Genomic DNA, 144,179 nt, shown 5'->3' on the forward strand with positions numbered 1-144,179 from the left:
TTTCTACTCATCAGATCTTGTAAACTATCCATTCAACATTTACTAATTTTACATTGGACAGGATGTGTTGATGTGAATTTCGCTAGTGATAGGCCCACAGAGAAAATAATGTAATCTTATTTATCTATTAAATGCTATCTGGATGTTTAAAAATAGCTCTAATTCTTCATTGTTTTTGGTATTTTCTGGAAATTATTTCCTTATTACCCGAGTATTAATGACACAAAGTTATTGGAAATGTGCACTTGTAACGGTCGTGAATGGGCCGGCGAAAGGATGACTCGAAAAACAGAGTTTTTGCTTCTTTATTTTGTGTCCTGTAGGAGACAACAGTTATTTAATCTCCCCACATTTCTTTTCTGCACCTCTGCTTCCCCAGCAATGCAGTTATCATTCTGGGGGACAGACGGGAGAGACTACGGAAGCGCAGGAGGTATAAAAGTAACAAAGCGCGTACAAGGCAAGCTTCACAATAAAAAGAAAATAAGAAAAACGTTTCGATAAAATTCACAAAATCTATCACATAGTCATCACTTAATGAAAATCAAAACGCTCAAAAATAAACAACATTTTAAGTCTGTTACACCCACCCCCACTGAATTTTAGCGAAATAAAGCATGGGCAGCACAGTCACCAGAAAAAGGGCGCCGTTGGACGCAGCATCGAGAAAACAAACATCAAATGTATCCCATAAGGATGTAGTGGTATGAGAGCAGTGTTAACCCTCAATCCAACAACTTGTAATAGGGTGCCATCTACACCCCATCAGAACCCAGATGCTGCAAAATAAACTCACAGTACCAAGTCTAAGAAAACAAAACAAAAACAACAACAACAAAGAAGAACCATCAGGTAACATAACTACACCACGATGGCCATCAGGACATACTCGAGGCCCGGAAAACAAAATACAGGTCTCAAAAACAAAAGCAGATTGTCAAAAACCACTAACATTGAACTCATCCTAAACGACAGCTTGTGCGGACATGGTCTGAATGAGCCTATTAACAGGCCTGACTACACGACCAAACCGCGTTCTGACCTGCGTTTGCGTAGGAGAGTGAGTACAACACGTGGGAGAACCCAGAGCTACAGTGTGCAAGGTGTCGGTAACATCAGTCTGCGTTGAGACGTCGAAAGCAGTGTCAGACCGCCCTACATGTGTTGTATCATCCCTTTAATCCCTTAATTCACCATCCCTAAAAATGACCTAACCCGTTTCTGGGAAGGAGTCACACCATCAGATTCCATGAGATAAGCGCTTGTCATGTTCGTTATGCACTCAACCTTGCCAGGGTCTGTCGAAACACCACTTTCAGTCACAATGTGGCCAAGAAACCTAACAGACCGACGGAGGAAAAAGCACTTCTTTGGGGCCAGTTTCAGGTTATGAGCACGCAATCTGCCAAATACGAACTCCAACCGCTGCAAGGCAGTCTCCTCATCGGGTGCAAACACCAACAAATCATCCAAATAGCATAACAAACTCATATAGTTCTGGTCCCCAAAAATGCTGGTCATCATACGCATGAAACTCCCAGGACTGTTGCAGAGGCCCTGCGGCAAACGATTGTTCTCAAACAGGCCCATGGGAGTGGTGAAGGCTGAGTACTTCTTATCATCTTCGTGAAAAGGCATGTTATAGAACCCCGAAGTCAAGTCCATCGTACTGAAAAGGCAGCTGCCGCCCAACGCTGCCAAGCAATCAGCTTGGTGAGGGAGAGGGTGAGCGTCCTTCAGGGTTCTCTTGTTCAACCATCTAAAGTCAGTACAGATCCGAAGATCTCCATTTTTCTTCCACACCAGCACTAATGGCGACGCATATTCACTCGTCGATTTCCGTATGATTTGTTTTTCCTCCATCTCACTCAACACCTGGCGCAACTTTTGATGTTGCCCAGCAGATACTCTCCTGTATGGCAGCTTGAAAGGCCTATTGTCTGACAGGTGGATACGATGGACAAAACCTCTCGCCTCCCCACAATCAAGATGGTGGCGTGAAAAAATATCCTCATACTGAACAATCAAGTCAGCCATCTCCTCCCTGTAGTTCTCTGACACTTCACATGACTCAATATCAACAGGGCCGAGCCCAACCGACTCCAACTTGGCTTTGGTAGAATGTACATCAACAGGCAATGGTATGGCTGACTGAGTGCAGCTAACAAGGGGGACCTCAGTTGAATGAGCCTCCTCCATGTCCTCAAGAGCCACACAAGAGTAGACATCGGCTATCTTAGCATTGCGACGCAACAGTACCGGCCTGTCAGTGGTATTGATAAGCTTCAGGGGGACCCACCTGTCACCCCACAAAGGAGTCACGATCCTAGAGACCAAAACACCCCTAGGTGCAGAGTGTGATGATGTGGGCTCAGTCAAAACAGTACTGCCCGGAGAAACAACCGTGTTCTTGGGTAGTCGACCCAAAATAAGATATTCACGGCCAGGCTCCAGACAGGATGCTGAGTTGCATCGAACTGTACCAACCTTATCAGGGACATCTGCCCCTTTCCAGGGGTGCAGACCAGAGAGCATGCACAGGAAGCGCTCAACCTCAGGATCCCCAGGTGGACAAGGGCCAGACACAGTCTTCCAATAGGACTCACTTGACTTAGACTGGTGTAGGATATGTTTTATGACATTGGTCCCCAGGATCAATTTGTCATGCTGCCCAGGGACAACGAGTACAGGAACCAATATTTTGCAGCCATACACTTCCATCTCCACATCAAAAGAACATTTGGGCCGAACACGTAGCCCACCACATCCAACAAGAACCACATTGACAACATTCTGATTTTGGTAAGGTACTACACCATCCCCTCTCAGTTTCATCTCCGCTGATTCACTGATGCTGCAGGCCATCGAGCCACTGTCCAACATTCCACCCATCATCAGTTTACCACCCATCACAACAGGAGTGTAGAAAAGACTTTCACTGTTGCCAACTCTCTGAACATTCTGATAAACAACAACAGCTTCAGAGTCAGCACATGACATCTTGACAAATGAGTAAATTGTTTCAGCATCAACTACGCCATCAGTTTGGGAGTTTGTGGTGTGACCCGTAAGGCCTCCCTCTGCATACAGGTCAGTTAGTTTCCCCCTGACTGGGGCTGGGAGGAGTCATTACCAGGGCACCCGACTCCTGTGTGGCCAGGGGCAAGGCAGGAAAAACAAAGTCTCTCAGACATGCAGTGTGGTTCTGGTCATTACAAACCCTACAAACTGTCTCCCTGGGGCGCCTGTCACGAAGAACCCACTGGAACCTACCACCCCGAACTGAATTCGAAGTATTGCGTCTCTGCACTTTCTCCATCATCCCCTGAAAAATGTCGACTATACGAGAGAGAAGCTTCTCCTCAGACTGTTGGAGATTCTGTGCTACAACCGGCACGGAGTGTGCATGATGTGAATCACCTTGAACTGGCACTTTCACCGGAAGTGTACAATCTGGTTGGCAAACTCTGCACTGGCCATCGAGAGAGGACGGTGTAGGGCTTGGAGCATGGCACTGCGGAGATGCTACTGAACCTAATGTCAAACGACTGGACTGGTCAGGACTGATGGCAGTGATGTGACTTCTCAGTTGCGTAGCCACAGAACCCCTGTTGTGAGCCCTAAACTCTCTCTGGTACTCATCAATCCTCAGCTGCACATCACGAGAGTTCCACTCATGCATCGGCCTACATTTTAGGGTGCAGGATAGTTCTGGGTCAGGGCAGTGTTTGACGAACATAAGGGCCACCTCATCACCCATACTGTCTGTCTGCCTCCCCTTTTTCCGCAGACCCTCAACAGCTAAGTCTGCCGCCTTATTCAGCCGTATCCAGTAATCAACTGGGTTTTCATTGCGCACGGGCAGTGTGGCATAAAAGTCAGCGAGAGGAAGACAAGACGGGGTATTGCTGAAATAGTGGAGGAGAATATCATATATTAAACCAGGTTTCTGCCTAACATCCAGCGTATCATCACTACGCAAAGCAACCTTTACAACATCTTTAGCCTTTCCCATCAAGTGGCTCATAATCTCCTCTGCATGGTCATACACAGGGACCTCTTGTTTCCTGAGATGAGTCTTAACCATGTCTATCCAGTCCCGGACTGAGTATTTATCCGTACTGTCACCCCTGAATGTCTGTAGACCTTTATCCGATTTAACACGGACTGTCACATGAGGCATATCATGCTTTTCCGAGATATTGTGCACATGTTGGTTGGTAGAAGCAGTCTGGGGGTCACTATACTGTTAACAACACCAGCTGACATCAGCTTTTCAACAATGGACTCACCAATCTGGGCACCTAGCTGACCCACCATGTCTGTGAGTTGGTGAATTGCTTCTAAATCATTCCCAGGTGTGGATGTACAAGGATCTACCCTCACAAACCCACTAGCAGGAGTACAACCTGGGCTCTGGCCTAACCCTGAGTCGACAAGACCGCCAGCAGATAAAGCCTTAGAGTAACCTACAGCACCACTATTGGCCAAACTGTTTAGCCAAGCACCCCTACCTTTTGGCAACTCAGGGCGAGCAAAGCTGTCCATAATTATCGTAGTTGGTAGCCCTCAAAAGTATCTGCATTGTGTACTTGTAAACAGAAATAAAAAAATAAAAACAAACACAGAATGGTAGTGTTAGAGAAAAAAAAAAAATTTAACAGAAATCACCAAGTTCACTGAGGACAATACTCCCAAGCCCTCACGCCCATTCACAAACTTTTTTCAAAAGTAACTACACAGCAAACTTGAACTGTGGACCAGGGCAACAGCACAGCATCCATGGCGATGAGCATCAAGCTGATCTGATGATCCAGAAGGTCACGGCACCAGTGTAACGGTCGTGAATGGGCCGGCGAAAGGATGACTCGAATAACGGAGTTTTTGCTTCTTTATTTTGTGTCCTGTAGGAGACAACAGTTATTTAATCTCCCCACGTTTCTTTTCTGCACCTCTGCTTCCCCAGCAATGCAGTTATCATTCTGGGGGACAGACGGGAGGGACTACGGAAGCACAGGAGGTACAAAAGTAATGAAGCGCGTACAAGGCAAACTTCGCAATAAAAAGAAAATAAGAAAAACGTTTCGATAAAATTCACAAAATCTATCACATAGTCATCACTTAATGAAAATCAAAACGCTCAAAAATAAACAACATTTTAACTCTGTTACACACTGCTCGGTGTCCTCTGCTTGTCCATGTTTTCCTGATGATTTGTGGATGTAGTTTTCTCTGACCTGCCTTTTTCCCGAGGAAGTAATTAGCCACAACAGGACACAAGCCAGTGTCTTATTGTGCCGGTCCCAAGCCCGGATAAATACAGAGGGTTGCGTCAGGAAGGGCATCCGGCGTAAAACTTTTGCCAAATCAAAGATGCGAATCAAACCTATGATTTCCATACCGATCAGTCGAGGCCTGGGTTAAAAACGACCGCCATTGGCGCTGTTGACCTACAGGGCGCCGGTGGAAAATGGACTACTGTTGGTCGAAGAAACAGAGGAGGAAAGTGTGTTCGGAGGAAGAGAGAGAGGAGGACCTCCAAGAGTATAGGACTGAGAGTAGGGACGTTGAATGTTGGAACTATGACAGGAAAAGGTAGAGTTGGCTGACATGATGCAGAGGAGGAAGGTACTGTGTGTAACAATCACACCAAATATACTACCTCAAAAATAATAAAGAAACAATATACAAGGACAAATAAATCAATCAACGGGTGTGTAATGAAACGACTCCTTTGTATCAGTCATTCTAAAGTGGCCATCTAGTTCGAATTTTCGAGGCACTTTTTTTTAAGCCGCTGCCTTGTTTGGATTCTCCCTCATGTCGGAACCATAAGACGACAGGAACCAGTTTCTACCCGGACATGCGTCTCATGTGCGCGTCCCGCGCTTAGTTGTTGTATTTCCGGGGAGATATTCTGAATGTTGTTGTTTTTTTGTTTTTTTAAATTAGCGGTGGATGAACATATCAGTCTCTGGATTCATCCCAACCTGCTCCTGAACGGTTTTCATTTAACTGACTCGGTAAAACAAAGATCACCCTGGTGTGATCGATTATTCTGAAATCATATGAGTTCATCTTTTCTGTTTCTAAGTTGCAGAAGTGGCACGATCTGTTTTCTTGTGTAACTTTGGATGTTTATGTCACGTTTATAATACGTATATATTTAAAGTGTGAACAGTATTTTAAATGATCTTTTTCATTATTAGAAATTGCAATTTACATTACATGTGCGTATACTTTTGTACATTACGTCAACAGATGTGTACAGGATTATTTTATTGTATTGCTACGCAATAGGCTTGAGGCAATGAAAGAATAACTCGATTCTAGTTTATGCATCCAAGTGTGTGTGTCTGTGTGTGTGTCGCAATGAACTCTTGATTTCTAGTACTGTATATTCAAATTTAAACTTAATTATTTAATGTTCTCAGATGTATGTACATAAATTTGCTTGGGATTCTTTTTATCACTTTTTAAAAAATTATTTTTATTTAATCAGTAATAAATACAATTAGAAATAAAACTACATCAGCACCGTAGATTTCTTAGGTGACACAACTGTCGTTCATAACATTTAACACAATCAAGGTTCTATGTTTTCCCTTCAGAATTGATTATAGCAGAAATCCTCATGGACTGATGGAACTTCCACATGCCATCCTGTGATTTCAATCAAACCCGATTAAGCCTTAAGAATGATAATCAATTATGTATATTGATGTCAGTTTTAAAAGTGAGAAAATGTTTTGTCAGTTAAAGATAACAATAAATTATGTGTTTTTAAATGTGTTTTTCATCATTTTACAATGAGTCGGTTCCTGTGTCAAATAATAAAAACTGTAAATCACGTCTGAATTAGTAGAACTGGTTTGTTTCAATCCAGTTTTCATAGTTATTAGTTGATGTTGGGATAAGATGGTGGGTTGTTAACACAGGTAAAATTTGGATAAATTGTTAGCTATATAATTTATGCTTGTCCATTTCTGTACTGCAGCGCTCTTTCTTTCTTTCAGGTCAGAGTGGTAATGACTGACCAGTAGCTTTATCCCAAATGATATTAAACCTTTCTGTCTGTTCAGGTATGTCTCAGGACAGTCAACACGGCAAGTGGACCGTCTCCAGCAGTGATGATGAAGATGAGGCTCTTCCCTCTTCTGGGACTACAACCATCAAACCTGTTTCCAATCTGAGCTCCTCCCAGTCTTCTCTAAATGCCCAACTGGAAGCCATCATGGAAGTGAAACCAGAACCAGCTACAATTCCTGCATCCTCACTTCTTATTGGTTCTGAGGCCAGACAGTCAGCAGCAATGAACCAGTTAAATCCAGTGAAGTTTGAAACTAATCCATCATTGGCGGGAAAGCGTAACAAAGAGGTGTCAGATGGCTCAGGCTGGGCTCTCTCAGATAGTGATGATGATGATGGGGGAGCAAATGGAAAGAGTCTTAGTAACTTACCAAAGAGAGCACCTCCAAGCCCCAAAGCAAAGAAAATGAAGGTTGAGAAAGATCGACCTCCAAGTCCTCATGGCAGGGTCTATTACATCGACGAGCCAGAGGACTTCTTTGAAACCAGTATTCCTTGTCTAAATGATACCTACAGATTTTATCTCAACAAGGTCACTGGACTGGACAGAAACAACAACAGTGGGGCCCTACACATCAGAGGTGAGACAAGTTTAGTCTGATCACTCACATTTGTCACAAAGGCAATATAATAAGCAGGAAATCAAGAACACAGCTTTTGAAGCTTTCACAACCATTTAAACTAATTGATGGTTTTATCAGGTGCAATATTTCCCCAGTGGTCAGCAATAAATGGTTGTTTATTCAGTACTGGGAAGCTTTTGGTATAGGTTTTTTTAACATGTCATATTGTAGAACTAAGTTGATGTGTCTCTAAATCAAGTCTGAATATCTTTTGTTATTGTAGAAGTTCAGCGTAGTTGTTTAAAGCCAGTAACTTAAAACTATGGTCATTTTCTGTTACTTTAAACATGAAATGAAGGTCTTAGTCCCCACAAGCAGTGTGTGTTTCTTTCCTCTTACAATGAATCATTTTGCTTTAGATGTCTACTGTTTGAACAGGTGGACCGCAGCAGCCACAGCTTGCCATCACTCTATTAGTTTATCTAATAACTCTTTCCTTCCATCTAGATATTCTCTCTCCCTTGTTTGGGACCCTGAAAGAATCTGTTCAGGTGAGTACAGAAATAAATAAATGAACTGTTTTCTATTTCTTAATTCATTGTTTTTCTCATTTAGCTAATGTCACAATGATGTTGAATGTTTAGTCAACTATGGTATTTTATGTACATAGATACCATTATGAATATGCATGTGTTAACAGTAGCGGTGGTGGTATGATGTTGTTTTCAGTGATACTCTCTTTATCCATAGTTTAACTACTGCTTTGATATTGCCTGGATGGTAAAGCAATACCCATCAGAGTTCAGGTATGTGCTTCTTTTTTGCTAGCATCATGTCATTATGATCACTTCATTTTACTTATTAGTGGCAATCTGCTCATTTCTGCCCTGTATAGTTGGCAGCACCCTTAAGTGTGTTATGGCTTGTGCAATTTTATTGATGTATCTGAGGTCTTTTCTTGTGCTGTATACATAAACTGCATACATTCACAATTCAATTTTGTTTATTCTTTTGTATGTGAAAGCCTATTGTGCATGTATTCAGCCATAAAAGAACACGTATGAAATATTTCAATGAATCACTGTAATTTAGCCGCAAGAGGGCACAAGCCAGTGTCTTATTATGCCGGTCCCAAGCCCGGATAAATACAGAGGGTTGTGTCAGGAAGGGCATCTGATGTGCTTCAGACTCATCACTCTATCTGACACTTTATTTACCTCCAGGACATTCCTAACAAACTCCTCCTTCAAGATAACTCCTACTCCATTTATCTTCTACACCATGACAGAACAACTTGAACCCTGCTCCTAAACTTCTACCCTTGCTACCTTTCCACCTGGTCTCCTGGTCACACAATATGTCTACCTTCTTCCTCTGCATCATATCAACCAACTCTCTACCTTTTCCTGTAATAGTTCCAACATTCAACATCCCTACTCTCAGTCCTGTACTCTTGGCGTTCCTTTTCGCTCTCTTTCTACAAACACACTTTCCTCCTCTTTCGACCAAAAGTAGTCTAGTTTCCACCGGCGCCCTGTAGGGGAACAGCACCAATGGCGGTCGTTGTTAACCAGGGCCTCGACCGATCTGGTATGGAAGTCATAGGTTTGATTTGCATGTTTGATTTGGCAAAAGTTTTATGTCGGAGGCCCTTCCTGACACAAACCTCTGTATTTATCCGGGCTTGGGACCGGCACAATAAGACACTGGCTTGTGTCCTCTTGCGGCAACATAAAGAAGACTCTAATACTGTAATGCTAAATAATACATTGGAATGGAGGAAAGCAATGTTTCTCTAGTCAGACATTTGTTTTGGGTGGTGTTTACAGGGATCGTCCAGTCCTGATTGTTCATGGTGATAAGCGGGAGGCCAAGGCCCGACTGGTGCAGCAGGCACAGCCTTTTCCACACGTTCGATTCTGCCAGGTACAAACTCACCACCACTGTCCCACTGAAGAACAATTTGACTGGCATTATGTACACCCTGATCTATAGAATTAAATCATGCAGAGACATTTGTTAGTTAAATATTCTTCTTTAAGGACTCTGGCTTCCCCTTTGGTTAAACTAATGGTTTCAATTTCCCTGATAGGCCAAGCTTGATATTGCTTTTGGAACTCACCACACGTAAGCATTTCCTCCTTTGTCAGAGATTTTTATTTTCCTGATAGCTGAAACATACAAGTGGAGGTTAATGGGGGCTGTTCGTCTAGTCTAGAATTTCACAAGTGTTGGATGGATGAAATTTTTTTGTGCCTTGATGCAGGAAGATGATGTTGCTATGGTATGAGGAAGGCTTCAGAGTCATCATTCTTACCTCCAACCTCATCAGAGCTGACTGGTACCAGAAAACACAAGGGTCAGTCTGTGTTGCACTGTAGAAAGGTTGTTTATGGAAAATCCCCTAAATTTATTATTTCTGAACCAGGATGTGGATGAGTCCTTTGTTTCCACGGTTACCAGAGGGCAGCAGTGCAACTGCAGGTGAGTCCCCAACATTCTTTAAGAGGGACCTACTGAAGTACCTGGTATCATACCGCGCACCAGAGCTGGAGGAGTGGATCCAGAGAATCAAAGAACATGACCTGTCTGAGACGAGGTACATGGTTGCACACATGCATAGACGTTATAAACACTTAACTTGACGTTTTCTTTTTTAATTGGAATAGCCATATTAGAAAATAAAAAGAAAGATGTGGTTTTCATGTTCTAATCTTATTTTGCCAGGGTTTATTTGGTTGGCTCAACCCCTGGAAGATATATGGGTTCAGACATGGAGCACTGGGGCCATCTAAGGCTGAGAAAGGTATACATTTCCATTTTTCTTCTCTGTCAAATTCTTGTAGGTTTTCTGTTGAATTTATTCCTTGCACAATTAACTGGTTTTCATATAAAATCCCTATGTGTACTTTAATACGATAAATTTTGTGCTGAGGAAAATGTGAATGGTTTGTTTACTTTCACTTGTAAAAATGTCATTGTACTCTCTAACTCCTTTATTCTCTCATTAGCTGTTGTATGATCACACAGATCCTGTTCCCAATGAGGAGAGGTGGCCTGTGATTGGTCAGTTCTCCAGCATCGGCTCGATGGGACTGGATAAGACCAAATGGTTGGCAGGGGAATTTCAGCGTACGATGACCACACTGGGGAAATCCTCTCTTCGCTCAGACCCCCCTTTACACTTGGTATGCTCCTCCAACACATTCAGACTGTGATTTCTTGCTTGAGTGATCCAGTATTAAAATGCTGACAGAAAGACAATTTTTAATAATGAGTACATTATATTTCTATGACTGCTGCTGCTAATGGTATTATTTTCTGATATAGGATCTCATTTTCCGCAGGTTTCAAGTAGTCAATAAGTCATTTTGACATGCAATTTTTACAATACCTTTGGCTCCCTCCACATTTAACTCACTGTAAAGGGTATCACACAATAACTCTTGACAGAAAATTTAACCCCTTACTTGCACTCAGTGATCTCCTAAGTGTCTGGTCAAATACAGAAAAGTGCTCTATGTTACAGACAATAAACCGGTTTCACAAAGTAAATAATATTCTAGAAGAAAGTACAATTAAAATACTGTATAATTCAGCTGATACATTAGAACTGAAAGTCATCCTCACTGAGTTCAGTCCTCTTTCTGGTATAACCAGTTCATAAATTGTTTATTCTAGGAGTTAATTGTAGCTCTATGAGACATGACCTACCTGAGAACTCTTCTCTGGATGTGTGGTTTTCATTTAAATTTATCCTGTCATTGGTCACATTTACAGTATAGCTGCTGAGATGCTTCTCAAAGTTGTAAAACTGAAATTCTAAAACAAATTTCCATTGCATTCTTTTGCAGGTCTATCCATCAGTTGAAGACGTGAGGACAAGTTTAGAAGGCTATCCTGGTGAGTAATGTTTTTTTTCCTTTCGTTTAGCAGTGAATTTATATGTGCTGTATTTATGCAATTAAAAACAAGCCCACAGGTAGATGTTTGTCACAGCCTGATTTAACAACATAATCTTGTTTTTGCTGCCATATTAATGATTAGATTATCCGCTCCAAGTATCAGTTTTGCCTGACAGATATAGCATGTGTCCCTGGGGTCTATTTGTATTTGGTTGTGACCTATATGTCTTTTGTTTTCCAGCAGGAGGATCTCTCCCCTATAGCATCCAGACAGCCCAGAAACAACTATGGCTCCACTCTTACTTCCAGTACCTTAACATCGACTAACCAGAATTCTCATATATTTTACAATTTAATTATACTGATAAATAAAATATTCTTGTTTGCACGTGTCTGCATGTAGCCGTTGGAAGGCAAATTCAACAGGAAGGAGTCAGGCCATGCCTCACATCAAGACATACATGAGGGCATCACCGGATTTCACCCAACTTGCCTGGTTCCTCGTCACAAGGTGCGTGTGTGTTTGTGTGTGTGTGTGTATGTGTGTGTGTGAGAGAGAGAGAGAGAGAGAGAGAGAGAGAGAGGGAGCTATCCATATTGTTTATTTTAACCATATGATAAGTGATTATGTGACAAAAAAATGATTCCTTTGAATTTATACCCATGACCCGCAATGGGGATAAGTAGCTCCCTTTTACCTCATTTCTTATTAAGCTCCACTAAACTGACCCTCATAGATGAAAATCACATAAATGTTTCGTTCTTTACTCGTTTGTAATTTTTTCCCCCTAATCACCAGTAAAATGTGTATCTGTACTTGGTGCTTTGTGGTTGTGTGTATTTCCTCATGTTTATCACCAAATGTTAGAGATTATGTTGATCAACACTGATCAAATACTAATGTGAATTTAATTGAAATAATGTAATTGTATGCTAAGATGTTACTGTTTTGAAGCATTAAAACTTTTGTGCATCTCAGTGCCAATCTGTCCAAAGCAGCGTGGGGAGCGCTGGAGAAGAACAACACCCAGGTGATGGTCCGGTCGTACGAGCTGGGAGTTCTCTTCATTCCCTCTGCCTTTGTAAGAACAACACACAGGGATAATGCACAGAATACATCCTAGTACACACTTGTAAAACTTTTCATCCTGCAAGCAGTAAAACATATACTGAATAATGGTACACTATTACTATGTAATGGAGATCATTGTTGTAATATTATATATTATTCTAGTAATGTTTGGCGTGATATTTGTTTCTTTCCAGAACATGAAGACTTTCCCTGTTCACAAAAATCCATTTCCTGTCTCCTCTTCCTCCTCTGGTTTCCTTGTGCCCTTTGACCTCCCTCCCACATCCTATTCTCCAAAAGGTACCCAAATATTTTACTATTAAATCTATTATATGATTGATTATCAAATATTCTCTTAATCTAATTTAACATTTGACACTATCAGAACAATTAGTTTTAGAATAATGTGTGTAAGTGGTTGAAAATACTAATTTCTTAACACAGTAGGTCAGTCTGTCTTCCTATTATCTTCTTTTGGACAGGCTATGAGCACAAACTTCACATTTTATCAAATGACAGATGTTCCTTTTGATGTTTTGACTTTATGCCACTTTTATTATGTTTTGGAACCGTATACCCTTTCTTTGTTTGTGTTTATTGGTAAATGGCCCTGTGAATGGATTTAAAATAGTGGCAAGGTCATTCTGACAGGATCAGATGATATCAGATACTCTTTTTGCTTGATTTACAAATGAAAAATGTGTTTGCAGTGGCACACATCCTCAAAATCGACCCCCTAAACTCCCATCATCAATCAATGTTTTAAAATTGACATACCCGCTTCAGCCAGCTGGGCCTTTTTCAGTATGAATCACTGCAAAGATTAAATAATTCCAACAAGGAAGTTAAATTGTTTAGTAATTGTCCTGCAGTAATTCACTATAGATTGGAATTACACATATTTAAATCACTCAGATTGAATTGAATAGAAATAGTCCTGTGGTAATTCAATATTGATTTCCAGGATTTAGTCACGAGAGAAGCTGAAGTGCAGCAGATGCAGACTGTAAATCTTTTGATCACCTGACATCTGCTTATTTGTAAAATGCATTAAATATTATATGAATATTATATTTAATATTAATATTAATGCAGTTGTCAGTTAGATAAATTCCAAGAATTTCTTATCATACAGACAATTTCTCAATTCTTTGAATTCTGAATTCTTCAGCAGTTCAGTTCATTTTTAATGGTTATTATTTAGAATTAATGGGTCTATGACATACCAGTTAAACCTTGAGTAAAGAATGTAATATCACAAAAGAGTAAATAAAGAAAATGTACTGATCTGTCCCTTTGTTGTCAGATCAGCCTTGGATCTGGAACATCCCATACAACCAGGCTCCCGACAGACATGGCAACATCTGGGTTCCCTCATGAATACACACACACACACACACACACACACACACACACACACACACACACACACACACACACAAACACGCACACGCACGCACACACACACGCACACACACGCACAAACACACATATACCTCACTATTAATAAACACTATTAATAATTTGTAACTCTTAGTGCTATGTTTAGATGTTAATTGTCATGAACATTTCTTTATGTTTTATATTGTACTGTAGACTGACTTCTTTTCTACCAATAAATTCAATAACGATCATGATCAAGTATTGATGTCATCCTGTTTTCTTACATTTTATAATGGTATTTGAAAGACATACAGTACCTCATTAGCTTGTTTTATTTTGATGTTTAATCTTATTCAGTATTCCATGTAAGTCTCAAACTTGTGTACCGTAAATTGGCCAGCTAATTAATGCTCGGTTGTTCTAGCGCAACATCTTTCCTGACCTGTCTTCAGTAGCAGTCATGGGGATCTTTTTGAGATCCCCATGACTGCTACTGAAGATGTTGAGAGGAAATCCTTGAAGCACCTGATGAGATGGTTGGGAATTCCCCCAACCCTCTCTGTAGTGGACCTCTACACCTGTACATAAGATCAGGGCAACAAGAAAGAAAGAAATGCACTTTATTGATCCTGTAGGAAATTATTTTTTCACTCATGGTGTTATTTTTGTGTTAGTACAGTACACACACACACACGCACGCACGCACACACACACACACACACACACAAGGGGCCTACGGTAGAATTAGCGTGACATACAAGGTCCTATTAAGTCTGAGAGGCTCCAATGACAACCTGCTTATGGTAACATAAGCAGGCATCTAAACTGAAGTAAATTAGGGTGCAAATTTGCAATCAAGATACTGTACTCAGAAATTGGACATTGATGTCCCTGAAACTGCTGAGGCTTTCTCTTTAAATCAACATAGACCTTGACCTAAATTTAAAAATGAGGGAAGAGGCAGAATGAAGTACAATCCTTTTAATGGAAAAAGAGAGAAGACAAAAACTTTAACAGATTGGCAGTGACTTGGCCACCATCGGATTAATAAAGTATCTGTCTGTCTGTCTGTCTGTCTGTCTGTCTGTCTGTCTGTCTGTCTGTCTGTCTGTCTGTCTGTCTGTCTGTCTGTCTGTCTGTCTGTCTGTCTGTCTGTCTGTCTGTCTGTCTGTCTGTCTGTCTGTCTGTCTGTCTGTCTGTCTGTCTATCGCCATCACAACTGCAGTTGTGTGTTGTGTTTATGCTGAAAAGCAGCGACACTGGAGTGACAATGACATTCCCATTGGATAACTGTTTATCACTTGGTGTGTAGGCAGCTAACAGGCAAACCAACTGGATTTAGTCATAGCAATAAATGCTACTAATCTAATGAAAGGAAACAGTCCCTTCTGGTCTTGAAACATCTCTAGCAGTTTAATTAAAGATGGTTCAGGACTGTTGGTTCAGAACTTGTTGCATGGAATTTACATGTTGTCACTGAGTTTCTTTTGGGTTCCCCCAAAAGCACTCGTAAATTTACAACTCTAAATGTCCAAAAGTGTGACTGTGAACATTAATGACTGTGTCTCAGTGTGTCGGCCCTTTGATGAACTGGTGTCCTGTGAGGGTTTGCTCTCTCTTTGCCAGTGTCTGCTTGGATACCCCTGTGCCTTCCACATTCCTGTGAAGGATTAGGGATAAAATACAATCTGCCAACGGAGAACTAAGAAAAGTAAATTCAATATTATAATTTATAACTTATATTTGGTTCTAAATATCTGGAGAAATGAGTGAAATAAGTAACAAATGCTGGGAGGACAAATCCGCGCTGTTTCATCACCGAAAGTCAAATTAAGATTGTCCTGGTACTGTGAACACGAGTTGAACCGTTCACTAACAGCAGGGATTATTTGAAGGTGTACTTTATTAAATTTCACATGATGTTAGGTGTATATAGCTAATAACTCACAGATCATATTTCCACCAACGTCCCTTTTCAGAATGTGAGAAATGTGCTATTACAATCTGTTGCAAATTTCCAAATTACATAAAAACAAAGTCTAGTTGGAATCATTCCAATGATATTTTCATAGTATGTGCCTCCTGCTAGATCAAGTAATTCCATTAATCTAACATGTGCTGTCCCTCAATGTCCTCATTCCTGATCCTATCCTTCCTGGTCACTCCCAGAGAGAACCTCAGCATCTTCATCTCTGCTACCTCCAGCTCTGCCTCCTGTCTATTCCTCAGTGACACTGTCTCTAGACCAAACAACACCGCTGGTCTCACCACAGTTTTGTACACCTTTCCTTTCATTTTAGCTGAAACTCTTCTATCACACATCACACCTGACACTTTTCTCCACCCTTTCCATCCTGCCTGTACATGCTTCTTCACCTCTTTTCCACACTCTCCATTGTTCTGGACTGTTGGCCCTAACTACTTAAAATCCTCCACCTTCTGATCTCCGTTGCTCTGGACTGTTGGCCCTAACTACTTAAAATCCTCCACCTTCTTGATCTCTTCTCCCTGTAACCTCACTCTTCCACTTGGGTCCCCCTCATTCACACACATGTACTCTGTCTTACTGTGGATAACCTTCATTCCTCTCCTTTCCAGGACAAACCTCCACCTCTCTAGCTTCTCCTCCACCTGTTCCCTGCTCTCACTGCTGATCACAATGTCATCTGCAAACATCGTACTCCATGGATCATAATCTCAATGTCATACAGTGTCATACAATGTCATATAGATACAGTAGCATATGGTTGTGAAATATTATGAGTTGTCTGAAATGGGGTGTGTGTTTTTTATTGGTATATCATTACTTTAATTAAACTGACAAACTGTTGAAGCAAAAGTCATTTCACAATGTTGAAGAAAATGAAAAGGTGGTTCACGATCTGCATTTTGTTTTAAATCCAATTAATTCATGGTGTAACATCTATCTCCACACTGAATTTACTTTACTTTATCCTCCTCTTTGGTGGACAGGATATAAAGCTATACAGAGCTCTCAGCAGTTATGCTCAGCCGTCTGATTCATAGTTGTATTATAAGGTCTTCATAGCCCATGCCTTATTGAGTGCATTCTTAAAACTGCTTATCGTGAATGCACACACTGCGTCTTCTGTAGTTTGTTCCACGGGTTAATCACTCTCTGTGAGAAGATCTGCCCTAGTGGCTTACTCTCAAATCTTGGCTTGAAGATCTTCGTACTGTGACCTCTTGTGCACTCAGAATTTTCTCTTGTGAACATGCTTCCCACTTCAACCTTGTATCCTCAGACAAGTACTTCCAGGTGTTCATCATGTCTCCTCTTGCTTTTCTGTAAGTTAGCCTTGGGAACTTCAACTTTAGCAGTTTTTCCTCGTATGTTACATCCTTTAGATGTGGCAGCAGTTTGGCTACGCTCCTTTGGATTCTTTCTATAGAATATTTTTTTCTTATTTGAGGGTGTCATAACGCAGCTTCACAGGGCCAGATTGAGTCTTATACAGTATTCAAATGTGCTCATCATCCTCACAGTTTTATTTTCTTTACCTACACAGTGCTGCCTGCGTGGCGGGAAGTTCAGCTTATCATCAACATATACTCCTTGGTCTTTCTCACAGTTGCTGACCACCAGTTCAATTTCATTATCCCACTGAATGCTGTCATACATGACATATGTGAATTCCAGGTGATGGCTCCAGATCCTCATTAATTTGCACATAAAGATTAAACCTCATCTGCCACTTAAGAACCCATTGCTCCATAGCTGGTAGGTCCTTCTGTAGGTCGTCATAGTCATCAATGGAGTTGATTACATAATATATTTTGACATCGTCAGCAAATAGCTTTATACCACAAGACATTTTCAGGGAAATCATTAATAATAATGACAAAGAGTAAGGGTTTCAATACACTACTTTGCGGAATCCCACTCAGTACATGTTGATGTTGATCCATTTACGGTGACTCTTTTGTTTTCTGCCAGACGGGACAGTGTTGAATCAATTCAGTTCATTCCCACTGAATCCATAGTTCTGAAGCTCCACTGCAAGTTTCTAGTGACTTAATCACAATTCAACAACAACATTCTGAGATATCTTCCACACAACATTTGCCACCCCACGAAGTAACACATCTGTGACAGCAGTCAGTTTTGTTGAACTTCGTTTCCCATCGTGCCTTGCGTCGTTGTGTCAACATGGCGTCTGTCTACCGGACAAAAGGCGAATCTGTCTGACGGAGGATTGAAACCCAATTACAGGGGAGACATTTTGGGAAAACTGTCAGTGTCTGTGTGTCGGGGTGGCCCAAGGCAATAGATATATGGTTAAAAAAACGTCTGTGGAGGCTCTTCGTCTGGAATATTAAGGTAAGTTCATTCCCGCCGCTCCAACTAGTGCTGTCTTCAGACGGTCCTGCTAGCCCGATGCATTTTCTTGTCTCTGTACGGGGAAGTGAAAACTCCTTCACCAATTCGAGTGTGCTGCGGCGTTTTACTTGGCGGTGAAGATTCACACCAACCTAAACTGATACTAATGTTCTGGTATCGATATCCCACTCAGTCAGCCTCTGAAGCGCCATGAATCTGGATCACCGAGAAACACTTGGTAAAAGACAAGGACAACTTTTCCCGTTGGTCAGTTCCTCTCCAGCGCTGTGCAGCCAGTGTGTGCTCCAGTCCGCGTCAAAGGGCGAGCATGGAGTAAAATGTTCTGTTATGTGGTGGTCATGATTAGTTTGTGAGATGTGTCCCGAACCGGGGGGGTTGTTCATTCGAAAACCCTTTAAAAAAAAGACTTCATCTATCGGGCATGTTGAATTGAACCACAAGCGGAGCAAAATTAAATTCCATTACGTCTTCATGTTGTTACCGACTAAAAACTGCATGTGTTGACATTTGACACCACGACACCGTTGTCTGAGGCATCTCTATGTGTGTGTGTGTGTGTGTGTGTGTGTGTGTGTGTGTGTGTGTGTGTGTGTGTGTGTGTGAGTGTGTGTGTGTGTGTGTGTGTGTGTGTTCCATTTTGTGTTTAAAAGTTGTCCCGTGGGCATGCAATGACTTTTATGTGGTGGGTCACGTCTCAACCAGCCCACACACGTGGTTTCCATGCTGGACACTGGTTTTTCAAGAGGATCGATGCGGGTTATCTTCAACAGGTTGGACAGACATAAATAACACAGCTAAAGTGAACACCTGGTTCGGTGTGTGTTGTTGTTTGACTGAGATGTAACAGGCATCACTTATTTTTTCAATTTTAAAATTTATCTTGTATTTATACACGGTAGGTTTTGTCATGATTCTTGACATTTGGTGACTGATTTGTGTAATACACAGTAATACACATGAAGGCTGGAACCCTGTGATGAACTGTTGACTTGTCCGGAGTGTTCGCAGCTTCTGGTCCAGTGTGGGCCAGGGTCATCTCCAGTAGCAATGGAAAACAGATTGGGGAGATAATGACATTTGGAAGAATGCCACTGCTGGGGCAACATAACGGGTGATGCTTGTTTGGCATGCTGTATAATAACACGAAAAACCAGTGATTAAAAAGTATTTTACTCTTTAATTCAGGCAACAAATAAAATATAAAACAATCAATTAAAGTACAGTAATCTAATTAAAAAATAACACGTAACAATTGGAAAAATAAGTAATTATGAACAGTAACGTAAGAGTAGCAGCTAAAGGAAATCATTATATATTAAAGGCCAAACTGTAAACACAAGATATTAGAGTCAGTTAAATAGCCAGCGATAAAATTTCTCATCAAGAAAGTTGTGGGGGATTTGGGGCCCAAACAGAAAAAGTTGGGTTTCCCTTGGTTCTAGTCAACAATGTGTAATTACCCAGAATCATATTCACTGTCACCCATTCATTATCTCAGATTCTGGTTGGTCACTGCTACAACAGCACCCTCAAATGCCCGTATATGACAAATCAATTGTAAAACATCCAATGCATGATGGACTCCAAACCTGACAACAGTGTGCCGGTGTTCGGCAGTCAGCTCTGTATTAATACACTGTAATACACCGTATTACACTGTAATACACTGTATTACAGTGTGTTAACAGCTGTCCTATGAATGCTAGAAGTTCTGCCAATCAAAGAGGAGCGTTACTGCTCAGCAGATAACAGCAGCTGTTATCAATGCTGATTTTGGACACAAATTACTGTTGGTATTACGAATTCATTTGGTATCGTCTCATTGTTTTTTTATCATCTGTTGATTTAAGATAATCATTGAAAATTAGCAAGGAGCAAATGACACAAACCAACCATACAAATGAGTGTAAATTTGAACCCCTTGTTTATGTATTACATTGTTCTACTCTTTTAGGTCTTCTAGGTCTCTGCTATACAAAAAGGTCAGAGGTCAGGTCAGGATTAGCTACAGAGCTTGCAGCCACACAGTGTCTGTCTGAAGACTGCGTAGTCAGGATTATGTGAGTTTGAAACAGTTACCTCTACAGCCAAAGTTTGTCATGGTTGTGACCTAGTGATTGTACACACATGTGGCCTGCTGCTGTCAACAGTGCCATTTAGTGCTATTTGAATTCCCATCCATCTGCATTTTGTTGCACAAATAGTCCAGCCATTCTACGCACATAATCCCGCACACAATCTTTTTCTTTGCACTGCTGATTTGCTATTAAGCCAACTAAAGCTAAAACATGGCACCCCCCCCCCCCACACACAAGCCTAACGATGGCATCCTGTCAGCCCAAAACCACTGTAAGGCTGTCTGGGATCGAAGTCCGTTGTGCTCCAGATGACGTCCTGTTGTTTTAGAATGTATAGGCCAGTAATGGATGGAATGGTTGCAGCCGATGTGTTGGTCGGTCAGAGCCTGTTTCTGATTAGCAGCAGGTGTACATGTCACTCCAGATTTCACAAATTTCCCCACTGTGGGATAATAAAGGTCTATTATTATTATTATTATTATAGATTCTAGGTGACTACAAATGTTTGACTGGAGGGCCCCCACAGTCTGTTGTCCTTCTTTCTGTGTAATGGTGGTATATATGATGGAATGTGAGATTCACTGCCAATAGCACTGCCCCAGCTTACTCCAGCTGTTGAGTTGCAGATGAAATTTTATTCCAAATCATGCCTTTTCTATAGTGTTGGTTAGTTTAACACAGGAGTAGTCATTTGGAATTTGTTGAATAAAGGCGTGTTGGCTCTGGTTTTGGACCAAAAACTGTTCAGAAAAAGTTAGTCAAATTTCACCAAACCTTTTATGTTGAGAGTGGTTACGAAACCTGCTTTATGTGGACCAAAGTCCAACTTTAAAACAGAGGGCTTCAATTCCAGAAAAAAAAATGTTGTTAGATCCTTTGATTGTAATTTTTTTCTATGAAAATAAAATAAAAACAGATAAAGATTAATAAAGAAATTACTCGAACCGAATCTGTCAGGATAGTTGCAGAAGGATCCATTTTATACATCGAGTTGTACCGCACTGAAATATGTTTCTATAAGTAATTAGTTTCCAAAACGCTATTTCTCATCAGTCATTGTGAAATGAAAACGTATTATTATTATTGATTTACTTTAAAGAGTGTGACTCATGTTTTGCGGCAGTAAGAGAAAGCTTGGAGCTTAGCTGCTCAAAATGTAAATTCTTTTTGGCTGTTTTCCTAAGACACACACACACACACACACATACTGATGAATACACACTCCCCCTCCTCCTCTATAGACGTGTTGACACGTCTGCTGACTCTGATTCTCTACTGTGGCCTGTTTCTCTTCTTGGTGTCAGAAAGAAAAGCATTGAGACAGATAGGTTAGCTAATTTCTCCATTTATCTTCCTCTCTTCTCCTATTTTCATTCCCTGTTTGGTCTATTCGCTGTTATTATGATGTTCTTTTTGGAAATGAAAAAAATATGTGGTTTATCAAAACTCAAATTTAGATGTAAAACAGCTATTTCACCATTTAAGTCACCTGGACTGTATTAATTCTCTGAAAACATGAGATTCGTGACTGTATTCGGTTTACATTATATGTATGTTGGTGCTGTAGATATCCTCTATAATAAAAGCCTTACTCGCTGTGGAGGAATGCACTTCATATCTGGAGAGCAGCTGCTGAGCTCTGATGACTTACTGTGTGTTTGTGTGACTGTGTTTGTGTGACTGTGTGTTTGTGAGTGTGTGTACTGTAAATCTGCAGGAAGCAGAGAGATGTGACAGTTCCTCCATTTTGTTCTGTGATTGTCTCATTTGTGTTTTTCTTTGTGAAGCTCAGTGGGAGAGAACTTGTCTAAAACGAGATGAAATGCGTCTGTAAATCACAAGTAGAAATGTGAATGTACGTTACACCCGACCCCATTTTTGAAACCATTTATGGCTGGTTCTTTTTGCAAAAAACCTATTTAACATATTTGCATTCTTTTATTGCCTTTCTGCGATGTATAGAATAGTTCTCGTTGTTGGAGTTCATCTCTCCTGAGTGACATTTAAATTGTGCGCTCACAAGCAACGGATTTACAGAAACAATGCAGGCATAGTGTGATGTGGCTGATAATCATCTTGAACTGAATAGCGCTTGTATTTGATGTTTCCTGTCAGAATAAGACAGGTGTATCTTGAGGTTTAAGAAACATGTGCACTGCGATGCTGATGGTGGATTTTCACTGTTTTTATTTATGTTTTTTGTCTTCTTGTGATTTGTTACAGTTGTTCTAGCTAGTCTTTTGTAGCTGTTGACCAGTATAATATTGACAATTCTACAGGATGTAAAATTGCCTCCTGGTCAAACGTACTGAATTTTCAGTAGGATCATCATTCCAGTAAAGAATTTTGCATCGCCTGAAATAGCTGGTTTGGGCCCACTTTCTTGAACGTGTTCAAATTTTGACTTTTTTAGGAATGTCACATTTATCACCCAACCATCTGAAGGATTATTTAAATATTTTATTTGAACATTTGATGTTTTTCTATCACTCTTACATGACTTACCTGGTTCCACTTATTCTGCTGTGAATGGGGAATGGATTCAGACTTTAGAAACACTGACCACTAATTTATTATTTGTAAGTTCTATTTTATATACAGGTATACCTCACCCTACACCATTTATTGGTTCCAGGAGACACAACATAAGTAAAAAAACGGCGTATGTTTAATTAACTTAAACCAAAAACCATTACCAGTTCTGTGTTGTAGTTTATTAATACATTTTAATAATACATAGTTAATACAAATTTATTTTAAGCTTATAAACTAATGTTTTATTTTTAATATCCAGTTCTTCTGTGCTCGCCACTGCTGTTCATAACAAAAAAACGGACTGACTTTTTTCATTTTTTTTGTACTGTTTTCACAAATTATCTCTGGCTAAGCCACCATGCTTATGTGAATGACGTGCTGATGTGCTTACTGGTAATCAAAATTCTGACACGCTCTTTTTTATTTCCATTAGGTTCCTCACTTAATGCTTCCAGGCAGAAACCTCACCTGAAAACATTGGTTTCTACATACAACACATTATTTAATACAATACAGGTACAGGTTGTTTCAAGTCCTTCTCAATTATGCTGATTTTAAAAAAAATTAATGTAAAAATAATAAGGTTCACATCAATTCACTTGACTTAAAGTCTGTTCGCCACAAATACTGCACCTTTAAAATCACCACAAAACCATTAAAACCACATAATACCATGTTGCAGTTAATAAGAATAAAAGCACTTAATCATATTTAACGTACATCTAAGGACACTTAGGTCATGTTGGCCAACAGTGACAAGTGCACCCAGTGTGCAGCAGCCTGACCAATTCTCAATCTGACCTCACAATTTTGTTGTATAATTGTATAATGATAATAAAGATGATAAAGACAATAAAGTCATCAAATGACAATAAATACCCATGCCTAACAAACTAGGCCTGTTTGTTTATTTATTATTTATATATTTTTAATTTCTATGCCTACTTATGATTTTCTATTTGTATATTCTTGACGGGTTATTTATTACTCTTTCTATTTGATGTTGGTACTACTTTGTATGTGCTGGTTTTTTCTGTGTTATGTGTAGTCACTGTGCTGCGTGTGACGGAGATGTTAATTTCCCTGACGGACCTCCTTAAGGCATCAATAAAATTATACTCTCTAAAGCTTCTTCTTCTTCGTCTTCAAATGCATATTACAGTAGTTTACAGTAAGATTTTGCTCCTGTGTGAGCAAAATACTATGTTCTTTGTGAAAGTTTGTTGTTACTTGTATTAGTCATGGATCATTTAGTAACCATTGTTGTACCCCGTGTTAATTGTCACAGCTGGTTGATACGATATATGATGCCCTCTAAATTCTCTACTTTCACTTTAGTTAGGCACCTTATTTAGTCAAAAGAAATTTTCCACAACACTCCTTGTAATTTAATACTTGAGGAGAAGAAGACATTTCAAGGAACTCTCAACCAGACGGGCACCGCTGCCACTATTTTTACTTGTCTTTGCTTTATCATCCATGATGAAAGGTACGAAGCTTGATGTCCTGAGATGCTCACACAAACAAGAATAAGATTGGGAGTTGAGTGTTAGAAATGCACATACTGCTTGGTGGGGGTTGGGGCAGAACTTATTGGATTGACCTGTACTTGTGTCAGGTGATCATGTACAGAAGTACCAGATTACCTTGGCACCTTGGAAAATATGAGTTAAATACAACAGTCTGAAATATACCTGTGCAATGAAGAGGAGGTAAATGTGCTGAGTGTCATCTTACCATTTTACTTGTTCATTAATGTTGTGACATTTTCCTCAGGATGTTCCAGCAGTGTGAGGAGCCTCGTTTCACCATCGAGCAGATTGACCTCCTCCAGAGGTTAAGGAAGACTGGGATCTCTCAGGTGGAGGTTGTCCATGCCCTGGACACCCTTGACCATCTTGACCACAAACATGGACAGAAACTGATTCAGAAATCTTCCTACATGCCCCCTTCATCATCCTTGACCTCTTCTAACACCATCGCTGCCTCTTCCTTTATGATTTCTACTGCAACTCAGACAAGTTTCCCTGACACCCAACTCTCATTGTCACCTAACAACAACTTTGACACCACTTCCCCACCCTTACCAATTCCAATAGCCTCTCCTGTAACCATAGCCTCGGTAGCTCAGAATGGTCTCATCGCTGTCACCAATGGGAAACTTTCTCCTCCTCGATTTCCTCTTGGTGTGGTCAGTGGCAGCGTGGTGGCACCAGGTTACGGGTTTGACACAAGTGAAGAAGACATTGATGTTGATGAGAAGGTGGAGGACTTGATGAGGTAAGACCAGATAAGACTTGTATTTACTTGAACTTATACCAAGGAAAATCGGAGCATGTTTATAGGCATGGGTTTTTTTTTGATAGTTGATTGAGACCTTTACAAAACGTTCTACGCAAAAGCGAAGGGATAGTAACTCCACCATGCTAAAGAGAGAGAAATTCTTCTTGCATATGCATAGGCCTGAAATATCTACACAAAGACCATGGACATAAAAATCCGGACATAGTGGAGTGATGGACAGCCACTTGGGATCAGTTGGGAATTGTGTCTTGGTGGGTGTGAACTGGTATCTCTAGCTACCTGTTCACACTCCATGCTTTTGAACATGCTGGATTTGAACCGGCCACCCTCTTTTTCCCACAAGAAGTCCCTACGGACCCAAAGAATGTGATAAAAAAAAATCTGAAACTATCCAATATCTTCATGGGAATGAGGGCAATTTCTATAATTTATTTTCTATTAAAGTATAGTTTTTAAACCTACTAGCAATGTATGCATTTGATTGCTGCACCATAGAGCTGTTGTTCATGCAGGTAGCCTGATCATCAACAAAACCTGCCCTGTAGCAAACACTGCTTCTGAATATAATGCAAGGATTACTGCCTAGACACACTCACACTGTATACAAACATACAACAATGCCACCTTGGTAGTCTGTAATCAGTTGGCAGCAATCAGAGTGGTATTGATTTGAGGGTGTGTGAAAATCAAAGCAGGAAGAGAGCTGTGAATGATGCAGCAGGACCTGGATTGCAGGACATCTTCAGCTTCAACAATACCGCAATCGCTTATGCAAGTGAAAGGCAGCCGCTTCATATGCAGTAGTAGCTACCTTGTGAAGTCAGACTATTTCAGATGTGAACAATATTGTACTGTATGGTTAACAATAGATTCTCTGCTCTACTTGTAGGAGGGAAAGCGCTGTGATCAAAGAGGAGATTAAGTCCTTTCTGGCAAATAGGAGGATCTCCCAGGCTGTGGTTGCTCAGGTAACTGGTGAGTATCATCTCTGTTCTCTGCTTGGTTCAAGTCCAGTGAATCACCACTGGAAAGAGTTGTCATACCAGCGAGCATCCAGTTTACTTATTTCACTCCTTTCCTCCTCTTCCAGGGATCAGCCAGAGTCGGATCTCTCACTGGCTCCTGCAGCAGGGATCAGATCTCAGCGAGCAGAAGAAACGAGCCTTCTTCCGCTGGTATCAGCTGGAGAAAACCAACCCAGGTCACAGTCCTTCACCATCAGAGCCTTTTGTTTTAAAATAGATATTTTTTCAAAAATCAGTACTAATGAGCAATAATACAAGCAGTCATTACATTGAGTATCATCATCATGCTGCATCCCTAATAATAAATTGGTCAAATTTACACGCCGAATGTGCTATTTCAAAGCTCAGTTCACACCAATTAAGATGAGGTAGTTGGCATCCAAATTCTAATCATAAACTAGTTAATTCCTGCCTTTTTTCAGTTTCATTTGACTCGAGGTGTGAGCAGCTATGAAACTTTCTGGGTTGAGATGCCAAGACATTGCATTTTGGACAATATGTGGTTGCTCTCCTTTGCTGCCCTATGTGTTTGTGGAGTGGTCGCTTGCTTATCTCTATACACCTGTTTACAGTGCAATCATAGTATGGCACAGCCTCCTACAACTATATTTGGCCATTTAAAGACAAAAATGCCCAAATATTAATGTTCAGATCAGGATTCCAAGGTATAGCAGAAAACACAGTATCTCTTTATAATCCTTCCAGATTGGGAGCTGTGATTCACCGATTCATTGTGAACCAACTTTCATCTGGACTCTCAGTGAGTCAAAGTACAAAGGCCCTAAATTGGGATGACTCTTACTGTAGAGACCATGACTCTCATTGCATCTACGGTTCTCTTACACCAAATTCATTTTGAAGTTTGTTCAAACACAAAAACTCGCTGCATATTAACAATATGCTGATGTTTGACAAACAGTTCTGAAAGAACATGTATTTTCCTCACAATATGGTTATCAACCATTTTCATATATCCAGGGCAACCTGTTTTTCTGTAACAAGTCCTTGGCTTCAATGCATGACTGGCAGTGTCGTTTTAACTGTTTCTCAACATTGAGCAATATCAGGTTATTCATACCTATGGAAAGAACTACCTATCTGTTGATAAGTAGCTCTTATCTTAGAATTTGCAATACAAAATCAGTATATGAATTGGACATTGTCAGCAGCCCGTCCAGATTGACAGCTCGAATGTATTGGTGCAGAATAATAAGAATTATTTATCTCAGTGTGTGGTTGTGAAATAAGCTGAAAAATAAAACCATAGCATATATTCACTTCTAAGGTAATCTTAAACTGTCATGGCTTAAACTATACGTTCCATTTGGTTCAATCAGGGCTTTGAACCAGGTCATGGAACGAAAACGAAACCGAAAACTTTATATTCTTTAATGTTCCGGAACAGAATCGGAACAGAAAATAATTGTTAACCGGTTAATACTGGGGTTTTTTTCGTTCTTGAAAAAAATATTTGACCTCATGTTTCACTTCCTGTCATTCACTGGACGCGGGATGAGAGCAGAGGGAAGTAGCGGCTATCAGCAGCAGTTAAGAAAAGGGAAGTCTCCCAGTCACCATTTAATCATAACAGGTAAACACTGCAGTATGTCAATCTAAAAATGTATGATTTAGACATTAACTCATTGGCTGCAGTGATTTTCAGAGCAGTGTGTTCCCGCACTGTCAGCGCTTTGTAGCAATATTGAGCTATGGAAGAAGCACAATGAAGATCTGTTGTTCAGCAATAAATGACATGGTGGAAGTTATTCTTGTCTTAATTCATGTAGTGTCTAAGAACGAGGCATAAGCCTTAACTACAGTGAAATAACGTTCATAGAGCATTGGTGTAGTGCTGTGGTACTGTTTAATAGGCTAGGGACATCTATAATTATAGTCTATAGTATATAAACTACTTGCTTTAGTTGTCAATTTAAAAGACCAACAGAACCCTCCAGAGCAAGCATAAGCGACGGTGGCGGGGAAATACTCCCTCATTGAGGAAGAAACTCGAGGCAGGACCCAGGCTCTGGACGGTGGTCATCCGCCTTGACCAGTTGGGTGAAAAATAAATAAGATGGGGGATTATGATGGGCAAGGGACAGAGAGAGAGAGAGAGAGAGGGAGTGTGTGTGTAGCAGATAGGCCAGATTGAAATTCCAGTCCCATGTTGTGCTGTTGTTGCTGAAGTGGGGCCGGGATTTCCAGGTCTTTGGACTTCCTGTTGTCCATGCTTGTTACCCACCTGTCGAGCAGAAGCACAAAGACGGTAGCAGTATCTTGCAAATTGAGTAGAAACTATGTTATTTCAAATTGTAGGTTCTATCGAAGAGGAGTGTTTTTAGTCTACTCTTGACTAAGCTAAGGATGTCAGCCCCCTGGACCGAGGACGGGAGATCCGTCCAGAGTAGAGGAGCCAAATAGCTAAAGCTCCTGCCTCCTGTTCTACTAAAGACCTGCAGGTTATCAGAAATCCTGCATCCTCAGATCGAAAAGCCCTGGGAGGGTGATATACTTCAATGAGATCTTCAATGTAAGAAAGTGCCTTACAGTGAAGAGCTTTATATGTGATCATGAGGATTTTGAATTTTATTCTAAATTTAATCAGGAGCCAATGTCAGGATTCTAGGACAGGAGAGACGTGATCTGTCCTCCCAGTTCCAGTCAGTATTCGAGCAGCTGCATTCTGAGCTAATTGAAGGTAGCTGGTCATGACGTCACACAATGATGTCAATGTTCAATCACAGTAAATAGGTCAGTAGGTCAAAGCTGTAAAATAAATTAAGGTCAGGATGTCGTATGTGAATCTTGACAAAATCCTGCTGATAAACTGTAAACCCATCAAATGCGCATAATGCAGTCCTATGGGGGCACAAGCCAGTGTCAACTTGTAGGCCGGTCCCAAGCCCAGATAAATGCAGATGGTTGTGGCATGAAGGGCATCCAACATAAAACTTTGCCAAAAAATATGAGCGTTCATCTAAAGAATTCTGTACAGATCTGACGTGGCCCGAGTTGACAATGTCCACCACCAGCGTCGACGGATATTCTAATGCAGCAAGGAATGCTCAGATCTCTTCATAGGAGTCACAGAGCTGAGGAAATATGTGAAAAATCACACTAAAATCTCACTCCATTGAGATTCATCTTTCATTCATCCACTGAGCAGATGTGATAAAAGCCGTTTCTTGTTTGGTACCTCAGGCGCTACCCTGGCTATGCGAGCTGCTCCATTGGCTCTAGATGACATGATTGACTGGCAACAACACCCACCTCAATTTGGCTCCTCTACCGCTGGTTTCCGTCTGCGGCGAGGAAGCAGATTCACCTGGAGGAAGGAGTGTTTAGCTGTTATGGAGAGGTGAGGAAAAGAACGAGGAGCTATCAAAAAGATATTGAAAAGGAGGAGGTGTGGAATGGCAGAAAATTTAACTAAAAATGATATTTAGTTGACTTTGTGTGTTTCTGTGCAGCTACTTCAGTGATAACCAGTATCCCGATGAGGCCAAGAGAGAGGAGATCGCTACCGCCTGCAATGCTGTCATTCAGAAACCAGGTAGTTTAAAACATGAATGAATGACTAAGTGAGTTGAGAACGGTTCATTGTCACATAACCGATGTGTGGCCACATTCTTCAAAAGTAACTGGTTCAGTGAAGAGATCATACTGAGAGACTGTTGACGACTAATAATATCGACTTTATATACTGGTTCACCAAGTCCACCTTTTAAGACTCGATTGCCATCCATTGCCTTTTACCTTCTATAGCAGGATGGAGTGAATACATCTTGTTTTATTTTTTCATCCTACCATGAACATGCTGAGGAAGGGAATGTGAGAATTGAGTTCTGATAGCGGCTATCAGCAGCAGTTAAGAAAAGGGAGGTCTCCCAGTCACAATTTAATCATAACAGGTAAACACTGCAGTATGTCAATCTTAAAAATGTATGATTTAGACATTAAGTCATTGGCTGCAGTCATTTTCAGTGCAGTGTGTTCCTGTACTGCCAGCACTTTGTAGCAATGTTGAGCTATGGGAGAAGCACAATGAAGATCTGTTGTTCAGCAATAAATGACATGGTGGAAGTTATTCTTGTCTTATTTCATGTAGTGTCTAAGAAGGAGGCATAAGTCTTAACTACAGTGAAATAACTCATAAAGCAGAGGTGTAGTGCTGTGGTACTGTTTACTGTAGGGTAGGGATATGTCTATAATTATAGTTTATAGTATATAAACTAATTGTTTTGATTGCCAATTTAAAAGTCCTTAAGTAACTGTATTTTGCGCACTATTCGGCTCATTATATAAAGAGGCACAGTCTAAATAACAGAGTTTATTTCTGTACTTCCACAGAACACACGGCGCACTTTATTGTTCGGTGCATACTTGTTAACGGAAGCAAAAAGGTGACTGTGGTTGAACTGTATTGTACTACGTATTTAAAATATAAAAAATACACCGACATTATTTTTAAATGTGTGTTTATTTCTGTATTTTTTGATAAATCTGTGCTAAATCCTTCAAAGTCCTCATCTTCAGTCTGCATTGAATAGCTCGGTATCACTATCGCTGACCGTCTGGTTTCTGGGTGGATCCTAGTAAAGATGCTGGCTTTTGCGAAACATCGGACAAAAGTTGAAGCAGACACGTTAGTCCAGGATCCATAATCCACACACTTATTGTGGAGTAACTCGCTCGCTGCCTCCCAGTCCTCGTAAACGTGTGTTCACTGTCTCTCATCCATCGCTCCCATTATACCGTGTACCGCTAGCTACCGGATGTGTGCCGGACGTAGCCTCGCGGGATGTTCTCTAATTGGTCCATCGCTGCCGGCATACGTAGTGACGTAATACGTCCTATGTCGGCGGACAATGGCCGATTTGGCGAATCGCTGACTAAAATCACAGAAAAACATTTTCACAGATTTTGGAACTCAGTGTACACCTTAGACACTTCATGTTAAAAGGAGCAGCGTTGATTTTTGAGAAGTTTTAAGGCTTTTAAGCGCGTTTTATGGTGCGCAAATTACGGCACCTACATATTTATAATTACATTATATTTATTATATTAACCGGTTCAGGAACTATATCTTTTGTTCTAACCGGTTCAGGAACGTCGGTTCATGGGTGGAACGCAAAACCCGAAACGTTATAATTTCATTTTATCTATTTTTTTATTTTATGTAAAAAAACAACAACAAAAAACACTTGCTGTGATATGAGCTTAAGTGGCACAGCCTAAATCCACTGAGGATTCTGAGAATCATAATTGAAAAAATTATATCAAAGCAGTATTTTAGATTTGAGCTTTGTCATAAACTAAATCATCTTATCATCTAGTCAAAAGAAGAACTTGGGGTGACTTTAAAGATACTTTTCAAACGGTGAAATTAAATAGGTTTGAGTGATGTATTAAAATGATCCCAGAATGAGAAGGTGAAGATGACAGTGAAGATGGTGATGATGCTGAGCATATCTGTGATTTATGTGTTGTAGGAAAGAAGCTGTCTGATCTGGAGCGAGTAACTTCTCTGAAAGTCTACAACTGGTTTGCCAACCGCCGCAAAGACATAAAGAGACGCGCTAACATTGGTAATATCTACCTGTATGTGTTTGTGGTAGTAGGAGTGAATTTTGTTCATGGTACTCATGATATAACTGAGGCTAATGAATCAATGAATTGTGTCATTTATGTCTGTTAAATGAAAATGGTTCATCCAAATATGAAAATTATGTCATTATCTCATTGACCCATGCTGGTGGAAAGTTGAGTGATGATTGGTAGTTCACAAAATATTTCTGGAACCTCACAGGATACTGGTATATAGTATTCTGTAAAACAGCTGACGAAAATGGAGATTAGTCTGAAAATGTGCTGGTGTAGTAGAAGTCTCTAAAAACGCAAAAATCATTTAAGTTAGTATGAGAGACATGGACACTTGTTGACCAGCTGGTTGGTCTTTGCTTTCTGTAAGCCTCATTTTGCAGTTTTATATTTTCAGTAGCGTTCAGCTAGCTTGGTGTCACTGCTTCTGAGTGTGTTGTTGTATGGGTTGGTATGTTATGATGACGTTTGTGTTTTTGAAGAAGCAGCCATCTTGGAGAGCCATGGCATCGAGGTTCAGAGTCCTGGAGGTCAGTCCAACAGCGATGAGATCGATGGCAATGACTTCCCCGACCAGGTAAATCAGTCTTGGAGAGCAGATGACGCCTCAGGGCAGAAGCTTGTTCCAGGCTTATATATGTGACTGCATAAGCTTCAGAGTGCAGCCATGCGAGAAATTGAACTTTTGTTTCTTGGAGTGTGTCACTGGAAAACTGGAACGTAGCCACCCCTCTGTGTTGTTGGCACACATCGTACCACATTATTTGTTTACAGCTTTGGTCCTGGAAATGTGTGTTTAACTCCATATCATCTCTTTTACGGATGATGATGTCTGTCTCCACTGGAGCATAACAGCACACATTGAGTGTTTTCAACTGGGGTGCACTTTTGCTCCAGTTGAGCCACTCGTTTGCGATCTCGTACTTGTGACCATGTTTCTGCTCTGACGTGTCCTCAGAACGCTGAGCTTATCATAAACCTGCACAGCTAAAGGTGGCTGTTTGCCCAGAGTTAGGTTGAATAATCAATATCCAGGGGGACTTGGTGAACGTGACACAACATTCTCTGCTTTGGTTCCTCATCGTACATCTATTGTGTTATTTGATAATAGTCAATGACCTCAGAGTTGAATCGGGTGACAATAAGGTCATTGTTCTTTTTTTTATCTAAGTGCAGCATCTGAAATGATTGACCGTTGACATCTTAATGAAATAATCCAGAAGGGTTGGTCTGTCCAGCTGACATTTTTCAACCAGCACTTTTTTGTTTAGCCATAAATACGTACATTATTGGGCACGAAATGAAACATCCTGAATTAAATCGGAGGTGAAAAGTCTGGATGTAATCTCACATGCAAGTTGAAGATTCAAGTTCCACAGTAACATGTTTGTAAATAAGGTGACAAAAACATGGTTTTCCATAGCTGGTGCTAAACCATTCACAAATCAAGAAGATGCTGAGAAGCTGGCTGACATCTTTATTTCTAGCCTCTTTGATCATTGCAGCGCTGTTTACTGGTCTCTAAAAATAACAGAGATTTTAATTTTAAAACTGCTGCTCAACGATTGACCGGACCTAAGAGGAGAAAACACATTAGTCCGGTTTCAGCTGCCCTGCAGTTGCTTCCTGTAACATTTAGAATTGATTGATCCCCTTTCTTATTATATACACATTTTAAATGAGCTAACACCAAGCTACATTGATACCTCCCTCTATCACCATTTACTTTTAAGAACACTGCGGTCATCTGCTGCTGCTTTATTTGAGGTTCTCAGATGTTTGATTTACGTATTTAATGCATGCTACTTATTATTATTATTATTATTATTATTATTATTATTATTCTCCTAATCCTTGCTTTTGTATATCTTTTTTGCTAATATGATCAAGTTAATTCCATTCATCTTTCACAGGGTTGTGATGTGTCCTTGTTTGACAAAAGGGCCTCAGCCAGACAGTTTGGATTCAGTCGGGCCGACCTGTCCTCTCCAACCCAGGTAGTTACCGCCCATACACACACACACACACACACACACACACACACACACACACACACACACACACACACACACACACACACACACACACACACACACACGGTATCTCTTCACTATTGCATAGCTTCTTCCTCCCATAGAAGACACACATGGAGTTTGTTTTTCTTCATTTCTCCTTTCCTCGCTCAGATTCCCACTCTGCTTCCTAGTTGGTTTTCTGCCTTGGGCAGAGGAGGTGTGTCTGTGCAAAGAGCTGCCTCTCTGATTGGCCGTTCCGTGGTGTCAGGGGTGGGCCCTCAGGCGGATGGTTCCAGGTTGACTGGGGTGTCTTGGTCTCCTCCATCCCCTTCCCTTCAGGATGAACCCACCATGCACAGCACACTGTCTGAGCACCAGGACCCAATCAATCTGGAGAAGGCAGCCGTCAACGACAGCAACCAAGCTCTAGCCAGCCAAGAGGACGGGCCAAGGTGCATCAATGGAGGTGACATCAAGACAGAAACGCTGGAGGACGACTGAAGGAGGCTGTGAAATTATCTCTGTAATGAATGGAACAGGAACAGAGGTGTGTTAATATGCAAGCATATTTTATAGGAATGTTAAGTGAAAAAGATGACCAAATGTCATGTAAACGCTGAGATACCTCCCAACCCTACCTCCAACCACCAACCTAATCTGCTACTCTCTTATGCTCTTAGATATTACTAGTATATTATAATTATTTCAATTGTTTAAGTGCTACTCAGTAGGCTATGGAGCTGCTTAAGTAAAAATAAATCAAAGAAAGTGAAATAGATAACGGATAATGTTATAAAAACAAACATGGTTTATGAAATGAAAAGCATCCAGTAATATTTGTTGTTTTTTACTTTAGTGATTTAGTTTTGTTTAGATATTTTAAAGATTCCGTAACCTGACTGTCTAAAGACATGATTTTTCACAGCAGGACAACACTGTATTTGACACAGGGTTCAAATAATTTCAGGTTCTTGTACTGTGATCACAACACAACTGAACAGCCTCAAAAGATTGATACACAAATTTGGAAGCTAACCTCATTTCAAATAGTTATTTTATGGAGTATGGAGCATGTTTTATTGCAGGTATATATCAAGTTTCGCTGTCAATTCCTTCCCGTGAAAAGAACAGCAGAATAAGCTCAGTTTTGTCAGGCTTGGATTTATTTCTGTGGGCCTAGAACGATTTGAAACTACAAAAGAGAGGAAAACAGAATAATCCACACCTCAGCCTACTGTCCTAAGAAATAAACTAATACAAAAATAAATAAATAACAGTAAATTTGTAAAATTTAAAATGGGATTACTACTGAATTGATAGTATTGAAATGAGTTTTTGACAGCACATTGAATTACTATTATAATTATTATTGGAATCTGATTCTTAAAGCTTTAGGTTTTTGCAGGCTTTTAAACTAATAATTTGACATTCCAATAGATTAAAAAACTTCAATGCTGTAGATTCAGCTGTGTAACGTTTATCAATACAATGACATTCAGAAGAGCACGTCTTCAGCAAAATTCAAAAGCCTGACCCAAAATCAAACATGTAGCCTCACTGTACAGCAACTGGGAAAAGTAACGTGTATTGAAATCCATTGGATCTAAACTTTGATTTGGACACACATATAAAATCACATTCATAGATGTCATTCCCCTAAATATGCCTGATTTTCTAATAAGTGTTAAAAGATTAAAAAAAATGAGTGTTCACTACAGATCACAGATCACAACATGGTGTTCTGTTGTTTATAAAACTAAAATCCATACCGCTTCTCTCTAAAACAACTGAACACAAGTCATTAAAATAAAACTACTTTATACAGGAATAATCGACATAATGCAAAAAACTAGAAACTTAGATGCGGAGGTGATGGAGTTTTATCTGTTTGTGTCCACATACCCAGTGGGTAATCGGGCAGAATGAATCACTGTGACACAAAATCTAATCAATACAAATCATTCAAGTGGGAGATATTTAACCGCGTAACAAACTGTTACCAGATAAAGGTATATAATGAAAATACATACATATATCACAAACACACATATACAGTATATTATATAAATTTGGGTTATATACATACAGTATATTAATGTGTGTGTATCATATCCATTTCTATTTACAGTATGTAGGCATATTAGCTTCAAATGAGAGAAACTATTAGTGAGTCCTTTTCTGTTGGTGAAAGGTATGTGAAGCATTAGCCAAAGTATTAAGTTTAAAGTTGATGTATTTCCTGAGTATATAATGTCACGGTTGGAGCTATGTATTAGAGATATGCTACTCAGACGCATCAAATGTGTCAAATTATTACAAGCAGAATGCATTTGCTTTTTCCTTTTTTTAAGGAGGGGGGGGGTATTTGTGTTTGTGCTTGATATGTCATGTGTTCTAAACACATTCATGTTTAAATTGTCTTTTAATTTTTCATGCTTTTTCTTGGTTGAAAATGGTGCTTAGAGTCCCTGCAGTTCAAAAACTTCTTTAAGTATAAATGGAAGGGACTGAGGTTTTCCTTAAAGCTAATAGTTAAATATTTAGTGAGTTGGAAACAGCCACGGGAGTGTTTCTCGTTGAAAAATAACCGGTCAAATAGAGAAATAATAATCCCTGAACAGCCATTGTAGGAATCTTACCGGTACCTGCATATTCCTTTTTTTTTTTTTTGTAGCCTTCTGGGAGTTTTTTTTATTATAAGCTATGAAATGAGTTATGACAAATGTTATCACTAACATGCAAAGAAGAAGAGGCCCCTGTTTGACGACCTTGCAGAGGTCACTCTCTTTATACAGAGTGAATTTAGCATCATTTGACCTCTACGGCTGGCTTAGATTTGCACAAATGAATGTTGCTCTGTTCCACCTTCGGAAGATTTAAAGCAGCAGGACAGAACAAAGGTGCTGCAGTCCCACCTACAGAAGGCTGTTTGAAAGAGGCAAGAATCACTAAATTCAATTTCAGTGTAGAAAAGTAATTTTGTTCTAATTGGACATGAACCCTGAATATTAAGTGCCTACAGCTAATGTAGTTAATGATGACATACACAGTAGTACTGCATGGTTTACGTTGAAGTGCCTTCTTTTGTGCAGATGAGGGATTTCTGCAATGGCTGTAATAAATCACTATTAAAAAATGATGCAGGACAGCTGACACAGGATCAGTCAACACTGAAGTGGTTTCATTCAAACTGGCTCATCTTTGCTCATCAACAGGTGCTTTACAGGCTAAGCTAATGGTTCAGAGTCAGAAAACTGACACAATTACCTCACTTTACCCCTGCAGCTATAAGCTACACCCACAGACTCCTCCACAGCTGCAATGTGAATCAAAGTTTCACCAGTCGACAGTTACAGCCTCTTACTGTAAAGAGTCTGTAAACATAAGACAACAGAAACGACTCGTCTCTTTAAAGGGGAACTCTTTCTCAAACTTGAGCCAAGTTTGAAAATAAAGGGAGAATTCCACTTCAAAAAAAATGTGTTAATTCATAAATTCATGTCTCTGCCAGAGTCCATAATACTATAATGTAATTTTCCTCATCCTCGTGGACTGCTAATGCAGCTCATCAGTGTTGCTTCCCACTTCGTCTTGAGTTGATTTAGTTGTTTTTTTGTTTGTTTGGTGGAATGTCTCTTCATTGTACGGCAGCAGAGCTGTCTCTTTGCTTTAAGCGTTGGTTAAACTGAGACACTCTTATGTAGTGATTATGAGCTGTTTGAATTATTTACACCAGATAATACTATCCCACTAAGGGTTAGAAAATGTTTTTTATTTCTTTTAAATCTGCAAAGCAGAAGCCTTCACGAAGTCAATCTTTGGATTTATTGAAGATGACGTTCTTTGAGATTATTTCAGGGTATTTGAATCAGTTTCAGTTGCTGCCTTCATGTTCCTCTCATGAAGTTGTTCTTTGAAGGCCTGGAGCAGCAATTCGATGTGAAGTGAAAAAAGTAGTTTATTAGTGTCATTTTAAAACCAAAAAGTCTGAAAAATATAACTAATCAAACTGCAAAAACAAAACTGTACAATAATTATTAGATCTTTTTTCATGCTTTGACATTTTTGTGTGTCACCGTCCATTTCAGATAATTTTGAAAAGACACTTCCTTATCACATAAGTGGATTTTTATCTCAGAAAAGTTTGTAGGCTCATCCTCAAATACTACCACATCAAAATAACCCCAAATTCAGATGCTTAAAAAACAATCTTTCAGATGTACAGATTCCAGTAGTGGTCTTGTTTTTGATCACTTTTATTTTTTTTTTCAGTTAAATTGACAATGTTTACAAAAATTTGGGTGACAAAATGCATGATATTCTAATCAACTTGAAATGAAATGCAACCATAGTGACACCAGCCGCCGCCCCCCCCCCAATCAATGACAAAGCTGCTGAAACATAAGGTCCACTCTGATCCCTGGAATACTCATATAACAGAGTCCAACTATCGTCCCTCTGGTAAAACACCCGACATCTAACATCATAGTGTTCAATAAAACTATTTTGGATTGAGCATGTTGCCAATAGTAACGGTTGATGGTGGTGCTGTGGAGGATCGGATCTGAGGTCTGCTTTGACCTGCCCTCAGTGGATCTGGTGTCACTGTGTTTTCACTCAATTAATGCTCTTCTTCTTCCTGTAGTCGATGACACTATTTGACATGTGGTGGAAATTCTCTGGCATTCAAGATAAAATAGATGTTCCATTACTTTCAGGTTTTGTTTTTTTTTTGTATTATCAGCGAATGACTGTAAATATTCTCAAAAATGAACATCTGGTCAACAGTTGTGTAAAAACATTTTTATCCCCTGAATACCTTTTCATTTTGGCAATAAACATGTCAATATTTCTATTGAATGAAAAAAATCAAACCTCAGCAGGATGTTATCACTTTTGTTACTTTATCGCTGTTATTCTATTTCAAGATTTAGTGCCTTTTTTGGACAGTAGACTGTTCTGTAATTGCTATGTAGAAAGTCTACATATGCCATTGTTACTTTTTCATCTGTTGGATAAACCTTATTTGTTATTTTTACAGTGTTTTTATTGATATTCTATTTACAAGGGAATAAAAACCAATCGGAGACCATTTAGTATGTTTTGTTTTGTCAGTTTTTACAAACCTTGGAATGAGGGAATCCTGCCCCCCCCCCCCATATTGGGACAATATGTGTGACGTCAAATGTTTATGGAAAATACATGAATTTCTCCAATCAGTTTCACTTCTGTTTATCTTTGAACAGAAAAGAATCATAGCCTTATTCTTACAAAAACATGAAACTGAAATTCTGCCATCCACATCATCGTCATAACTAATCAACAATCAAATCATCCAGCCGGTAAACTCGGGGCAGATGGATCCAGTTGTCCCACTGATGACACCCCCCCCATCCATCTGTGGGAGATATGAAGACAAAACTTGGTACTGCTTAATTGTTTAAGTTAAAATGTGTTATACATGCTCATCCAATGGAGACATGTTAGTCATTTCCTGCATGTCCCTCAAAGTGGGTCAACAAATCCTTGTGTAGTTTATTTGCATCTTTGTCACAAAAATACTTTAATTCACCACAAATACATCGTTTTATTTTCTCAGTGCCCACCATTGAATCACTGAGTTCAGGAACAAGAGCAGAGAAAAAATACTTCTCCAGGTTGTCTACAGTCATAAGTTGTATTCAGCAGGAGTTTGTATTAACGAGTTATTTATTATAAAACGGATAATTGCTGATCTGTTTGCATTAGTCTTTTGACAATCCTTAATCAAGGGCTTGGTGGATGGAGTTTAAATGATACCTGGGAGTATGGCTGGGGACTGATCCATGGTAGTTAATTTTTAAGTCAACAGAGCCTGTTTTATTCTGTAAAATATCTCAAACTTTAAATGTATTTTACTCAACTAAATAATACTCAAACACCAGTTACTCTTTAGTAAAGCAAAACTAGTTGACTCTAATCATGACACCCCATGCTGTAACTCAAATATCAGCAAAACGAAACAACTGGTCTGTTAATCTTCCTTTTATTTTTTTCTTATCAGATTACTGTTCAGATGATAAAAAAATGAAAATTATAAATGTATTATAATACATGTTTATTCTTTGGATTGCAGCATAAAATCACATAAAACAATTAAATTAATTAAAAACCCAAACTTGTGCTCAGATTTCTCTTTTTATAAGTCTTAATATGCGCATATATACACAAACATACAGATCAACCACTCTGATGGTGCACTCACACATACAAATCAAGTCAAAAACACTCCATTGAATCAACAGTAGCAACAAAGGATAATAATTAGTAAGGATGATGTAATACTGTCGATAAGACCAAAAGCAAACAAATCGCATTTTGGAGAATTGACATTTTACTTGAGTCAGCGGTGTACAAGATTCCAGGGACTGGATGGGCCGTTTTGCAGGAGTACCAATTGACTCAGCAAGCACCAAGCCCTCTCCTTTATCTCCTATTTACCATCTATTAACACACAGTTCATCTAAATATGACTCCCTGCGACTAATGTGAATTATTCTGGAAAAGCAGTAACAACTATGGGTCATTACCAAAAACCAAAACAAAATGCCATCATTTGACAGCTGATTATTGCTTTTTGGTGTGGTTTATTCTAACATTTGTTAACCAACATAGTGAACGGATACAGGTATATCAGTTGTGAAGGATGTAATCTTGTCAGCGAAAAGGCATCAAGGAAAAAGTTGGCAGAACACTTGAGACAAGCGAGGAAGAGGTACTTAAAAGGCAACCTTCAAAGTTTGAAGAAGCTGTCAGGTGTGGTATGTGGGCCAGGGGTCGGTGGCGAAGTCAAAGGTTTGGACGATTTCCTGGTCGTCTATGAAGTTTCCTGCGTGAACATTGGAGTATTCTCTGACCAGGGTGGTCACTTGATTCCCTCCAGTCAGGCAACACTGCAGGATGTCTTCAACCCAAATCCCTCTTGAAACCTGACAGCATCTACAACCAATCACCTTTTTATAAACAATATTGTTTACAAAAAAATAAGTAACTTGTCTTGTTCAAATAGAGAGCTGAGATTGTTCCAGCTAAAACCCCACTGAAGGCCACACGAAGGCGAGCGTTTACAATGCACTAGACCAGTCATCCCATAATTATAACAGGAAATGCAAGAGGCCAATGCATCAAAGATATGGGACAAAATAAAAGCACTTAAGAAAAGGAAGCTAGAAAAATAAAATCAAAAAACATTTTCAAGGGCTTAGGATTTGGGTATAAAAATATATGCAGTCTGATGATGACTGGGGAAAAAATCAGAGTAAAAAAAAGAGTTGGGTGTGATTCTTGAGGTCCCCCGTCACGTAAACAACACATTGAATGCATTCATCATCATTAATAAAGGATTCTGATCACGCAGACATGTGTGCAAAGGACGGTAGGTTCTGGAACAGAAAGTTGTTTATTTCCACTTCTTTGAGCTGCTGTTGTGTAAAATAATTGCTCCCAATTTTGACAAGGCAGTGAGTGAAGGACTACAGGCGAAGGCTACTCCCCCAAAATCTCAAAGTACTGAATTCCAAGCATATATTTAAAACAATTTTAAGGGCAAAACATTTCATCATAAAACAAAATGAATAATTAGGTTGTGTTCCAGAAAAGCTTCCTTCTGGAAACTGTGCATATGAAGTGAAAACAGAAGATATGAGAACAGTGAGTGGAAGTTATATGGTCACATGACTTCTGAGCCACGACAACATGAAGGGACATCTACAAGGCTGAAATGAACTCAAACCCCATTGGATGTGGCCCGAGCAATGTCCAGGAAGGGAAATAAACCAGCTCACATGTGCCACTTGTTGGTTTTGGCCCAATTTGAGAAAACCTTTTCTATATTTTACAGTTTGTTTATCTCCCTACGGAGCAGCTTTTGTGATAATCCTCAAACATAAATAGTTTGGTTTTCTTTGATGTTCTGAGACACTGGGGATCGTATCTGTTGCTCCCAGCAGCACAAAGTTAGCACGGTGAGTTTCGTTGCAGCTGGTGGTCATTTCCCATCTTGTCGAGAATTCACAGACACAATTTAATAAAAGCCACATTTGCTTATCATTCACACACATATGCACACGCACGTACGAGAAACTTTTCCTTCATTACCACATAACTACTATGAATCACAAAGTTCCGCCCTAGTGTCCAACCTACAAACCCCTTCACCGCCTCACAGCCAGTAATATACCAGACAGCCACCTGTAGGAACTAATCAGAGCATTCTGGGTTTGAAGAGCCGATAATAAATACAATATAATTACTACAATACACTGTCTCCAACGCACAACTCATAATAATATCACTGCTTTAAACTAAATATCAATATGAATCACTGTCTTTTCCTCCCATATCCTTTTCAAGGCCCACATGACAAAGTGCCTCATTTTTAGGAATTGTTCTGCATCATGAAAAATAAACTGGACCCTGAACCGAAGCGCTGACTTCTCCATCTGGGATTAACAAAACAAATTACCAAATTCCAATCTAGTACACAGTAAGATATATATTTTTATATAAATTGATTGATCCATTTAGTTAAATTTACAATGCTAATAGCAGCAATTTACAAGGAATCACTTGTGCAATATTCATTCAAATAAAAAAGGTTTTATCAATTTACATGCGAAAAATGCATGTTTACAAGCATTTAAATAGTTCAGAGTTCACACCTTTCAAATTAGGAAGATGCACGATAAAAAAAAGAATGAAAAACACGTGTTGTTAAGATGATGCACATACTGAGTGTGTTTACATGAATGCAGTACTCCAGGTCGCGTATTCATAAATATCAACCAAGCTCATTAGAAATCTGTAGACACGTCTCAGTACACATGGATAAACTGACCTGTCGTCATAGAAACGGCTGAGGCCGTTAAAACATACCTCAGTCGGCATGGATTCTATGTTAGTTGGCATTTGCAGGTCCATCTTCATCAGGATATGGACCTACCTTAGCCGTTTGAAAGTGAGACATGGTCATTCCGCATCATCCACCGTCAGTGTAGCCTATTAGTCATGACTCAGCATGTGTTTAAAGGGGTGATGTATATTAATAACCAAACTCAGCACGCCCAGTTTATGACACAGGCATTCTGTTCCATGTGTTTCAACCATGATTACATCACAAAGGTGACATCATCAGGATCAATTTCTCAGATTTAAATAGCTCCCTCCAGACCTAAAGACAAATTTACAACCTGATTAAAAAAAATTTTTTTTAAAGCAAAACGAACAAGTTAGGATGCAACGTAAAATGTTAATAGAACATGATTCATGTCAACTGAAAACAGTATAAAGACAGTACATCTGAAATATACCTCATTACTGGTATTGATTGTTGAAAATATGCAGGCTTTTAATTTTTAGCAAGACTTCTCAAAAGAATTGGAACAGCTGCTACAACAGTAACACCTTAGAAGTCACTGTCAGACACACCTGATTGGTCCTGGTGATGGTATCATGGAAGGGTGTCCCCAGCCCAGCACTGCGTTAAAACCAGACAGTTCCATGAATCACGTCACCACATGAGCTTAGAAACAATAAAATGCTTTGCAGGCATCAATTTCAGAGTGAGCTTATATTCATGAATAATGTTTGTTATTCTGAAGATAAACCATCATGTCTTCATATTGCATTCAGTTTGACTTTAACATTTTGGATAATATTCTAATGTTCCTGGGATTGGTGATAAATGTCACCATTTTCACAGGGTTGACAATGGCACGTATAAAATTGTGGAGTGTTCCCTTTGACTTATGGAAAAGTACTGGCAACACATGTGCATCCTGTCTACATTCTTTAGGAACTGATGCTATACACAATCTGTGAACCAGAGCTGTGGTGTACTGCCAATGTTCTCTTGTTAATGCAAATAAAAGAACAAGGACACTGTAAAATGTTCCAATCCTGCTGGAATGTGATATACAGTACACTGATAAAAAGAAAAAACACGCTCGCCACATCATCTTATATTTTCTTGACCAGACATGCCTGAAATTTTCAGTCAGAACTGCTGTTGTGCACCATGTCATTTACAGATAGACTAAAAACAGATTAAAAAAAAAATAGAGAAGCGCACTGGTTCTCTTTTCAGGTGTGAAATACCCAGCAGAACATCACTTTCTTTTCCTGATTACATACACTTTCTTATTTCCCACCAACGCTAAAATTGCCCTGTGTCCAAATGTCACAACCGGCTTTTCTGCTTTAACACCAGACTTCCAGTCGGGCCTCTCAGATGGAGAACATCTACTGTTTTATTGTCATCAATAACGCATTATTACTTAATCTAATGAATCTGCTGCACCTCTTTACTCATGCTCTGTGCACCATGACGACAGACCAGCTCTGTTCAAACACAAATCCAACATCTCCAGTGCAAAATCAACTTGTAAAGCCTCCCAGTACAAACGGCTTCCTCCCATAGTGGCTTTGTCCGACAAGGACTGAACTCTTCCTGCTTCACACAGATAATCTTCAGCATCAACACGACCACAACAGTATCAACTTATTTGTGCATGCATGGCAGCACCATACAACATTTACAAACACACACGGTTCTCCTTGTCCTTTCCCCTCTGCAGTCCCTGAGATCACCTCACACTTAGCTCAAGGCATTCTCTTAAACACAAACACAGCTGTCAGGAATTAAATATACAGAAAAACAAATGCAAACAAAGCCGTGGTGAAGGCACATTCTGGGAGGGGCTATGTTCACAAGAGAAGAAGAGGATTCCAGAGGGAGGAGACGCGTCTCAAACAACAGAAGAGCCAGAAATGTTCATCTGCAGATTGAGTGTGTTAGCTGGAGCAGGGGTTATGGGTCTCAGGACTATCTGGTAGTAATATTATATCCAGGGATGCAAACATCTCAGGCAAGAAACATCTTTTCTGGCTAACAAAGACCGTGTAAAACACTTCAGTTAAAACAAGAAAATCACCTGTGACCCCAGACAAGCTACAGGCATTCTCCACACAGGAAACGGCGCCCCCTACTGTCTACTTGTAGTAGTTGTTAGGCCAAGTTCCTCTGCTTCAGCCGTATGAGGTAGGTACTCAGGAACACAGTCGCTGGCGGCCAGAGGGAATTGACTACAATGAAGGTCATAGGTGTAACCGTGCTTCTGACTGTCAGAGCGTTCAGCCACTTTGAATTTTACAAGCTGTGACAACAGTCTGCAGAGATGACTACCACGGACGTCTACGGAGGGTCACAGGCAACTTCCTTGTGAATATTAAATCTGCATGAGATTGAAGATTCAGTGTTGACCAATGCCTCAGTGGGTCATCCAGAACTCATAGTGTTGTGGGTACATCTGTAACCTCCTTGTCATTCAGACACCAAAACGTTAAAAAAATTAAAATCGGATCCATTTTCTGATTCACTGATAACATGACGCACATGTTTTAGAGAACCTTAATAAGGTAGCAGCATGTCATATAGACCTGTATCTATCAGTAAATATCCATTGTTTGTAGCTGAATACTGACAACACCTAATAATTATGGTGAATGGTAAAGATAACTGAGAACTAAGTGCATCTATCTAAATATAAAAGAGCTTGATTTGCAATGTGTTTTTATAAGGTCTAAAATGATCCCTTAGTGTCAGTACACAAAAAGTTAGTTAACAAGTGAGTTTGCATCCCTGCATATCAGCTCTGAAACCACTCAGATCAATTAAACACTTCAGGAAAGAACCTCTTAGAGCTCCGACACTCCCCATAAGTCCGCAATGACTTCTATTCATTCATCCCATTCATTTAAAATGATCTCCCAACAAAATAAATAGTCCTTCCATGGACTGTCATAAACTCTGTATACTCTTCATCATCTTACAGGTGTTCATTCTGAGCAGTCTCTGTCTTTGTCCTACTTTTTTACTCATCGATGAATGATGAAGTGAATGTCATTTCAAACTGTAGGAGGACTGGCAGTAGATCAGCTTCTGATGTGTCAGCCTGTTGCATAGCTGGGAGGACGAGAGGAGGAGAAAGAAGACAGCTGTGGGGAGTTCACTTCTCCCATCCAACACCTGCTTTCCACCTCTCAACTGCTCCAGGACTTGCGATTCTCCCCCCGACGGGCAACAGAAGCTTCTCCTCTCAGGATGGGGACGTGGGGGGAAGCTGAAAACTCTCCTGTACGCCGACTGTTCCGATCACGAAGGGAGAGCCGGCCTGGGCGAACCAGCACTCCATAACCCGCTTTACAGTTGAAGTAACGATGGCCTCCGACTGAACCGTCATTTTTGCCTGTAGGACAGAATAAAGGAGGGTAGATTCAGCACCACCACTACGGCCAGTTCAACCAATCAAAGGCATCATCTTAACACGGGAGCCAAGTGTGTGTATAACAGGGTAGTGAGGTGATCATTGTAAAGGACCAGTGGTCTTTTACTCTACAAAATACCCAAAGCTTTAGGAAATGGTTTAGTTTGTATTTGTGTCATAACTGAACCTTCATAGTCGTATACCTACCAACAGGGGTGTCCAGCTCCACCCCCACCCACACTCCCTCAGCAAACTGTGTCATTCCGACGTAGCGCACTGTCCCAGCCTTATTGCTGCCGACGGTAACATTTGCCCCCTCAGTCAGCCAATCAGGCAGTACGATGTCATGACTGCGGTCTTCATCATCCACAAAGATCTCCAGCCTCTCAAAGCCTTCACCTCCTCCTCCGTCTCCGGCCGGGTTGACCGTCTTGTGTTCAGAGAAGGAATTTTCCGCTGTCACATTGTTGTGATTGGCTGAGCTATGGGAAGTATGTGGAGTGGCAATGACTGCCGCTTTGGAGCCATACTGAGGAGGAGAGGTCACAACATCGTTCCTGTCAGCGCTTTGCTGTTGAGGATTTGTGATTGATGTAGTCTCAGCAGCCAGAAGTGAGGAAGACGAGGAAGAGGGTTGGAGGACATCAGACAGGGTAACTGTAGAAACACTACTGGAGAAGTAGCCGCTTGATGACTGGCTGAGGGGGCTGAGGGGGGAAGTGTCATGCGGGTCATGCACGGGAAGAGGTTGGACTTCTGGGAACTCTGCTCGTTTGTCTTTGGTTGTGGGCCGTAGAATAGCAGTCTACAGCATCGATTCCACCAGGAACGAAGGGACAGAAGAAAACATGCAGACAAGGCAAACCAAAAATGAAACAATCAGCTATTATGATGAACTACTCTAATATTGCCATAATCATTCTCTGAACCAATCATGTGCTATAAGGCTTAGGGCCTCATATGTGCAGTAAGGACATATAACATCGTCTGCTTGTGACATTTGCAGCCACATTCTAGTCGACTGGACAAATAAAAAAGCCCTTTGGGCTAATTAATACACAGAAACATAAAAAAACAACATTAATATTTATGATACTGCAGTTCCAAAGAGTTTGGATATGGACTCAATCTCACCGGCTCCGCCTTGACTCTGCTGTCGTCTGTTCCTGATGTCACGATGCGAGGACAATGCTGCTGAGTAACAATACGTAAAGTCTAAATAAAGAAACAGTAATTCGCTGCCAGAATTTGAGATGTCAGTCAGGCTTGGAGTAGCACTAGTTGTGCATGTATTATTATTCAGTGAATTCCATCCTGTTTTTTTCAGTCAATTGCATCTTGATTCACAGAGTTAGATAAAGGGCAGAGTATTGTGGGCTGTATCAATCTCTCCTGCACTGACTCTACCTACCTGCTGGCTTTGTGGTGAAGGTCTCAGCTCCTTTTTGTCATCCCGAGCTGGAAACAGAGACTTGAGCAGTTTGGGCATCTGAGGGACCAGCGCCTTAACTGAAAGATAAGAGGCAGCAAGTCCTGAACGACCTGGGGAAGGGGGTGGAGAGGTGAGAGAGGAGGAAGAAGAAGATGAATCGAGGCAGGAAGCAGCAAATGAGCAGGTGTGGGGAAGTAGAGTAGGCACGGAAGATTGAGACAAGAAGTTGAATGAAAGTTCAGCATGTAGCTAAAAATTACAAAACAAGGACAGATGGAGCCAGCAGACAAACAGGTGGTTTGATTAGTTATTATAAATCATTAAAAGCACTTCAATCCATTAATTGTTATTCAGAATATAATCAAAAAATGATTAATTCTGGTAATATCGGCAACAAAATCAATGAAAAGCATATCACAGTAACAAATACTGACATGGCCAAGAAATTACTCCAAAATCAACAAATAATAAAATTGATCAGAACAGCACATGGACACTGAAAAGCAGGTTGCATAAACAAATATAATAGAAATGAATGCTGAAACAGGAAGACAAAATGCACAAATCTTCTGAGCAGGAAGGAACCATAGATCCAGTATTTAATAATGTAAAAAATGACCTGGGACTGTGCAGCAAACTCATATTTTGGCAACATCAAAAAAAAGGAGAAAGAGTGAAGCAAAGCAGAAAAGTGATTATTTTGTTGAAATTGAAAAAGAAGCATACAGGAAGAAGGAGGACAGAGCTGAGAGCATGGATGAGAAACATCACAGAGAAGGGAGGAGAGGAACATGGAGGGATGAAGGAGATTTACCTGGTTCTGGTTCCTGGTTCTGTGGAGACGCGATGCCAAAAGACGCTGGGGATGATGAGGGGGAGGTGGAGTAGGTAGAAGGAGAAGAGGCGGGCCGGGGGAGGGTGCGGGGATGCTGGGAAGGCATGAAGAAGTCCTGCTGACTCTCCCATCGACCCTGAGAAATAGATGATGTACTTTGATTTGAGCATATATAATGCAGATGTAACATGTCATGGTTTTTATAAAAAACATAAATGATAAAACAAAAAAACATATTTGCTACTTAGACAAAATCAGACTAGAAATGAACACTGGATCTACTTACTCTAACATGACATTTGACATTGTGATTACCTTATCATCCAGCAGGCAGGCTGTGGACAGGTCTTGTCTACTTCCAGACAACTAAGGATGGATGAACAGAGGGTTTATCATTATCCTGTACTATATAGTGCGGTGTAACAGTGCTGCATTTATATTTTACCCTGTGAACTGAAGGAGAACTTATGCTCCTTCTGTTATTCTTCCCTCTGCTCATCAGTTGCTCCTTGACTGCCACCTCCTAAAATACACAGGTAACAATTCACCATATTAGAGGAAAAAAAATCAAAAAGCTTGGATAAATATACTATTTTACCAAGCAATGAAACTTCAGAGCAGTTATTTAAGACCGACTTTCCATCTACCCATCCTGTCTGTATCTCTATCCACCTGTCTGAGTCTATCCAAAGTCAGAATGTTTTCCAGGCTCAGGACACTGCGGAGGTATTTCTCTATCGCAGCCTCTTCATCAGCTGATTGGCTATTATGTACATTGGCAGCAAGCCGGGCCAGCATCTCCCTGTCCTCTGAACCAGGGGCATCCTGCTGGTACAAAACATTGCATAAAATGGAAGGTTAGTAACTCTTCCAGCAGAGAAGTTCTTCTACAAATCCTAAATGTAATTCCTTCCTGTAGGCATCACCTCGGGGATGTTGGAGACCACCTCAAAGGTGACCCCAGAACCAGGTATGGTGCTTCGAGTGGACATCCTCCTGAGAAAGTTTTGAGCAAAACCCTGGCGGCCCGGGTTAACGTTGACGCAGATCCGTTTTCTCAAGAAGAGCTGCATGTCGGCAGGGTGGCTGAGCTGAACCACCACCCGAACTGTCAGGTATACCCGCTGCTCCGGTAGCACTCCACCGCGACTGAGCTGAGGACACTCATGGACCGTGGAGTCCCATGATGCTTCCGCCTTCACCTGTGAGGCAGGACAAATATTTAGAAAGTTTAAAAAAATAAAAACTAAACAAATTCAAGAAACCTTGTTCTGTCCATCTTCACCTCTCCATCGTAGTGTTTGACAATCTGTAAGTCAAAGAAATCATCCTCATCTTCTCCAGTGAGGGTGGCATCCCAGCCTCCGGCCTCAGGAACCTCAAACTGGTCTTGCGAGCTGAGGTCATCAGCTGGAAAAACCAATGAAAACATTACCAACTAGCCTGTAAGCAGAACAACATGAGAGGTACCGATTATTCATCAAAGAACATACTTACGTTTGAGGTTCAGGAAGATGACAGGAATATGAGTCTCCATGCCCGGTAAAGGAACCCTGTGAACAAGCAGTAAATGCAGTGATCAATATCGACACTCACCCATGATGATCCTCTGAGGAACCATCGACAACAATCACACATCGTACCATTCTGCGGGTGCGCCAGGTATGCCGCTGCCAGCAGAGGGCACCATAACAGCATTTCGCTCCTCTGTCAGAGTTAGTCTCCACTCCAGAAGCTGGGCCTCCCTCTCCATGTCATCCTCTGTCTTTTCTGTATACAAAATGATGTTTAAAACAATACTAAAACCCTGAGAGTGTTCACATTTTCTTTTTAGCGTGCAAACAATGTGCCTGTAACGTTACCTGCTTTGCTAACCAGGCTCTGCAGGTGCTGGTCGAGGTATTCCTGTCTCTTGGTGAGTGTAGCTAACCACTGTCTCCGTAAACGTTCCAGGTCTCTCTCCTACACGACAAACCCATCCGTTTTCAAATTCAGCTGTAAGTCACTGTAAAATTTCTCAATAATGCAATAGGCTATAATTGTATTAAGCTACTCTACCTGGTAACTATCCATCTCGTCTCCTTCCTGTTCTGCTGTAGTATTTCTGATTTCCACACAACCCACTGACACTGCAAGCAGTACTTCTGCTATCAGAGGCATAGTACCAGAGTCCTGAACTGAGCGCACATCAACCTGGATTCGCCTCGACTGACCCTGTGAGGAGAAAATGTCATGGTACAGTTACAGCTATGAAGTTACAGACAGAACGTACATGTCAAACATGAAGAGCATTCAGATGTTACCTGTCGAAGCTGGAAAATTCCCCCAGTCCGCACATCTCTAGCTGGAACCACTTCCACTGGAACAAAGTCCCCATTCTCATTTATTTCAAGGATTTGGATCCAGAGCTCCAGACGACGTGTTACTTCACTCCACCTTCAAAAAGGAACATTATCAGCACATCCAGACAGCACATGCACTTTGGTTTTATATCTAGCTAGTATTTTAAGCAAGATTGAGAATCAGAGAAGAGTGCTTGTGTGTCTACCTGTCTCGTAGGGTCCGTGTTTTTGCTTGGATAATGCTAAGATCCCACAGAGCAGGGTTCCTGCCTGAATCAGCCTGTCTGTGTCCATACACCTCAATAGCAACTGCCCCTTCAGTCAGATATTCAATGAAATCTTCTGTCACTGACACTGCCAGCTCCTACGTGGCAAAAGAAAGATCAGTCATATACCAACTATTTAGACATGGCAATGCACTCAGCTACACCTGTAAATATTTGCTTTGCAACTGATTATGACTGATTCAACCCCTCTCCCCAGCTTTACCTTGCAGCTATCAAAAACCACCATGCAGTGTGGGTCCTTGGTGCTGGGCGAAGAGGAGGAAGGATCTACTTCTGGAGCCACAATGATAGGCTCAGGCTGGTCCCAGAATGAATACTGGCAGAAGACAAAGTTGGACAGATACTGTGGGAGACCAGTGGCCTGCAGGATCTTAATCTAAAAGACAAACAGGTCAAAAGTTATTTAAAGCCATTCTTCACACCAAAATATGTATATGTGGGATTTTGACAGACTGAACTAACCCTAGGGGTAAAGCTATGCACATGGAATGGTTTTAAATTACTGCATGAACCGCTATGAATGAGATCCTCTCCTCTCCCGTCTCACCATGCAGACCAGTTTGCGATCCTGAAGTTCAGTGTCTTGGTTGTTGTCGCTATCCTCCCCTCCAGCCATGTTGTCCTCCAATGCCCCTCCAACCCTCACCACTTCCACATGAAGACGCCCAGCCACCTGACCACAGTCGAGAGAGGGAAGACAAAACAAATATTATTCCAAACATAGCTTAAAAATGTGTCTGTGAAAGTGAGTCAGTCTAGTCGAATTCTACCCTTCCAACATTTAGGTTCTACTTTGCATTCAGCTGAAGTGTTGTTCTTTTCTTGTATTTTTTAACAAGCTTTAGGATTCTAGCAGTATGATAACCATGTGACCTTTCCCTCTGACATATTTAATCAGGCATGAATTAATCGGTTTTTAATGATCCGATTGAGCCATTTTCAGTTTACTGAGAACAACCTAAATGTTAATGTAAGCAGGAACTCAAATTAAAAATAAAAAAAAACAAACCAAAAAAACCCACAATACATTGATGAAATTCACCTATATCATGTCAATTCCTGAAAAGCGATTAGAGCAACGATTACCCACCTCCCCCTTCTGGTTGATGATGGGAACGGCATACTGCAGCTTCACGTCATAGAAGAGACAGGAAAGGAAGACGTTGGCAACGCCAATAAGACTGTGGTTTTCCTGCTCATCAAAGAACGGGTCTGCTCGACGGAAATATGAGCGCATGACCTGCACAAGCAAAACAGGCAAACATTGAATAAATCTTAAGTTCTTGAAAGAAAAAAGCTTTTGTGGCTTCTTAAACAGTAGTTCTCATCAGTTTATTTTCACTCAATCATTATTCAGCCAATTGAGGTCATGTCCTCATTTCATAAATAATGCAGTACTGTATGTGTTCACTCAATTTTAGTGTCAGTGCTGTCCTCGTGATGTGGCAGGGTTAGACTGCACATAGCAATTTGTCAAGCTAACTCACAGGGTCATCCTGGTGATGGATATTGTAATCCTGCCACTCCTGGTACAGCTCTCTCATGTCAACAAGACGGTTTTCCATCTTCTCCAAACTCCAGATCTGCTTCCCTCGACACCGACGTCGAACCTGAATTGCTGGTTCACTGAGCACTGCATCCCGCTGGAGGCACAAAGATTATTTTAAGATTTGGTTGTGTAAAAAATAGAAGACAGGAAATAAGTGCAGGAGCATCTCCATAAATGAGACCTTGCGGTTTGCATAAAGGTTGTCTGATGGGATCTGAAGAGTGACTCTGTACTCCGTGTGACGCTCTAGCTCATCAGCAATAAAACAGGCTTCTTGCACCAGGAGGTTTGCTCTCACAATCTGCTCCCTCAGCCGCCGTAGACTCCTCACTAGCACCACCTCTCTGACAGAGGACAGGAAGCGACAGAGAAAAAAGGGGCAGACAGAGGTGAGGTAAGGGACAGATATCACAAGGAGGTAAGTAAGAGTGTATTTCCATATCTAGCAGATGTACACACAGACACTCCCACCTGTCCTCAGTCCACTGCTTCAGTCTGCTCTGAGCACTGCTTGAGTGACTCATCCCTCCCACACTGAGTCTCTCTAGACTACGGTAGTGGGACTGCTGACCAGCCATTGATCCTCCAGACAGGCGGTCCGGGTTGAGTTTCTTGCGGAGTTGCTGGAGTTCCTGCTCATACATCTGTCTCTGGCGCTCCAGAGCAGAGCGTTTCTCCTCTTCATGCTGCCTCTCTAGGGACTGAAGGACAGCTTGCATCGGGTCTAAGAGGAATAAAAATAGGGCAGTGTGAGCACAACAAACACTAAACTGTCTCATGCTCTATTGATACAGAATACAGATGCTTTCTTACCATTATTACCCAAGGCTTTCATCATGACCTCTGTCTGGGCAAACTCATAGGAGAAGCTGACTTCACTGGACACTTCACTACCTGTGTCACCATCTGCATCCAGCTGCTCACTGCTGCCACTGTTCTTCATCACGCCACCCTCACCTTCCTCATCCTCAGCTCCGCGAGAGCGGCGCTTAGGCAAGTTGATCCTGCCAGCAACATGTCCAGTTAAATGACCACAAAATTAGTATGGCTTGGCTGAATTGCTCAAATATAATTGAATCCTATCCTTACTAATTCTGGTTAAGATTCTGTTTATCATGCGTGATGAATTGAGGTGATAATAAATTTAAAACAAATATAGAAAAACATGAACGATATAAATAAAGTCTTAGAATGTAAAGTTGATAAATGTCAAGAAATGTAAGAAAAAAGTAAATGAATCACCAAACGACGCAAAAATATTTGCGGTAAATTTACCTAAAGAAATGATTGTTTCCCCACAAGATTCGGTCACCGTGGTGAAGCTGCAGACCACTGGTTACTGGAGACCCATTAACACAATTCCTATACAAATTCAATAAAGACAGAGTGACATTAAAACTGCCGCCTCCACAGGTAAAAACAAACCTTAATCCATCATTCAGCCCATCAGCTGGTGCTTCTTACCGAGCATTGTGGTAAGGGGTGAGAATGACAGCAGAATCTGCGGTAATATCGATGACACAGTGCTCGGCCTGGATACCCATACCACACAGCTGGATATCCTGAGAGTCTGCTGATCCCACCTTTGTGTGATCCTTAGACACACAGATGTCTTTGTTGAGGTTTATTTTGGTAGTTTTGAGAATTTTACAATTTTATAGATGCCATTGATAAAAATTATGAAGTAATATTTGATGTTTTTGCCATTTAAAGTAAAATATAAAATCTTTAAATATAACTACATTCGTAGCTATATTTCATAGCTATTAAAATTTCATTTTAATAGCTTTTCTTTCCAGTTCTACTTTTGTATGAAATCTGAATTGGGATCAGAAAAACAATCAAATCTAGTTGATAAACTCAATTGTGGTGATAATGTTGTTTGGCATTCGAAATTAATAGGTAAAAAACATTCACAAAGATATAGCACAGTATTCAGCGAAGCATTTGAGGAACCTGTGTGTGTGTTCATACCTTCAGGTAGTAAACCAAAAGTTCATTAAGAGCAGGATCAGCATTAAGGTTGACAAGAAAACTCTTGTCGTCTCCAACTTTAATCCCTGATGACTGGAGAGAAATACCCAGACTCTCTAACTGCTTCTGACGCTCCTACGCACACAGAGACAAAGGTACTTAAACCAATATGTTAAACTCCTTTGCAAAAAAAAAAAATCAAGCTAAGATATTTTATGGAGAATAAATCAGTTTGTTCTAATTGTTAAAAACAAAATGAAATAACTTTCAGAACTTTCTTACTTGTGCAATCTCCTCAGTTTTCCGAAGTTTCTCCTCCCAGGTAATGGTCATCTCTTGAATCAACTTTTCCGACTCTTCAAGACGCTCTTTAAGTTCTGGGGCCTTCAAAGACTGGATCAAAAACAGGAGACGAGAGTCGTGGAAAGCAGAAACTGAGAAATGCTGATTTGTAATATTTCAAATATAACTCACCTCTGCTTGAGTCAGCTGCACTCTGAGTTTCTCAACTTCCTCTCTCAGCTCCCTGATGATACGAGCGTTGGGGTCTTCATTCACAACAGCATGGTTCACAATGCTCTTTGCTCGGTCTGCGTAACGCAGCGTCGAAAGTGTCTCTTCATAGTTATCTGCTGCTGGACTCACGGTGGCAACCATTGCTGTGCGGCTGTTGCCACCTAGACAGTCCTGCAGAAATGTGTAAATATGCAAAACATCACAGCAGTAGGACAGAAACAGCTGGAATGATAAATCAGCAGTTCTCTTCTATATAAAGAAAATCTGATGATTATTTGTGTGTGTACCTTTAGTAGCCATGTCAGAACAGAGTCTCTGTAGGGAACAAACTTGTTCTTGTTCTTGGCTGTTCCCTGTTCAGCTAGTGCTGAGATTACCAGGCCAAGAGTAGTCAGAGACCTGACAAATACAAAATTGTAAGGGTCACATACTTTCTATTTCATGCCATGAATTTATTGTATGGGACTACAAATGCAAGCTGAAGATGGTGACTTGGATTTTACTATAAATATAAGTAAATTATTTGTTTGTCTGTTCTTATTGTCTGTTGTAGATTACAGAGATTACTGCAGCAATGTTTTGCTGTGGAGGACCAGGAATGTTCAGTGGACAAACGTCACCTCACTTTCCGTCTGCATGGGAGTGAATTATAATGACAGACTTCTTTATTGTTGGGCAAACTGTTCCTTTAATGGTCAGAACTGCTTTAGCATACTTGTTGATGTTGCTTCCTTCCTTGAGTCGTTCTCCTGCTGCTCCAGTTTTTGCTGCTCGTTCACTTCCTGCCAAGTCGACCAGACTCAGCCGACTCACCTTCTCTCCAGTCGTCTAAAGAGAAAAGGGAGGAAATTTTGTCTATGAATGTTCATTCTTTAGAATAAAATTTTATTTAAAAATTAATGCCTCCCTAGGATGAAAACGATCAATTCTTTTCCAGCACTTTGCACTGCTGAATTTTATGAAAATTTTGTCCAACCTGTAGAGTTTTTTCCAATATTGAACATTATGATATATGTCATACGCATTATAAGGGAAATAATTTATTACTGTCAATGTCTACATCAATCCCTTTTCCTGAGCTGGATGGGCATTTTTCTCTCCACATCATGTGATTTGGTTTCCATTTCTAACTTCCTCAAAATGTAACCAACTTTTTTTTTCACATTACTTACAAATGTCCGAGAGTTGATTTATGAAGATATAAATCTGCCGGCATTCTTGAAAGCAGTCATATATTATCTGGCTGGCTCACCAATTTGAATGCCTCATCAATCACCACGGATGCACAAAATTAAGACAATCCTTGCATTCAGCTTTCCGATGGCCATAGTTGTGATCTAAGAACATAGCCGCAACTGGCGACCCAGAAATAAACAACATGGTGTTTGAATGGATCAGAAACTTTCCTAATGAATTTGTGATCACAATGACAAGCTGTCCTTTGCCCCTGTTCACATTTTTCATGCATTCTTGTGATTCTTTCAAGCACTTGATATTAGAAATCCAGTGTCACACAACGGTTTCTTATATTTCAGTCTATTATCGACAGTTTCCTTCAATTTCCCGCAATGGACTGCTCAGGATCTGGATATCACATCATCATCTGTGCAAGGACAGAACCACTTAAGTCAGAGGCTGACGAGGCTGAATTTAACACCTGAATTTCACCTGACCTGCTGCAGAGCAAAAGCAGAGTATCAGCACCTCAGCATCAGTATAAGCAATCATCTGCATGTGTTTAGAAAAAAAACTCAGTCTCCCATGAAGCAGTTTTTCTTCCTTCTTCTCAATCTCCTCATAGAATTTTTTTACACTTCTTCCACTAAAAATAACTTTCTCAAGCTGTTATAGATCAAACACAGCAGCCCTGAAACAGATCAGTGAGTTTTGCACGCACACACACGCACACGCACACGCACACACACACACACACACACACACTCAGAGCAAATCCTTGTCTAGAGCACAGAACTGAAGACATCTATAGATAGAATAAAAGACTTCAATAGGGCCAAAAATATTTCACACACACTGGAGAGCTGATGATTGGTGCCACCTGCAGAAAAGCTACACCACAGTGTTACTCAATATTTGTAGCCTGCTCCTGTTCCACCTGCTGTAATTAACACTTACAGGAGGACATAGCAGCCACTGTGACATTTTTTGGATACTTGGAGCAGTAGAAAGTTATTAAGTAGAGTCAAAGCTCAAACCGAGTGAAGTCTTTAAATAACGTGACTTGCTTGTTGAGAATCCCAAAATGTTAAATACTGGATCAAATATATCAAAGAAGCAAAAGCTATGTGAGATGTTGGCAACTAATAATCTGGAGTCTTGCTTGATAAAATTTAATCAAAAATTACTTGATTTTTGCTCCATAAATTGCTGCCTGACAATTGATGTTTCTTTGATCAAAACTGGATAACAAAATTTGGAGGAATTCTTTTTTTCATTTAGAGAATAAGAAATTCTGAAAAAAATGAAGATAATTATTATTTTATATCATGCAGACTCACAGCATGTGTTTGGGAAACACTGCTGCTTCCACACTGGTTAGATGATACTTTAGCTACTGTATTTCAAACAGGCCAAATGCTTCTCAATGGCATTAAATAGATTTTTGTGCAATAGTCTTTGTTATTCTAAGTTCCACTCCCCTGCACTTTCAAACATCCCTAATGACTGCCAAGCACCATAAAGCAACAAAAGAGTGGGATACAAGTGCAAGCTCATACTGGATACTAAAAAACTAGTGAAGTAAAATTTTAGCTGCACTAAAACCGGTCCAGAGGGGTTTGTAGTGCTTTATGTTCATTGTGAGAATACAAACAATTAAAAATGAGGAGACAAAAAAGAAACAAAGCGACAGATAAGAAACATCCACATACAGGATGTGCTGGCTTAGTGATTCAGACCATAAATCAGCCGTTTGCTTGATGAGCCTCTGCCTGACTGACAGTGGCCGACATTGGGTGTGCCTTGAAAGCGAGCCGGCCGTATCAGCTGACAAAATCAAACTCATATCTGTGAATTATTAACAAGAATTTGCAGATGGCAGGTCATTCTGGAAATAAGAGTAAGGAGTCACAGAAGATCAGTGGGTCACTGAGGAAGGAGAATTTGTCTTTTATGTCTTTAACTGAGGGTTTTCCCAGACAGCTGAGCTGACATCTTTTGTGGTTCCCTCGTCACACTGTCCCATGACTCAACCCAGAGGCCAACTGACCAAAAAATAGACTGGTGGTCAAACAAGTTCTGTCGCAGAAAAAATATCTGTGCTTTGTATAGATTGTATCATGTGAAAATAATATATAAAACTTGGACAAAGCTAGAATAGAAACATATTGCATCCAATACAAATTGAGCAATCAACCATTAGACAAACTGAGGTAAATGTTTGCAACAAATGTAGCAGATAGTATGACAACATGAGGTGAGACAACAAAAAATGTAAGGAAAAATATTTGTTTGTGCTCCTTTTACCCCAGACTGCAGGTCTTTCAGTGTGTGCGTGAGGATGATGTTGAAGACTGCGTGTGATCGGCTGCTCTCTTCGTTCATATTTGTGGCAGCAACAGTTCGGGACTTATTCCCCTCAGACATCAGAGACTCAATGTCCTGTGAAACAGACAGCAGAGCTCAAATAACAAGGATTAATCAGGAAAATACCGCGCATTACACTGACAGCTTAAACTTGTCAAACTGCAAACCCAGGAACTATAACATGTTACTGGGTTTGCATTTGTAAAAATATATGTATTTTGAATGCCACGACTGTACTATTGTGACTGGTAGGAAGATCAAGCTGATGCAGCACTGCTGCAGTACTCTCAGGTTCAAAGTGAGAGGAAATGTAAGTAAGAGCGTCAGCTCACATATCAGCTGGATGCTGACACACTTCTAAGTAAACCTGACAAAAATGCAAAGTTATCAACAGCAAAAAACCCTTTCTGCTTAAAGGTTGTTACCTTGTAGCTGGCAACAGCTAGTCGAGACAGACCATCCACGTAAGGACCCAAAACTTTATGTTCTCTCACCCTCAGAGTCTGTCTTCCTCTAGATAGAAAGTAAAAGATTGTTGAAAACAAACAAAAAGTATGGTAACTTATAGATTAATATTCATTTGACATATCGACACAAGAGGTAATTCTGGCTAAGTTGGTTCTAGTTACAACTGTCCCATCTTTATAGAGACTCTGACTTCCCCAGGAACTTGATTCAGGCCCTGAGAACTTCATCATTCCTTTAGTCCTGAGGAAAATCCCATATGCCTGTCAGATGGCCCTCTCTTTGGGGTCAAATGGCCCTCTCTTTGAGGTTAAAAGGTCACATAGAGAGTGAAGGTCAAAGGTTGTGCTGTCTGGGGCAGCAAAAACAGGCCTGTGGTCCTGATTTACTGCTGACCAGATGGACATGAACTGGACTCCATCAGTGCCTGCAGCACATTAGAGTAATCATTTTTATCTGCTGTCCATAGCAGCTGGTGGGAACAGCATCCACCAGACCTGATCTCTGTTCTACTTACTAAACAGAGGACAAATTCATGTACTGGTTGTTCACCTAAAAGGCAGTTGATGTTGATGCCCCAGTCCAAATATCAGATGCGACACCTGTAAGAGTGCTGAAGCTTCAACTTGATGCCACAATTCCACCTCTTCAGTTGAAGAATTCACTTTGAGGCACATTCAGTGTTCTAAATAAATATTGTAGCGCTTTGCTTAAGTAGATTACAAAACAAGCAGAACTGAAAAGTGGTTATGGTGACCTAAAGAAGGATAGAAACGCATCCTTCTTTTCGTAAAAGATTGAGAAGGTTAGGCTGAAGTCATACCCTTTTGGATCAAGCAAATCTCGGACCTTCTCATTATAGATCTCCATGTAAGACACCTCGACAGTAAAGCTCTCTTCCTCCCGCTGCTCCTTCTGTGTTCGATCAAACAAAGCACTGCACAGCCGCGGAATAAGACCTGGCTGGTCCACTGAACCCATCATAGTGTACGACTTTCCAGAACCTGGCAACAAATAATTGGAACAGAAAACTTGAAAAGTAAAAAAAGGAGTAAATTTGTGACATATACATACAAACAACATACACATGTAGACGGAAATCGGTTTCACAAGATACAACTATCCAATCTAATACAATTAATTCAAATTGCTCCAGTATCTTTTGTTGTGCTACAAAATGGCAGAATACCAAGTTATTCTTAACAGATCTAAATTAATATTAATCTTTACTACTGGCATGACAATGAACTGATTTTATATATATATATATATATATATATATATATATATATATATATATATATATATATATATATATATATATATATATATATATATATATTCAATACCTTTTGTCCTTCTAATATCCTGCAGTCACTCATCCTCGTAAATATGTCTGACTGACTGAAAAGAAGACAGACATATAGCTAGATAGCTGTGGACAAGGTTCTTACCGGTTTGTCCATAGGCAAAGATACAGGCATTATAGCCCTGGAAGGCATTGCGGAGAAGACTTTCCCCAAGGCACTGGAAGACCACCTCCTGGCCTGGACAGACACACAGACAGACTCTTATTTCTAAAACCCAAAAATTAATCTTTTTAAATTGACCTCTGTACGGCAGATGAAATTCAAAAATATTTCATTAAGGGATAGACAAGTACAGTGATGTGTTGATTTGACAATTTTCAAACTGATTACTTAGACTGAAAAAAATTCAAAATATTGAACCATCTTTTTAATAATTGTAACTCCCAAATGAACTGACCAGCAAAATTCTCCTTATCCGTCTCATCCATGGACCAGAAGCAGTAATCATAGGCAAAGACCTGAGGAGACGAGAACAGTAAAAGCATGAGACAAGAGTGACGTAAAGAAAGACAGAAATAAGATAAGATAAACCTTTAATCGTCCCACAGTGGGGAAATTTGTAATAATGTGTAAAAATACTTGAGCTTAATCAGAAGTGACTTTGTCATCTTCAAAATTCTATTTTTTTAAAGACACGAAATTATATTAATTTGTACAGTAATTCTCAATTTAAAACTTGGTGGGCCTGAAAGACTGTGATGGAAATACAACACAGTATAGACTTTAACTCTGAGGCAGACACAGACAAAGCCTTCAGTCAGTTTGCCTTCCTTTCATAGCTCTGTCTACAGGCAGTGGGTGTTCTCTGTTGATATTGAGTACTGACATTTTCATCTAAAATCAGTCCAGAAATAACTCGGAACGTCCCTCATAAAATATCAATTTAATAAAAAAAAAAGAAAATTTGAGTTGTCTGCCCTCATTTCTCAAACTTGACTAAAGATATCACACGGTAAATTAAACAATTATCAGTTAAATTGGCTTTCAACAGAAAAGCAAATGCCTTTGTTGCCACAATGAGATACAGCCATTAGTTTATAGAGCACTTCTCGGATGTTGAGATATATCCTGTGGGGATATACAGATACAGAGTAGCGAAGGCAACACAGCCAAATATACATTCATATTTCTTTAGAACAACAACTCCTTAAGGGTTTTAACCACGGCTCAGCGATCAGCTCAGTGTTTTAATGTCATTATGCCTTTATATGTGTGCTGTTACCTTGGATTGACTCCTGGTGATGTGGGGAGGGTTCGGGTCCACAGCAGCATGCGGAAAGATGAGAAGATGACATTTAGTGCAAACATTAGAGAAAGCAAGATTTTAAGTAATTCAGATGAGGCTGCAGCGGAGTCTAAGTCTACTAATTATCATGGGTTTCTCCTAAGGGAAGAGAGTCAGACAAATAAATGAAGACATGGTTGAGTGGAAACAGAAATAAAAACAAAAAACAGCATGAACCACCGGCCTCAGTCTTTCATTTTTTCACAAGTTGCTTTAGCACACATCTGATATCCCTTTATACATCCTGTTTGATGCAGGTGAGAACAAATCATCAGGGAATCTGAAAGGAGATGTGTACGTCCATCTCTAAAGGCTTCTTAAACCATACAAAATCTCTGGGGCGGGACTGGGTGGCTGACACTGAACTTGGCAGAGGGTTGAGGCAGTGCACGGTGGAATCAGATGGTGGTCTACAGGGGTTACTGTATCAAGGTCACATTTTGAAAAATCTACACAAAGAACACCTGGAACTTTGGTTTCATGTTTCTGAGGATATTCCAATGATGCTATACACCAGTTGATGTTTACCTGGGGTTCGTTAATGACATTTCTTCTCTACCTGCACTTTTTTAGCTATGAATAGAGTTTAATTTGTCTTATGTGCCACTGATTGTGAAATTCTTGAGGAGTTTAACTATTAATGAGAACACATGGATCATTTATCAAACACCACAGCACTGCTTTGGGCACAATTTGATTACAGCTTAAGTGGGAGAACGAGGGACAGAGAAACAGAGACAGGGGGGGGAGTGAAAGAGAAAGAGATGGCCATAAGGAAGAACACCCATTCAGATTTGCTTTCTCAGGATTCTAGAGACAGTTGTTGCGACGGTATTAACGTAATTTAGCAGGCACTCTAATCAGAATTGTACTAAAATGTGACAGTAGCATTAGGCTGACAATCCCTGCAGGCATTTAATCCTCAACACTGGGAGCGCTCTGATGAATTTCTCTTCTTAATAAATGTCACATACTTCTAAAATAATTTATTGTTTCTACAAAAACACAATCTCCACAATCTAAAAACTTCTCTATTTCTTTCTTCCATTATGTTTTTATTCACTACAGGAGAGGATTTATCTTTCAACTCCATCCGTGTGGCACTAGTGCTGCCCGAAGGGTGAAGCAGCCGTCAGTCACAGAGCTGAGTCTGGTTTGATAATTAGGTCAGCAGCAAGACACCGCTTCTGGGCTACACAACACAAACACACACATGTATACACACTTCTGCTCAAACTCATTAGTGTAACTCATTAATACTGACCATCCATAACCAACACAAGATTAAACCTTAATCCTAAAGCCCATCACAAAAACATTCCATGTCTCAAACCTACTCATGCTACGATAGAACACACACGTACACCTGTTTCCTTTTACCCATGAAAATTCTTCACATACATACATAATTCTTGCACTAACCATTACAGGGTACAATTCCATATACAGTATATAAGAAGGCAGTCACAGGCTGCAACATCCCGCAGTAACCCTGAATTCAAAATTTTACCTTGACCTACTGGCATAGATCAAAGATCAAAGCTAGTGCTCTGACCTACTTTCATTGATTTATGGTCGTACACTGGCCTTCTGCCTCATCTTTCTACAGTATCTTATCCGGTTCCTGAGTGTACAAAAGTTGAAATTTGACCTTTGACCTTTTCTCAAGGTCAAGGTCATCATTTCATTTTCATCCCCTTTGCCGCCCGAGTAATGTGCTTTTAGTTTCATCTTTCTATCTGCAATGATTGCGAAGATATTTGGCGGATATACTAATAGACGGACGAACAAACCCACTGACAATTACAATACATCACCGCTTTGAACCAGGATATAACAATTCATATTTCAATGAAGTTTCCACTGTTGACTTGAGGAATTCAGACTAAAAATATGCAAAAAGAAGAATCCTCTTGGATGAGAGGTGAAACATCTTCAACAAACCTTAAGCAAGTCCGGTTGATTCCTGTTTTTTACTCTTCTTTGTTTACCTACACAGACTTACAAGGAATTCTTTCCTGCATAGCTCAGTAGCTGTTTATATCAGGTTAAAAATTGAGTCTAAATGGCATTAAACTTCATCAAAATCACTCAAAATGTACCAAATGTAATAAAATTGGTTCAATTTTTTAAATTTATGATTTCCCAGTACTTATGGTCTCTGAATCCTCCCCCTAAATCCTCACCTCTCCAGTCATATCTTTTAACACTAGCTGAAATTGACATGGCAGGCTTTGATGTACACAATGCTGACAGTTGCATGGTTGTCTGAAAAGCTCCAGGCAAGCAGGGCTATCCATGTCTTGTGCACAAACATGCATTAACAGAGCATGGGGCCCCCCATGAGTGGGGAGAATGAGACAGACAGAACAAAAGTGAACCCCACTCCTGCAGATGGTTCACCTCTTCTCCCTTCAGCATGCTCCTCCACTGTTTACCATCATTTAAAAAACAACTTAATGCATTGTTGCTCAACCTCCCCACCTTTTTTTTCTTGACTATGCTCGTGTTGTTTTTTTCTCTCTCTGCACTCATGATTGTGAAGAGAGGGACGAGGAATGGAGGATGGGAAGGAGACTGAAGATAGCCACGGGGGTTAGGTACAGTAAGCACAGAGGCTGGGTCTGTGACAGGAGTTGAAGCAGAAATGGTATCAGGGCAACACAGCACGCACTGATGACACAGAACAGCAGGAAATAGCTAATAACTGAGCTCACTTACATAATGACTAACAATTAATAGAACAACAGTTTTCCACATACAGTGAAAATTATAACCTAAGTATCCTCCGACATATACTAATAGCATGTTCTGAAGACATACAGGGGATTATAGCAATCACTGTTCAGCAGCTGTCCGCCTCAAGAAAAAGCTCAATGTCCAGGATTACAGTACTCATAACCAAGAAGGTTACATTATACAGCCTAAGGATGGTTTTATTCACACTTTTAAGGGCTTTTATTGTGGAAAGAGGTTTTTTTTAACTTCCATTTATTCTGTTTATTTAAAAGCTGAGTTTATGAAGCCATTTCAGTGGACAGCAGTAATCCAAGGTTGAGACATCCTTTTTACCGATTAAAGAAAATTCAGTAAACCACTTTTCAATTACACTTATCTATGTCTGCTAGGTTCAAGATGGACAGGCAATTTTTCTTTTTTAATTTTCAAGTTCAAAATAGAGTTAAGGCTGGAAAACTCTGTAGATTTAATATCAGTTAACGCATTTAATGAAATTTGTATTAAATGGAGTTGCAAGGAATTTAATTTAATCTTTAATTAGTCCTTGTAGTTTGGTATTCAGCTTTTGCACTAAATTCTAACTTCATTGTTATTCATGTAGCACATATTAACAGGACCACAAGATTGTTCTGCTGTGTCATATTCATATTCTTCACAGAAATGTAATAAAGTTAAATGAGAAACCATAAATGGCTTGCGAGGTTAATGTTTGCCATTTCTGATGGCGCTGGAAAAAATGAGGAGGCAGTCTTCAACCAGAGGATGGAATGTGAACTCACTTTTCATGCTATTTAAGTGTGGAAATGAGTGTTAAAGTAGTCTACATTGGGCTTTTATTCAGACTTCTGCCAGGCACTGACTCAGTGGTCGATCTTGAACCATAAAACACACCATGATTTCTTGTCCTTTGCCAGATTGGAGCCTGATGCCAGTTACATACACTCACACCATCTCACTAAGCCAGGATACAGTCTCTTGGAAAATCTGCTTATTTGGACACACCACTGCTGACTGACTATCCAGGGTTGGAAATGCACACTATGGACAGGGTAACTCTGGCAGCCTTCTAGCATGTTTGTGAGAAGGACCACTAGCACACTTCTCCCTGGAGATGAAAAATAGTCAGTTAATCTCTCCTTTTCACTGCGTGTCTTATGAGGCTTAAACTCATGCAAATTTTCTTCACATAGACATTGTGTTCGGATCACGGTTGAGTTGAGTAACCCTTCATTACAGTCAGGAGAAACTCTGTTTTGCGTACGGTGATGTAGAAAGCCCAATATGTAATGCGTTGCTGACCAGCAATTACACTGATGCAACAACCTAAAACAATACAGTAAGCAGTAAGTGTCAAAATTCCTCACTATGCTAGATCAAGAGTCTTAAATCAGTAATGTATTAGTAAACTTGGCCTTTACTGTGCTTAGGCGAACTTACTTGCCTCCACATTACTTGAGACAAAAATCAAAGCAGGAAAAATGTGTGGCTTTTATGTTTGTGGGCTGTTAGGAACTCCCGTGATCACATGGTTGAGTCAAATCGTACTTTTCAAGCAACTGACTTTACTCCACTTTACGCCACCTTTCTAAACTGACAAACAATTAGAGAGCACTACAGAATCTATTTTTCCCTTGCACTGTTTGCATATTACCATGGGTTATGTGTCTGATCTTTTGTACCCAAAACACATCTAGACCACCGAAGTTGCTCCATTTTTGAGGGTGAATTCTTCCTTTGAACTTATTTCAGCCATTCTTGCTCTCCACCACCAGTGCTTTTATTTTTAAGTCTTGCTTTATTGTTAGAATCATACGTGGTGCACTGCGTAATTGTACATGAAATGTATGATGTCATTACATCAACAAGTTAGAATACTGCCATATTATATCCTTAGACTTATTATTGTGAACGATACGGCCCAACACTAGTGAGCACAGCAATGTCAAACAGACACACAATAAAAACTGACATGCAAATCTAAAAATAACCACATTATTTGAGGATACAGAGTCCTTTGTGTATTCATTTAAAAGTTGTTTTTGTCTCACTGCCATCTATGACAGCTTCATGTTATGATGCAAGCAGTGATGTCTGGTCACACAGTTACAAGCAGGCTAGCTGTCTGCTTATCGGACATATTAGCAGAGTGTCCTGGCTCTGTAATTCAAATTCAAACTCTGGATGTTAGAAAAGCAGCAGGGCATGAACAAAAGCAGATAAAACGCACAAAATCTATGCACAATTCTGACAACCAGGCAACAAAATGTAAAACATAAACCTAAGTTTTTACAAAATACAAAAAGCCAGTAAATCGTCATATGAGAATTTTCTTGGTGGTCTCTATGAGGAGAAAAAGAAGGTGAGTCACTGAGAGGCAGCATGAGGAGCTCCAGTGTGGCCTCTCCAGTGAGCATCACTGGTGAAAAAACCGAATGGGGCACAGAAGCAGAACACACAACTAAGGGGTGACAAAAAATACGGTAAAGCACAGGATGTAACGTCACGATGATAGTTAAGACCGCTTTGGTTTTTGAAAAACAAATTTTATTAACCTCTACTGATTCATTAGTAACTCTAATGTGGGGTACATAATAGGCACCCTGGAGAGAAACCACTAAAAGTACAGATGCGTTCTGGTGGTCCAGGGGGGTGGAAAACTTAAAGAATGCATTTAAATTCTAGAGTGCCTGGAAAGGTACACACTATCTGTTAAAAAGCCAACAAGACTAAAGAAAACTGACATCACAAAAATGTATTATTTCTTTAATTGATTACATCAGATTATGCTCAGAAATCACTCAAAATTCACAGTTGTCTCAACCAAATCTAGAACAGCTTAGCTCCTGTGACAGACCTGAAGCACTCTAGACACACAAATGTTAAATTGGTTGTAGTGGAACCCATGCTGTCTGCGTAAAATCTCTGATGCCAAAGTAGGCAACACCAAAAGCTTTATCAACTACGATTTTCTTCCCCACTGCAAAGTCCATAAACAATGCATTGTACCAAAAATTGCCTTGCATTTGCTATAAAGTAATGGACTATGGTCATGACAACTTAAAATTAAATACTGATTTAAAAGCTCTATAATTTTTTTACTGTGATCTTTATTCTCTTAGGAAATTACTGTTTTAATGATGTAGTGATTTAAGTTTCACACACATCCCATACAGTCATTATACACGAAATCTGGTTAGTTTGGCTTTTGTAGAGATGCCACATATAAAGACAGTATGAATCTACTGTAGGAAGCTGCTGGTCAATTTTATGTCTTTGGCAGCAGATACATCTTACTAAAATCTTAAACAAAGGACATCCTGGTAAAACAGCTGAAAAAACATCAAGCAACTGCAACATCCTACTTCTACAGCATACTTCCTCTATGCATCCAGGATTATTTCTCTTCTCTATTTAACTAGTAAATCAATATCCTTCACTGTAAACAGTATCTAAAATGAAAATAGCATCTACATGCTTTGAGCAGCAGTCATTCAGCCCATCCTCCTGCCACAGCTTCCTCGCTCCTTTGTCATAGAGAGACAGACAGAAACTACAGCTCTGCTCCTTTGGTGCTCCATAAAAGTCACTGGGGGAACTTTATGGTCGACAGATGCTCAAGAAAATGAGGGTTTTCCCCCTCTTCCAATGTCTACTCACTCAAGGAAAAGACTTGATGGTAACCAAAAGTGACCCAGAGTTACCCCCACCCCCCACCGATGTTGCCACGGAAACGGAAGAGCAGCGAAAAAGGGAGGAAGCCAGGCGGTAGGGAGTTATGACCTGACGAAGTGAGGGACAAGAGGAGTGAAGTCTGCTTTTTTATGTGTGTCTCCGTCTGCCTTGATTGTACTGCTGTCTGTCTTCCAGCCATGTTTTTTTACACACACACACACACACACACACACACACACACACACACACACACACACACACACACACACACACACACACACACACACACACACACACACACACACACACACACACACACACACACACACACACACACACACACACACACACACACACACACTTTCTGTCCATTGCAACTAAATCTAACATCTCTTTCGGTGAGCTTCAGACTGACAGGATGAATAGTGTAAAAGACAAAACAAGTGACCAGTGATACAAGTGATGGTGAACTAGTCTCTAGGAGACCAATCAGTGGGTTTAAAAGTCCAAAAAAAAAATCATGACAAAGAAATGTATTCCAAACAAGATTGGCTGTTAAAAAGCAGTGATCAATGGAAAGACAGGAGTAGATTTCCAGGGCAATAAGTATTACTATTAAAGATACAATAGCTCTGAATATGAGTGAGGGCGAAGGCAATAGACAGAGGCTCACAACATTGAATACATTCAACAAGTTGGTTATTTTAGGGATTAATTGTCAGGTAGATCATGTGACCTGGGTTCTTCTGTTCATTTTTATCCCACTATTATAGTTCAAGTGTAATCACAATGGAGTACTACAAATACACATAATAAAAAAGATTCACTTAAATTTTGACTCATCTGAAAGCTTCAGCAGCAGCTTATGGTTTGATGGATATAGAATAAGCAATTAGCTTTTCCTGTCCACAGTGTACCCAAGGATGTTTCAGCAACCAACACTGGAGTATTTTGACACTGATTTTCAGAGTTGTAAGGTGTGTCTTCATCTTGTGAAAGAAGATTTAAGGCTATTGAAGAGAAATGACCTTTGGAGATGTATGTGAATCAAAGTCATTTTTAGTGGAATGACTGATGCATCTTATCTCAGATCTGAGCAATGCCTCACAGAAGGTGTTATCATTTTCATTACTAATTGCACTCATTAGAAGATAAGGATTATTAGAGGTGAAGGATCATAAAGTACCTGAACTGCTTCCATAACTCACATATGCTAACAAAGAGTCAAAACTACAACATCCAATCTGCATGCATATACAGGTAGTTCTGAACTTATGAACATTTGACTTACAGACATTCGGAGATACGAACAAACACACCCTGTGATAACCAGCTATATAACTACTGTAGTGTCCCTTTCTGCCACACCCACTGCCAAGCAGTCCCGCTTTTGGTTGCGCATCTCCAACACTCGTCTCCCCATCTTGTTCTAATTTGTTGTTGTCTCTGTGAGCATCTCAGTGCTTGGGCTTCAAACTTTGGATGCATTACTGTCTATCATGAATGATAAAGTACTGTAAAGGCTAGTGAAGACAGTGGTGGGGGTGATGATCTCTCTGATGACAACTTTGCCTCTGACAGACAATAATTGCTCTCACTTCTTCCTTCACTCTTAAGGTAAGCTACGTGTTAAATGCTACACTACCGTACAGTGGATTGTCAACATCAATAGCTTACTCTGGCTTTTGTTGATGTTGTTGGATGCGTTTAAAAAATGGTCGAAAATTCATTGAAGTGTTTCCTTCTGCTCCTTAAGGATTGAATTATGAGGAGCAACAATTTACCATAAACTAATCAGCATCCAAAGCAATCGCGTTAATCATGAAATAACACTTAATGGTAGATGTTGGAACTAATGTGCTTACATATGTTTATGCTAATTTATTTTAGATAACACGATATTATATAGTCTTAAAAGTTTTCTAAAATCCAATATTTTTATTGGACAATGAATATAGGGGTAAACGTGTTTTAGTTTGTGGGCATCCACCTGTTGAATTAGAGATGTCTGAAGACAATAAATGATAGTTAATTCGCGAATAAGTAGAGCTACTTGTTAACGTACCTGGAGTCTCCTTTGCCCAGATTACCAGCGGCAGGATGAAGGATTGTCTGGTTCTTCACCATCTCCACAACACATTTTGTGTTCAATTCCTTTTCTGTGGACGAGACAACACATAATGTTAGAGCCAAAAAACTGACACAACACAAACATGCGACAAGAGTCTACCATTTCAACATTGACACAATATCATTGTGAATTTCATGACAAAGTAGGTTTGAAAATGTATTATAATCATCATCAGAGCATATTGTTGTCCAATATGCTGGGATATACTGAAATAAAGCTTCAAATATAAACAAGATGACCTGAAATCTTTGGCCCATTCACCAGCTAACTTGATGTTAGAATACACATGAAATCAATAAAGAAAAATAAATCAAATGTTTTGGTGAACTGTAGAACAGATTAATGTCCAGACGTAGAAACATAAATTTTGGTCTGATGTTCATTTGTTCGGCCATTCTGCAGCGAAAACAGAAAAAGGTTTAAGGGCAGAACCCTTGAAATGTTTGCTGTGGAACATCAAGTTCAAAATATGTGAGCAGGCTGTGAAGCAACTACTATGAAAATGACCTTTTACCTTAAGAGAGTGAGCATTGAGCTAATCAATAAGGCAGGACTATTCAAACACACACATGACTAAGAGCCTCCCATAGTGACCCTGGCCCCTCATGGTCAAACACCAACTGGCCAATCACAAGTCCACATATGGAAAAGTCCTAATGCGGGGATGTGTCTGTCTATAGTCTGCTTAATTCAAAATATTGTATAATATGCTACGGCTACCTGATAAACATTGCCATTTTGCCAATTACTATTAATGTACTAAAAAATAAATTAGAGTACAAAATTAAACTTTTTGAAAGTCTTATTTACATATTATGCGCAGACAGGGTTTATATTCAGATGGCAGTCTGTCAGTATAACCCTCTCATAGAAGTCTTGCTGTGAAAGTCGCCAGTGAAAGCACTGGAAAATAAACCTCAGTGGAAATTCATAGGACTGTTCAGTTTCTACATTTATATATGCTACCATTGAGACCTAGTGATGGTTGTCTACACAAACTAGGTACTATCAGCATGTCCTAGGCGCCCAATTTTGGTAGAACTAACTGCACATTTAAAAAACAAACTTATTTGCAGAGCAAGCTAATTTAACAGTAGCAGGATTCCTCTTTTTCACACGGATTAAAATAACAATCAATCTAATGCAAAATATTGCACTTTAAAAAATAATATCAGGCCAGGAATACAGTTCAAAATAAAATGGTCTGTATGTTGCCTCTTCAATCAGGCACCAAGTCACTTGCAGAAACCATGACTGAAGACAGAGGTAAAGGTATTAACCTAGGTTAACAAAGGTCAATCTTTCTTGTGATGTAACACAGTTGATATGATCAGCAGAAGTGGTTTAACCACCCCCTTCCCTGTGTTGCTCCTGGTTTGGATATCATTTTCTGTTGTTTTGATACTGTTCCATGCTAAGGTCAAAGGTCAGGGCTAGAACAGCAATTCAGAAAATGCAATTCAGATTTTGCTCAAGGACACCAAAGCAGAGTTGACTTGATAATAAATAACACCCTTCCACTGCAATACCTGGCTCAAACCACCCATGTAAACAAGCATCCACTCCTCCACAGACGGATCCAGAGGTTTTCCAAATCAGATTCTTTTTAAAACCATCACTTGGCCCAGTGGTGACATTCATGCCCCACCTATCAGTAATCATATTCTCCATTATACAGAAGTGAGCAAGCAAGAACATGCAATGATTTTGAAATTCAACAAAGACAGGAAACATTCTTGAGTTTCAATTCCTTTACTCTGCAAGCACAAACTCTATATTCCTAATTGAACATGTACCATCCTTCTCTAGATGTAGCCATTGTTTGATAATCTCAACAAGCACCATATTATCCAGAGCTGGTTACAATGCATAGGTAACAATATTGCATCTCCAAATAAACCTTTCTGTGATGTGCTAGAACTTTGGCATGAATAGCTTCATGGTGATCTGAATACTGTGACAAGAAGCTTAGCATTTGTGCAGACAGCACCTGTTATGCATGTGATAGGCATCAGTGCTCATACCAAGATATTAGAATCATCCTTCTGAAAGAAACTTTTGTGTTACTGTATGCAGGGGGCTGATATAACTCCTACTCTTAAAATACAGCAATATTCATATCAAGATAACTCTTTGGTACATAACAAACTAAGACAAACATTCTTGTTGACGCAACTCTTCAGTATTTATAGTAATATTGATTGGCTTCGTTTTCTTTATCAGACTGGCAATTTTTGAACATCTGTTTGACATTGATGGTCCTAATGAAATTTTAAATGGCATTATTACAGTGAAAGTGCTTAGTCCACCATGGGGGAATATAGGGCAATGGATTCCATGAACATTCTCACTGCATGATGTGATTTTGTGTGTTATTAATGCACCTTTTGGAAAATATGTTTCCAACCTCTTTGTCTTCACACCAATTTTTCACCTTAGTAGATGAAAAAGGTAAGGTTCTTTGTGATTACTATATATGATAAATTGTTGAATATACACTTTATTCTTAGGAAAACCGAAAGACATCAAATTTCTAATAATTTCTATATATTTTCATAAACAACTCTTTGTACTAGGAATCTTTATGACTGTGGGTGCATGAGCAAAGGGAAATTTCAGGCAAAATTGTCTGTTTAAACGGCCTCAATCCTGCCACTCCTGTGCTGAACATAGGGGTAGAGCCATGGAAACTTGGTCTAAATGGTTAGAGGACATGAATCACTGTCCAAGCTATCAAAGATGCCACAAAGTGCAAAAAAAAAAAAAAAAGTAGAGTGAGCTAACAGATGCTGAGTGACAAAGGCAAACAACAAAAGCACAAGAAAAATATAAACAAGGGAGAGAAAGAGAGGCTGAATAAGAAATGTTTTTGTTCTGCCCACTCTTCTTCTGCTGTGGCCTACATTACCCATGTGCCCCTTGTGAAGCAGCTGAACTTCCTGATTACCAGAGGGGAAAGTGTGATGTGGTGGGGTTGGGAGAATAAATGTACCCATTGTTATCTGCCTCTCTTTGCTCCATAACCAGCTCCCACTTTCCACTGACTTTCTCTCCGGTCCTTCACTAGGCTAACGGTGCTGAGGTTTGGCACAGCAGGCCTGAAATGAACCAGCAACATGATTGGCTGTGGTAGTGGTGTTGCTACGCCTGGCCTTGCTCTGTTCTTCGAAGGCCAGAGCCATGGGAACATGAAGCATTACGCAATGTTAGCAAATATTCATTCAGACTCCCTTCCTGCCTTTGTCCAGCTCTGCAGCCACACCACCACTTCTCCTTAACCTGGCATACACGGAGACAGTGGCCTCAGGGTTAGGAAAGTATATTTGTTATATCAGTGTCACAGGTGTGAATCACTGCACCAGCTAGAAAGAGGTGGGTGAGGAAAGTGATCGTGTCTCATTTGCGCTTCCATTATTGGTGCTGTGTTGTTCTTAAGCAGTCCTGTAGCGTTTGATTCAGTCTTTGAGGACTACCACAACCTGGGTGAACAACAATCACCAAACATGGTCCACTCCATTACAACAGGGATCAGAAAGGTACAAGCGGAAACATATGACTGAGGGTTCAAAACCCATTTTCACAGCCATTTGTCCATAGGGAAACCACACCACAAGCCCACAGTAATGCCAATGCCTCACTAGATTGATGATGATAAGAAGTCTAATTGGACAACAATGCTTTTAAAGATATGGTAGAAAAAACGCGAGGAAATCTGAATCGAGTCCACATGTCTCCTACTGAACAAGGCAGCAGAGTTCACATAAATTAAACGTAGCAGACATGGGTGAAATAGGAAGTACTGGGACTCAATGCTCACCCATTAAAAATTATCTAAAATGTCATCTGCATGCACTTAATCTTAAAAAACTACAGCACTGACATAATTAAATTGCCAAACATCCCCTATCTCATTTCTGAAAAACACAGGATGGTAGCGTGTTCAAAATAAATGCTTAAACTTGTAGATAAACCTGAACCCTGGCTGCTGAGTTTCTCTTTATTACAGGTCATGCTAAACACCTGCCTCTGGGAACATTGTGACAACCCACTGCCTTGGTCTTGTGACCGATTTTTCCAGCTCAGAGAGGGGGGAGAGCGAGGCATATGATTCACTAGACATGCCGCTCAACCGCTCTTCTCCACATGGGACACAATTCCCAACACCTAAAAACCTAGAAACTGGCAGTTGTCTTTGAGATGTCAATAGTGTCTCCTTGCTTGCTAAACAAAAGTTTAATTGTAAAAACATGCCAATGTGTGTAATACTGTGTCTTTGTCAGGCAAGCTTACTTTTTTTTTTTAATTAAAGGATGTAATGTTATGTGCATGTGTTATAGAGCAGTAAAAACATGAGGACTATGTGGGTTTAATGTTAGCAAGGCCACAATGACAAAAGTACCAGAAACACCCCCTTTTCAGTAAATACTGTACAACTAGTAGTCTGATGGTTCTTAAAATGTTTTAGGACAGTTATCATACCAACCTAAAGGTATGTTGGTACACCAAAACAGTCTACCCAACTCAAGAAGCTTCAGGCTGTCTATCAGTGTATTTCATCCAGCAGCTCCCATTAGTCCTGTTGGATGGGAGGCAGCGTGAGAGAAGCCCTATGGCAGTACTGTAAAACGTGCAATCCAGACCAGCCACATAACATCCATACAACAGCTCATTTCTCTAATGGGTGGTCATATCTCACTGGCAACCCAGTATAATGTGATATTCTCTTTTCCCTCATATTAGCACTGACATTTAAACAATGTGGACAGATGAAATCGTCGTATGACACATTAATTAAGACATCATTAACTATTTAAATACGAGGCTGAAGCATTCTCACCTCTTCTGTTCATGGGCCGTACACGTACAGCCACCTTGACATTGGAGTCGTCCAGGATCGGTTCCCCCATGCTGAATCCTTACCCTAGGTGGGGAGGTAACGCTGATCCAAAATAAATCAGCTAATTCAGCTTAATCAAGCATTCAAGAGGCTGGGAATGTTGCGCTAGCTGGAAATGTTGGCCAGCTAGCTTCGCTCAGCCTTGTTCCATAGACCAGGCATGTCCACGGAAAAAAAAGCAAAACCCTAAACTAAAAACGAGGGCAATATCCAGCAGGAACCCGCCCGCCGCTCCTTATCTTCTTTTTCTGCTCATATTCCAGGCTAATTCAAATCCACAGAGGCGGGGAAGCTGGAAAGGAAAGGAAAAAATGTAAATGAAGTAGGCCCAATACATTACAGCAGCTGGTGGATGTGAGTGAACAAACATATGCTAACTTATCTGCAAGGCAAAAAAAAAAGAAAAAAAAAAAGGGCTAGCCAGCTAATTTGTCAGGCAAAGTAACGGACTGCAGTAGCAGGAAACAAGCATGTTTTGTCCTTGTCCGACCATAACATCCCCAGACACTGCCCAAACTTCGATCTACATACCTCAGTGGACTCATACCAGGGTGACACCCGTTAACCTCTCCGTACAGCCGTGACAGACGTCTCAGGAACCGCCTGGCGACGGTCTTACCAGCAGAACAGTCCACCCTCTGTCGAGCTACAAGCAGCTAGCAACATCCGGTTTCCGCCCAAACGCTTCAATTTCAAAATAAAAGATGTTAATATTCTTATGTCAGGCTATTTGTTTTTGTTTTCTTTGTTTTTTTCATTTTGTTTTGTGTTCGTTTGGTATACATTTGTTTGTCTATCTGTATCTGTCTGTTTGCTAATTTTTCTGTTTGCAAGTTACGTCAAAAAGCTGTTTTTAGGTCACACGGTCTTGCCTGGCCTGCTGTCATTGCTGGGGTATGAGGGTCTTTTTTGCTGTCACATGATGCTCATATCCCCAATATGCATAAATAGATCGAAGGCAGATCATATTCTGATTGATAATATGGGTCTGTCAGAGTAAAATATACATTTGAAGGAGTCATTATGTACTGTACAGAAAGTGCCATCAGTATGTAACTGAGATAGTCAGTCAGAGGAACATTTTGCATTTGTGAAAGGTCATATATTACATTTAGATAAATAGATCAGTATGTCATTATTGATTTTTCAATATTTTATTTATGTGACATAAATGTCTAATGATAGATATGATTTCAACAGCTATGACTCGGATTTCAAGGTCGTGGAATTACAGAGTATAGTGCTTAATTTGATAAGAGAAATTTCCAAATAATATGATGTCACCATGGTAACATCACTATAATTTATGCTGTGCCCTGGGTGCAACGATGCACACAAAGGGCAGGCAGACATTGTGTCACAAACTAACTTTCTTCTTTCAGAGCCATGAATGTGTGCAGAAACTGCCAAAAGGCAATTTTCTAGCATTTCAGGTTTTAGTGACAATGACGTTGATGGAGGAATGCACTCTCTAGTTGTTCACTCTCTTAATGTATTGTGAAATTTTAAAGCAAAACCAGCATTCCACATTGTTTCTGCATTACACCTTTCTATTAATAAAACCATCTAAGGGCCAGGGATGGATGTCAAAAGAAGGTGATATTTAAAAAAAAACAAAAAACACCTCCATTTCTTGATGTACAACACTACTTTCATAGTAAAAAGATCTTTTTCATGTAGGCCACAGATACTAAGATGATGAAAGTGTGTTTTACTTGATAAAATTGCATGGGGCAACCTTTAAGAAATGTTTAGGAATCTTGGTTTTTTGTTTTTTGAAAAAGGTTTTTTTTTAGGAAAGATGTCTTCACAAGTGTCCCATTGACCAGAGGAGTGCAGCTGCAACCACTAGAGGGCACTTGAAGCTCAATATAGATACTGTGGGGGGAAAAAAACCCAGCTAAAATTTTGCCCATTACAACGTATTGTGCCATGCCTCCACACACTGATTTGAGATCACGACTTTACCTCTTCATTTATTGTTTTCAAACCTACCACAACATCTCTTTTGTTTGTAAATCAATTAACTTTTTTGTACAGTGTCTGCAACAGTCACTGTGGGGACAGGCCATTTTTAAGTCTTGTCATCACAGTGTCACAAGCGTAGGCAGGCAGAAGAAAGTTCTAGACAGAGGATGGCCTGTTTAAAGACACACGTACTTGCCTAGCCTGCTGTCATTGCTGACGTATGAGGGCCTAGTGCTGTCATTATTTTTATTGGTGGATCCCGGGAAGTAAAATGTATATTCTTTAATGGCTAGTTAAAGCATTCTTTCAAAGAACAAAGATTTTAAAAAATTTTTTTAAAAACATTTCTGCTTCAAACCTAGAATCGGAGTGACCGATCTAGTACATTCACTACAACATTATGTTGCTCAAATAATACTGTAATTTGCCTTGGGAAGGTCGGAAAGTCAAACCACCATTCATGCACACATTCACATCTCTGGCCAATTTGGAATTGTAGGAAGAAGCTGGAGGTGACCCACATACACATAGAAAGGACATAAAAAACCTGCAGAGTTGTGGATTTGAACACAATGCTTGACCACAGCACCACCGTGCCACCCCATGGTAATTTGGTAAGCACAAATTATTTTTCTTTGTTTCTCTCTTAACCTTTACTTAACCAGGAAGTCCCATTGAGATTACAAATCTGTTTAACAAGAAAGACTTGTTCAAGGAGGCTGCCATACAAGTCAAAAAGTGATACAAACAGGTACAGGTGCAAAAATGAGCCTTAAAACGTTTAGGATAAACTGGAATTACGAGTCCTGCTCTTCATTCCTTATCGTGCGTCCTTTGACCTCTTTGAGAATGAGAAGAAGAATAACATCAAGCTGTAGGTCAGGAAGAGCTGTACTTCTTGATGATAGACAACTGTGAGGAGCTCATCCCAGAGTACCTGAACTTCGTGCGTGGACTCTGAGGTGGACTCTGAAGATCTGTCCCTCAACATCTCCAGAGAGATGCTGTAGCAGAGCAAGATCCTCAAGGTCATCGGCAAGAGCATCATCAAGAAGTGTCTGGAGCTCTTCGCTGAGCTGGTTGATGGTGGACACAACTGAGAGAAGTTTTATGAAGGGTTCTCCTCCTTTTAACTTTTCTCCTTAGAATTAGGCAAGAAAATTATTGTCACTTATGTCCATGTTTTAAATATGGAGCTGGAGAATATCAGCTTAGCTCAGTGTCACACCAGTGTGAAGATAGCTTCCCATGGTCTACCTGAAGGTAACTTAAGCAACCTACCACCACCTTCAAAACTAAGAGTTTGTGCTGTACAAGTAACATAACACAATGGCGCAGTGGCGCCATTGCCTCACAACTAGATGATCCTTGGTTTGTTACCACTGGGGTTTTCCCAGTCTCTGAGTGGGACCTCTCAGAGATCACTGGTTTCCTTCCACCTTCAAAGATGCAACATAGACTTTAGGTAAATTGGTTACTCTAAACTGGCGACTTGTCCAGGGTGTACTCACCTCCCACCTGATGTCAGCTGAGATAAGCTTTGGCATGAACCTGTGAGTGATTTGGAAAAGCGGCTGAAGACGAGACAATTACTGATTGTGCCTTCTTCTGGAAAATGAATAAATGAATGAATGAATGAATGAATGAATGAACGAATGAATGAATGAATGAATGAATGAATGAATGAATGAATGAATGAATGAATGAATGAAGAACTACTGATAGGAGATGCAGATGTCAAAACTTGTTTGAAATGCACCGTTTTTTTATGTATAGGAAAGCAGAATAGCAACATAGCTGGTTTAAACTGGAGTTGTGGGGGCAAGTCATGTCAAGAAGAGGGATGTCACAACTTTCACAATTACATCTTTTAACTGGATAAAAAATTAAGGTATGCACACGTACCTGTTTGCTTTCCTTCCAGCTTGTTAATTCAAAGCAAATGTTTGCATCTCACTAAGGAAGGAAACCTGGAGTGTTAAGAGTGATTATGACTCCCAAGGGGTTTTCCTTTGCAAAGGGCAGGGTCTTTGAAGAATATTAAGAACACTTCTAACTTATTCACTTTCAGTCAACATCTTCCACTCAGGGTAATGAGGTACTTTCATCTTGTTATCTCCTCTACACAGATACATACAGCAAACACATATCAAATGAAAGGTCAGAAGTCATCAAGGTGAAGCACTGTTGAAGGGCATCCAACGGTTAAATTGAAACTTCACCTTCTTCATTCCGAAGAAATTCTGGCACAATTAAAAATGCATCAAAGGAGAGGAAGAACATGATGTATTAATTCTAATTCTACCAGCAGGTTAGTAAGAAAACAAAAAGATGGTCATATTTTTGAAATCACGACTGTGGTGAAATATATCACTGTTAGTGCTATAATAAAACTACAAAAATATCTGTTTTTCAAAACATATAAGAGCGACAACCTATGGCCGTACCTACACTTTTGTTGTGTTGAGCTAAATGACATCAGTATAGCAACATGGCCAAGGTCATTGATAGGAAAAAAATACAATTTCTCAATGAAAAAAAAATGGATCAACAAAAGTTTTCATGTGATCATCAATACCCGGATTAGATTGAATAACAATCCATTCAATAGATCCTGAATCATTTCACTATAAAATATTGTATTGAGAAAAAGTTGGTGAATCAAGTCATCAAGTTGCATTTCGCTTTTCATGGGTGGTCCTGGAATGCATTAACTGCGAGTAACAAAGGATTACTGTAAAGAGGTAGCTCATGTATTTCTCTTGACTTTTGCGTTTTGTTTCATACTTTATAATTCTTTACATAACTTACTGTTTATATGATTAATTATGCAAAGATGAGTTGGAGGCTTTTTTATAAGGTTGGAATGGATTAAAATGATTTTAGTTATTTTAAATGTGAAAAATTTGTTTGACTTACGAGGTCAGACATGGAACAAATAAAACTTGTATCTCAAGGCGCTACAGTGTTTCAGTTCTCACCAAGGCAGTGAACTGATGTACTGACAAACTCACATTTGCATCCCTGCTGCTTAAAATGTTGGATTGTCATTTATGTGTTGTGTAAGTGATGGTATTCTGTCCACTACTGCTTTTGATTGAAAATGATAGGCCCTCTCAGCTAGCCAAATCAGTACTATAGAAAAACAAATAATATGCAAAATATTATCGAAAAGTGATTGTGTTATTTGTTAAGTTTTTCCCAAAGGCAACCGATCCATTAATTGAAATTACATCGTACATGCATTCCAGACATGCAGCCTGGGATTTTTCAGTCTATTGATTTGATTTGATTATCAGTTTGGCAGCAGGCTAATGGAAAAAAAGTAAATCACTGGCTTTATTTTTCACAATACCTGTTGTGACATCAGCCAAGAATTGAATATAATAAAGTTTGGGATGGATCTGAATCTTGGATCAGATACACATATTATTATTGACTTTGCGTGCAAGATTAAGTTATGGGTTTCCTCCTCTTCCTCAGCTAGATAACACAAGGTGAGTGAACAAACAGTAAATATGGAGGAGTACGGGAAAAAATGTAGTTAATCGAAAAGCTAAAAAATAATTTTATGGTTGTTTCAGTGTGGTTACAATCTAAAACACAAATAAGTATGCCCACATCACCACACAATGACACAGAATGATGTAACATTACTGAAAATTGGATGAAAATTGGACAATTCCAGACAAAGTTTATGTGAAACTCAAAGCTGCTGCTCTCTGTACACCAATCAGACAAAGCATCGGAGATATATGGAGACAGTGACATCAACTGGTCAGTATATTTTTATCCTTTACACTACAGGAAGATCTATAAGATACAGTATGAGTGGGATGCTTTGACATACAGTATTTCTAATACCTTTGGAAATATTCAAGTCTAGTGATGCATGGATTTCACTTATATATATCATGCTAAATTGCATTTATTCTGTGAATAAAGAGACATTCTGATGAATGGTTGGTCAAACACTTTGGGACTTCTCGCCATCGAAGTTTAAGTACAAAGCACAGCAGCTTAACATCATTGATTCTTCAAATCAAATTCATTGTAGCAGACATGGTGTAAGTGTGGGACATGTCCTACACACTTCCTGTATCTGTGCCCTGCATGCTTTTGCAACGACAATTATGACTTAACTCCCTTCCCACTGGTTTAGTTGAGCAGCAGGAGACCAAAAACAGACTAGTAAGAAGAAAGGAGAGACGTCAGTTAAGTGAGATAGAAAAACAAGATTCGGAGGATAAAAAAGACTTCACAGGTGAGGAGAGATTATAACTGGTTATGGAACTACCTAAAAGAAAAGTAAATTTGAGATTATTTTACATACTTATTACAGCACCCAGTCCTTAATTTCTAATTTAAATCTCAGATTTCTTTAAATTCTGAAATGGATACACCACATCTACAGGCCTCGAACAGTCCATGTTCATTATGTGATATAGTTTAGAACATAGTGGCCATCTTTCTGAGGAAAATTAATTACTGCAGTGTTGTGGGGTTTTTTGTAACATTGGAGTGACATTACTTGGAACATGGAAACACAAAGATAATTATAGGTGTATCTCATCTTACATCTTTTCAAGTTACGTCATTCTCAATCATTCGTCAGTTTAAAAAAAATACATGGAGAAATGAAAAGCATGTAATTTTAATCCACTTTACTCCTATTCGCCACAAATATTGAAATAATAAAATCACTAGTAACAGTTAAAAACATATAATATCATGTTACCACACAATAAATAAAAATAAACACATTAATTCATTCACTCATTCATTAAATACCTGCTTCATCTGCTGTCGCAGGTCGTGGGGTGCTGGAACCTATCCCAGCTAACAGGGGGCGTAAGGCAGGGTACACTCTGGGTGCGACACCAGTTAACAGACAACCACACACGCACACATTCACACCTAGGGGCAATTTTGACATCATCAATACCTAAGTTGCATTTTTTTTTTTTTGAGGTGGGAGGAAGCCGGAGAGCCCGGGGAGAGTCCACACAGACACCGTGAGGACATGCAAACTCCAAATAAGAACATGTAATATTATATTATTAGCCCATAGCAACCCCCGTTACCCGCCAAGTGGAAGAAACAGCTGAAGGCAAGGTGGCAACGTGTTTTCTGTATTTTGCATTTGTTCTCTACAAATATTGTAATAGTAAAATCACTAGTAAACTGTTAAAAGCACATGACATCATGTTAATGTAGAATAAATATGCTCCACAATGTACTGGCGGCATGTTCGGAGTGTCTCCCCACCTCTTGCCCGTAAGTCCACTGAGATAGCCTCCAGCAACCCCCCCCCCCCATGACCTGCGAGGCAAAAGAAGCAGCTCAGAAAATGAATAAATGAAAGTACAATAAATAAGAATAAAAGCATACAATATTATATTAGTGGCCACATTCAGCTGGGATAGGTAAAGCAGAAAAAGTAGCTGAAGACGAGACATTTTGTTCTGTACTATATTAACAAAAATTATCCAAACTATATCTGCAATTAGTGAAATAATTTCTTTCCTTGCTTGACATAAAAAATTAAGTAGCATTTAATTTTTATGTATATTACATTTTTGGATACATCTGGATATCTGTGGGAGGCTCCTTTCTTTTGCTTTGCTCTCTCTTTCTCTCTCTCTCTCTCTCTCTCTCTCTCTCTCTCTCTCTCCGTGTGTGTGTGTGTGTGTGTGTGTGTGTGGTGATGTGGGAGATAAAGGGTGGAGGGATGAAGGCTGGAGAGGGAGTGCTGATTCTTTATCTGCTCCTTCATTGAGATGACATGATTATCGTAATTGTTCCGGCCAGTAATCATACTAAATAAGGAGATAGTGTCTGAGTATGTTTGTTTATATATATATCTTCTTCGTGTGAGTGCTGATTAACTGAAAGATGGGTATTGGGGATTCTCAATATATTCAGAAAAGGCCTACATAACAGGTAGTTTCATCTGTATAACCTAATTGATCAAGCCTGTAGTTTTTGTGTGTGTTTGTTTGCAACAGAAAACAATAAGTCAACCTTTTTAACAGATACACAGATCTGATCCCCTTTCCTTCATTAAAAGTCCAATTTTACTGCATTATCATTTCAATAAGTTCAGTTTTTGAGTTCAAGTTTATTTCCTCCTTTGATTAAGGCTTGTATGCTTTGCTCAAAGACTTGCTGACAACAAATTCTTTCTCCATGCAGGCAGTTATAATGTAATCTATTAAATATGTCACATACAGTGGACATTGAACAGGCTTTCATGTTTCCTGGTCTGTCTGCAGACAGGTGGACAGCAGGTTACAGGAGCTAGTTGGTGATTGGAAAACTGCTCGATAGAATTCCCAAAAGACTGGTGGAAATTTAAACTGGATAAAGGCAGAATAAACTGATGCTCCTTTCACCAGTGTACTATGCATGTGAACACACACACACACACACACACACACACACACACACACACACACACACACACACACACACACACACACACACGCAAATGAATATTATTCTTACTGTGTTCAACATGATGTAGTTTCACCTGTTTCATCCATATTAGAAAGTAAAAGTATTGAGTGAGGTTTAACATTGAAACATGAGAGTGTTCCACTTAAAGATATGGTCATGACCTGAGTGATGTGATGTCATTCTATCCGTTACAAAAGGCAAAGCAATGCATCAATCCTACCACATATCCCAAACCTGAAGCTCCAGCCAACTAAACCTTAATGGCACCTCAAATGGTTGCTTAATATAATTATCTTTATTGCCTATTGCCTCTGCATAGGGCATGGTGGAGAATGGGTCTGTGCTTTAGTGCTGGGTGCGGGCATGAAGAGAGGGGAGTTGGAGGTATGAGGCTAAAAGCAGAACCATGAAGAGGAGACGTGGAGATTGCTCTTTATAGCCTCAGTGGCAGAGGTCCACGCCAGAACGCAGCCGTCCATTACAGCAGACTCTATAAGGTTAATAACTTTAGCAGTTTTATGGCCATGAGCTCATTACTTAGACAGGCCAATCTAATCAGCATCTGCGCTGGTGACCACTGACAAAACAAGCTGGTTTGTGGGTTAAAAATGCCCCCTTGGGTTTTCCCTGTGCAGCCGTGGGAACACTTGTAAAATAGATATTTAAAAAAAGTACACATTTACTGTACAGTCATATACATTTTCTCCAAACCACATTCTGTTCTTAAAGTGACTTTTAACAACTGGAGGGGTATTCTGACCTGTGACTCACAAATGTTTTGATGAACATGTTCTGACAAAATTATAAAGGTTGATGAAATATCTGGCATAACATCTGAGTGTGTTTGGCCATGTGTACAGTACGCATACACAGTATGGAAGCATGTGTGTGTACATTTTTTTTTTTGTAGACACAGAATCTTTGGGCTCCCACAAGAAGGCAGACAGTGATAGAAAACAGCAGCAATGGCATAATCGATTTTTCCAATATAAATTCATCAGCCTGGCATTTGTTGGGGCTTCCTTGGTCTGCAGTGTTCAGCTGGGAGCTGCAAGTGGTTCATCTCACACATCCCCCACTGACAGAATTATTTTTAAACACATGATTTGATAGCACACAGGGATCTAAAAGCTAACAAGGTGAATTGTGAGGGTAAAATGTAAGTCAGGTTTGTTTATCATGTTTGTTGTTTTTTTTTTAAAGTTCATTCTGTGTATATCTTGACACCTTACATGATTGCTATCATGGTTCTTTCAAAGAATGTGTTTTCCAACATGCACATTGTACCTTTGCTTCGTTGTGTGGCTCAATGGAGTTCATTGAGTTGCCCCTAAGAAAATGTTTCACCTGATAAAATCTAATTCGGCCTCATGCAGAAGTCTCGTCACATTTCAGCTGATCAATGTATTGATTATTGACTGTTCACTGGAGTGAGCAAAAGACTTAAGGATGATTGATTATAGACATCAAAACATTTAAGAGTACGAGAATGAGGAATTCAAAACATTTCAAACAATGTACTGTATAAAGTGTGTGGCAAATGGAAATAAAAACTTTGGTCACTAGTATAACTGCCCTGAACACAATGACAATGAGCTTAAAACCCTCCATGGTGTAACTGTCAAACTCTCATCAAAGCTGGCCAGTTGTACCCCACGATTGGTCAGTTTGTGTTTGGAACACTACCCGATTGGTGCTACCCAGTCCCAATGGTCTGTTTAGCAACGGTGCAGAAGTAGACCTTTATCATCCTCTTTCAAGTTTCTGCAAATTTAAAAAACTTTCATGATTTTGTTATTGTTAAACCTTTTTCTTGTCTTACAACTTCATCTGTAACAGAAATACCAGTCGGTAAGTAGAATTGTCTCACTTGTTACAACTCTGAAATTCAACTCTGTCTTCTGTTTCATACTTCAAGAGGATTTAAATGAAAATTTGAAGTGTTCAGTGCAACTTGCAAGGTCTGACTACTGCTCCGTGTGTGTGTGTGTGTGTGTGTGTGTGTGTGTGTGTGTGTGTGTGTGTGTGTGTGTGTGTGTGTGTGTGTGTGTGTGTGTGTGTGTGACAGAGAGAGAGAGAGAAACATGGCAGTTGAACCAAAGCTCCCTGGGAATACTGGCAGATAACAGAGTGTTTCTGTTCTCTGCTCTGCTGAACACCAATCAAATCCTCTTTCAGCCAGAGCCCACAGGCATGAAGATAGATAGGAAGTGTGTGTGTTTAAAGTGTTCAAGTATGCAGGGGTGTGTGACAATGAACCTTTTACTTTCTTAGAGGACATGTATTAAATATTTCTGCAGTTTTGCTGATCCAACTATTCTTGAGTCTCTCATGTGGATAAAAAAAGCTAAAACCCAAAGCGTCGAGTACCTCTGTATCCCTGATGCTTTGGCCTGCTGTCCCCTTCCACATTTTCAAGCTAAAGGCTTTAACCTCTATTAGTGCCCTTTTTCCATTACTGACTGCCCTCTTCTATCCTCCTCAGTGTATCATGTACTCATCACCTTCTGTTTCCGAAGTGTACTCTTTCCTTTTCATCTTTCCTCACCTAATCCAAATCAGAATTATGATGAAGAATGCCACATTTGGCTCACCAAAGAGGTAGTCTTTTTCCACTCGATTAAGTGCTTTTCCATCTATGTGTGTGAGAGTGATTACTCTTGGTGAAGAGGCAGCACCTTGCATGACAGGTGGACGCACATGTATGGGCGTGTAAGCTTGTGCATTTATAGTTCTTTGGATGGTATGTGCAGATGCAGGATATATATAATTTTATATCATTCGTACCAGTTCAGTAGATTGTAAAAATTTCACAGTTATGTTTTTACAACTTTTCTATTTGATATATTTATCATATAAATATCACATATTAGTGTTTATTAAACATTTAGATTTTTTTTCCTCCCAAGAAGAATGTGCGGCCACCTAACACTTCTCAAACTGACCTTGTGGTTTCTCTCTTCTTCTCTCATTTGCTCGATATGAGAACTGCTGTTGCTGGTCAATCTATACCCAAAACCTTCACCCCACCCTATTAATACAAACCTTGAACTCTATTAATCCGCTGCCAAACACCCAGATAAGGAACTCTGTGGGCTGGGAGAAGGAACACATCAATTCATGTGATGTAGGGTGCCTGGATGTGTCATTGTGGCCCGTTTATCTCGAAAATAAGGTGAGTGTTGAAATCTTTTTTCTTTTTCTCTCTGCTCCTGTAACTCTTTGTAGTCATCTTTCTCCAATGTCATTCTACTGAACATCGGATGGTTAGATTATTGATGCTCTCACCACTGCCCAATTGATGACTCCCTATAATGAATAATGTGAATTGCATTGAATTTTCAGCACTATACCAGACATCATTAAATTTCTTGTATGCAACAGGCCATCACAGGAAAGCAATGGATATATATATATATATATATATATATATATATATATATATATATATATATATATATATATGTATATGTATATGTATATGTATATGTATATGTGTATATATATATATATATATATATATATATATATATATATATATATATATATATATATATATGTATATATATATATATATAAATTGCACAATACACATTGCACAATACAGTGACGTCTGGTCAGGGGAGGCAGGTGAGGCATGAAGTCGGTGCCTCAACAGCCATTATCCTCACGGCACATCATGGGTTCAATTCCTCTTTGTCAAGTCATGTCATGTTACAAGTAGTATTTCCTTATGGTGGAATTCAGCTTGCTTTGCATTGAATTTGAAAAATAATCTGCTCATTGAACAACCCTATGGACTACAGATGCAGATTACTTTGACACAATTATCTGGTGCAATAACAATAATAATAATGGATTGAATTTATATAGCGCTTTTCTTAGCACTCAAAGTCGTTTTTACAGTGGATCCATTATTCATTCACACCTCATTTATACTTGGTGATGGTAAGCTACATTTGTAGTCACAGCTGCCCTGGGGCAGACTGACAGAGGTGTGGCAGCGAATCCACGCCAAAGGCCCCTCCGATCACCACTGGAATAATCACACACATTCACACACCAGCGAGTCCCTCACTTGAGGCAAGCAGGCTAAAGTGTCTTGCCCAAGGACACAATGACAGATGACTAGGGGAATGGGAATTGAACTACCGATCCCACAATCATTGGACGACCTGCTCTATCACTGAGCCACTATTATCTGGTGCAGTGTATCAGATGAGCATATATATGTTTAATCTGTACTTTGTGTCTTTTAAATAAAATAAACTTTAAAGGTTTGGGAGAAAAGGTTAAAAAAAAAATTCCTATAAGGGAAATTAACATCCTGCTTCATTGCTACATGTTTTGTTCATTGACGATGTCTGGATTTAGAGTAAAATGAGATATCTTTGCTCACTACTTGAGAGTGGTGGTATGGTGAGGCTGTCATAGATGTGTGTTGCTGTACTTTCATTTTTCACAATGTGATTTTCTGTTGCGTCTTGATAATTGAAATCACCACATTTAACTGTTTGAGCTTCTACTTATCAATAGTAAATAAATGTTCTTGAGAATTTTTAACTGTCCAGCTGCAGTGAATTGGTCTGTGAAAAAAGATAATGAACAGAGTCATGCTTGACTTAACATGCCACAGGGAATAGACACATTGAAAACAAAACCTGACCACTAACTCTGGCACTAGAACTTTTGATTGGTTTAAAGAAAAAAATTTGAGGGGAAAAAAAAACAAAAAACAAAACAGCTCGAAGACATACACATGTGTAGTCACATATTTGTCCTAAAATATTTAGAAATAAATCATGTGCCTTTACGTTGTGATGAAATTCTGCAGAATATATTTATTTCACTCAATACCACAAAAAATGAATAACTTGATTTGCTTTTGCTGCAAAGCTGTTTGTAATAAACCAAGTACTGCACGCTATTAAGGTTCCAAGAATCTATCGTGTCTCAGCAGCGCACAAACACTTTCAAACCATCACCAGATGTATTAGTGTTAACAGTGAAAGGATGACCATTAACCTTCATAGACAGTGGCTCAATTAGATAGGACAGAGAGGCAGCACTCAATAGCGGAGAGGAAGTGGGCAGTCACAATAACCTTTATGGCACCTTGGTCACTGAGAAACTGACATGGTCTGATACCTTGGAAATAAATCACATCTGTGACATTTGGTCTTCAGAGTTTCTTTCATATGGTCTGGTATGCAGCAACACCAATCCATATTTAACTAAACAACTAATTTAGTTTAGAAGTTAAGTTTAGAAGAAAAAAAGAGATGGCAGTGTTTTCAAAATCCTAAACTTCCAGTTCAGATAAAGTCTTATTGTCTAGATAAATGTTTTTTTTCGAAAGAATAAATCTTTTCATCTGTTAGATGTATGATCTTTAGTCATTGGGGACACCTCTGATAAACAATCGGTGCAGGATTATTTTTTTTAATATATAGCCTGGAAACTGGAGATACTATGTATCAGTGATGGTGTTTGCAGGGGTATATGGTCCAGTTTGGTCTTTGAGGAAACCACACAACACTCACATAATGTACACTTTCTACACTTTCTGCTAATATATTTCCTTTTTAAAACTATCCCACATTTCACTCGCTAAAACATGATTTGAAGTTAAAAAAAAAGAGCAAATCACATCTCCATCAGCACCTTTGTTTTTCTAGTACTTCATTTTGAGGCTTTGGTGTAAAAGTCAATGAATTTCTTTAAAAAGGTCACGATTGGATCTGGTCTCTCAGCATCTGGCTAGAAGAAGATAAGACCTGTTATCTCCTCCAACAAACCTGCAACCTCCCTCTGTCCTCCCCATGACAGAAACGGAGGAAGACAAAAGGAGAATCAAAAAGAAGAAAGACAAAAACTTGAGTGTAGATGTAGTGTAGACTGATAAAAAAATAATTGTGATAATAATGTTTAAAAAAGACAACATAAAATTAAAACGGAAGTCTGGACTTCTGTTTTCCAATTAGAAGATGTTTCACCTCTACAGATATAACTGGTGGGGGGGATGTAATACTTAAACTCACCCGCTAATACAACAACAGGACTGTAGTACAGTAGTACTGTATGAATGAATGAACGAATGAACGAACGAGCGAAAGAATGAAAAAACCAACAAATGAATGAATGAACGCACAAACGAACTAACGAATGAAGGACTTTCAACATTGAAAATAGGCAACATTCATTAGCAAATGCAACGGATCACAGGATGTGGAATAAAGCAATAACATTCTTGGTAACCAGCTGGAATAACATAAGAAAAATCTTTGTTACCTGACAAAAGCAGTATCACTAACACTCTTAATATGTGTATAAAAATGAAAGTTCAACATTGTTCAATGCACATTTGACCACATGTTTGACAACCAAGGCGAACCTTGTGGTGTGTACCAACCCACACAAGAGGGAAATTATACCTCACAAAATTCATTCATTCAAATTTCTTTGTTTAATTACAGTAGTCCCTTGTGCATCCGCGCTTCAAGATGTCTGGCTTCACCTCATCGCAGATTTTTGGTAGGTAGTCACGTGATACCGTACGCGCATTCTATTGGCTGACAGCATCCGGAAGTGCGCTGCGTTCCGTGAGCATCGGAGGCTGTGGGTAAGACCTGGGAAGGCCTCATCAAGCTTGGGAAAATGAGGTTTCTGTGGAGAGGGAAACATGGGCAGCGCTGCTCAGATTGTTGCCTCCGTGACATAACTGTAGATAAGCGGTTGAAGATGGCTCAATGGATGAATGGTATATAATACGGAAAACAAATTTTAATTCACGAATATATTTGAAGATGTTTACCATACATTGCAGATTCTTTGTTTTCGAATGAATGATAATGTAAAATACTTTTTCAAGGTTAAAAAACAAATACAAGAATTATTATTATTCATAAATTGTGTAAAATGGTGCAAAATTGATTTTTATTTTTCTGTGTATTTTTTTTTGGGAGAACCGACAATGGTTTTGAAGTGGGGTAAAATTAGCATTCAATGTGGTTTTATCTAATTTATTGTTTAGCTATCAGTCATTTCCCACAGGAAAAATCTTAATGAGTATTTAATTGAAGACATTGATTCATTTTTTTTGAAGGAAAATATGCTTCATGGATCAGACACTGAGATTAGACGGAGCAATGTCTCTCACTCTTGCTTATTCTGAGTCTCAGGCACACACTGTTTAAAACACACTTCTCTAACTCTAACTTTATTTAATTATACCGCTTTCAGCTTGTCTTGTAGTAGAAGCAAAATGTTTTTCTGTTTTGTTGCTTGGCTCAGTGAACTGCATTTGGCTCCACAATACAAGCTAATTGCTCATTTACCATTTTATATTTCCTTCCAGTTTGCCAAAATACCAGAATGTGTAATCAAGGGTGGACGTGAGTTGCAGCACGCAAAGTAAGTTATCATTGAAAGCCATCATTACGGTGTGGGTGATCATCTGATTCCACAAAGGTTTGTTTCCTCAATTTAATTTAGTCTCTGGTGATGGAGGAGTCTAACTTTGAGCTGAAGCAGATACGCATCCAATGAGTCTGTCTTTGCTCTTATTATTACGCACTATCTGCTGTCTGTTAATTTGATTTGTGTGTGAGCTAATTCCATATTATTTGATCTGAGCTGAGACGAGTCAAATTGTTTAATTACAGTAATTTGGGTAGTGTTACACGGTGTGCCATAATTTGGAAGTTTTTCAATACTTTTATGGGTGATATAAAATTAAGGCACTGTTAATGGTGTATGAAGAAATTCTTCGTTGTCATGAACGTCACTGACAGACACCAGGACCATCTCAGTGAGTGCGATATGTAGCAAAAAATTAGTTTAAGATGATACACTGTGGCATACAGAACTTTTCAGTATCAGAAGACCTGCTCAAGACAATAGTACCTTGAAATATAAACTGCTCGACATGCAAGTTTTTTTCAGATATGAGCCGTTGTTCTGTCTTTATTTTTGTTTGACATACGTCGAAAATCCAAGATACGAGTCATGCTTCCGACACCACAGCTAGTTGGCGGATGGATGCAAAATCAGCTGGGACTGCATCTTGTTCTTTCGCATGTGTTGGGAGATAAATACAACATTAGCTAAGGCTGAATCTTATTCTTGTTTACGGAGTAAAGATTCTTATGACTTTGTACTTTACCATTATTAACATAACATAAATATTAAATTATACATAGGTAAAGTATGCACATCTATATTTGTTGATAAAAAAATAAATTTGAGGATGTAGAAGAATTTTAGTCATTTAAATAGGTAAATTTTGTTTGAGTTATGAGTTAGTTGTTACGAGCTCAGTCACAAAACTAATGAAACTAATATTTCAAGGTACTACCTATATAATTATGTGCAGACAAAACTACAATAAAGGAGTAACTACTAGGTTTAATTTTCAGGATACACACTGTATTATGACAAGAAACCAAAATATACAAATATATTTAGCTGCAATATTTTTATTTATTGACAAGCTCAACTTGATAATTTGAGTGCTGGCAGAAAAATGAAAAGCTTAGTCAAAGCTTAATAACATTAAAGGATTGTGACTAAAATTCAAGTTATATTGATATTTAGATGATTCTGCATAATGCGTAATCAGTACAAAATCTTATACAGTATGTGGACACTGGAGCTGTGGCTTCTTGATTATGGCATAGTGCTTAGGATTACTCGACAAAGTTTTTCGTATGTCTCTTCCCTGATGGGTATCTTCTAATGAACCAATGACCGGAGGACACAAACATAATTATGGTCTATTGAGCTAGACTTAGCAGGACTTAATGGTCCAACAGTCTGTTCAAACAACACTTAATTGACCCGGGGGCCATAAGAAACATTGTTGACCATTAGGCCAAAAATTATTAATTGAAATAGGACTGACAGGAGCTTCGTCTATTTCACAAATACACCCCAATAATTTCCCAGCGTTAGATTTAATGCTCTATCGCAAACACACAGTGTTTTTCATCTTCAAAGTCTTCAAAATCTTCAAAATGTTTTTGTATTTGTATGTATATAACAGTTGTTCTTATGGATCATAGAACACACAAAACGTCCATCTCCTATTAAAACAATTTAGAAATGTTACTCAGCTACCCACATAATCTGACCTCCAGATTCAAAGTCAGTATCAGAAAAAATATAAAGTTTATGCATAACTCGTTGTTTTTGGTTCTTCTTCTTCCTCTTTTTCTAATAATAATAACAACAACAACAACAACAACAACAATATCAACAATAATGATGATGATAATAATGATAATAATAATAGTAATAACCAATATTAATCACGGTTATTATGGTTCTTTAGTTTTCCGGGCCGATTTTTGTCTGTAAGCAAAATGACAGTAATAGAGTCCTGCAACTGTGTGAAGAGAGGTTGGAGGACGTCTGACTGTCACTCCCACAACATGGTGGAAGAATGACAGCCAGATGTCCTCCAACCTCTCCTCAAAAAAAGCTCAGCATGTAAGAATGATATGCTGTCTTAACAGCATAGAAGGATGATTATATAATCATATTGAGTTGTAAGTGAAATGATTCTTATTGGTTTAAAGGAACAGTTTAAAGGAAATTGAAAACTATCTGGAGCAGACCACATATTCAACAGCACTTACTAACATAAGTTGTTGTTTTTTTATTTGATTGTCTTTGTTTTGTCTGTGGTTTCATGTGGTTTTAACTTTTAAGTGAGTGAGCATATCTTCAAAAACACCAATTCTAGCATCTCCAATTTTTACACAGAAACAAAATATGTTAAGAAGTTATGCTGCTTGTTGTTCTACAAATTCAATTTAGAATTTTCCTTGCAAAGCTGATTTTGAGTTGACCCTGAAAGTTGCTTATGTTCTCCTTACCAGACTCATCAAATGTATCACACACACAAACAATTTGCTAGCTTGTTTCGTCTCGTAGAACACATACTGGAACAATCACAAGATAATCTGGATGTCACTTTTAAATCCACATGGAACATGGACTATTTTTTGACCAATAAATTAATTTACAATTTACAACTTGCACCAAACAGTCCCAAAATATATTTTGATTGTTGCTTGGATATTTGAACATTTAACATTGAATTTTTGCAACTGTTTCACATTTATCACTTCACCATATATTTTTTTTCTTATCTTATTCAAACGTATCTACTGATTGATTCAGAGAAACTTTCCCAAGTTTGATGTAGAAACAAGACCTCACTTCCTCGAATCACATGAAGAACAATATATCTTACGTATGAAATATACAGTAAAGTTTTGATACGAACAATATTTGCATGATCAATATTTTTAATCAGTTAAGTGATTCATGTATTCATCTTATGCAACAAACATAAACCCCCACTTTTAAAGCTTTTTAGAAAATTTTCCTAAATTTTCTTTCTCTCCACTCAGTCTCTCCATCTCTCCTCTCTCATCAAGTTTTTTTCCTTTCGCTCTTTCCTTTCTGCTTCTTCTTGTTACACTTTTAAGTAATCCCTATCCTATATTTCACTCTCCGTTTCTCAATGGTCTCTACCATTTCCTTGCTCTCCTCATTTCTTCCTCCTCCTCCGTCACGTTCTCTCTGTGATGAAGGGAGTTATGAGAGAGAGAGAACCAGAGACGGAGGTTTGAGGGGAGGGGTGGAACTCTATAAGAGGAGCTGCGTTCAGCCTCCATGTAGTCAGAAAAACCACACTGAGACAGAGGGAGGGAAAGATACACCGACGAACCCCAACCTGTTTCCGAGGGACCTCTAGAGGCGCCTGCAATCTCACCCCAACACAGGTAAGAAGATAAAGGGAAAAGGAGAGACATGGTGGAGACTTAACCTCTGACCTGTGATGCAAAATCCTCTGCATTTTTGCCATAACTACCGTTTGATTAAGAGGTAGAAAGGATGCATTGCAGTGTTAAAAAAAGTCTTATCTGAATCACTCCTTTCAAAGAGGATTATTTTATTATTTTCTCTCCTAGTGTTGCTTCTCCTTCTAGCTGGTGATCAGACTGTAATATTTAATATTGGCTGAAACACAATGACAAGATGTTTGTAAGGTCTAGTGCATCAAACATATTATTTCCCCAATCACTTGATCCCCTTCATCAGAGGATGCCTGATGTGTGTAGTCATAGGTTGAGTGCTGCAGCTACTGCTAATATTTGATCTCCTGAACTTTGACCTCTGCACAGCAAATTTCTTATGATACTAATCAACGAATTTATATTGGCCTCAGTGATAGACAAGGTGGCGTAGGATAATATCTCATGAAACAAACCGCTGAAGCTTGATGTAACAGTTCAATGGCTTACTTCTAACAGAGCTATTACAGTCTATCATGACCATTAACGACTTGCCCAAGGTTAAATACTACACACTTGAGTGACTTAAAAGCATAAGGATGCTGGGATGTCCCCACTACTTACAGCTGAAGGTGAAGAGACTGCTGGCGACACATCTAGTTTGTTTTTTCAGTGCGTTGGTATTTAGTAACGAGGGAAAGGTCAAACATCGTTCTTTCCAATTACTCATTAATCATTAAGGCCCGATTTAGCGCTGCACTCCACTGAGTGAATTAAAGGCGAGTCTTAGCAGAGAAATGCTGTCAGTTGGTGTTTATCCTATAGCTTCAGACATTGACAGGCAATTTATTTAAGGTATGTTGAGTTAATCATACAGTTGTTATAGAAATATTTCCAGAAAGTTCAACATAAGAAAAACATGGAAATGGTACAAATAACAGGTAATGTGAGTTTCCCTGAAGGAAAAAAAAAGAATGCCAGTAGAATAGTTTCAGAACGGTAGAAATTACTGATGTTAGATCATGAACTTTCAAAAGTAAAGGTGCAAAAATGAATGTCTAAGTCTTTTTATGCCTTTTATTGACAATTGGACTAAAATAGGAAGATGTCCAGTTCATGAAGGGATGGAAAGGTTAAATACGGTAACAGTTAAGTTGCTGTACATCTATAAATAACACTCACACTGAAACATCATCATGAACTGGTTCAAAGAAAATTCCAGTAGCTGTTTTCTCATCCCCGAGGGCAAATACTCAGAGCATTCCCGTGACTACAACAGACTTGGGTAGCTGTGAAATTTATCTGTAAACAGCTTTTGTTCCGGCAATCCCAGAGACACTGGGTGAACCAAGCCAAATGCAGTAATGTCTTTGACCAGGCTGAAAGAAATGAATGGACCCATCTGTAAGAAAATAATTTAATTCTGAATGGCCATTTGTAGTATGTTAAACCTGCACTACATTTATATGTATTTCGGTGCTCATGTTACATTCAAGCCACGACAAAGCAATCCAGACAATGCTGATTAAAGCTTACGTCACATAAATCCTTGCATGTCACAATGTGCAGTATTAAGATTTCTTTGTTAAATCTTTAAATCTGTGTTGACTTTCCTGCACTGATGATGATGCATTTGATGTCGCCTTACCAAGTTTGTTAGCTTCTCCACATGATCACAAGTGAGGTTCTAATCCCCAAGGGATTCAAAACCGGACTCATTCAGAACTGCTTGCACGTACCTAGAATTTATTAAGTCACAAGTACAAATTGGACAGCCATAGGAAGCAAATGTAGACTACAGTATAGCGTATATAGAAGTGTGTTAACACTACTCCTAGAAGGATAGGGACAAAGTTCCCCCTTGGTGTATAATTTCCAGAGCCATTTTCCATTATAAAAAGCAATTTCCTCCTTAGGAATCAATAAAGTATTCCAATTCTGATTATTCAGCCAACTATGAACAAATTATAAACACTGTTCAACAAAGAAATCTATGTCAACTATATCACTCTGTCATGACCGTAGCGCAGGGAGGCAGGACTCAAGTGCACGACACCGAGCGGTAAAATCACCAAACAAGGTTTATTCCAGACAAGGTTCGGTACACAGGTAAAGCAGTCAATCCAGGCAGAGGTATCCAAGGCAGGAGGCGAAAATGCAAGGTCAAAAACAAGCAAGGTTCAAACACAAAAAGTTATGAATAGAACTATGACAAAGGCTGGGACGTGAGCAAAGAACTACAACAAACTGGTGACGAGACAAGACACAAAAGGGGAATATATGCAGGAGTAATGGGGGTGATAGGAGACAGGTGCGGGAAATACAATCAGGGATCAGGTGCATGGAGACGGGGAGGGGGCAGGGCAAACGGGAACCTGGGACAGAGACAGGGGTGAGTGATCACAAAATAAAACAGGAAGACAAGACATGAAACACGGGGAAGCAAAAACACTTAACAAACAGGATCATGACACACTCAGTCACTTTTTTGTGGCTATTTTATGGCGTTCCTGTTTCTTCATGACTAAACATAGGTGAGGTGATGCTGGTCATTGGACTGAAAGAGAGATGTTGCTGATAAAGACATATTGCTTAAAGATATAATTTTAAAAACATATAATATGGCTTCTGTGAATGTCTTGTTAAACTTTTTCAGGATCATATCACTAGACTATGATCAGAAAGACTAGACTTGCCCCAATAGTCCAAATGCAAAAACAGCTGAATGCATAAAGTTCAGACTTTATTGGCTGTGACATCACATTTGTTACCTGATGAAATAAGGTAAACCAGTGAACTGGTAAGCACTGTGTAGTTGGTGAGAGACATGAAACACAGCATCAACAAAAGCAAGACAAAATATAAGTCCATATGCAGAATGTGGTATCCTCTCCAAAAAGAACTTCACCAAAAGAAATTCACAAATCACACAAAACATTCCAAACTTTTCCACAGTCACGTGTCCGAAAAACTCCCCTTCAGTCATTCTGCCACATCAGTAAAATCAGTGGTTCATTACAGGCACAGTATAACCTGTTAGCTTCCTATGTAGACATGTCAACACCTGACGCAATTCTCATTCTAAGGCTGGATGAGGAAAATGGATGGACGATGACACATCATGTGACATGGTGCTGGTGTACTGTCTGGTTTGTCCACTGAATGGCTGAAAACATGGGGAGTTAATCCAAAGCTACAATGATCCTGACACAGCAGGATCCTGTCCATCTTTTTGTGCTAGCAGGATTTAGTTGGTCCTTCACGTGTTCTTGCTGCCCCCAGTGCCTATCTCTTTGTTCTGTTTTCACAAAGAAAAAATAATAGTTGCACTAATTTCAGTTCTGGGGTAAAGATATAGATATTATTTTGATGTTGTTTATCACATTATAGTTGTGCGGCAAAACAAAGATGATCTGTACTAAGAAGCTGATTTAATATTTGCCAGAGTAAATTATTCTGCACATCCAACCTGCTGTTTGAGATAAAACGTAGAAGCAAGCATTTAAAGCACCTGTCTACTGACCATTAAATTCTCTGGAAAAAGTCATTATCATTCATAGGAGATTGGTGCATGCATCACGCTTCCACAATCCAGTTTCTTCATGTTGGCTGTGGGCCCTGTCAAAGTCTTTTTTTATTAAGCTTCTTTAAACTGATATCTGCCTCCAACAGAGACTGACTGAAGCTGTGCACTTGTTTTATAAATAAAATTCAAAGTTACAGCATGCAATTTGTTTTAAATACTTTGTTTCCTATTTTGTTTGAAAGAGACCCATTTCAGCTGAAAGGATAACACAGTATAACATAATGATTAATAGAAATTTAAATAGAATATCAAACTTGTTCTGTAAGGAAAGCAGAGACAAATCTATTATGTAGATAGGAATACACACAGCATTTATTTTATATTTGCTCATTGCATCTGTGTTGCTTTTACCTTGGTTTATGCACTTAACTCCCTGACATTTCTCTGATGGTACAGCTCAACCTTCAGTAGTAATAAATCCTATGGTAGTAGTAGTAGTCATGTTTAGGATTATTTAGGTTTCGGAAAGCCAGACAAGATTTTTTTTTAACTTGTTTTGTACTTTTGGTCTGATCTTTCATCAGGCTCTTTTCGTAATCTTCGTAATCTGACAATTGAAACATGCATTTATACATCAAAATAGAAATTGTAATAAGTGTCATCTTTTTTTTATTAAAGAATATCTATCTATCTCTATATCTCTATCTATCTATCTATCTATCTATCTATCTATCTATCTATCTATCTATCTATCTATCTATCTATCTATCTCTCTCTCTCTCTCTCTCTCTCTCTCTCTCTCTCTCTCTCTCTCTCTCTCTCTATATATATATATATATATATATATATATATATATATAAAATATGCAGTTGGGATGGAGAACAAAGGGCTGGAAGGCAATACTTCTCAAAAGACAAAAAGTCAATATGGAATGAGTCTGATATGACCCCTGTATATGTGTTCACAAGCAACACCCTCTCTACTCCATGTAATCGACCTTTAGTGATTAGATGCATTGAAAAGGTAAAATGATTTAGTTCACCGTGACCAATGTTTCAGCATGTAATCTACTTCCACATCACATGCAGCCTGACTGATGGAGAATATTTTCAATAAAAAGGTGTCTTCTAGCTTGATACAGGAAAAGACCAAGACCAAGAAAAATAATGACTGTAGGAGTAGTCCTGTTACTGCCTGGCCATTTTTTTCTGATTTTTTCTTGCTAATGTTCCCTGGTTAAAAAAAAAAAAAAAGAATACGAAGCTAAAACAAATCTCGTGCAATTGTCTATTAACAGGTCAAACAATCATGTTATTATCTTTTAAGAACTGAATTGCTTTTGTCCAGTGATTACTTTCTGGGACATGAAATTTTACATTTTACATATTAGTTTTGTCACGTACATACATGAAATACCAAGGCAGATGGAAAGAAAAGAAGAGCATGAGTGGGTGAGACTTAAAGAGGTAGAACGTGAATGTGGGTTACAGAGGTGGATGGAGGTAATGATAGTGGTGAGGAATCATGAGGTAAATACTTTATGTAGGCAGTGACAGACAATTTATAGATCAGATATTTTCAGTCAACCTGAATGGAAGTATGGATTTAGTGTCCTGAAATGTGTCACATCAATGGCCAGCTATCAATATTGAAACAAAGTGCACAATGTGTTTTGAGTGGGTTTAGGACAGGCTTTCAATCAAAGTGAATTTTCTGACAGATGAAGCAGTCTGTAATCTGGATCCAGGCAGAACACCAAATAACATTTAATTACCTGTCAAACTGCTTCATCATCTAACAAAGCCATCATCATGTATATACTTAATATTCAAGACTGATTTTTTTTTATTTAATGTTTTAGCCTTCTCTAAGGAGGAGTTATTATTCATTTTAATTTTTAAAGCATATTTAATCTTAAAATCCTTAATCATGTCCAATATTATTTAATCTCCCTTATTTTTTTTTAATGTATTCATACCTTTGGAATATTAAAGTCAGTAAAGGTTAAGATGTCATTAAAAGAAAATTGTTGCATATTCAATTAATATGGACCAGTTTTGAACTGCATTGAACTGTCAGATCAGATTTAAGTTGGGTAATCGAAAAACTTGAAACATGATGCGAATACCAAACACCAGAATTAGAACCACCACACACGCCCATGTGTACTGAAAAAACATTTAATAAAGCAAAAGCACAGGATGGACATCCGTGGCTCCACTGCTCAACCACGTGTGAATAATCCACCGTTAAGTCGCTGTCCAGGCTGGAAGTAATTTATTTTGTACTTCCCTTTCTTGATGAGAAAATGGAAATAAAGGAGGGAGATAAGGGCCAAAATGGTTGATAGCGGAGCGACGACGCTTGAAAATATTTTTGCTTTGAGTGACTCATGACTTATGGGATGACAACACTTGATGACTGGAACATATAGTTTAACAGTTCTAACTCAACATACTTATTCATGTCAAAGTTTTTTCATGATTCAGATTGCAATGTGCCAAAATATTTTGTATTATACTTCATGAGATGACAGGCCACAATTTTTACCCTTATGTTTCACTCATAGAAGTGCTGTTGCCATTTGACTGTCTGTCTGCCAGCTCTTCACAAGTTGTAAATATTGTATATTTCTATTTCTATAAAAGGCCAATAGTTACAGTATATGTGGGTGAAAAGTATAAATCTGTTATATGGACATATTACAGATATGGATCATGTTTTTCTCAATGACTTTTAAGTGTTAGATGATAAACACAATATCAGATATAGTGTTGGGTTTCCAGGGCCCATAAATGAGTTGGCGTTACTTTATTTGGCAGCAGTAGTAAAGCAATGTCATTGTGATTACATCACCGTAGTGTATTCCCTGGGCACATACAGTAATATGATGATCTCTTCACAATGGTTCAAAATAGACACATGCATTGTGCAAACTCACAGATAAGAATATGTGTGTAATAACAGAGCAATAGTGGAACTTGTAGCCGGCTTCTTTCCTAGTGTTCATCATTTCTGTATAGTGATGTAGAATTAGTCTTTATGAAGAACTGTCTTCATCTGAACAACCCTTTTAACTGGATGATGTTTATTATTGTAATTATTGATAATAACGTGTGACAAGGAATTTTTTTAGACCGCCTGTTTTGACATAATCTTGTTTAGTGTTTTGCTCCTGTTTTAGTATCCGAGATGTTGCCGAACTTTAAGACTCTCTGAGTGATTTCTATGATTTGCCTGAATCCTGATGTTTTAAAATGACAAAACCGCTGATCATAGGCTTGTGATGTTCACACCTCCTTAAGGTGGCAAAAAACAGATGTCCAGGCAAATATAATAGAGCGATATTCTATCGGCAGAGGTTTCTTTCATCGTCACCTGTCGGACTTCAGCAGCGTCTTAGTGCAGTACCGTATGGTAATCACTTAATGTAATTGGTTAACTCAGTAGTTGATCAGTTTATTAAAGAGTAATTGGGCCTTCAGGGCTCTCAAGAGAGCTGTCAGTGTTTGACCTCACTGAGAGGATAAGTTCGTTTCTACAGAGCTTTTAATAACACAATTTGCTTCATAGAGTTAAACAGATAAAGATGACATTCAGTGGTGAGAGTGTCGTGTGAATCTCTGCATGCGCACAAGCATCTGTAAAACCCAGACTGAGGCTTGAGCGACTGTTGACATCAGGAATTACATTTTCCAAAAGGAATAAAGGGGAACAGCTATTTTTCAGCAGTTAACCACTGTGGTTTAAAGTTACTCCTACTTACCCTCAAAAAGGATTAAGGATAACCCCTAAACCTCCATCGACACCTGACAGAACATATTTTATGTTGGATTTTAATTAATTATTCAACTTATCAAGATGGAGTGTCCCCCACCTCTCGCACGTAAGTAAGCTGGGGTAGACTACGGCAACCACTGTGAGCTGCAAAAAGAAGAAAAACCTTGGTGGAAGAATCAGTCAAGAAGACAAATGAATGAATTAAGTTATCAAGATTGTTTTGATCGAGGCATATATAAACCGGCAAATGTGGAGATCCGAGAAGATGCGTTTGACATGTGAGGGAATTATGAAAAATGAGACATCTACAGAAACCATAGTTTCTCATGTAACAGAACTCTGGTAATCTGGTAAAACATAGAAACCATGACTTGACTGTGAAGTCATAAAATGACCATTCTCACCAAATATAACACCATTCTAATTCTCATCAACCTCAACTCTTATGTTTCATTTCACAAGTTGATACGGTGACACTAACAAATACATCATATTTTTAATACCTTCACCATGATCCTCTGTCAGTTTTATTGCATAAAACTGTGAAGCAGGATCTAGCATAGAGCTCAGGTTTGATGAGAATCCTGATGAGAAAAGGGGTGAATCAGAATTTTTTTACTGCTTGCTTTTAGGGTGTGTTAATAGATGTTCCGTGAGTAAACGGAACTACCAAACCCATCTCCAGGATAGACAAATACATATGTGTTGTATTGTTTGGTCTTACTGATGGCAGCTAATGATGGCAGCTAATTTCAGGAGGCTGGGCCAGTGACACGAGGATAGTAGATAAGATCTATGGTGGCCAAATGAACATACCCAAGCTGATAGTCAGACTGCACTGCCAGCTGCCAACCTTGTCCCACTCTTAGCTTTTCTACAATATCACTGCTGCTATTCTCAAGTGTCCTTCATTGAAAAACTAATTTTTTCCTATCAGGCTAGAAAGCTGTTTCATTCATTATCTCAACAATAGAGAAGTGAATAATTTTGTTAGATTTAAAAAGCGGCCACAATTTTACTACCTTTCAATTTTTCCAATTAAATCCAATTCCACAAATGTTATCAAATAGTGTATGATGAAAAACAAATTAATATTATACTTTCTGCTTCATAGATAGATAATGACTGCCTACAGTTAAAAGAGCAGAAAGGTGCTGTCTGGGTGAATTTGTTTATGGCTGTGTCAATCAAAGTACTGCCTAATGGATTTGTGTAAGCGATGTGTATACATTTGCAGTGCTAAAGAATGTGTGTGTGTGTGTGTGTGTGTGTGTGTGTGTGTGTGTGTGTGTGTGTGTGTGTGTGTGTGTGTGTGTGTGTGTGTCATGTACTTGTGCAAATATTGTACAAGTTTTGTGATTATGAATGTGTGTGTTTGTCATCAACAATGACTCAGATTTTTGCCAGAGGCTAAAATTGAGGCATCAGTTAAAGAAGTTAACAAGTGTCTGATGGAAAATTGTGTCTGTGTTTCTGACGTCAAAAAAACACCAGACTGAACTGCTCCAACAAGAAACAAATACAACAAAACAACCTAAAAACAAAACAAAACAGTACATACCGTATATTTTGTTTTTAGGTTGGTTTTTGAGACCTTTTTTCTCGGTGTAGTTGTTATTGATGCCATCATTTACTGCCAGCTACGGACAGTGAGGAGTTAACAGAAGTTATTAAAAATTTTTTACTTAATCTTTGTAATAATGAGAGGGCCTGATCATACATTCATTAATGTATGTAGAAATTATAAATATTACTCTATTAGGTTCACAGCAATATGAAATGAGCTGTGGATAGATACACACTCTATCACATGTGGTTGCCTCTAAATTACCTAAGCTATTAAACAGAAAAATCTGACTCACCCAAGATTCAAAGTAGAAATAATGAGAAATAATAAATGACTAAAATTTCTCCTGTGAATTGCTTTTTTCAGTTCTGTTTTGTTCATAAGTAGTTTGACAACAATTTTAGCATAACGATTAAAGACAGCTACTGCAGCTATGGAGGGTCATTGCCACAACTATAAGATTCGGTTATGTGTTGAATATGTGTTCTTTATTAAATGTATATAATAAAAGAAATACAAAACTGTTGCTTGGTAAGGACCCTCATTTGGCTTATCAATGACATACAACAGCTTTGACCGAATGACTGCATGTAGCTTCTCTGAAGCCTTGAAGTTATCTTTCGCACACATATATAAATGTTTTTGAAACTTTCAGCAGTTCTTTTAAATATTTGTACATATTTTGCCTGCTATCAAGATAAAATTTGACTTAAATTGTATTAGAGAAGTCATAGTTCAACAACCTTCACTGAAAGCTAACTTTAGACATATGCTTAACAAATGCCTATTTCACATTTCAGTCAGTATTCTAATTATTCATACAGCTGAGCTCTTAATGGAAAAAAATAATGTATACTACTTGATCTATGTGGGTCAAGTATTTTCACAGACTCTTTATTAAAATGTGTACATTTAGAACTTTTCTGTCCATTTTAAATGCCAGGTTAAAATCAATATGTGTCTGTATTTCTAATCTAACTTGATCAATTGTAGTTTCATGAACAGAGTGGCATACATCTATACTCAACACCTCATTTTACAAATGAGCAAGTTTGTATCGAATTGTTGTGATGAACTTGTGTGGTTGTTCTGTCCCTTGTCGTACAGCAGACACTGGGACCATGAGGACTGTGGTGGCTCTGCTGCTCCTTTGTTTATGTGATCCTGGACAGACTGACTGCCAGGCAGACTGCCTGTCCTGCAGCAACATCCTTTCCAAACAGATTGGTTTCAACACCATGGTGAGAAAACATTTTTTGAATGACATAAAAATAAAATTCCACTTTAAAGTAAACTTATCCTCACTTTAATGGCTTAATGGGTTATTTGTATAAAACAATGGCTTGTTCATGTTATCGGTGATGTCTGTGTTTTTCCAAGGCAGAATGTATCCGTTAATTATTTGTTTTGCCATAGAGGACTTTAAGAGATTAAAACTCAAGATATTGAAGTATAAAATAAATTTTGACAATATGTTTTTATCTGGCAGATGTTCCATATAGAAAAATCAGGACTGCACTGTCTCTCCAAAGTAACTCCTCAAAAATAACCAACAACAAAAAAAAACAACTCACATGAACAAAAACTTTCCACAGGGCTCTTTTAATTTAAAAAAGCCCCTCACTCCACCTCTCATCTTCATCTCATCCTTCCTCCTCTTGTGTAATGTCAATGACTCATCAAATTACCCTTTCGGCATTTGAGTTTTAATTTATTGCGACTAATTGATTCCTGGGGAAAAATGAGTATTTATCCTCTCAGTGCTTTTGCCTTGTGGTTGTTTCACTTAATGACATGTTTGTGTCTCTCATTTTGTCAGGGAAAACCGTAAGACATTGTAGAGCACGTAAAACAAACACAAAACTTTGCATTGTTAATGTTGCTTAAGGACAGCTGTTTGAGGAATTGTAACTACTCACATGCAATCTTTTGAATTATTGCACCCTTTTCAAAATCAATTTTTTGTTTCTCCATCACACTTGCCTGCATTACTTGTCAATCGATAAGGGATCAGGACATACATAATTAGTCTCTTTCATGAAACCAGCAGGTTATGAGCTCAAAGAAATGCATTATTTCATGCATAACTGCAGTCTTCAGACTTACTCTGAAAGATCTCTCACACAGATATGTAGTCAGCCATTTAAGTGAAGGATATAGGGTGATGAATGACCTAGAAATCAAATCAAAGCTCTTGTGTCATATTGATTTTTGTTAACATTTTTCCACTTGAACAGTTCCTATAGCAGTAGTGTAGCGTTTTTTGTTTTTGTTTTTTTTAAACATTTTTGTTAATGTTTATATTGTTTTATACATCTCTCAGAGACATCTTTATCTTATTCAGTTTAATTTGTGAGGAATTGAAATATCTGAAATATCATAAGACTCAAATGAATGAATTTGTGGTTAAAAAAAAAGCCAATATAACAACCACAGCAACAAACAAAACAAAATAGTTACCACTAAAAACAACATCACGCAACAAGGTTTTTTTTTTAATGGTTTTAACCAAAATCAGTCACAAACTACACCATACCAAGAACTGATTGAAAATACTGTACTATAATATATGATATCCATTTTCCACTCTTTAATGACTGAGCTGACATGTCGTGAATTTAAAAAAAACCCCACAATTAAATACATATAGCAATATACTATATTTATAGCAATGATTTCTTGTCTTTGCCAGGTGTGTCTTGCTGAGTGCCAAAACAAGGTCTCCCCATCCTCCTACTGGGATTTTTGTCGTAAGGTGCTGTCATCACAAATTTCCTCGCTTACTGGTACTATGTGGAAACGTTCTCAAGAGGAAGTGGAGGCCATTTATCCTGAAGAAGAGGAACAGGTGGATGGAGGTCTGCTGCTCCCTATTGCTTTGCAGCGGTTCGATCATGTGACTGGGCCTCTTGGGGTGAATGGGAGGGCTCTGGGCACCAGGGGCAGCCAACTGAATACTGCCTATAACTCTCAGAATACCCTCTCTCTTGAGGATGAGTATGAGGATGAGGAAGAGTTAGAAAAAGGGGCTGACAGAGAGGGTGATGTAGGTTTGACGGTTTCCAAAAGGTTTGGTGGCTTTGTCAAAGGGAGGCACGGTTACAGGAAGCTGTTGTATCCAGGAAGATCTTACCAGAAAAGATATGGTGGCTTCATCGGCATTCGAAAGTCAGCCCGCAAGTGGAACAACCAAAAACGTTTCAGTGAGTTCCTGAAGCAGTACCTTGGGATGAGCACTCGAGCCACTGAGTTCAATAGCGTGTCAGCGGACCTCACCCAACAGAATGAAGTTTAGCAGAGTCCAACTCTACACCACTGACATAAAACTATTTCCTCATGCATTTTCACTGATTTTATTTAAGTGTTGTCAATGCCGTTGGCCTACTGAGTCAAAGTAAAGAGATTCAAAAATAAAATTAAATCCTTCATCTTTGATTCTCAAGACATAATCATTTGAGTTTGTGTCAATTTTACTGAGATCCAAAGAATTTATCACCAATTTCTGGACTCTGTTGAAAAAAGTCTTAAGGCTCCCTGAACACTAATTTGTCCTCTCAACGAGAGCTAATACTGATCTATAAGACTACAGGTCCTAGCATCTTCCAGGCCCCCCTTTCAGCTCTGAATGCGTCAGATTTCACCGCCCTTGTCAGATGTACTGTTTAGAAGGTCAAGTTTCATTTAATTAGCCACCCAAGAACTTGTCCTCAAAGCAACAAAAAGAACTGTCCTTCAGAGGGTTCCTAGTAGTATAGTAACATAGTGAATTGCAGTAAAATATAGAATATTCTTTACAGATTATTGTTATTGTTTGTCAAATCACCTGCATATTCTTGCATATTAATCCCTGTGTGGGGTCATCAGTAAGAGTGATAAATCTTGTTAAGTGATGACCTTTGTTTCTTGTTTGAGGGGTGGTGATGCTTCATGTTAAAATTGTATGAGAATCTGTTTTTGTCTGGTAGGACCTCTGTCTTTATTATACTACCATCTTGTGGCAGAAATGAAAAACCCACTCTCTTCAAAAGGACAAAACCAGTGTTTGCTCATGATTGGCATTATGGGTACGGCCATGATAGCAGTGATGTAAACTGTATATAATTTGTAGTAATTAAATGAAAGTATGAAAAACATGGCTAAAGGTCATTCATTTATCACAGTGTCAAAACACATCTGAGTGTGGGCGGAAAGATAACAGTAAGGACTACACAGCAACAACATGCATACTCGTCTCCCTGCTAAACTGATGCGATTTATACGTGAGCATCTGTCTGAGAACCTCACATAATGTAAAAACAGTGTTTGCAATTCTCTTCTTCAAATGGTTTTGGCGGGAAAGGTTTTTGTTGCTCAGTATGAGATCTTGTAAATAGTTGAATTTCAACATGTCATTAAAATAGTTTACTTTTTCCTTTGTGGTTTGTCATACAGCAACCGATTCTGTCTCATGAAGTATTTTGTTCTTATATAGAAATGCAGGTGAGTTTCTTTGATCTCTACTTTTTGTATAACATTAAACTGCAAACAGCCTGGAGAAGGATGAGCACCGCCAGGTTCAATTACTGAAGACACACCATATGATGACAACCGTGGGTCATCCGTGGTCCGCAACGACCCTACGGGGTTATGGGATAGGCTAGGCTAGGTTATAAAGAAGGATGGATGGATGGATGGATGGATGGATGGATCTGTCTATCTATCTATCTATCTATCTATCTATCTATCTATCTATCTATCTATCTATCTAATAAGCGCTTATTAAGAGTTGAACAGAATATAATATAGCATCAAGAGAAATATCATGACTTCCAATGGCGAGATTATCTGTGAGCAGTGCTAAAGATATGAGCAGTGGAGCTCATTCTAACTACAGACTTGAATTTAACCGAAACAACTATGTGTTGAGTGTCATATACACAGTAAGGCCTATGTCAAATTCTATTCCCCCTTTGTGGTCAGTCCTACACGTCTGACACATTAAAAGTAAAGCAATGCAAACCCTATCCCTGTTATTGGAAAAGTCCCATTTGTGTCATATGATTCTTAATCATAGATGTAAATATTTAAAATATTATGTATTAACAATGCTCAGACCATCTGGAGCAGCTTGGCCAGAGATAATTGTTGATAGTTCATTCTTATTTCTATGCTAATAAAATAAACTAGAAAATAGCACATGGTAACTACTGCACCAATACATTTGTTTAAAGATTTTTACATAGGGAAAAACAAATCTGTGAAGAAAAAAATCATTTTCTATAAATGTCACCACTAAGATAATGGAAAACATGGTTCGGAATGGTCGGAGTATAAAATATTATTATGTATTGCAAAAACAAAAATGAGATTCAAACTACTTTGAATTTAGAAAATGTATACCTACACAATTGAAAACAAATCATAAACTGGAACCAAGCCAGTCACAGACTGCAACATCCCGCGACACCCCTGAATTCAAAATTTTACCCTGACCTACTTGCATAGGTCAGAGATCAAAGCCAGTGCTCTGAGCTACTTTCACAGAAAAAAAGCACTAGCTTTGATTTATGGTCTTTAATGACCTCTCTCGTCTTTCTATCTTATCTTATCTTGATTTAGTTTTTTCAAGGTCAATGTCATCATCTCATATTCATCCCCTTTGCAGCCTGAGTAATTTGCTTTTTGTTTCATCTTTCTATCTGCAACGGTTGCAAAGATATTCGGTGGACTAATGAACGAATGGATGAGTGAACGCACGAACACTGACAATTACAATACATCACCGCTTTGAAGCGGGATATAAATATATATCAACTTTTTATTGTTTTTTCATAGTTCTTCTCATGTAACATTTACATTGATAATTATTCCTTTGTTATGCCCAATGTTTCTTATGCTGGAATTTATCCCAGCCAACTGGTGGTGTGAGGCAGGGTACACTCCGGGCACGACGCCAGTGCACCGCGGAGCCACATCACAGAGCGGGACTCGAACCGGAAGCCGCTTTGATGAACTATAGTACTGCTGACTCATTTCTAGTCAGAAGGATTTTATTTTGAAAGTTCATACCGGAGGTGTGTGCTGATATTGAAGCTAGTTTGACGTTGACACTGCCTGCTGTAGTAGCCAAACAAGATTTCAGTCATATCACTCAGTGACTGGATTCACCTCTCTCTTTTGGTAATAACAACACCTGAACCCGGCTCATTCGGTGAGTTTTATGTCGTAATGAAAAAGAAACTTCAGGGAAAACGACAACGAGGTTGATGTTTGGCTGCATCGACAAATAATCAGCATTAACTAGCTTTTCCATAGGCCAAGCTACAGTCGTTAGCTACCAGCTACCATCTCTAACTACAATCGTAACTAGAAGCGAAAGTAAAAAACCTCAGGAAATATCCAAATATTTTTTAAACCACCTTCAACTAGGTATGTATTATTTGACGTTGAAGGTTTATTTACGTCTAATAAAAGGTTTATAAAGGTATGTTTACATTGTTAGCCAAAGCTACTTTGTGACTTCGGGTAACCACAGTGATGCTTTGCGCTAACACCGGTGGGTAGTGTGAAGTTAATGTGGAGACACTTGAAGGACTACTGTAAGTTAAAGGCCCGCTTACGGCGCTGGTTAATACGTCTGTGTCAAATGTCAACAGTTTAGTTTCTACAAATGTCCTTCTTTCAAAACTGCAACTTAAGAGCTGCACTGGAACTTGGCGTGTTATTATAGACATGACAGGTATGCTTGTGTGGACGTTTCTGTTTCCATTATTAACCTTGACTTCTTGAACATGTAGTTGTTTGCGTGTGGGAGCGTCTCAGAAAGCACAGCTATGTGCAGCTGTGTGTGGAGCTCCAAGGCCCTGGTCCCTGCCCTGTTCCCAAGGCTGCTGCTACCCTCCAGTAGCTACAGACTGGCAGGCAGGGGCTTGTTGACCTCTGGACACTGTTTGACTGTCAGTGGAGACCCCCAGATGCTCCCATTGCCCAGTCAGGCCCGTGTGGTGATCTGTGGAGGAGGCGTAGTAGGGACATCAGTCGCCTACCACCTGGCCAAACTGGGCTGGACAGATGTAGTGCTGCTGGAGCAGGGCAGGTGAGACAAATACAGTTCTACTAATAGTTAGAGATCGGTCTTGGACACTGCTCTGCTAATGCTGTATTTCCTGTCCTGTTATCCTCTTGGCAGACTTGGTGCAGGAACAACCAGACTGTGTGCTGGTATAGTCAGTGTGGCCAAGCCTCTTTCCATCGAATGTCAAATGGCAAACTATTCCATTAGTCTTTACCAACAACTTGAGGAGGAGACGGGAGTCAAAACAGGTCAGTCAAACATATGCTTCCACTCATTTAATTGACACTTTTTATGAAGGTGTTTAACATAACTACAGTATTCTAAGAATTTGCACTGGTATAATTTGCTGCAAACATTTCCAGGTTTTGTGCAGACAGGGTCTCTGTGTCTGGCCCAAAATCATGATCGCTTCATCTCTCTGAAGCGCCTGGCATCCCGACTAAAGTAAGACCCAAAAACTTCCTCAGTACTGAGTGGTGGTGCCTTGGCACCACGTGAAGCTATTAATTGCAATTCAACTGTAGCTCCATAAAGTTTCACAAGTACTTTGAATAAATTAGGATGTCTAGCCACAAATTCTTGACTGAGGTCTTGACTCTGTATTGGCCACTGCAGGACATAAGCTTTTTGCTTTGTGGTCGCACAAAGCTCCAACTATAGATCTTAAACACACACTAGTACTTTGAGATACAAATTTAACTTGTTCCGTGATCGAGCTCATAAGTCAAACAACTTGTAACTGAAACAAATTTTCCCCATTTAAAATAACTAAAATCATTTCAATCTGTTCAAGATGTAAAAAATGCCACAAACCCCTCTAACATGCATACTTTATGCATACTTTACCTGTGCAAAAGGAATTATATACAAGTTATATAAACAGTGATAAAGTATGCAAATAAAACGTAAAAAGTCAGGAGAACAATTACCTATGTCTTTACCCCATGAATGAGAATGAGATCCGGCCTCAGCTGAGTTGTATGCAACCGCCAACGAGCGGCGTTGTCCCAAAGCACAACTCATATCTGGAATTTTTGCTCGTAAGTTGAACAAAAATATGTACAGAGCGACCGCTCGTGTCTCAAAAAAGTTATATGTCGTGCAGCTCGTATCTCTACGTACTACTGTATTAACAAGGTAGATTATTTTTAAAATTTATGCATTTTAATTAAGAAAATCATATCTGCGTGTAGATACGTATTTGTCATTTATGCTGGTGCTTAGCATTCCCATCTTACTATAAAAAGATTCATTAAAGACAGCTGTCTGTTGTTATTATGATATTGTTTATGCTGAAGTACAATACCCTCAATCTGATATGTTCAGCTTTTTCAAATGATTAAAAGATCTGGAGCCATCCCAGGTATGACTTCCAAGTTCTAAAGAGTCACATAACTTTTAATATGATGCCCTCATCTTGGTTTTTTTTTTTTCATCCTTAAGAGTTTTGGGAATCAGTTCAAACATCATTAAGCCAAAAGAGGTGGCCAAACTTCACCCCCTTGTAAATATTCATGACCTGTTGGGGGCACTCCACCTGCCTGAAGATGCTGTGGTATCACCACCTGACGTTAACCATGCCATGGCTGTCGCTGCTGCTGGTCATGGTAATTTTCAAAGGCACCACTAACACAACAATAATACATATACCGTAATAAAACAAGAATTTTACTTTTGACATCTATTTCTTTTTTGCTTTTTCCTACATCTCAATGTTTTTCTCATCCTGTTCAGGGGTTCAAATTCTAGAACGAACCAGCGTTCAGCAGGTCCTGGTGGAGAGGGGTCAGGTGATGGCAGTGGAGACTGACCGTGGTACTATCGAGTGTGAATGTTTCATCAACTGTGCTGGACAGGTAAAAAAAATGTGGCATACACATCACAACATATCAACAAGTTACAGTGCCACCTTACATTTAAGTGTTTGTGATGGAAACTCTTTTTTGTATTAATTCAACACAAATCATCTGATTTAGTAAACACTTAATTTATATTTAATTTATATGTATTTAATTGTGGATTATTATTATGGCTGGAGTTTAATGAGGGCTGCTGAAGTGACATTGGTCCTCAGTTTTGATTTTGACGTATGTGTCTGTCTGCTTCAGTGGGCCTATGAACTTGGCCAGGCAAGTGAGAAGACGGTGTCTATTCCTCTTCATGGCTGTGAACACTTCTATCTCCTCACCAAACGTCTCCAGGAACCTGTTCCACACAACACACCAGGTCTTACAATCAAACAAAGGGGAAAAAACTTTGTCTTACTACAAGTAGAGTAGATCATTGATTTTTGATTACCGGTAATACAAACCTAACTGACTTCTGCTATTTTGCCATTAGAGAATGCTGATTGTAGTGGAGAAGAATAAAGGGAAAACGTAGATTTATTCAGTTCATTAATTGAATGTCTTTGGCATTGTGAAATTATTTAGTCAATTGTTCTATTTGGTAAAGCAGGAAAGGAAGGAAAATGAAAATCATAATTTACATTCAGAGTGATTTTTTTCTGTGTGTTGGTCTGTTACATGACACAACAGATTGGTCAGAAATAACCACAGTTATTCTGTTCTGTCTTGTGTTCAGTGGTGGTTGATATGGATGGCAGGATTTACGTACGTCCATGGCAGGGAGGCCTTTTGTCAGGAGGCTTTGAGAAGAACCCCAAACCCATCTTCACGGAGGGCCGCAATCAGCTGGAGATCCAGAATATGCAGGAGGACTGGGACCACTTTGGTAATGGAGGGTTGGGAGGAGGATAACTTCACAATGAACCTTGAAAAAAACATGGTCTTTGAGAATTATTAAATTGTGTAAAGGAGCAGGAAGTCTGGAGTGGCAGAGAAGTATGTTAGAGCGGTGCAGGATATGTATGAGGACTGTAAGACAGTGGTGAGGTGTGCTGTAGGTGTGACAGAGGAGTTCAAGGTGGAGTTGGGACTGCATCAGGGATCAGCTCTGAGCCCCTTCTTGTTCGCTATGGTGAACCTATGGAACCCCTATGGACAGGCTGACAGACGAGGTTAGACAGGAATCTCCATGGACTATGATGTTTGCAGATGACATTGTGATCTGCAGCGAGAGCAGGGAACAGGTGGAGGAGAAGCTAGAGAGGTGGAGGTTTGTCCTGGAAAGGAGAGGAATGAAGGTTAGCCGCAGTAAGACAGAGTACATGTGTGTGAATGAGAGGGACCCAAGTGGAAGAGTGAGGTTACAGGGAGAAGAGATCAAGAAGGTGGAGGATTTTAAGTACTTAGGGTCAACAGTCCAGCGCAATGGAGAGTGTGGAAAAGAGGTGAAGAAGCATGTACAGGCAGGATGGAACAGGTGGAGAAAAGTGTCAGGTGTGATGTGTGATAGAAGAGTTTTAACTAAAATGAAAGGGAAAGTGTACAAAACTTGTGAGATCAGCGATGTTGTTTGGTCTAGAGACAGTGTCACTAAGGAAAAGACAGGAGACAGAACTGGAGGTAGTAGTGATGAAGATGCTGAGGTTCTCTTTGGGAGTGACCAGGATGATAGGATCAGGAATGAGTACACCAGAGGGACAGCACATGTTAGAGGTTTTGGAGGTAAAGTCAGAGAGGCCAGACTGAGATGGTTCGGACATGTCCAGAGGAGAGATAGTGAATATATTGGTAGAAGGATGCTGAGTTTTGAACTGCCAGGCAGGAGACCTAGAGGAAGACCAAAGAGGAGGTTTATGGATGTAGTGAAAGAGGACATGAAGGTAGTTGGTGTGAGAGAAGAGGATGCAGAAGACAGGGTTAGATGGAGGAAACTGATTTGCTGTGGCGACCCCTGAAGGGAAAAGCCGAAAGGAAAAGAAAGAAGAAGAAGGATATGGAACCAGTCCAAATGCAGATGATGTCAGCATTCTACAACTGTTACAGTCAAACTTGACATTTTAATAATGCACTGCAAAAATAAAAAGATTTCCTGTTGCCAGAATAAAGTTCACTAGTCAAAGGAAAATAAATAAATAAACAGGCCAGTTTAGGTTTCTTGGTTGACCAGTTGCTTTAGCAAATAAACAGGCATGTTTTTGAAACATTTAATGTTGTTATTGAGCCTAACTTGTAAGCCGTTCAGTTCAGAGTGTCTTTAACGTATGTAGCTACAGACATTCATGCACACCCGTCTGTTGACCTTGGCCTTATGCGAGTAATCTGAGAATGCTCATATAGAAGGCTGTCGAGAAGACAGCCGTATATCTCCCTGAAGGACATCGACACACAGTCACCCTTAGCAGGCATTGGTTCTTATGCTGTTTTTCGTGTTCAAATGAAACACATTTGCATGTTGTATTTCACAAGTTGTACTTGACAGGCATTTGTGCTAGCTCAGCTCAAAAAGAAGAGCTATATGAAAGAGTAGAAGCTTAAGAAGAAGCAAAAACATAGCAATGTCTCCTAAGGTTGTTTGTTTTCACTTGAATAATGACATCTTTGAATAAAATCTGTAAAAGATTTCATCAGTGCAGTTACTGCTACTAATATATTTTTACAAGCTGTACCGCATTTGCTGCTTCTAGTCAACTCTCATGTTTGGCACATCTGCTGGACTGTATATGTCTGGACATGGCAAAAGAATACAGGTTCTGCTGCACAGCAGAAGGAAGAATTTTAGGGTCTTTTGTAAGGATCAAAAGGAACTATCACTATTTTTTGTCAAACTTTATCTTTAGAAATAATAATTGGAAATTTTTAAGCCTGATTCTTTAAGTCATTATTACTTAGAATGTAACCATAAATGGTAAAATATGACCTAATGGTCCAAATTAAGCTACTTCTTGAGTTCTGATTAGGTTTACACAGAATTAGCGAACATTATGGAAGTAAGCTAATCTGTTCATTTTAAGAAATGGATAGCTCCAAACAAATAGCAAGTCATCAAAAAGCAACGTTTCCCTTACATTTATATATGTGTGAGGAAGCAGTGGGGTATGTTGTTATCAGATATTGAGTTGGACAATACTGCCAACATAATTTTAAGATGCCTTTTGTTATTTCATAATGCTAATTATATAAAAGCATTTCTGATTGCAATGTATTGGCATCTGAACATTTTGGAGAGTCTTACCATAGCAAACTTTTCGTCTTCTATGTACAGAGCCAATGCTGACTGCCCTGCTGAGAAGAATGCCTGGACTTGAGACTGCAGAGATTCATCAGCTGGTCAACTGTCCAGAGTCCTTCACTCCTGATATGCGCTGTCTGATGGGAGAGACAGCGGGTATCTCCGGCTACTATGTGCTGGCAGGAATGAACTCTTCTGGCCTAGCTTTTGCTGGAGGAGCTGGGAAGTAAGCATGGGAATTACAAGATAAGCTCCCTTTATCTGTGACAACAAATGTAACCAAAATCTTGTAAAGATGAGTCTGCGTTTTATTCCAGACCTGAAAATCTTTTACTGTGAAAATAATTAAATTTAGTTTATTAATATCTGTTTTTACCACTGTAAGTATCATATGTTGGACTGTTTTATTTGTGCAAATCACACATAAAACGTTGATATTAGGTACCTGGCAGAGTGGATGACTTTTGGCTACCCCACTGCCAACGTCTGGCCACTGGACGTAAAACGCTTCGGCAATCTGCAGAGCAGCAGAACCTTCCTGAGGCACAGAGTGATGGAAGTTGTGCGTGAGTAATGAGCTTTTTTTTTTTTTTAATAGTTTGTGTATTAACACCATTCACACATACCCATAAGATCATGCTCCGCCAATCCAGCCAATATGATGGTTCACTTGTCTTTGCATTTTGTTGTCTTGTTAAGATTTTCCATTTGAATTAAAGTTTCATTTGATTAAAGGGGACTGTTCAGGCTTGACAGAAGTGCACATTCTGCTGAATGCCATTGTTGTAACTAAGTGCACTTGCTGTATATTTTGGGGGGAAAAAAACATTTTTTAAAGTTTTGGACACTCAGGCTGTGTGTGTCTGCAGAACCTTTCCATTAACATTATATTGGATACACAGGCATGAAAAAATCATCACTATATTTCCTGATATGACCTGACTCAGCTCGTGACAACAACAAAAGGCAGACACAACAAAATAGTGAAATTGAAATGAACAGAAACAAATCAAATTAAAGTATGCAGTTACAGTGGAGTGGATCAGTTGTTGTAAGTTGCTAAATACAATGTAAACCTAAAACAAACACCAGAGTTCCTGTTAGAGGATTAGAAAGACTGAAGCCAGCCTTCAAGTTAAACAGGCACTACCACCTGAGGGGTTCCAGGTTGGCCAATCTGCTACCGATAGAAAATGCACAGGGTAATAAAACGCCACCCCAAGAGGACCCCACATCATCACTGTTTATCCATATCAAAGTCACTTTCGATACAGCAGCTGGCTTTACCAACATTAGCAGCACAAACAATTCTGTGCAGAATGCTGTTCAACTTCTGTGAGGAGAATAGGTATATCTTAAAACTCTCGTTTTACTGTTAAGTGTTCGGCAGCGAAAACGCTGTCTGAATTTTTAATTCGAACATCACAACTTTGTAAGTATACTACGCCTATAAATATATTTTGACATGGAAGGAAGGTAGAGCATTTTTTTCCTTCTCTTCTCGTAGAGATAAGGAATGATCTTGTGATGCTATGGATAAGAGGGATAGCACAGGATTTTAAAAATTGTGCAACATATACTCTATATTGGACTATAAAAGAGGTTAATTACAAGTACATTTCTAGTGTGACCAAATTAATTTGGAATGATGGTGACTTTTCAGTTTCGCTTTGGTATTATCTGTTCTTTCATTTTTGTTTGTGTCCAGCTCTGCTGTTTGAATTGAAGGTTCCTCGCTGGGACTTTCAGACTGGCCGCCAGCTGAGGACAAGCCCTCTGTATGACCGACTGGACACACAGGGAGCTCGCTGGATGGAGAAACATGGTTTTGAAAGACCCAAATATTTTGTTCCACCGGGTAAAGGTACAGATGTCAGAGCAGAAAACTGAGCGTTTTGACCTTGGCCTATAATTTCAGGCAGCTGATTGAGTCGAATTATTGGCTGTAGTTTGGTTGAATATTCTCAATATTTAATTTTACACAATTAACTGTATTTCCCCTTTTCTGTTGTATATGTGAGTGCAGATCTGCTCTCTCTGGACCAAAGTAAGACATTTTACAAGCCTGATTGGTTCGACATTGTTGGAGCAGAAGTTAAATGCTGCAAAGAGGCCGTCTGTGTCATTGACATGTCCTCCTTCACCAAGTTTGAATTGACTGTAAGTTTTGGTGCACTATGAACAACTTAGGAAGTTAAATTAATTATCAGTCTTGAAGCAGAAAATTCCTCCTGCTATTCCCTGTATGAGTTCAAACTAAACAGTCAGTTTATTTCTTTACAATAACATGCTGTTCAGTTTTAGCCAGATCATAACAAAAAGTTATCTCAAGGCACTGTCTAGAGAGAGCAGGCAAAGACCTTCTGGTCAGTTCTTTCTTACTGGTGCAGAAGTTGTGTGTCCTGTCTGTAAATTTTTAATGAATGAAGTTAGTTGATGGCCCATGATGTTATAGTGCTGGATGACTAACCCTGTGGTCTGTTCTGATATGCCAGTCAGCGAATGACCAGGCTCTGGATCTGCTACAACATCTGTGTGCCAATGACCTGGATGTCCCTGTTGGACATATCGTCCACACTGGCATGCTAAATGAGAGAGGAGGATATGAGAACGATTGCAGTGTGGTCCGCCTCAGCAAGAATAGGTCTGCAGCCCCCGGCAATTCTAGTCTTGCTGTTGATCATAACCATTTAACTAACATATTTGTTCCCTCTCCAGCTTCTTCATCATTTCTCCAACCGACCAGCAGGTCCACTGTTGGTCATGGATAAAGAAACACATGCCAAATGACCCAGATCTCCACCTAGAGGACGTCAGCTGGAAGTACACTGGTAAGCACACAGAAAGTTTGTTGAGGTCCTGAAGTGAAGGGTCAGAAATCATTGACCTATTGACAGCCAGCACATTGTAGCAATTGATCTCCTTCGTCGGACTTTCTCTGATTCTCCGGACATTTATCTGTGTTTTCTTTCTGTTCTTGGCTGATCGCAAGATGCTTTGCTCAGAGCGACACTGTGTTTGTGCGTGGGTGCACTCTGACATACGCAAACTTTGTTGCATCACAAACTGATCCAACTTTCTCCATCTTGCTCTGGCTCGCCATCCTCTGTTCTGTTACTTGATTGCCGTAGTTATCTTGACCCAAATTGCATACATACGTAGAAGCCTAATTAGAGGCCTAATTTTCACTGATAAGCTCCACCAGACTGTCAACCAGCCCTCCAGTTTGAAAACATAACTGATGTTTATAGACGTCAATGGAAACTAGTGGGTTAAAGGGTGGATGGACAGGTCAGCTTCAAACTCCTCCATTTGTTAAGGGAGTGGATCTGATATCAGCCAATGGACGGATAATTTCGGAAGTTAGCCTATATTCTTTTTACACATATAATGAAACAAAAACTCAAGATCTCAATCCCAGGATTGAATTTACAGGATTTATCACCCCTAACATTATTTAATTTATACTTCAACAGCAAATCACATTTCTGTTTTTTTCAGTAACATCTGCTTTTAAATAGGGGAAAATATTACTTGGGTTGAACTTTGTTCATTAGAGTGTCTTTCTGAAGCATTCATCCCTGTACTCTTTTTACCCACAGCTTTAAATTTGATTGGACCTCGTGCAATGGATGTTCTAGCTGAGCTGTCATATGTTTCTATGACACCTGACCACTTCCCCTCCATGTTCTGTAAGGTAGGAAACAAAAGCTATATGCAGAAACTCACTGATAAAATGGGTATAATGGTGATATTACATGTCGAAGTACCTATTGTGTTGTGAATGGGGGCGCAAATCTTTTACTGTGACTGTGTGTGCTCACAGGAAATGAGTGTTGGCTATGCCAACGGGATCAGAGTGATGAGTATGACTCACACTGGGGAACCAGGTTTCATGCTCTACATACCAATAGAGGTGGGTTCACTGCTCCACACACATATTCATACATAGAAGCACATGAATCTCATCAATATTGTACAGGATGGTTGATACAGTTCAGACTGTTGTTGTTTTTTCTGCTCCTGACAGTATGCTCTACATGTGTACAATGAGGTGATGTCAGTGGGTCAGAAGTATGGAATCCGTAATGCAGGGTACTATGCACTACGCAGCCTGCGCATAGAGAAGTTCTTTGCTTTCTGGGGTCAGGACCTCAACACCTTCACCACCCCACTGGAGTGTGGACGAGAGTTCAGGGTGAAGTTTGACAAGGTATGATCAGCTGTAGACACATCAAACTCACACTGTGATATCAGTGTGGATTATGTTTCTGATCTTTGAAGTTGAAAGGCTGGCTGCAGAATAATAATCAGTAAGTGCCATCTGCATTGCTAAATCATTAAACATCTGTGTGACGTTGGAAAAATGATCACCAAGCTGCACCTGCAGGCACAACAGGTGGTGCTTTACACAAGCAGTGGTAAAGTTTATTCTGAAAACAGTGGAGCATCAAGTCGGCTTTCTGCTTTACACAGCAAGAATGTTAGAGCAGTATTAATGAACCGGTTTCCCAGAATCCCTACAGATGATTAGTCATCAGCTGAATTTGTAACTGCACTGTGAAGATGTAGAGAAAGAAAAGTTGTTTACAATTGTTCTCAACAAAGCTATGCAGTGTTAGCATTTATCGTTAATAATTTTTAGGCCACTTCTCATAATATCTGATGTTGCTCTACCTTTATTTTCACTTTTGAACTTTATTTTTTCTGCCCTTCACCTATTGTTTTACCTCTCTCTCTCTGTGTCACCACAGGACACAGATTTTCTTGGTCGCAAGGCCTTGCTACAGCAGCGTCAGGATGGCGTGTCACGCAGGTTCATCATGCTAGTTCTAGAGGACCATGATACAGAGCTAGACTTGTGGCCCTGGTGGGGCGAGCCCATCTACTGTAACAATCAGCTAGCCGGTACAACCACCAGCAGCGCCTACAGCTACACTCTTGAGCGCCATGTCTGCCTTGGCTTTGTATCTCCACCACCAAGCCCAGAGGGGCTCCCCACACCCATCACTCCGGACTTTATCAATCGTGGGGACTACGAGTTGGATATTGCTGGCCAACGCTACTCAGCCAAAGCTAAACTCTATCCCTTCAGCTCCCTCTTCACCCAGCAAAAACGTCGCAAGGATGACATGGAGCTCAGCAACCTCCAGGGCAAGTAAAGCAAAGCAATGGACTGCTATGGCCTTGGTGAAGGACTCGTGACTGACACTCCTTCAGTTCACCAAATCCACTCCAGCGTTTTCCACGCAGTCCTTTTTTCAAGCTCATAATCTGAGGGTTTTATGCACAATCACTCCTTTCCCTCAAATATTTAACTTCCTCTGTGTATCTCCCTTTTTCAAAGTGCAATATTTAAGAGGCACCAAATGTTGTAGCTGTGTAAAATACAGAGCGCCTATATCATTAAATTCTGCAGTTTTTCTTCAGTCCTCACACACAGACTCCTGGTAGTCTTGACAACTTGTACACTGGGACAACCTGCAGTTAGTGCCTTTATCAAGGCAACATTGACATGTGTCTAGGATCAATTGTGTTGTTCACTCCAAACCTTCCAGTAAGGATCTGGACAGACAGTCTCCTCTATTGGTACTCCAGTCACTATAAATAGGCATCAATTCTAATGTTCAAATGCCGACAGTCAGTGTAATGACTAATCTTACAAATTGTACATTTTCTATCGTGAAGAATCAAAGTGATATGATGTGGACTAATTTAGATACTTTATACTTCCAACAACTATCATCTCCACATTGCCTCTAAAAATTAAGGGCTAGCACCTTACAAAATGAGGAAATTGTTATCATGAGTTATACCCCGTGTGTGCTGCCCAGTTCTGATCCAGTCATGTTGAAAATGCTTCCCAGGCTCTCCTGAAATCAAAGCAAAGCAAAATGGCTTTTTTCCTTTGCTAATGTCTTTATTGTCAACATTGAGCTGTCCTGGTGTTGCTCGACTGAGTTTGTAACATATTCACAGTGAAATAATTAATCAAGTTGTGTTTTGGGGTTGTTCTGAAGTAGAATTGCTCTTGATGCTCAGGTTTTGCTTTACTGATGTATTCCTGAATGTGTGGCTGATGCTGAAATAAGACTGGTAATGTTGCACCTGGACAGAATCCTCAATTGATGATCTGGTGTTTGTCTGATCTGAAGTTGACATGTTTGTATAAAGGAGGGATTTCATTTCCATTTGAAATAAAGTGATGTATATTTTGTATAAAAACTGTATTTTCAGACTTGCACATTTTTTCAGTCATTTGCTGCTCTTTTTTTTTTACATGTCAATATTATCTGTCAACTGCAGCTTCAGGTTTTTCTACAGGTACAAAGTAGTTTGGTCCTTCAGTCAGAAAACCAATTAGGAGCAGAAGTGAGAACCTTAAGGGACGAGCATCACTTCACTGTGTGTGTGTGTGTGTGTGTGTGTGTGTGATGAATATAATTGATGGTAGTAATGTGCCTTCATACTTGATTACAGTTCTTATTGCACAGTAATGACACTTTTAAGTGTCATTACTATATATATATATATATATATATATATATATATATATATATATATATATACACACACTATGTATATATATATATATATATATATATACACTGTATATATATATAGTTACTGATCGTTGTCAAAGGCTTTTGTTCAATATTGATTGAAGTCAGAGTTTTGATATATGAATGTGTATCGTATTCCTTCTCATTTGTTAGAAATCTTTACTGATCAAGTGTCCTTTAGTAGGGTTGGACCATCCAAAAGGAAAGCGAAGCAATTAAAGCATAAGTCATTCACTGCTGCAGGAACTACTAAAGTAACTCTTAGAGATTTAATTTAAAATAAAAGTAGTAATTTGATACACATCCAAATTTTTGTGCTGATACGAAATAAGAAAATTATTAATCACCAAATCAGTTTTGTTTTGAACAGAATGTTATCCACTGTAACTCTTGAAAAACAAATTTACATTAAAAAATTTAATATGCATACCTAAATTCTATCACATTTTCATATTATTTAACAAGGCAGTCAGACTGCAACATTCCGCAACACCCCTGAATTCAAGATTTTACCCTGACCATACTTGCAAAGGTCAAAGATCAATGCTACTACTCTGACCTATTTTGTTGATCAAAGCTCTAGCTTTGATCTATGGTCTTAACTCACACTGGCCTTCTCCGTTGTCTATCTTATCTGGTTCCTGAGTGTACAAAGTTGAAATTTGACCCTGACCTAGTTTTCTCAAGGTCATCATCTTTTTCATCCCCTTTGCCGCCTGAGTAATGTGCTTTTTGTTTTTTCTATCTGCAACGGTTGCGAGGATATTTGGTGGACTAACTAATGGACGGACGGACAAACACACAAGCACTGACAATCACAATACATCACCGCTTTGAAGCGGGATGTACAGTAATTACAATACATCACCGCTTTGAAGCGGGATGTAATAACAATAGGCTCCATTGCTGTTCCTCTTCCAGCAGAGAGGCATCAGCCTAATGAATATGAACAGCGGCTGTAAGAGTGCAGACATACTTGTGTGTCAAGTCCCAGCAGAAAACAACTATTGTGTGGTCATTAAGGACACCATATACAATTAATTCCACAATAAACTAAGTAAGGTTAGTAAAGAGCCAGTTCAGTTAGACAAAAAACACTTTATTGTGACATTATAACAGCCATTTCCTCCTATCTGCAATATATTCTCATTTGCAGAGGTCACAGTCTTCTAACTTTCCGTGGGCGGCATCCATTGTGTGGCACAGGGGTGTTGTCAGTGATTGATACAATCTCCAGGCCTCCCATAACCAGCCCTTGAATTGCAGTCTGCACATGAGAAGAAAAGCACATTTATTCATTAAAAAAACTAAGTGACAGATCGGGAAGTGAAAGGCTTTATAAATGATCTTCATGTTAAGATTTGTGTTTTATTACTTCATGTAGAGCTTGTTTCACTTCACTGCTATGACACTATTAGGATAATTTACTCTTCTTGAACATTTAATTGTTTGAATGGCATAATTTTGAAATTAAAAAGAAAAGGATACTATTATTTGCCAGATTCAGCTCCAACAATTGAACATTCAGGTTGATTTTATAAATTACAGAATAGAAAGAGCAACACAGATTTTATAGTTCTAGATATTCCAAATGTGCACATTTGCTTTACTGCACATTACTGTACATTAATATATAATTAGATGCTAGATTTGAATAGTTAGACCAACAATGCACAATAAGAAGTCACATATTTTTCCTGTACACTGACCAGACGTCCACCTCCAAGACCTTTGATTATAACACGGACAGATGTCACTCCCTTTACTTTGGCTTTCTGTGCAGGAGAAAAAAACACATCAGCAAATACCCTTTAATAAAAACAGCTGCATACATCTAATATGGCTGAACCCATTATTATGGCAAATAAATGACATTGAAGGTCAAAATAGCGAACTGCAACAAAAATGCAAAAATAATGTGTTTGAAATCGTTCACAAATTCTCACACAGGACAGTTCATGTTCTTTCTATTGGCAACAATAACTGCCGTAATCTGAGACTCACCTGTCACCTACATGTTTTGAATAGAGGGCAGACCCCAGTAGAGTTAAAGTAAATTGTCTGTTAATGCAGAACACACAACTTATAGCTTTGCAATAGTGTGGACTTGTCAAATAATTTTTTCCACCAGTGCACTTCCTGCAGAATAGTGTGATGTTAACCTTGTTGAAGCCAACAGTCTTCACTGAACTGTATAGATCAACTGCAGTCTATCACAGTCATAAAGAAGGCAGCTTATTGAGATCAAATACTGTATTTAGGTCGCTATTTTCTCTCATCTTTGGTACAATCTGACCAAAGCTGTTTTAATTTTCATGCCTCAATTCATGCTGTTCGTACAGCAAATTCACTTCCCATCTGTGTCCCCATGGGAGTGTTGGTCTTAAAATGAGGTGAACCCATGCCAACTGTTGATGAAGTGCTATTTAATATGTAGAGAGCAACTGAGTCACTGAACAGAAAAAAAAAGATCTAAAGTGTAGAAAATTACTGATACTGTGATTTTTGAACTGTTAAAAAGGCCCCTCAATAAGATAAACATGCAGCTGAATACAGCCTAATTGAACTGAGGCTTTCAGCATTTATTTATTCAACTTTAAAGAGATAAATCGTCAAGAGACACAGGCGGTAAACACAAGACCTGAGCTCTTATTGAATTACTAGTGCAACATGGAGCATGTGTGAACTTACCACCCCAGCAGAAATGCCTGTCGTCTGAGCAGCGACAGCACTAGACTTCTTAATATTCTTAAAGCCTTCTTTTCCACAAGATGTACAGACGATATATGCTCCTGCACTGTCAGTCACATGGATATGTGTGCTGGTACAAGAGAATGCACTTTAATGGGTTAGTGACTCATAACAGATTGACATGTTCATCTTTCCACACCAAACCAAAATTTATTTTACACTGATGACAAATTGAATTTGAATCACGTAACAACTCATACGTGGCACAGCTTAGGAGACTCTCGGTAAAATGTTTCTCTTTCTGGTCCATAAGCATATAAATGTTCTGCACAAACCCCTTTACCTAACTCACCAGTCCCTAGATTCCCTGATAATTTAAAACGTCTTTTAGATTCAGATTCATTCACAATGTCTTCACTAGATCACTTTAGGACACACTGTCCTAAGTTGATTTAACAACAACTTTGCTATACAGAATTGCCTTCACATGTGTAAAACTCATGGATGTGGGTTTACAAATCACAAACTGTCAATTGACTGAGGGCACCAAAGCTATAATTACTTCAAACTAAAGCTTTACTAGCAAGTTCTGCTTACTTGTTGTATGTGGCTTTAATGTGAACGATTGGTAATTCTTCATATGGCTTTCCATCCCATCTCAATGAACTTTTCTCACCAGGCAGTGGAGGGAAGCAGCTGAGGGATGAAAGTCACGATATCATCTCAACAAATGTGTTTTACTGTTAGAGAATCCTTTTGTCAGTTCGCAGGTACAATGTGAACACAGTGCCCCAAAATTTTTACAAGCGTTTGTGCCAATGCACGCGTGGAGCTGACTCACGTGAATTCGCTGGAGGTTTCCTCAGTGGTAGGAGCTGCAGCATCTTGAAGTCTGACAGCAGATGTGCATATTGCTCTTTGCAGTCCATTGGTTCCACATCTACGACATGCACAAAACAGTTTATTAGCACCATTCTGTTAAAAACAACAACAAAAACCCCTCCGCTACTAATACTGTAGTGATTTTCGCAAGTGTTATATGAATATCAACGGATGCTACGCAAGACCTAACACTGTATACGCACCAGAATTAGCCATTAGCTAACAAGGATGCTAAAAATCCACACCCATAATAACACTTACATCGACTTCACATTTGAGTTTCGAGAGGCACTCAACTGTCGGCATACGTTATTCAATGAAGTAACAAAAATACGATTTAGTCTGTAAAGGTTTACGAACATATTTATTACTAAGTCAACTATTCGACCTAGGACAAACGTGACGTCTGAGTAACTGCAGGTCCAGAGGAAATCAGTGAAATCTTCGAGGGGTGGAAGTTCAAAACAACACATTTAATTTTATAGTCAAAATTCTGGCGTGAATAATGTAATTTTAGGTAATGATTTTTATACATAATTTACCATACGACACCGTGACACCACACACACTGATATATAAGTGTATATTTTGAAGTATGTATATTACAATTCCCCCCTTTTCTGTTTCAATAGATCATTCCTTTTCCTGCACAGAATTGTGGGTAAAAAGAAGATTTTTGTTAACTTCATAAACCATCGGTAATATAAATGTCGACACAGTGTTAGCTTCCTAAAATAACAATTGACACGGTATCTAACCCACGAGAATTAAAAATATCATTCAAAATCACATAATGATTTTCTAAATGTGTGTTATATTTTGCGGTCACATCAGGACCGGTGGGTGTAAAATCATTTTTGTACTCGTACGAGTTTTCTTGAACGTCTCAGGACAAAATGGCAGCGCCCTGTAGGAGGATGGCGACTCGGTCTGTCCTACACTTTCTTTCTTGTTGTAGCAGGACAGCCGCCCGGTACACGAGCTCTCGTGCATTTTTCAGCGCTTCTGTTTGTGGGGCTACGGTGCAGACCCCAAATGTCGTGAAAAAAGCGACTGGTCCATGGACGTTGATGGCAGCGGTGTGCCTGGAACGGCTCCCGGTCATTTCAGCGGACTGCAACTCAATGGAGCAGCAATACAAAGAAATGGTGAACCAGGTGTGACTATTCAACACAAAAAATGTACAATTAGTGACATTTTCACCAGCAAAATATTCTCGTATTCATGTTTTATATCAACTGACTGTCTTGAGGTAAACTAATCAACGCCGACAATGGGACACTCAGTACTGAGGAAATAACGAAATTGACCTGTAATTTTTCATTACCAAAATAAACACCTACAACAGATTAGATAAATATCTGTTAATCTGCAGTTTAGAAGGGGTGATCAGATGTTTGAGAGCTTCTGAACAAAGATGAGTGACATGAATCATGGCTCCAACACTAGAGATGTCAAACAAAAGAGAGGATTACCAAACTTCTCAAAGATGATGAATCATTACAGTACGCAGTGTTGCAAAAGATGTTGGTTGTTCACCCTCAGTTGTATCTAAAGTCTGGACCAAGCACAAACAACGTGGGAAGGTTGTTCAAGGCAAGCATACTGGTATACCAAGTAAGACATCAAAGCATCACTACAGAAATCTTAAAGCAGTATGTTTTGAAAATGGACATGGTGATGATGCTGGAACTTTTGTTTTTTCTATTCTGAAATTCATAAAGTTGACTGAAGAAAACATGCAGATGTCCACAGTTGATGATGATATGAGAGTGCATGTTGGGTAAAGGCACTGGGGAGATGGTTGTCATTACATTTTCAATAAGTGCACAACTTTACATTGACATTTTGGACACTTTTATTATCCCATCAATTGAAAGGATGTTTGGGGATGATGAGATCATAGAGTAGAAACATTCCTCGAAGAAAGACACATAAGGTCATTGTCATGGCCTGCAAATACTCTGGATCTCAGTTTTTTTTCTTTTACTTTCGGCATGTCCCGTTGGGGGTCGCCACAGCCTGCCATCCTGGTCAACCTATCCTTTGCATCCTCCTCTGTAACACCAACTGCCTTTATGTCTTCTCTAACTACATCCATCCACCTCCTACTTGGTTGTTCTCTTGCCTCAGGCATTTTTTCATCTGCTAGAATTCTGTTAAACAACCTGGTCAAAAACTCCACAGCCATCTTTCTTAGATGTTTCCATGTATGAATGTAATTCAAACCAACTGCCTTCCTGGTCTTCATTCTCTTAGTTGCCATTCCAATTTAATTGTTAATCACTGCTACTTTCTGGTCCACACACTTGCATCTTTTACTCTACATTCTCTGTCATTATCCTCATTCATCAACTCCCCAAAGCATTCCTTCCATCTACCCAGTATGCTGCTGGCACCAGTTAACACATTCCATCTCTATCCTTTATCACCTTAACCTGCTGCCCATCCTTCCCATCTCAATCCCTCTCTCGCCAACCTGTAGAGATCTTTCTATCCTAAAGTGTCCAACCTGGCATACATGTTATCATATTCCTCTTGTTTGGCTTCTGCCACCTCCCTGTTTGCTCTACGCCGCATCTCAATGTATTCTTGTCTTCTGTCCTTACTCCTCAGCCTCCCACCTCTTCTTCACTAGCCTCCTTCCTTGTATGGTTTCCTGTACTTTAAGGTTCCACAACCAAGTCTCCTTCTCCTCTTTCCTACCAGAAGACACTCCAACGCTGTCCTGTTTCTCTCATCACCTTGGCTGTAATGGTCCAATCTTCTGAGAGCCTTTCTTTTCTGTCTCACCTCTTGTCTAAAAGTTACACAACACTACCTTTCTCAGCTTCTACCACACGGTTCTTATTCTTATTCATATTCCCCACCACCAATTTTATGTTACGCACCACCGTCCTGTGCTGTCTCTCCCATACCACTACCTGATAGTCAGTGACCTCCATCAGGCTCTGTCGTCTACCTCTGGTTTGTAAATCACCAAATTTTGCTACCTCTTCTTGAAGAATTTTGTCCAGGCTTTTTACTGTCTACCAGCGTCTGCCCCTATAAGTTCTGTACCCTGGACGCCAAACTAAAATGGTCCATGACAACATGGCAAGAGCTATCAGAGAGTTGGAGCCAGATTGATGAAGAGCATGGACTCTCAGGCATGGACACATTAAGTCCATGCCTGAGAGACTGCAAGCTGTTATAGAAGCCAGAGATGTGGATTAAAGTACTATTGGTTTGTTGAAGTGTTTTTTGTTTCATTTGCCATTTGAAATTATCTTGTGGAATGTCTGTGATCTGCTTTTTTTCTACAATATGATACAACTGAATGAACATCCTCCAAGACTGGTGATTCCATAACTTTTGCCAGGGGTTGTATACACAGGAAAGTTTACAAAGACCCAGCGGATATTCATGCACTGTGGTAACAACAGCAAATAGTCATCAATCAACATACTGTAGGTGTATGTAAATAGCAAAAAAACCCCAACACATTTTGTTTACGGTTTTCAAATCGATATATGTCCCCAAGTTAAAAATGGGCAGTGGTGAATAATATGACATCTCTAATTGTTGAAAGAATTCAGAATACTGTAAGGAAGCAAAGAATTTTAGACATGTGTCGTTCATACAGTCAGTTCTTATTTTGAAATGTCTTGTGCCAGGGGCATTTCAATGTATAGCTCTACTGTGGCACAGACCCCATTACATTACACAAACGACCCACAGTAGAGACATTCATCTTTATGAAAGCCTTTATTTTAAGCTATGTTGTGAACATTCTTAAAAGTCTTACTCTTCAGACTATATACGATAATCAAAGCTGATCCAACATAGCATATTTTTATTCTTCTGCATAGTAATTGGATAAATACAGTACTCATTAACTGCAAATATCATTTCAGGAAAACAATAATTTCAAATAAACCACACCCAGGTATTATTTATATAATCAGATCATTCCATAACAAAAAATAATGAAATGATGATTAATATTATCTCAGCTTTCTAGCAGTTTTTGGATACTGAGGTAAATGTTAATTATCAGCAGGGAAATCTAAATGGTTCATAATGCTTAACCTCAAACTGAACTAATGATAAACTTGCGAACCTTCATATTAGCATCTTTGTAGGTCTTATATTTACAAACAACCAGATTTGAGTGCTTTCAACACAGACATAAAATGTTTGTCTAGACTCTAGAGTTTAGAGTATTTACAAATTCATGTAACTTTTTACACTACATTTGTGAGACCCTCAGATATAAGATATGAAAGCCACCTTAATGTCAATATCTAAAAACCTACATAGTCCAATCACATTATCACATTTTGACACGCATGTTCTATTTCTTTTATTACGAGAAAGAGGAATGTGGGTTACATCATGATCATCTTGTTCTACATCAATTATTAGATGGTATAAAGCTACACTTTTCATATCAGTTCGATAGATTGAGGTCTGCAAAGGATCAAGAATTTGGGATAACGACTTAGTCTGACTTTATTTCAGATGGAGCTGGAGAAGAGCGTGATGTCAGACCATGAACTGAGGATTCTGGCGGATGAGAGCAAGAGGATTCTTGGGCAGTCAGATGATTATGACTCAGATGAGGAGCATGGCAGTGAGGAGCGTGGCAGTAAGGACCAGGCGATTCTGTGGGCTCAAGACCTGGAAGACATCTGGGAGCAGAAGCTGAAGAGCTTCCAACCAGCTTTGAGAGTCAGAGGTCAGCTTATGAAATGGCTACAATTTTTCTCCAGAAAAGCAGGACATACACTAAAAACATAGGTGAACATTACATACGTGCTTTAGGAAACAAAGTATAGTCTTTCGCTTTTTGTCTTTATGTGGTCATTCGTCATCCCACTGTCAAAGTTAAAACAGAATTGAGACAAGAATTTAATATTCTGTATGCATCTCGTACATCTGAATTTGATGTAAATAACCCTGGAGGGAAGAGACTGATGGTACTCTCTGTGCAGGATTCTAATTTTTCTTGACATTCAAAGTCTATTTGCTCCAGCGTTTGAAATTTGCATTTTATTCCTTGTGACATTTCCAAAGTTTGTGTGGATTTTGCTCAACAGTCACAGAGCGACACAACGGTTGTGAAGTTGCTGACGGACCTTTCTCTTCTTTAGCTGATGTAGATAAGGACTTGACCTCACCGGAGCGCTGCCTGGCTGACTCACTGATTCTTCTGGCTGAACAGCAGGTTGGCCATGAGAAACTGTGGATGTTGCCTCAGACTCAGTGGCAGGAAGGAGAAACGCTGCGGCAGACGGCAGAGAGAGCCCTCACTTCTCTGCCAGGTAACACAAACACAAGTATTTATAGGCCAATACAATCATGTTGAAAGAGACTGCTGATACTTTATGCTGTCAATGATATTAGACCCTGTCTGGATACTATGTGGCTAAATATTTAATTATATATGACTCAGTCTTCCTTCTTTGTACACTTTCACTGAGTCATAAGGTAGAAGTTTTCAAATCCTGTCAGTTTGGTCTTTCATCAAAAATCAATTTTGCATGGGTGCATCAGTCTTTCTATCTCAGAACAATTTAATTTAGTTTTACATCATTTTCTAATCAGAGTGGTCTGCATGAAATTTTCAACTACATGTGCATGGTCTGTGCTCTGAAGCACAGCAAACTTTGTTTGAGCCCAGGGGTATTAAGGTATGATATCTCTTGCAGGCATCACAGACTCTGCTTTCCCTGAATTGGAATTATTTATCTACATTATTTTCTAAAATCTTAAATATGCTGCAGTCAGATGTTTATCTATTCTTAAATGAGTCTGAAGTCCATAGCTTCCATTTAATACTCTAATATATAGCTAAGAATGGCACTGTGAAATACTTAATGCAAGTTTGGGTTTTCAGAAATGGCTGTTTCCAGTATTCATGTAACGGCACTAGTTAGCAACGTGCCTGTATTATCGATGCACTTCTAAAACTGGCAATAGACAAGTTTTTTCTTTAACGTCATGAAGTAAATGTTGATTGCACAATATAATGGCTTCAGAATAATTACACCATCTGCCTCTAGTCAGGCAGCTTGACTGGATTATCTGACTTTTGTCTGTGTGATAGCAGCGCCAACAATAAAACCACATGGAAATGCTGGGGCTCCTCACCCTTAAGTCAGCGTAGCTTAAATTACATTTACTTTATAATGGACAATTTTTTTTAAACCTGTTGTTACATTCTTTACTGCTTCATCTGTAGTTTATTGTTGATTCCACCCGGTCTTTAGGACATTATGAACAGTAAATGACATATCATTGAAAAAAAACAAAAAAACAGACATGGGCTATTAAAGAGGGAAGAGGGCAAATGGAAATTGTTTATGATGTATTTCAATTAATCTGAAATCCATAGCTAAAGGCATCATGTATGGTGCTGTTATAGCTTACATTATTGTTAGAATGCCCCATTTGCTATGTTTTTACTGTATCTACCGCTGAATCCCATTTGCTGCAATGACCCAGTTCCATAGCATCATTTAAGTTTAATGTGATCTTATCTAAAATAGCTGTGTATGTTCGGTACAATCATCCATATTAACCAGCCATCCTCTAATGACCAACAATTAATTAATGCATGAGGCATTATCTATTGTATTATATCATTGCATTGTCATACTGCAGCAGTTGACTGCAGGTTGTGGTTGTCTACAGTCAGCTGTAGATCAGGGTTCAGCTCATGGATCAGCAACAGATATGATAATGACACGCTGTAGGCACAGCTGGGAACACATTGAACATGCCTCAGTGATGCTGTTACAACCAGTCAATGTATTTAACATATTTCTTTTCTTCCTCGCTCCTTCCAATGGAAACAATACGGCAGTGACTGATTATGCTAAACTGTTTCTCACCACTGCTCACAATCTTTTAATGTGCAAACTCCATCAATCTTTGCCCATTAAGATTGTCCACCTGACATCAGCGTGTGTCATTTGTTTGAGGATTTTACTTAAAGTGTCATACTGTAGCACAAGGCAATCCATTTTTAATACAGCCAGACTCAGTCAGAGGTGAACACTCAAACATAGCCGTGCTGCTGTGTATTGAGCCAAGTGGAGAACATGGTTTTTATGGCATGAGACTGGATTAATGAAGAAAAGTACATTGTGGTCACATCAGTAAAAAAGAAACTAGGGTGAAATCTGTCAGTATAAAATTCATCCATCCCCTTTTCAGCTCAACTTTTGTCTTCCGCTGAATGAACAACACCTTCTCTATTCCTGTAGTTGCTGACATCCCAACGACCTTTCTCAGCAACGCCCCCTGCGGAGTATACAAGTACAAACTGCCCAGAGCTATTCGGACGGAGACCTCAGTAGGAACAAAAATCTTCTTCTTCAAAGCCGTTTTATCAGACCAGGCTCCCCGTGCAGCCACGCATGCTTCGTTTCAGTGGCTGAAGAAAAGTGAACTGCAGGGCTTCCTGAAACCTGAATACCTGAAGAAGGTCAACCGCTTCATTCTCTGTCTGTGACGTGCATTTTATTGTATAAATAAATTGTTTTTCAACACATGCATCATCTTTTCTTTATTCTCAGAACTCACCTACCCTTTATGCGACCTAGTATTCATGCTGGCATGTATAAATCTTACATGCAATCATCTTAAAATAAAATTGGTTAAAAACTCATGAGAAAACTCATATCAGAAGTACATATTCTATGTAAAGTAGGGTTTTAGTGTGTTTTTACCCTATAGCGTTGGTTGATTGACTCAGGAAATCAATGCAAATGATAGGAAGTCTTCATTTATTAATTGATCTCAGATCATTAGGACTGGTGCAAAAATACAGTATTTCTCTAAAATTGCTGCTTCACACTTTCTGTGTGAAGTTTGTATGTTGTCCCTGTATCTGTATGGGTTTTCTTTGGCTTCCTCCCACTTCTAAAAACATACAGCTTATGTGAAATGGTCATATGTTCTTATCTTGTTGCCCCATGATGTGCTGGTGTCTCATCCGGGGTGTAGCCCACCTTTTAGGCCTATCAAAACTATCTGCTGGGATAGGCTCCAGCAGACCTTTGACCTGTGAAGCAGAGAAGCAGCTGTAGATGAGATTGTGATTGTCTTGTCTACAAGAAGATGAATGGATTGATGGTTGTTTTTCAAGAATAGCCGAATAAAAGAACATTTACCAGATGACATTTTGGATTCTCACAAAAGTGTCTGATTTGATCTTACAGCAGTCAAATATTAAGTATCCTCAATTGTACAATGATGCTGGAGGGATAATCCTCATCATGATCTATTGGCTGATTTAAGAATGAATGCATTTTGGGGAAATTCTATTATTCTTATAAATCAAAGCCTAGGACCATTCTTTAGTTTTCTTAAAATTTGTAATCTTACCATCAATGCATTGTGTTTGGCCAGAAGATTATTGGCTTCAATCATGAACTTAAAATCATGTATTTTACTGGAAGTTTTTTGGCTTTTAAATGCTACTGGATTTAATGACTTGATATTAAGCACTGAAAGCTGAGTACCAAATGTCATTGCAGCCATTTGGAGTTCAAGCTGAATGCTGATCTGTGTGGACCTTTGTGGCCTCCTTGAGATGAACTTTTGAGACCTGCAAGCAAGCAGATTCCCACTGTATAACAATAGATGGCAGTGTTTACACACCAGCAGCAGAGCGGCCCTTTGAGAAGATGTATAATTATGCCTGTGTGGTGACCTGAGAGGGACTGCAGAGAGCTTTTCTGTTCAACTTGGCTTCTGCTCACTCATACTGAAAATATCCATCGTAGCAGGCTAATGTTCCTCTGGAATAGCTACGATAATTTGTCTGAGGTAAGAGCATTGTGATGTTCCCAATCCACTCTCTGAGATCAGCCTTTTCTTTCCATTTGCATCTGCAGGGACGGAGAGTTAATGTTTTGACTTTAGCATCTGATTTTTCCATCTTTATTTTTGCAGCTTGCATCTCTGATACATCAGTAGAGATGTGAAATGTGAAGGTCAACGCAAATTAATAGAAACTATTTGTAAATGTTTTGTTTGCCACCTACAAATACCTCCTGTTGCTCAGACTATTGGGTTTTGATATCAAACCTAAATATCACATATCGCAAATACCAAAGGAGTAACAGCCACTGTTTTATAAGATTTGTAGTTAACGAGCCTGACATGTTAGAGGGTTGGATTGGTCTTATTCTGATACTATCAGGGTCTGGTTGTTTAGTAATACGGTGTGAAACAAAAACAGGATGGATAAATGTTATAAGAAATGCTGCCAAGGTAAAAAGTTATGATCCAAATTCCAGTAAGCTTATGACATCAAAATGAATCTGAGAACGTTAAAGTAACTTGACAAACTTCAGTGGTTCCAGCTGAGGCACTTGATCTAAACTGCCACTAAGATATGGAAAAGTCTGATGGTTTTTGCAATATTACTCTGGTGGACACCACCTACTTTCATAAGTGGGTGTTGTCCATTAGAGTAATATTGCACCTTCTTAGGTTGGTGGGAAAGAAGGATGGTCAAAAGCAAAGCAGTGGAAGCTGACATTTTCAGTCCCTCTAGTAAGTCAAACTGAAATCACTGGATCTTATAATCTTGGGTTAGACTTTCACTCCATGGTCAAATCTCACATCTTTCGACCCGAATGCCCCAGTTTGAAATACAGGATTGTTTTTATTAACTCTTTGTCTCCAAGCTGTAGCTGTGGTAACCCTGATGACATCATGATGGAATCAGTAGTGTCATAGTACTTAAGAAAGCTCCCGCTAGAGTGATTATATACAAGATTATCGCAAATTGAGTGATATCATTAATGATGAGCAAAGCCAGTGAAGCTTACGTCAAAAGTGTTTCTAATTTTGTACAATAATTGATTGATTTTCTATCACCAAATAGAAATGACAAAGAGAATGGGAAGATTTGTACAGTCTGTTGGTTTATCTTGTGAAGGTGTCATAGGTGAACATTACTAACGTTCAAGCTAGCCCAAACACCCCAACAAGCAGAGAGGCGGAGGTAGGAGATCATGAATGTCTAACTCCCTCTCTGCCAGAGGCTGCCTCACAATCTACCTCTTCATCCAATTAGATAGAACGTGATACCACCAGGATAACAAATGTCAACAGAAAGGTCTTGCAGTTTTTTTGGCACTGAAAAGGGTAAAAGAGAGGCAATAAATGCCGAGGATGAGGATTTGGAGATGGCTGATGGTGTCTGAAGCTGTGGTGCACCTTCATAAATGCTGGCACTGAAACAGTGCCACCCTGTTGTGTTCACACCAGTCTCAGACACTCTGGATTTCAAACTGATTTCAAAGCAAATGCTTATATTTTTTGTCACCATATTCTTGTGATTCTCTGAAGTTCACCGCCAGACTAAGGGGATCGACTCCATTAGGGTGACCTGAGCTAATATTATCACTCACACTTACAGCACTGTCCGCGCCACTAGGGAAAAAGCCTCCCCTAACTGTATGTCTTCTTCTGAAATGCTGATAGCAAATTGATTATTATGTTCATATGCATGAGTAAATATAAATCCATAAAAATATGTTTTACAGATGAATTCTACACACTTTGACAGCCATTTGGCCAGCCAGTGTTTGTGGGCTCAGACACTAGGACTTGTCAGTGTCATTTGCAGTTAATGAACAAAGTCTGACTCCAGAGGACAGCAACCATCTGTAGAAAACAGGGCAGTGCTATTTGGAGTCAACATGAATTAATCTCTGCTCACATAAAAAAACACAGCAGAACATAGCCCTCCACTGTGTTTATACACGGCAGCTTTTTCTCAAATTATGCAAATGACTTGACTGAGAGCGATGTAAGCAGGCCAGTCATTTACCACAGCTTACCAAAAACATTGATAAAGAAGCTTATGTAGACTCTTTATGTATTACACAATAAAGCGCACAAACATACAGGTAAAGAGCGTGGCTCAGAGGAAGACTTGGGGAGCCCGACTGATCTGGGCCACATTAAGCCCCTGAACCACCACCCTGCTTAGTTCCACTCTCCTATCCTGCAGTGCTAACAGCACCACATCAATTTTTTACCCTTAATCATTCTGGAACAGTCAGCTGAGCACGCACACTTTCAGTCCCATTTTGTTCTGCCTTTATATAGCTGTCAAGTTCTGCCAAGGGAGTTCTGCTTTTTCGTTAACCGCCATTTAAGAGCATTCACTCACCTGCTTTCCTAAGAACCTAAGAATACCTTTGGTTAGATTAAATGTCATTGTCATTACACATGTACACATTACAAAGCAGCAGAAAGTGAGAACTTATGTGTTAAGCAATGTCTTGGCTGAATTAAAACTCTTAAAAACAGGTGAATAACCAATAAGCATAAAGACTAGATTCAAAACTCATTAACTCATCTAATCGACTTCACAAACAGACAACCCTACGACCATTCAGTGTTGCTAAGTGTGGGACACATACTCTTCCACTTTGTCCACCTTAAAGCAGTGACTAAACCCATAAAACACATATTATCGACATTAAACAGCCAGAACAGTATTTATGTAGGATCCCATTTCACTGTAACGGAGGGTTTTTGGGGCCTTTACTATCTGAAGAAAACCTTGACAGAAGAACCTTGAATTTTCTGTGTTGTCAGTGCACTACTGAGAAATGAAGAAATTGCATCTAAATCTTGGAAATGTTTAATATTAAAAAGCAGTATCACCTGAAAAAAAAAGACAAAAGCCTGCCACTGAGTTGATAATGGCTGACAAACTCACACAGCCATGGTCTCATGCGTCTGGGCCCACCTGCAGACAGTAACAATTACTATTCTCAGTTCTTATCATGACCCCCTCTCCTCCAAACCCCCTCCCAAACAAACAAACCCCCCCCCCCCAAAACAGAACTCATAGTTGGTCGACATCAAATACAAACATTAAACATTCATATCCTGATGTAAGGTACAGTTTCCAATTTTAGAAAATTAATGAAAGTGTTAAGACTTGTTAAGTTATTCCTGTTTATTCAACTCATGGTAAATACTGGACAAAAAAAATTGAATTAATCCCCTTAAAAAATGCTTGAAATTCCCAAAATACCAAAAGACACCTCCTCAGTCCAGAGGGAGATGTGAACATAATTTCTTGAAATAAATATAAAACCACCAGTATTAGCATTGTACCCATGGAAACAAATAAAATGAAACTTCAAAAATATACACTGGCTGCTATGTCTGACATTTCAATATAAGTGTTTGAAAAAAAGTCAAGGCATACATTCACAGACTTTCTGGTTTGTTACAGAAACAAAATACAATAGATGGATGGAATGTAAGGATGCAACCAACTACTCAAACATAACACTGTCATGTTAAATCGTTACATTATATACTTGCATAGGTACACATCAGGCAGATGTATGGAGCAACAGTAATATTAATTCAGTCATGTTTGTCACCTGGTTCAAAAGAAATATTTTCTTCCCTTTGAGCTCTGGAGGTCTCCGTCAAACTCTGTGGGGAAAATTGTAGTCTTAGCTGCTAAGTGCTTCACTGTGTTCCTCAGCTAGCTGCTCAATTGTGTAATTTTGGCAGCAAGAAAGGTAGCACGCATACATTTGCTATAAGAGTGGTGTAACTGACCCAAAACAAGAAAGCTGCAAGACAAGAATCTCAGACAGGAATCCACAACAACAAGGTCATAGACCTTGTTGTTGTGGATTCTTGTGAGAAACAGTGAAAATAGGGTTTTGTCATTACAAGTCACCTCTGATACATAAATGTCATTGCCATTCTATGAATCTCTAGTAAATCAATTGGCATTAGGCAATCTTGAGAAATATGAGCAGATTCAATGACCGGGTACAACATGTGGCTACAGCATTAGCAAATTACAGCTCTGGAGGAAACTATGTGAGGAGGTGTAGAGACAGAAATCACAGCATTGACCCAACGCTTCAAACAGAAAACACATACAGACCTATGTTAGAGATGAATGCTTTTTATTTTTTGGAGCATATTTTCCCATATGAAATGCATTTTTGATGGTAATTTTGATGATGGAAAATGTAAAAAACGTGAATCTATGTGAATTTATTCGAGATAATTCCTCTACGACAGTGTACTGTGATGCTCTATCTCTAAAAAAAGGAACACAGTAAATCATCAGATCTAATGCTTCATAATTTACTCTTTGCTGTTCCTACTCTGTGTAAGTCTGGCTCAAGTGACTCTGCATCCATTAGGATATAGCAAGAGCCTGTGTGCGATGAACAGTTGGAGACGACAGACGCTCCTGCTGCCTCCTCCTGTCCCAGTCTGAAATCTTCATTCCTCCGCACCATTCCATTCCCACCTTCTTCCAATCCATCGTCTTCTTGAATAAATCTGGACTTTGGTTATTTGGCTGTTAATAAGGCATTTATCATGTTCTGTATTGTTTATACAAATATATACAGTATTTGATCTTTGTCTAATTTTTACACACAGGCACACACACACACACACACACACACACACACACACACACACACACACACACACACACACACACACACACACAGATCTGTTCATACTGTGTCTGTGTCAGGCCTCTGCCCTGCGGAGTGACTCCTCCTGACTGGATCTGCCACCTCCCTCGTATCGCCCTGGTTCCTTCCCCCTTCCCAGGGAGTTGTCAATCCAAAACAGACTGCTGTGTGGCCTGGGTGGAGGAGGTGGAGGATAGATGGATGGATGACAAATGAGGTGTCAGGGAGGATAGTAAAACAGTGTGAATAGACAGCAAGAAGGTAAGGTCATACCCTACAGAGCATCAAGATGGCGTGTTGTCAGGACGGACTGTCCCTTTACTGACCCCAGCTTCTTCCATCACCATCACCACCTTTCAGCCTAAACTCTATCTGATTGGCTGCTGGGGTTGGATGTTCACCACCAACCACCAGCTGGATGGGAGGATTGTGACATCTCTAGGTCACTGACAGCATATGGGAGGAAGACTGAAAGAATTTCATTCATTCGATACTGTATAATGTCTACAGAGAGGCAATAGAAGTGTTGATTTCAATGTCATCTAAAAACTACAAATGTAGAACAACTGCTAACTTGAAGTCAAATGTGTAGAATCAGACAAAAGGTGTTTGGATGTACTGTATATGTGCATAGATGCCGATTGTTCTAGATGAATTGTTGGCAGTGGCTTGTACAGGGTCGGGTCCCCTTCCAAAAACCTTTCTGATAATGGGAAATGGTCGCTGAGGGATTTCAGAATGGCTATGCTCTGGCAATGCTTCCCATCTGAGTCCCCTGGGATTGGAGGGACAACAGCTGCTGCAGCAGACCCACACATCTGGTTGGAAGGTAGGAAAGTCAAAGCCTTGTCCAGGAGGTTATTAGTAGAGATAGTGGCACTGACGAGCCCGTATGACGGTGCTATCATCGTTAACAGACTGTGAACAGCGAAACATACTCTGCAGAACATTTCTGCAATAACAAAAGCAGATTTTGAATGGAAGGCCCAAGGGACTGAGTTACACTTTGTTGTGTAGTGCAGGCAAGGTGGCTGCAAGTGTAGCACACCCATTTGAATACTGTCTGCTGGTTGAACTACTATGCACTGCAGCCTCGGTCCCATGAGACATAACAAAGAATGTCTGACATTTACACTTTTTTTAATCTCTGCAAATTACTTACTCATACCTTTAATATCATATCCAAGTCACCTTTATATGCATATTTGGTATGACCTCAACAAAGGCAACTCAGTTAAATCAGAGTTTGAATTTTTTTTCCCCAAATAACAGCTGAGAATATACTTCATGAACCCCCTGGAGTCTTCAGGTGGATGCTGGGTAATAGTGGGGTGAAAGTGCAGGTTGTAATATGTATGCAGGGCAGCAGCAGCGTTAACGAGCAGAGGAAGGTATGGGAAAATGTTACATCTTAAATAGTCTCCCAATTGGCAAAGGTATGTCTGTGGGTATTTGTGGAGAATGAGCGGCATCATGTGATAATTGTGTGTATACAGCTCATGTTGTCTGGGTTAGAGTTAGAGTTCACTTTGTTGATGTGACTTAATAGGGACAAAAAAACATTTTCTGAATTAGATAGATACTTTATTAACCCCGCAGGAAATTGCACACATCCACTGCTCAAGCATTACATAATGAACAAACACTGGACAAACACCATTTGAAAAAGAAATACTGACACCACAGGACATACCATAAGACATACACCACACTAACAGACACATGCAGCACCAACAGTACATATTCTAAACTAAAACTAAAATATAAACAGTATAAAATTAAGTAAGATAAAGTAACAAAAAATAAAACAAAAAGTGCAATTGAAAATTAGCAGGAGGCCCACATGGTGGGTAAGGTACACCCTTCTTACAATGTAACTATCTAATATCACTATCTAATATCACAACATTTTCACAACTCCTTGGCCCCACTACACTGCAGCACAGGCTGACATCCCATCTCCCCTCCATTCAACCGCGTGCTGACCTCGCCACCCCGCCCCGCTCTGCTCCTACTGAGAGAGTCATTGTACCCCCTGATGGCTACGGGCACGAAAGGAGGATCTCAGCCTCTCTGTGGAGGCGCTGTGTGACAGCAGTCTGCCGCTGAAGGTGCATCTCTGCTGGGAGAAGGTGGTGGGCAGGGGGTGGCTGGTGTTGTTCATGATAGCCCTGACTGAGGACATGGTCCTGCTCTCCAGAAGCGTCTCCACAGAGTCCAGGCTCAGACCAACCACTGAGCCCGCTCTGCAAATGAGTCTGTTCAGACGGTCCATATCTCTTTTCCTGGCCCCGCCACCCCGACACACAATGGCGTATGACAGCAAACTGGAGACTACGGACTGATAGAACATGAGAAGGAGCTCAGGACAGATATTGAAGGAGGCCAGCCTACTCAGTAAATACATCCTGCTCTGCCCCTTCTTGTACACACAGTCCGAGTTGAGTGACCAGTCCAGTCTGCTGTCTAGCTGCAGTCCCAGGTACTTATAGTTACCTACCACCTCCACCTCACTGCCCTCAATGATCACTGGCTGTGGAGAGGGGGGTGCCAGCCGGAAATCCAGCACCATCTCCTTCGTCTTGGAGACGATGAGCTGGAGCTGGTTCTGCTGGCACCACTCCACGAAGTCAGCCAACAATGCCCTGTACTCCACCTCATCACCCTCCCGTACACATGCCACAATCGCAGTGTCATCGGAGTACTTCTATATGTGGCATGTATCCAAGTTGTGCTTGAAGTCTGATGTGTAGAGGATGAAGAGAATGGGGGAGAGCACGGTCCCTTGTAGTGCCCCCGTGCTGCTGGTCACCATAGAAGACAAAAAGTACCCCATACGGACGTACTAGGGTCTGTTCGTTAGGTTGTCCGTGATCCAGCTCACGATGTAGGGGTTCACAGCCATGGAGGTCAGTTTGTCCTGCAGGAGCTGGGGCTGGATGGTGTTGAAGGCGTTTGAAAAGTCAAAGAAGAGCATCCTGACGGCACAGCCCCCGGCATCCAGGTAGGAGAGCATGCGGTGGAGGAGGTACAAGACAGCGTAGTCAACCCCAACCTTGGCCTGATAGGCGAACTGGAGAGGGTCCATAGCACCCTGCACCTGTGGACGCATGAGCTCCAGGACCAGTCGCCCTAGGGTCTTCATTACATGGGAGGTAAGAGCGACTGGTCAGTGGTCGTTGAGCTCAGTAGGGCGTCTTTTCTAGGGTACAGGGACGATGCAGGAGGTCTTCCACAGTGACGGGACCCTCCCCAGCCACAGACCGAGGTTAAACAATCGCTGCAGGGGGTCCCCCAGTTCCGAAGCACAGGCTCGGAGGAGTCTTGGGGAGACCTTATCCGGTCCAGTCGCCTTATAGGGATGGAGCCTCCGCAGTGCTGTCATCACCAGGTCTGCAGTGATGACGGTTTCGGTTGTGGTGGGATCTGGAGGTCGTGGCGAGGTTGAGGTGGGGCCATTGAGCTTCGCAGCTCTTGAAGTGTGCTCGGGAGGAGTGGCAGGGGTGGAAGGAAAGGAAGCACAGGAGGAGGGAGCATCAGTGGAGCGGTCCACAGGGCGGGGAGAGGCCTGAGACTAGGAGCCAGGAGTGGTGGGGGAGCTGAACCGAAAAGCTATTTAGTTCATTCGGTCGTTCACTATTCCCCTCTACAGTGCTGCGCCCTTTCCTGTGAAGATGAATGAATAATAATAGTAATAATACTAAAATTAAAAAAAATAATGCACACTCGGCGGGCGGCACGGTGGCGCAGTGGTTAGCGCTGCTGCCTCACAACACGGCGGACCTGGGTTCGAGTCCCGCTCTGTGCGGAGTTCGCATGCTCTCCCCGTGTCTGCGTGGGTTCTCTCCGGGTTCTCCGGCTTCCTCTCACCTCCAACAGCATGCGCTTCAGGTTGATTGGCCGGTCCCAAATTGACCATAGGGGTGTGTGTGTGTGTGAATGGTTGTTTGTTTGTTTCTATGTGGCTCCGCGGTGCACTGGCGTCGTGCCCGGAGTGTCCCCCGCCTCACGCCCTGAGACTGCCAGGATAGGCACTGGCTACCCCGCGACCTGCGTTAGCGGATTAAGCGGGTTGGAAAATGAATGAATGAATGAATGCACACTCGGCGCCTACGTGTTTTCCCCACATCTACACAAAACTGTATGAGAGACGCTCACCTGACGATTCGCCTCCGGGTCAGGGGCCAAACCGAGGCACTACCTGGGTGTGGCTTGAATAGCGCATTGTGGTGCGCTGTCAGGCCAACCCGGTACCTGGACTGAACCATTTTGGTTATAATTGGATTGTTTTGTATTTTAAAACATCACTAAAAGATGTTTTATGTTGCCCCAAACTCCACCATGCCTTTAGTGAACATTCATTTGCATTTTTCTCAGTCATTTTGCCCTCAGCTCGGACTTCAGGTGATAATTCTGCGCAAAAGATCTGTGCTTTGTTTCGTAGTGGTGCTTCATGTTACCACTTTTAATTCATGCTATGTGTTCAGACCATATGAGGTAAAATGGTTTTGAACTGCCTGATGGAGGAATAAACATAAATTTCGTCCACTCATTGTTAACCAGCGGTTTTCCTCGTTAACCTCCCTTAATTTATTTCTTCCATTTTAAATTTTTTTTCACTCATTATGGTGCGGCCGCGCCTCACCTGCCTCACCTGACCGCACGTCACTGGCCAGCTCCAGCAACCCCCATGACAAGTGAAAGCAGGAGCTCTGAAAAGGAATGAATGAATGAATGAATGAATGAATGAATGAATGAATGAATGAATGAAAAATCCCTGTAATGACCTGGCATCTCATCTATGGTGTCCACCACTTTTTGCCCGTAGCAAATTGAGATAGAATACAGCAGACATGAGACCTGCAGATAAGCAGCTGAAGGCTAGATGATCAAGATCGTCTTGTTTTCTAGTAGATTGATAGATGGATTGATTGATTGATGGATGGATGGATGGGTGGATGGATGGATAGTAGTAATTTTTCAACTTCTAACACATTTTATTTATTTATTTGTGTTTATTTATACACAAATAAACTACTCATGCGATT

At 39.6% G+C, this 144,179-nt stretch overlaps 7 protein-coding genes across 10 annotated transcripts; 5 read left to right on the forward strand and 2 right to left on the reverse strand.

Annotated features, from left to right (window-relative positions):
- Positions 1 to 5,885: 5,885 nt before the first annotated feature.
- Positions 5,886 to 14,241, forward strand: tdp1 (tyrosyl-DNA phosphodiesterase 1). The gene is made up of 16 exons (XM_068313629.1): positions 5,886 to 6,023; positions 7,083 to 7,670; positions 8,160 to 8,203; positions 8,403 to 8,458; positions 9,482 to 9,578; positions 9,745 to 9,779; positions 9,919 to 10,011; positions 10,081 to 10,251; positions 10,380 to 10,458; positions 10,664 to 10,840; positions 11,507 to 11,555; positions 11,799 to 11,865; positions 11,961 to 12,068; positions 12,537 to 12,639; positions 12,824 to 12,929; positions 13,936 to 14,241. The coding sequence occupies exons 2-16, from the start codon at positions 7,085 to 7,087 to the stop codon at positions 14,007 to 14,009; spliced, it is 1,845 nt and encodes a 614-aa protein (XP_068169730.1). The 5' UTR covers positions 5,886 to 6,023; positions 7,083 to 7,084; the 3' UTR covers positions 14,010 to 14,241.
- Positions 14,242 to 18,164: 3,923 nt separating this feature from the next.
- On the forward strand, positions 18,165 to 40,697 carry LOC137597156 (homeobox-containing protein 1-like). 3 transcript variants are annotated; one of them, XM_068318129.1, is made up of 10 exons: positions 18,165 to 18,354; positions 24,765 to 25,268; positions 26,182 to 26,267; positions 26,383 to 26,493; positions 29,519 to 29,675; positions 29,788 to 29,870; positions 31,810 to 31,905; positions 32,401 to 32,495; positions 33,832 to 33,915; positions 34,105 to 40,697. In XM_068318129.1, the coding sequence occupies exons 2-10, from the start codon at positions 24,766 to 24,768 to the stop codon at positions 34,432 to 34,434; spliced, it is 1,545 nt and encodes a 514-aa protein (XP_068174230.1). In that variant the 5' UTR covers positions 18,165 to 18,354; position 24,765; the 3' UTR covers positions 34,435 to 40,697. The 3 variants fall into 3 exon arrangements, with proteins under 3 accessions (XP_068174230.1, XP_068174238.1, XP_068174245.1); XM_068318137.1 differs by having other exon boundaries at positions 32,404 to 32,495; XM_068318144.1 differs by having other exon boundaries at positions 32,407 to 32,495.
- On the reverse strand, positions 39,942 to 75,941 carry kif13ba (kinesin family member 13Ba). The gene is made up of 39 exons (XM_068318117.1): positions 75,804 to 75,941; positions 75,213 to 75,564; positions 70,310 to 70,403; positions 61,771 to 61,783; positions 60,946 to 61,006; positions 60,633 to 60,725; positions 60,002 to 60,182; positions 59,139 to 59,226; positions 58,654 to 58,788; positions 55,886 to 55,998; positions 55,458 to 55,569; positions 55,129 to 55,341; positions 54,937 to 55,047; positions 54,655 to 54,789; positions 54,145 to 54,275; positions 53,956 to 54,042; positions 53,494 to 53,684; positions 53,152 to 53,404; positions 52,862 to 53,024; positions 52,619 to 52,774; positions 52,222 to 52,371; positions 51,679 to 51,804; positions 51,334 to 51,507; positions 51,051 to 51,208; positions 50,806 to 50,938; positions 50,561 to 50,716; positions 50,365 to 50,464; positions 50,146 to 50,272; positions 50,000 to 50,055; positions 49,788 to 49,912; positions 49,429 to 49,704; positions 49,175 to 49,327; positions 48,948 to 49,025; positions 48,818 to 48,868; positions 48,482 to 48,638; positions 47,647 to 47,777; positions 47,370 to 47,429; positions 46,443 to 47,040; positions 39,942 to 46,217 (listed from the first exon to the last, which is right to left on the reverse strand). The coding sequence occupies exons 2-39, from the start codon at positions 75,280 to 75,282 to the stop codon at positions 46,012 to 46,014; spliced, it is 5,415 nt and encodes a 1,804-aa protein (XP_068174218.1). The 5' UTR covers positions 75,283 to 75,564; positions 75,804 to 75,941; the 3' UTR covers positions 39,942 to 46,011.
- Positions 75,942 to 94,391: 18,450 nt separating this feature from the next.
- Positions 94,392 to 107,748, forward strand: pnoca (prepronociceptin a). Of its 2 annotated transcripts, none has more exons than XM_068318410.1 (3): positions 94,392 to 94,492; positions 104,486 to 104,619; positions 106,071 to 107,747. In XM_068318410.1, the coding sequence occupies exons 2-3, from the start codon at positions 104,500 to 104,502 to the stop codon at positions 106,671 to 106,673; spliced, it is 723 nt and encodes a 240-aa protein (XP_068174511.1). In that variant the 5' UTR covers positions 94,392 to 94,492; positions 104,486 to 104,499; the 3' UTR covers positions 106,674 to 107,747. The 2 variants fall into 2 exon arrangements, with proteins under 2 accessions (XP_068174511.1, XP_068174512.1); XM_068318411.1 differs by having other exon boundaries at positions 94,402 to 94,492; positions 104,489 to 104,619; positions 106,071 to 107,748.
- A 1,697-nt stretch (positions 107,749 to 109,445) lies between these two features.
- Positions 109,446 to 121,911, forward strand: pdpr (pyruvate dehydrogenase phosphatase regulatory subunit). The gene is made up of 18 exons (XM_068320130.1): positions 109,446 to 109,568; positions 110,155 to 110,453; positions 110,547 to 110,680; positions 110,795 to 110,876; positions 111,876 to 112,039; positions 112,167 to 112,288; positions 112,541 to 112,658; positions 113,016 to 113,165; positions 115,542 to 115,734; positions 115,950 to 116,074; positions 117,217 to 117,372; positions 117,535 to 117,668; positions 118,004 to 118,152; positions 118,227 to 118,339; positions 119,111 to 119,205; positions 119,335 to 119,424; positions 119,539 to 119,721; positions 120,263 to 121,911. Exons 2-18 carry the CDS (start codon positions 110,191 to 110,193, stop codon positions 120,668 to 120,670), a joined length of 2,679 nt encoding a protein of 892 aa, XP_068176231.1. The 5' UTR covers positions 109,446 to 109,568; positions 110,155 to 110,190; the 3' UTR covers positions 120,671 to 121,911.
- A 1,238-nt stretch (positions 121,912 to 123,149) lies between these two features.
- On the reverse strand, positions 123,150 to 126,065 carry mrps11 (mitochondrial ribosomal protein S11). Its single transcript, XM_068317221.1, has 6 exons — positions 125,906 to 126,065; positions 125,604 to 125,702; positions 125,360 to 125,458; positions 124,763 to 124,892; positions 123,781 to 123,846; positions 123,150 to 123,338 (listed from the first exon to the last, which is right to left on the reverse strand). Exons 1-6 carry the CDS (start codon positions 126,004 to 126,006, stop codon positions 123,231 to 123,233), a joined length of 603 nt encoding a protein of 200 aa, XP_068173322.1. The 5' UTR covers positions 126,007 to 126,065; the 3' UTR covers positions 123,150 to 123,230.
- A 356-nt stretch (positions 126,066 to 126,421) lies between these two features.
- mrpl46 (mitochondrial ribosomal protein L46) lies at positions 126,422 to 133,197 on the forward strand. Its single transcript, XM_068318635.1, has 4 exons — positions 126,422 to 126,801; positions 130,148 to 130,364; positions 130,780 to 130,950; positions 132,898 to 133,197. Exons 1-4 carry the CDS (start codon positions 126,541 to 126,543, stop codon positions 133,143 to 133,145), a joined length of 897 nt encoding a protein of 298 aa, XP_068174736.1. The 5' UTR covers positions 126,422 to 126,540; the 3' UTR covers positions 133,146 to 133,197.
- The last annotated feature ends 10,982 nt before the right edge of the window (positions 133,198 to 144,179 follow it).

This window comes from Antennarius striatus, chromosome 1 (assembly GCF_040054535.1).
Source record: "Antennarius striatus isolate MH-2024 chromosome 1, ASM4005453v1, whole genome shotgun sequence".
NCBI classification, from domain to species: domain Eukaryota; kingdom Metazoa; phylum Chordata; class Actinopteri; order Lophiiformes; family Antennariidae; genus Antennarius; species Antennarius striatus.

Bases quoted from the DNA above. Each gene is read 5' to 3' on its own strand.
- tdp1 (XM_068313629.1), top strand. From the start codon at position 7,085: ATGTCTCAGGACAGTCAACACGGCAAGTGGACCGTCTCCAGCAGTGAT. The intron at 8,204-8,402 runs GTGAGTACAGAA...CTTTATCCATAG, and splicing joins CCCTGAAAGAATCTGTTCAG to TTTAACTACTGCTTTGATAT. The intron at 10,252-10,379 runs GTACATGGTTGC...TTATTTTGCCAG, and splicing joins CATGACCTGTCTGAGACGAG to GGTTTATTTGGTTGGCTCAA.
- LOC137597156 (XM_068318129.1), top strand. From the start codon at position 24,766: ATGTTCCAGCAGTGTGAGGAGCCTCGTTTCACCATCGAGCAGATTGAC. The intron at 29,676-29,787 runs GTGAGGAAAAGA...GTTTCTGTGCAG, and splicing joins TGTTTAGCTGTTATGGAGAG to CTACTTCAGTGATAACCAGT. The intron at 32,496-33,831 runs GTAAATCAGTCT...CATCTTTCACAG, and splicing joins GCAATGACTTCCCCGACCAG to GGTTGTGATGTGTCCTTGTT.
- kif13ba (XM_068318117.1), bottom strand. From the start codon at position 75,282: ATGGGGGAACCGATCCTGGACGACTCCAATGTCAAGGTGGCTGTACGT. The intron at 51,209-51,333 runs GTAAAGCTGGGG...TTTGCCACGTAG, and splicing joins TGGTTTTTGATAGCTGCAAG to GAGCTGGCAGTGTCAGTGAC. The intron at 49,913-49,999 runs GTAAGTATGTTC...TGGTTTTTCCAG, and splicing joins CATCTTCCTGAACCTCAAAC to CTGATGACCTCAGCTCGCAA.
- pnoca (XM_068318410.1), top strand. From the start codon at position 104,500: ATGAGGACTGTGGTGGCTCTGCTGCTCCTTTGTTTATGTGATCCTGGA. The intron at 104,620-106,070 runs GTGAGAAAACAT...TGTCTTTGCCAG, and splicing joins AGATTGGTTTCAACACCATG to GTGTGTCTTGCTGAGTGCCA.
- pdpr (XM_068320130.1), top strand. From the start codon at position 110,191: ATGTGCAGCTGTGTGTGGAGCTCCAAGGCCCTGGTCCCTGCCCTGTTC. The intron at 110,681-110,794 runs GTCAGTCAAACA...AAACATTTCCAG, and splicing joins GGAGACGGGAGTCAAAACAG to GTTTTGTGCAGACAGGGTCT. The intron at 117,373-117,534 runs GTACAGATGTCA...ATGTGAGTGCAG, and splicing joins TTTTGTTCCACCGGGTAAAG to ATCTGCTCTCTCTGGACCAA.
- mrps11 (XM_068317221.1), bottom strand. From the start codon at position 126,006: ATGTTCGTAAACCTTTACAGACTAAATCGTATTTTTGTTACTTCATTG. The intron at 125,459-125,603 runs GTGAGTCAGCTC...TTCATCCCTCAG, and splicing joins GAAACCTCCAGCGAATTCAC to CTGCTTCCCTCCACTGCCTG. The intron at 123,339-123,780 runs GTCAGTGTACAG...TCTCATGTGCAG, and splicing joins GTCTTGGAGGTGGACGTCTG to ACTGCAATTCAAGGGCTGGT.
- mrpl46 (XM_068318635.1), top strand. From the start codon at position 126,541: ATGGCAGCGCCCTGTAGGAGGATGGCGACTCGGTCTGTCCTACACTTT. The intron at 126,802-130,147 runs GTGTGACTATTC...ACTTTATTTCAG, and splicing joins ACAAAGAAATGGTGAACCAG to ATGGAGCTGGAGAAGAGCGT. The intron at 130,951-132,897 runs GTAACACAAACA...CTATTCCTGTAG, and splicing joins AGCCCTCACTTCTCTGCCAG to TTGCTGACATCCCAACGACC.